Here is a 110,857-nt window from a genome sequence, read left to right on the forward strand (position 1 = left end):
CTGCTTAACAAGCTGTCTGCCACCCCTTATGGGTCTTTTCTCTTTTTTTTCTCACTTATATATATATATATATATATATATATATATATATATATATATATATATATAATTATATCAACAACATGCTTTGTTCATGTATGTAACATTTTTCTCAATCTACCAAGGGATGGTTGCTCTTACAGCCACCAAAGCGACAAATCATTACGAATCTCTGCTACCGTCTAGTTCGCAAAAGTTCGACGAAATTTTCCATTCTTCATCGAAAAGATGAAAACCCCTGCTGTATGCATTCACTGGATGGAGGAAAGAGGGGGTGGGGTTAAAAGCCCAGCACTGCACAACAGTTACATCTAAAGTTGATCAGAAACCCGTCAGGGCGTGAAATGGCTCATTCGGGACCTTTTCACCGCCGGTGACAAGAAGAATATAGAAGAGGCACGGGAAATGAATGAGACGATGTTTAAATTTGATGTTTTCTCGCCGAATTATTTCAATAATTAATCAGCCCAGGAGAGGGGCCGAGTGTACCAATTATTCATCGATTCTGAAAGCCTGATTGTGCTTGATTTGCTGCCCAACATGAGGTGGCGTTTTTTGCCTTCCTCGTCGCGAACATCTAGATTTGATTTCTACCGCCCTCGCACGGTCAGTTCTAAATCTTTCATCACATAATGGATGGAGCGGAGTAAATAGATCAAATATAGCGTGTCTGTCCTTCCCCGAGGTTTTCTCTATTTGTCCTGAAATATACAGAAACTAAAAGAAGAAGGCAAGGAGTGGGAAGAATGTCGTGATAGAAACGATAAAAGGGGATCCTTATATCAAAAGGGAAATATGAAGAGAGGAAGAGGGAGACAAAATGGTTCAAACAGAGAACAGTCCAAACCCAGAAAGTGTTACTACGGTGGATAGCAACGCTCCTTGGATCACTCTTGAAGTGTTTGGGTGTGTGCGCGCACAAATCCTTATTCTTTTGTTTCGAGAAATCATGTGAACATTGGTAGACATTTCAAGGATTTCAACGTCTGTGGTGGGACGCTGAAATCTGAAGGTGCTTTGCAGAAATGCTGGCTTTTCGTGATGTCACGCAACTCATGTCACGACCGGCACACGACGACGCTCGCACACGACTCTCACTATAATGGTTTCCAGTAAAATGACCTCTACACAAACAGATCAGACATGAATTGATTGGTGTTAGATTACACACACAAAAAGAAATAAATACTGAAGAGAATTTCGGGAATATTGTTCACCATTACCTCCCTTTGATAGAGAAAGTAGAACCCCAAAAATATACGCAAAACACAATTAGCACTTCTAAATCTGCTGACACCATCGAGTTGTACTAGGTGTTTCAAAAAACATTTCCCACTTTTAATCATTAATAGTTCAAAAACTATTCATCTGATAAAACTGTCATTAATATGAGTAACAGCTGAATAGTGTACAATTTTGTTGGAGGTGGTTTAGATATGAAAGTATAAATCAGTTTCATGAAATTCGTGATTAATTTCATAGTTAGGTTCCAGATTTTGCTCTATTTTCAACCCTCTGTACACAACTATCACTTTGCACAGAGGTCAATGGGTGTGTATGGGAGTGTGTGGTTAACACCCTGACAATTGTCCTGAACAATGGCCAGGGTTTGAATGCTTCATTATTTATTCTTAAGAAATTCCACTATCACACCTAGTCTTTATTCAGCCTCTGGCAGTATCTGTGTAAAGTCACTTCACTGAGCTGTCATTCTAATGGATTTTGAAGCAATCAAAGTATCGCGAAGTGATTTAAGTCATTCAAGAGATAGGAATATTGATGTTGTCCTTGATTATGATGATAATGACAATGATAGTGATAATGATGATGTAAATGATAGTAATGATTATGATGATAACGATAATAATGATAATTATAACAATGATGTTGATGATGAGAAATAATGACGGTGATGATAATGTTGCTGCTGCTAATGATAATGATAATCATGACAGTGACAGTGATGGTGATGATGATAATAATAACAACGCCGATGTTGATATTGGCAGTGATGATGATGTTGCCCCAGTATGTTGCAGTGGGAAAAAGGCATTAAATGAAATCAATGAAAAATTTGTATGAATATTTAAACTCACTGGCATTCTTAAGATAACCACAATATTCTCAGGCTATTTGCTTTGTAATGAAGAAATGACAATTAAACAACGTTACTGTATCTACTCTTTCCTATCTCAGTATTATGAATTAGAAAATAAATTAACTGTATTTACATTTTCCCTTCTTGGAATTAATTTAAAGAATTGACAGTTGATTGTGTATTTACATTTTCCTATCTTGGGGTGTAGGGGCGTAATGGAGAGAGGTAATACCTTGTTGACTGGCTTTGCTGTCTGGCTGCTGATTCCTCTGGAACTCCTCTGGAATGACGGGCGCACTGGCCTCCTCCATCCCCCAAATCTCTCACATGTGGCTCCAAGTGCCACACCCCGGGACCTCGCCTCAGCAGGCGTGCCAAACCATGTGAGGGGGTGGTGTTAACACGGCACCACTGGGCGTAAGACCTTGCTCCAAGGGCACCGGCCAGGGCGGAGAATTCCCAGATGAATGACAACGGCCACGTGTTCGAGGCCAAGGCGAGTCCCCGGATACTGGAGAAATTCGGCTGTGGTCTGACCTGGAGAGGGATGGGCTCCGCCAGGTGTCGATGCCCAAGACACACTGCATGAAATGGACATTATGAGAAACTCCATACCGGATCGGTCGTCGCCCGGGTCACCAAGGACCGCGCCCTTCGCCGGACACCAGGACGGGGGTGATAAGTGTGCTACTGGTGGACATCAAAGGAACAAGATTAGAGGAAGAGAAAACATTGCCATCGCCACATGGAACGTGAGAACACTTGCTGCCACAGGAAAATTAGAAGAACTTGAACATGAGCTCAAGAACTATACCTGGGACATTGTGGGCCTTTGTGAGACAAGATGGAAGAACTTTGGTCAACATCAGACCAAAGAGGGGAACATCCTCTACTACAGTGGAGAAAAAGACATCCATGCGAAAGGAGTGGGCTTTCTTGTCAATAAGAACATCAAGGACTCAGTTATGGAATGCTGCCCAATATCCAGCAGACTTATCACCATCCGTCTCAAAGCAGCTCCTTTCAATATCTCCATCGTCCAAGTCTATGCGCCCACCACAGACTATGAAGACGAAGTGATTGAGGAGTTCTACACAGAGTTACAGAACACTGTAGAGAAAACGAACAAGAAAGACATCCTCATCATTCAGGGAGACTGGAATGCTAAAGTGGGGATTGATGAACAAAGAGACTGGAAAGAGCACTATGGAACCTCGTGTAATGAAAACACCAACGATCGGGGGAGAAGGCTTCTAGAGTTTGCCACTTACAATAACCTGGCACTGGCTAACACCCTCGGTCATCACAAAGATTCGCGTTGCTGGACTTGGCACGCACCGAATGGCACCCACCACCAGATCGACTACACACTGGTTCAGAACCGTTTTCGATCTGGCATCAACAGAGCCAAAACAAGAACATTTCCAGGGGCCGATGTTGGCAGCGACCATGATCTCATCATCATGAACTTCAGAGTCAGGCTGAAGAAGACAAAAAGGCCAAGCAACACACGACTTAAGTTTGACCTTGATAAACTGAAAGATCCAGCCATATGCGAGGTGTTTCAGGCCACAATTGGAGGCAAGTTTGCTCCACTGCTGGTGGTGGACGAAGACCCGGAAGTGCTGTGCAACACCTTCAACACAGTCATGACAGATACTGCTAAACAAGTTCTTGGCTATAAACGAAAGAGAAAGAAACCCTGGGTAAATGACAACATTCTTAAGATGTGTGACGCCCGCAGAAAATTGAAGAACCTCAGACACTCCACAGGGAAAGCTGAGTACTCAGAGATTAACAAGATGATCAGGAAGAGTATGAAACAGGCAAAAGAAAACTGGATCGAACAGAAATGTGCAGATATAGAGACCAACCTGGAGAGGAACAACAGTAGAAAGGCTTTTGAAATTGTGAAAAGTCTCACAAAACAGGAACAATCGCGGGCAACCACTATACAGGACAAAAACGGGAAATGCCTTACTGAAAGTGGCGACATCACAGCCAGATGGACGGAGTACTGCAGAGAACTCTACAACCACCGTATGCAAGGTGACCCAGGGGTTCTCAAAATGGAAGAATCGACCAATGCCGATGACTTCCCTATTCTCAGAGAAGAAGTAGAGGCTGCCATTAAATCCCTGAAGAATGGAAAGGCTGCAGGAGATGACAACATCCCAGCAGAACTTATCAAGAATGGAGATGAGGAAGTCGTAAACCTATACTCACAACAATATGCAACAAGATCTGGCTGACCGGAGAATGGCCATCTAGTTGGACCCAATCACTCATCATCACTCTACCAAAGAAAGGAAACCTTCAACTGTGCAGCAACTACAGAACAATCAGCCTCATCAGCCACGCCAGCAAAGTGATGTTGAAGGTCCTCCTCAACAGACTGAAACCACAGGCTGAAGAAATCATAGCCGAGGAGCAAGCAGGATTCCGCAGCAAAAGAAGCACCACAGAACAGATTTTCAATCTACGAGTTCTATGCGAGAAATACTCACAACATCAACAAGACATCTTCCATGTGTTCATAGACTTCAAAAAGGCATTTGACAGAGTATGGCACGACGCACTGTGGGCCACCATGAAGAGATATAACATGGGAAAAAAGCTGATCATGACCATCCAGCAACTGTATTCGAAAGCAACCAGTGCAGTACTCGTACAAGACCAGATTGGGGAATGGTTTCAGACAACAGTGGGTGTGAGACAGGGCTGCTTGCTGTCACCCACGCTCTTCAACATTTTCCTTGAGAGGATCATGACGGAAGCCCTTCTTGACCACCAGGGCACAGTCAGCATCGGAGGAAGGACCATCACAAATCTCCGTTTTGCAGATGACATCGATGGCCTCGCCGGAACAGAGGAAGAGCTTGGAAAACTGGTGAAACGCTTTGATGACACATCTTCAAAGTTTGGCATGGAAATCAACGCTGAGAAAACGAAGCTGATGACCAGCACCAGTCAACCTCTAACAAACAAAATCGCAGTGAACGGACAGGAGCTCGAAGCGGTGAGCCAGTTCAAATACCTGGGAGCCATCATGAATGAGAAGGGTTCACACACTGAAGTCATTTCAAGAGCCGCACAGTCAGCAAAAGCAATGGCCAAACTCAAGCCAGTGTGGAAAGACAAGAAGATCAGTCTGAAGACCAAACTTACACTACTGCGCACTCTGGTCACATCAATCTTCCTGTACGCATGTGAGTCCTGGACATTAACAGCGGACCTGCAGAGGAGGATCCAAGCAGTGGAGATGAGATGTTACAGGAGAATTCTCGGCATCTCTTACAAAGATCATGTCACAAATGAATCAGTGCTGAAAACCATCAGGCAAACCATTGACCACTACGAAGACCTCCTCACGATCGTCAAGAAGAAGAAACTAAAGTGGTATGGCCACGTCACACGATCAGACGGCCTCTCAAAGATCATACTGCAGGGCACAGTCCCGGGGGGAAGAAGAAGAGGCAGACAGAAGAAGAAATGGGCTGACAACATCGCAGAATGGACTGGAAAACCTTTTGCAGAGTCCCAGGCATTCGCCCAAGATAGACAAAGATGGAGGAGACTGGTGTCCACGTCATTGCAGCGCCCCCACGACCACGCCCGGTCAAGGGACCGGTAAGACGGTAAGAATCTTGGAATTAGATTAAAGAATTTACAGGTTACCGGTATAGCAGGCCTACATATATCTTCCTATCTTGGAACTAAGTGGCTTTATAACGCTAATATGCAACTGAAACAAAATTCGAAATGGTAAAAATAAATTTGCTATGAACTGGTTTAAGTGCACTAACATCTAAAACCTCCCACTCTCCACTTGTCTTCCCCCAATATCAATACACTATTGAAGTCTGTGGCGAAATGCTCTGAAAGCAGAGGAAGACTTCTGCATGAAGTCAGGACAACCATCACAAACATCAACAATTGCTTCACGCAATTCATCAAGGTCCTGGAATGGCCGTCGAACATACAACAACTCCTTTAGATATCCCTACTAGAAGAAGTCACCAACTGTGAGGTCTGCACTTCTTGGGGGCCATTCTCTATGGAGCTGGAGACCAACAGTTCTCTCCGGGAATGTATCCTGCAACCAAGCCCTAACTGCGCGAGTACGGTGTGGTGTTGCTCCATCTTGCATGAAAACAGCATGCGCGATATCTTCTCCCATCAAAGCTTGGAGTTCTGGGAGAAATTGGTCTTGCAGCATTTGGAGATATGTTTCTCCATTCACATTCCCGTCAAAGAAAGACGGACCTATCAGCATAGAGGCAGATATTGCACACCACACAACTACTGAGGGAGGATTTAACATTGTCAGAGTATAACCGGGGGGCAAAAGCTAAAAACAGAGGTCGAGTTGCACTCTCTCTACAAACTAAGTAGACCATGCTTATTTTCAAGTTTTTATTGTAACAAACAACATTCCACTGGTCTACCTCAAAAAAAATTTGTTGCGAAAGCCTCCAAATCCAAGATGGCGTCCAAAATGGCCGCCATATTTACTGAATTTGTTATCTAAATGATAGAATTCGATAGAAACATCATATTTCAACAAATGTGATGTCATATGAAAGAGAATAAAATTTTCTACTACTTAATACCATTTTTGTGGGTTATTGTGATAATTAGATTGAGATTTTAAGGAAAAACACTCATTTTTTGATATTTTTTTGAAAAAAGGAAAATCATGAAAATGCTTGATTCAGCATAAATCAGTGAAAGACCGAAGGATTATCTTGAAACGTTTCAAGAATTTTGTTTGACATATAATTAATATTTGGAGAAAATTAAGGGTCAATACCATTTTCGGTTCAGGAGTTATAATGTCTCAAACTTGAAAACTCACTACGTAAAAATGGCCACTTTAGTTGTGACCAAGACCTTGTTGGTCGTAAAAAAGTCTGCGCGCGCCAAGACTACTACACGCACCACTGACACTGGCGCTTGTAGCAGTGCCAGTGGTGCGTGTAGTAGTCTTGATAAATGCAGACTTTTTCTTTGGCAAACAAGGGTTTGTGCCTGCAAACTAACTTTTCATACCAAGTGGTAGTTCAGGTGATACTGATCGCTATTATTTCAAAGTAGATTGTTCTGAAGCAAATGAGATGAAGCAAAAAAAAAAAAATTCAAATAGATGTAGTAGCTTGAAACTTGGCACCAATCTTGTTATAGATAGTTTAAGACAGAAATTAGATCAACCGCTAAAAAAAAAAAAAAATCAAGATGACAGCCATCAAAGTTGACATAGTGTATTGCGCCAAATTAAATGTATTATTTCGTTTTTGATACAAATTTGTCTGTTTAGCTATCTTAAACCGTCTTAAGTTTTTATGGACACATTTTTTAAACCAGTGATATTCTACTCTCCGAAAAAGAAAAAACAAATCGAGTGGAAGTTTTTACTTTTGATGTGAGGAGTGAATAACAGAAAACGGTGAATTTAGAGTGAAATTGGAGTGACTTTTGAGTGAAAATGTTCTTTTTCACTCATTTTAGAGTGACCTTACGCAGAGCTCCACACTAACTTTTATTTTTGGTGGCCCAAAGGCAAATATCCGACCTTTTTTGGTGGCCCAATCAGGCCACCAAATTCTTCATTTCTGACATTTTGGTGGCCCGACGTGCGTTTTTTGTGGCCCCGGGCCACCGGACCACCGTTAGTGTCGAGCCCGTCCTTAGGGATCACTCGTCACTCTTCGAGTGATCCCCGAGGTCACTCTAAAATGAATGAAAATGAACATTTTCACTCTCGAGTGATCCTGATATCTAATATAGGAAAGCATCTACCAATGGCATAAGTTTAGATCAATTGTGACACTATAACCCACATGAAATCAGCCTAAAAACAATGTAAGAAAAATCTGATAACGGAAAATACAGTTTCAGCGTGATTATTTGTAAATGTGAATATACAGCACGAATAATCAATTTGGACAATTTTATTCGAACAATATACTGAAAAGTAATTTCGCACAACACATTGAAGAGCAAAGTTGAGAAATTGCCGCCATGTTGGATTTTTTTTTTTTTGGGGGGGGGGGGGGGGGGGGACCGGATCAGAAGGGCTTTCAAGGACATCTACGGATCAGACATTATTACACATATATACCATCATCATTCACGTTTCTACAACAGCAGAGTAACATACAAGTAAAGAAGCATATCTTTGATACAGAAGCATTTCTTTTTTATCAAAGATTGGGCCTTACCCAAACACTGGAATGAGCTCCACCCCCCCCCCAAAAAAAAGACCCTCAATATGGTTTACACTAGTACAATTATTATATTGTTCGGATGTACAGAAACATGTAATAGACAGCAATATAAGAAGATTAAAAAAACATATCAAATTATAAGTTATAAGTTGAGATAACTTTGCCGCAACACACTAAAGGTATTGTTTACCATTGGGAGAGATATCACATTCGATTTATATGTGCAGGTTAGTTGTATTACCAAAACATTCTACCATGTAAAAAAAAATATAATAAAGCCTAAAACATACGGAGATATCACCATTTCTTTTCAAGAAACCATAACCATGATAACTGTTGACATAAAAAATGTACTTGTGAATGTACTTGTAAATACTGTATATAATTCGTTTGTTTGTTTGTTTGTTTTTGGGTAGGTCACCTACTGTTTGTTTTTACCTGTAAGTTTATGTATGCATTGTATTATCGTATACAGGGCTTCCTTGAAAAGCAGGTCTGCTGGCTGTCAGCAGAACTGAACGGAATGGAATGGCATTAAAATGTTCAGAATATATAAAAACCATATGAATAGACAGCAAAACAGACACAATTGTATCAAAATCGAAATGATATATTTACTTTGGCGCAATACACTATGTCAGCTTTGATGGCCTGCAATCTTGAATTTTTTGAGTGATTGATCCAACTTTTGTTTTAAACTTTCTACAGCAAGGTTGTTTCAAGCTTCTACCTCTATTTGAAAGATATGTTTTGCTTCATCTCATCTGCTTCAGAACAATCTACTTGAAATAATAGCAATCAGCGTCACCTGAGCTACCACTTGGTATGAAAAGTTAGTTTGCAGGCACAAACCCTTGTTTGTCAAAGAAAAAGTCTGCGTTTGCCAAGACTACTACACGCACCACTGGCACTGCTACAAGCGCCAGTGTCAGTGGTGCGTGTAGTAGTCTTGGCGCGCGCAGGCTTTTTTTACGACCAACAAGGTCTTGTCACAACTAAAGTGGCCATTTTTACATAGTGAGTTTTCAAGTTTGAGACATTATAACTCCTGAACCGAAAACGGCACTGACTCCTAATTTTCTTCAAATATTAATCATATGTCAAACAAAATTCTTGAAACGTTTCAAGATAATCCTTCAGTCTTTCTTTGAGTTATGCTGAATCAAGCATTTTCATGATTTTCCTTTTTTCAGAAAAATATCAAAAATGAGTGTTTTTTTCCTTAAGATCTCAATCCAATTATCACAATAACCCACAAAAATGGTATCAACTTGTAGAAAATTTTATTCTCTTTCACATGACATCAAATTTTTTGAAATCTGATTTTTCAATCAAATTCTATCTTTCAAATAACAAATTCAGTAAATATGGCGGCCATCTTGGACGCCATCTTGGATTTGGAGGCTTTCGCAACAAATTTTTTGAGGTAGACCAGTGGAATGTTGTTTGTTACAATAAAAACTTGAAAATAAGCATGGTCTACTTAGTTTGTAGAGAGAGTGCAACTCACTCGTTAAGTAAGCGACTTTTTGGGGTTTGGCCCTCCGGTTAGTATGATGGTGTTGTGGTCCTCCGGTTAGTATGATGGTGTTGTGGTTTGTTGTCGGGTGTTGCCCAGATGATGGCATTATGGGTCGCAACATGCCCATCCAGATGGAATCGACTTTCATCAGACATGGTGAAATGAGGCAGATTACCAGGAGTATAACAAACGCTAAAAGCTGACGGCATAATGCAACCCTTCTAAGCAAATCATCTGGTGTTAGATGATGGAGGAACTGAAGATGATAGGGCCTGGCATGAATATCCTGCTTAAGGATTCTCCTAACTGAGCTTTATGAAATATCACACAATTGATATACCATATCCCTAAGAGAGGATACTCTGCCTTCATCCAAAATTGTCTGAATTTGTCTCTGTGTATCATTGTTCCGTGCTGTCCTGTTGCGACCCGAATAATTTTTCCACCTGTTCAGAATAGTCTCATGTTGTGTAAATTTGTTGATGATGTTTCTGATGCTCCTTCGTGAGGGGTATTGGCCAAACGCCTGCCGATACTGTCGTTGAGTCGCGACAGTCTCTCCTTACCTCTGAAAAACGAAATTACAATGAATACCTTCTGTTCTGTCGTAAACATGGTGACAGGAAGCAAAGGAAATCAATTAAAGTATAAACTTGTGTATATGAAACCTTGAATAAATCTACTGTGAAACAAATCGCCCCAATGAAAAATGCTACTTAACTCTTTACCAAAAATGATCTCTTTTTATCGAAAAAGCGACAAATTTGTCAGACTATTAGTGGACAGTTGTATTAAAATGAAGAACCTTAGATCATTTATGCTTATTCATATCCCAAATTTAGTAATATGTGAAGCAAAATTTGAAAATGATTACCAGCTGGAATGAAATGTGGTGTTTGCAAGCACATGGAAACATGTGCTTACTTTTTCCATGTACATGCATATTACCCTTTACCGTGCATGAATTCAGACTAGCAGTGCCCAGGGCAAGCCACATGAATTATTGATTAAGCATTCATGTGCCTGGGAGCACGAGACTAGTCAACAGGTGGTTCAGGCATGTCCATTGTTCAGGGCCATTGTCAGCACACATTCACATACACATCATTGGTTCCTGTGTAAAGTTCAATTTTTGTACAGAGGGTTAAAATTTGACCAAAATCTGAAACATTACTTCAAAATCAATCTTAGATTTAATGAAACTGATTTATGCTTTCACATTCAAATCACCTCTAACAAAATTGTACACTATTCAGCTATCACTCATATCAATGATAGTTTTATTGGATGAATAGTTTTTGAACTATTAATGATCAAAAGTGGAAAATGTTTTTTGAAACACCTACTAGGTGTGTGTATTATGTAGGGCTAGTAGTAGTAGTAGTAAATAATAACTTAGTAGCGTGTTAGTGACCGTTTCTTCTTTCCTCCTCCCGTCAATCTTATACAGGTAGAAAGTATAGGTGTGAGGGATGCCATATTATGTATTCACTCCAAGTACCACGTGATCTAGGTGTAGGGCGCCACGCAAGTGGATGAAAACCGAACTTTTCATGTATAGGTATGAGATGAGGACGTGGGAGATCTGGCATCTACAGTGTTAAACGCTTGTCCACACTCGCGTCGTGGATCAAACACATTCAGATAATTTCACAATCATGAAGAGGATATCGCCCACTGCGACTGTGTGTGTGTGTGTGTGTGTGTGTGTGTGTGTGTGTGTGTGAGCGTGTGATATGACGCATGTCCCTAAATCATACTCTGCTTATTATTACTTCTCAGAAACAATGATGGAAATGTGAACACAAGGTAAATTTATTTTCCCGGCCAATTTCGCACTTTTTTCAGTCCAATTCCTAATTGCTTCATTCATATAGCACAATTTAGCCTACATGGCATGTTCGGTATTTCAATTTTATAATCTTTTCATTCAAATTCATTTCGGAGCATTCAAATTACCTTTAACCTCATTCGAATCAGCACTTTTTCCGTTCAAATTCGTAAGACAAGCACCTTTTCGTAAATCGTTCATTCAATTTAGTATGATATAGTCACGTGATCACGTATACGTTGCGCTCGTTCATTCGAATTCATTCTTAGGCATCCAATTTCGCATTTTACTGCAGTCAATTTAGCAGACACGTTTATGCTCTTATTCTTTTTTTTTCCATTTTCGTTCATCATAGGTATTGTTTGCAAGAATCATAACATTTCATATTTTCGTATTCATTCTTTATTCTGATATCATCTTTGCACCAGTACTTTCAAAATATGTGTACATGTGTTTATAATGATCGATAGCATTATTTCATTCACAGGTACATTAATCCTAAATTTGTTTTGACATTAATTGGGAGAAGGAAGTTTCAATTTACATCGTGATTATTTCTTTCATCTGCATGTTTCATTATTTTCATTTGGTGGGTGCTGTATTGCGTCAATCATCATTACGAATAAAGTTCTTGGATCAGCTCTAGCCATCAACTTGTCAAGGTTATTACCCTCAAATGCTTCTATGATTCTTTCCCTGTCTTCTTGAGAGATACGCCTGTATCTAACTTGTGCTGCCATGACTGGACATACGATGACATAAGAAAGTGAAGTGATTCTATGTTACTGGTGCATGTATAGTTCTGATAACATGTATGAAAGAATAGGGGCGTTACAGAGCAACAAACTTGAGTATTTAGGGTCAAAGATACCTTTACTATAAATTATGCTTAAAAGTGTGTGGATGAAACAAAAATTCACATTTGAATACGTATAAATCACGGTTCTCACCTTCTCAAAATAGAAATAACATTACGCCAATTTGAATGAACATGTTTTTTTTTTAAATGCCCATACGCGAAATTGAATGACTGAAATGCCATTTTCCACCAGTGCTGGCGAATTTGAATGACTGAAGAGCACGTGCCAATTTGAATGCCCGTTTTACGAATTGTGCGAATTTCATTGATCGAAATGCTAAATTGAACGAACAACTTGCAATTTTGAATGACAGAATGTGCAGTGACGAGGATTTTCGCTAAATTGAATGAACCTTTTATCAAATGGACTGACAAAAGTGCGAGATTGGCCGGGAAAACCTATATTATCAAGCCCATCGAAAAGGGCGTATCAGTATGCAGAGAACTTCATGCTTATACATGAATGATTCTTGCGTCGAGCTTCTCTTTTTCATTTTTTTTTTGTGCGGCTGATTGACAAATTGCTCTTCATCGACGTAAACACACATCACAGCATTTGAGTAATAGTCATGATAAAAATCATGGGAATGCATACTCGGGTGGGATTCGAACCCATGACCTCATGATTGCTACACAGGCGTCATGTCCACAGGGCTTCCGCTCGATAGTCAGTGATGATTCCAGTCCCTTACAGCAGCCGACACTGCCTATTGATTCAAATTAAAAGTTCTTGCGTAGGGTTGTTTTTTTTTTTTTCGCAACTGATTGACATTTGCCCTTCATCAACGTAAATACACTCCGATTGTTCAGCGTTTTGAGTAATGCCGATCATCAAAATCGTGGGCATACATACTCGAGTGGTATTCCCACCCTACTATAGGATTTAATTATAATTCATTTAGTCATGCATACATACAATAAAGCAAACTATTGGTTATCTTATAATAAACATCACATTGTGGTGTAATTTGAGGTGTAAAACATTCTTGCAACTCCTTTTTTTTTCAGAGTAATTACAAATCATGCAAACATGACTTCGGGACCCTGTGGAAGAAAAGTCTTTATTTTTTTTTTTTTGCAGATATGGCTGAACGGGCAATCCCCAGTTTCTTCATACTGTACGTTTATGCAATGTATATACAACTTGTGTATATTCTTATCTGAAGACGGAAATAAAAACAACAACAACAACTTCCTATTTTCCTCTTCATTCGAATTCATATCGATGTGCAGATCCTAGAAAATTACTAAATTTTATCTATGTATCTATTCTTCAGATTTAAACATTACAGCAAAAAAAAAAAAGAAGTCTTGCAAACTGGTAAATTCCTGCCTACGAATCACTGCAAGGCAAGTTACAGATGTCGAACTCCCTTTTCATTATGTTGTTAAGAATATTGTACATGGAAACATTCATTGATAACTAAATAGCTCAATAGACATATCTTTATAGATGTCTAGATAAATTCCGTAGATGCTTGATGTTCAAAAACAGCAGTAATGCGTCATAGTCAGCGACAGTTGATGCGCGCAAACAAGTGGGTAATTTAAGACCAGACCAAAGCCCTTTTCTGCGACCTAAATATTAATAATGAAATGACATTAATTACTTTTCGATCTGACCCTGCTTCTGGGTACTTTGCTGTGAAGGCACTTTGAAATGCCAATGGACTACAATCTGATTTTATCCCCTTCGACGTTTAATTGAATACTTCAAAAATGTTCCCCTCGCGCGTGTCGTCGATGGCCTATTACACGGTGCGACGCGGCGGTGTCGCCCCGTGCAAACACTCCAAAAGCTCTCCTGGTTTGCGGCGAAACGCATGAAGCGTCCTTGCCCACACTCCGCCACGGGTCTGCGAAAACACTGCACCACGGTCGCCGACCACGAGTGTCATACACGGTGAAGATGATGGGTGAAGCGAACTTCGCTCTACGGAGTCTGAGGGCCATGGGTCGAGGAGGCTTGGGGCACGGATCCCCCCCCCCCCCACCACCACCAAAACGGGACGATTTGGTGATTCAAACGCGGATGACGAATTGCCTGCAGCACTCAGCCCAAGATGTTACCGTCGCATCCCCCTCTCTGTTAAATTCATCCAAGTCAATCCATTATCATTTATCAACTTGACATAAAATGAGCAGTCAGGTAGATTTAATAGGAGACGCTGAAATTTTGCTTAACAGTACATTACAATACATAAACTTAAAGATTAAAGGAATTGATGAAATTTCAAGGCAATTGACGTTTAATACGAATCCTTAGTCATGGAATTGGTATGCATCATTTTGCAAACACTCAACATTATCATTATCATTCATATATTAACGTCAAACGTACACTCACACATGAAGTGTTATATATATATATATTTATATAATTGTATATATATATACTAGTATATATATATATATATATATATATATATATATATATATATATATATACTAGTATATATATATATATAAGGTGATGTGGGCTTGGTCTCATACATGATGGGTGCTGCATTATTTTTATGTATAGGTGTGACGGAGGAATGACTGCTGGCAGACGTTGCTACGTTCACTTTGCCTTTAATTCTTCCGAGCTTTCGACCAAGTTACCGGTCTTTTTCAAGAACTTATTTAAGGCGTTGGGGGTATACCTGCTGTATGTGGTGTCAGTGGAGTGAGTGTATATTATATACTTTTTTTTGAATATATATATATATATATATATATATATATATATATATATACATATATATATACATAATATTCAACAATCTTTTTTATGTCAATTAAATAATGTAACTTGCAATACCCATAGGCTGTCCCCTGGAATAAGCAGGAGGCGCAAGGCACAGATTAAAAAAAAAAGAATAACAGACTTGTGTCACAGTATCGTAAAAATATGTTACCAAATGATATCTGAATATGCTTTTACATAATACAAGGATATACTCAACAGTAACTGACATATTACCCAAAAATAAAATCTAAATTACGTAAATAACAAATTAAAGGACAAGCTCACCTTCATAGACATGTGGGTTGAGTGAATGCAGATATATTAGTAGAACACATCAGTGAGAGTTTGAGGAAAATCGGACAATCCGTTAAAAAGTTATGAATTTTTGAAGTTTCTGCTCAGTCACGGCTGGATGAGAAGACTACTATAGCTTGTGATGTCACATGAGTACAACGATATAAAGAAAGAATAAAGAAAATTCAACATATTTTCACTTTTCTCCCATAACAAAAGAACACTCAACTTCTCTCTTTCAGAAGGCAGGGGGAATAATATTACCCATAACGTATATCAGTGACAAGTCTAAGAGATGTGTACTTTATTCAAAAAGTAAAGTTTTGTGAAATTCTCTTTTTATTTTCCTTATATCGTTGTACGCATGTGACATCATACACTGCAGTAGTCTTCTCATCCAGCAGTGACTGCGCAGATACTTTAAAAATTCACAACTTTTGAACGGACTGTCCGATTTTCCCAAAATTTCACTGATGTGCTCTACTGATATTGTTTCTTTCACTCAATCCACATGTACATGAAGGTGGACTTGTCCTTTAAGATCTGTTATATTTGATTGCAAAACATACATTTCTATCCTAGTTGTATACAAGTTTCTCTGGTTCATCTATTCTCTTCTTCTCTCCCTCTATACTACCCCACTCTTTCTCTCTCCTGCTATTTGAATCTTCGTCTGCTTCCTTCTACTTTGCTACCTGCCCTTTTTCTTCCTGCCCACCTCACTCTCACTCTCTCCCTCTCTCTATATCCATATCTCTCTCTATCTCTTCTTTTTTATCTCTCTCTCTTTCCTTCCCTCTTCTTGCTCTTTATTTCAGCTCCTTCCCCTCTTTCCCCTCTCCATCATTCTCAAATTCCCTTTTAATTCACTTTATACCTCATTCATCTTTTTTTCCCGAAACTACACTAATTCATCTTTCTCTTTTTAACAAGAAAACAACCACGGAGAGAGAGACACACATACAGGCAGACAGACACGCACACACATAAACACACACAAACACACACACACACACATATATATATATATATATATATATATATATATATATATATACAGCTGTATAGCGAAAACTTTGAGCAAAGAAATATATATATATATATATATATATATATATATATGCCGTTTCACAATACATGTATACTGTATTAAATGTATAAGACTATGATTATGAAGCCAAAATAAACATGCAAACAAACAAACGAGAGAAAATTACAGAGAAAAGAAAAACAGTTAAAAAAAATGTATTTAACCAATACAAGCTAACAGGCTAAAGAAGAAAATGTCTACATTAAAAAAAAGAATAATTGGTCGTAGAGGATATTTGCACCTTTATAGCTGACTCTTCATCTATCTATCTATCTGTTGTTTATTTGCTGTGAAAGGTGGCAGATCTGTCATAAAAGTTACAGGGGTCAGGGCAGCGCTGTTATACTCTACATGGATCCCTGCAGACGATGCCAAGATTGATGGACGCAAGAGACAATTTCCTGTGCCACTCTTCCCGGGGTTCCATTCGTTGTCAAACTAGATGGGAGCTGCGGCATTTTCCCCCCTCGTTCGTCGGATCGCTTGTTTGACTGAGCGTGCTCCTCTTCTGACAACTCGGGACCCGCATGACATGCAATCCCACGGATCCAGAGTGCTGCAATACTGTACTCATACACGACAGTAAGGACAGGTGACGGTTAAAGACCATCGCAGTTTTCACATTATACGAAAAGCTGATCGTGCGATAAAAGAATAACATTTTCCTGAATAGAATGATTGTGCCAAATATTCTTGTGTTATTCAAGATTTGATTTAAACGAACCATAACAAGAGAAAAAGAAAACACGGTTAAAGACAACGCACTCTGGAAGAAATCAACGCTACTATGGCGTATTAAGACAAAACAATACAATGTAGACGTCCTATTGTCATTTTGATTATTTTTAATCAAACATTGCAATAAAAGAGATATTTGGTCCTTCCATAGTTGTTATGAACACGAATGTATCTCGTCACCTCAACATAAGTGTCATACTACATCTTTTTACAAACTGTATTAAAAAAAAAGGGAAAGTGTATATCCCAAGAGATGACAGTGATCTTCCAAATCCTATGTCGCTCTTTAACAACCAAAGGTTCAAAGGGCACAACATATTAATGTGATGATAGCGAAGATACTTCCACGCCTTTCATTTCCTTCTTTGTACAGCCACGTGCGTGACAACGAGAGTCAAAGATATTCTTGAGGTGTTGTAGCATTCAGGTAGGATCCTCGGGGCACTGTAGACCAAAGTAAAGGGCTTTAGGAAAAAGCAAACGACAAAAAAAAAAAAAAAAGGCAGAAAATCTTACTGCATTAGACACGGGAATTGACAGCTTTGTTCATTATGTATCCTCTGGATTATACGAAGTAGGGATTTGTAGACTTTAATACATCGGGACGTATTTTAGTATGTGGTTGACATGAAATTTTCTGTTGTTGCCCAAAAGGAACACACTCACACGCACAAAATACACACACATGCATACGACGCATGTATGTATTTACATTGTATAAATTAGATTTATACGTATACATTATAGATATATTGATATTATAGTGCTCATGGGTATGTTGATGTATCATTAACATAATAAAATATGACAATGTGTTCCAACGTATAATATATATAAAGATAATCACAATCACGTGGGTAAACCTTTCAGTAAAGTGCCAAGATCTGTAATGTCTACTCTGTGATATTGGGTGGTAGAAGGCTTAACGGTGCACCACGTATTCTTTCTAGGGTATGTGTGTGGCCCTGAAAAGGGCCTATATACCCAATCCCGACGTTTCGTCAAGCATGGTGCGCCATTAAGCCTTCTACCACCCAGTTCTACCTCCACGGAAGCCTTCAAAGATTTCATACTCAGTGATAGTTTATTTCGTGTTGCAACATTACCTGCGGCCATCTTCCTAACCAAGCTTTGCGTTTGAATATGATCCACTGCACTCCTATTATTTTCTTTAAAACTTTACTTTGAGTGTTTCCTCTCATAGCACACATTCAATACGAAATTGCTTTGTATTATACTCTCTTAGTATGTATTACACATCTATCTTTGCATGTTTGCTTTATATGTTTTCTTAGTATATTGTGTAGATTGATTCTGCATTTGTCAAATTTTGTTACGTCGTATTGATATTGAAATGCAAAAATAAAACTGGACTGAAGTGAGCTGCGAATATGGCTATAAGAAGATGAGTTGATTGTGCACAAAATGATATAAATAACAGTTCAAAAGAGTTGACTGATGTGTAATTTCATTGCCAATGGCACGCTTGCATATAGACATGGCTGTATAAAAATGCCACGAATGGTATTTCCGAGATGAAAGCTTGAGAACATCATACACTCGTTCGGTCATCCTGTCTGCATTATCTTTTTTTTTTTAATTCCACAGTCATTACGTAAAGGAAATGAATGTATTTGGATTAGCCAGCTATCTGTCCCCTGATGGCAACCGGGCTTGACTATTTCAGAAAGTAGGCTTAAATACATTTAACTTCACACAAATAAAAAAAAAAGTATCATGGTATAGAAACACTATCAAAGATTCACTTGAATTATGATGTTATCGTTTTTTTAATGGTTTTGTACTGTTTGAGTTACGACTTTGCATCTTTGTAAGGATAAGGGACTCTTTTTTTTTTCTTCTTTGGCAGGCCGTCGGGCTCTGACTGGAGTATCCCATTTTTTTTTTTAATAGGACGGAATAAATGAGTAGATGAATAAATAATTGGAATATCGGTTCCTTCTCACTCGTCATTTTCTGCGTGTTGTTGCTGTTTTTTTTGGTGTTGTTGTTGCTGTTGAACATACACATTTAGTCTTGTATTAACTGGCTCGCTCCATGTTGAGAATATTTATTTTTATTTCATGTTAATGTATGTTATGTTACTCATCATTTGAGATGCGCTGATTGTTTTCTTGAGAATGAAATCATCGGATTCAATCGAGCTCTCTTTCTATTTGGAACATTACCCACAGAGGGAGAGAAATGGAACATTAATTTTGATTAATGACTCAAGGGGCTGCCGATTATAGGTGAAGAGACGGCTATACAGACCCAAATTGTTTGGCTCTTATAAAAAAATCCCACCCCCCCCCGCAGAAAAAACAAAAACAGGCAAAAACAAAAACAAAAACATCAAACAAACACGAAAATACAATAAAAAAGAAAATAGGAAGACAACAAAATCCACGACTTTCCGAGGATTCTGTCCGGAGACATTCCTGTCAAAGCTACCACTTTACCCTTGACACCCCATCGCATCCCCTAATGCACACACATACACACACAAACTTAAAAGCGGTTTCCGTGACTTGCTGAAGGATACCATCCTAGAAAAAGTTTGGGATTGATATTCCTGACACCTTCCTGTTCTGTACTAAAGTCTCACTTCGTAGAAGAGAATTTTTTTTAGGAGTCATTATACACTTTTTCTTAAGGAGCCGGATAGCTATCAATGATGTTGCATATATTTTGCTGCCAAATTCGCCACCTCTTCATATACAGCAATTTTTTTGTTTTCGAAATTGCCTTTCGGATCAAATAATCATCATCGACAAGACAATAAACAGCCCCACAAATGACAGCAATAAATATTGCCTAAAAAGGTTGATACCTTTGTGTAGAGCTTTGACCTTTAATTGCTCTTAAATTTCCATGTCATAAACGTGATTTTTGTAGCACAATCCTCCACCATCATGATGCTCGCAGTAACGAAAAAAAAAAAAAGTTTCATGGTATTTCTTGTCCACCTGATCACCTTACCATGGGATGGCAGCATTTCCCATGTTTGTCATATATGTTCATTGAACTCCCAGTCGGTGGTGACGCTAGCATGCAGAGTATAGTGGTATATTATGACAGATGTGTTGTTTGTTGCGGAGGGCATGGTCGACGGACGTGCATGTCTGCGCGCGTTTGATATCGAAATACATTAGCTACAAATCATGCTTAGTCAGCTATTGCATGTACAGACGATTCACTTCATAATACTGAGTTTGAGTTACTCTCAGCATTTGATGTGCAGAGCCTGGTCACTCATATTTGCTGGAATCGCGCTGTGGTGACAAATATGGAATTACAAAATATGAAACTGTCTAAACCTAGAACAAATAGCTGCAAAAGAGCATTTTTTTAAATAGGGCAGTTTCATGGACATTATTACCTATTAAAATACGAACTGCTACAACTTTAAGATCCTCTGAAATATTACACTTAATGATCATCTTGAACGAACTAACCCATGAACAAAATAATCTTTTTCGTCATTCACTATGGATAGGATTGCTTTCAAAACATGAATATATACATTTGGAACATTGTTTAGTTTATTGTTTTTTTATTTGTTGTTTCTGTTCCTTGTTTTTGTTCCTGTTTCAGTTTTCTGCTAAGCCAGAAGTATGTAAATTGTTGTTGTTGTTGTTGTTGTTGCTGCTGCTGCTGCTGTTGCTGCTGCTGTTGTTGTTAAACCAAACTAATCGAAGGACCCCAAGGAAGAACAGTGGTATTCTGATAATATCACTGAAAGTTGGCCATCCTCCGCATTTTATTTTGATGACATGATTTTGATATTTTACCTATTTTTGTGTTTTTATATGATTCGGAAATGAATAGAAACAAACAAACAATATTTAGTATTTGGCCAAAGACGTGTCAAATTAGTGAAGCCGGTGACGTCATGACAAGAAGACAATTTTAACACAAGAGCAAACCAAAGAAATAAAACTACAGAAACAAACAGTGTCCATTCGTCTCCAGTCAATGAGTGTAGGTGGATATTTCATTTCATGGACCATCCGGTGTCATTTTTATGAGGCGCTAAGCAGAATAGGCGCGGTGTAGGACTAGGTAAGTCTCCAATGAGATGCGCCCGTGCCCCTGTTTTCATGTCGTATGTCGCAAGCGGAGGCAGAAATACTTCCTCATCATCAACCCCCAACAGGCTTACGACATCCGTACGTCATCAAACAGCTTTCAAGTATCGACCAATCACGTGCGCGAACAGCGATTGTACAGGTAGTTATAAGTCAGGCAGCACTGAATGAGGTCCTTTATACGCTGCAAGTGTGATCGAGGAGTACGCGTTCGTCCGCGCTCGCGTTGTTAGTAAAAAGTCATTTCCCGCGTTTTTCATTACTTTTTTTTTCTTTCTCTTGGAGGGCAAATAAATCGACACAATCATCATCAGAGGGGAAAGGAAGAGCGACGACGAGGGGAAACTCGCAGTGAGGCGTTTTTTAATTAACTCGAACTGACTTATACAGGAAGTGGTGGTTAGTGCCCAGCAGCTTTTGCGATGTCGCCTGAATTAAGATACATTTTCTTCACATCATTTCTTATCCTCCTTGTCTCACACACGGCATTAGGTGAGTCTCGTTTACAGTTGTTTCAAGGCGCATGCAAATACGAGAGTTCGTGTAATGACTGCAAAATAGCTGTCTTTTGAAAAAAAAAAGAAAATCGCAAGAAATCTGGTGGAGGTTAGCAGCTTGTGGAATATTACAACTTAGCCACCTGCACTTATTGATCTAAGTTACAGAAAATTGGTTTTGTCATTCATTTTGGTTGTATAGAGTAATTGATATTCCAGTCATTTAGTTCTCATGCAAAATTATTGGATTTGAATATAAACTTATTATGCTCATTGCAGTTGTTGATTGTGTTTCTTTCCTTCCATGCTCTTGTATTTGCTTTTCCATCGTATTAACCTTATTGGTGTTGAATTTTTCATGGTATACGATTATCAACTCTTTTATCACACGACAACCTTGAATGATGCACTTGTTTCTCATAGCGCTTTATACCGGAATATACGGAATCTGCCGTATGTTTTGTATAAAGCTGAAAGTGCAAACTCAGTGCTCATTATCTTACATCTTAACTTGTGCAGTCTTCCTCAATGACGATGAAAAGCCTTTATGCTTTTAATATTGTATAGTATTTCATCGAAGTACATCGCTTCGAGTTTCCTCAGCATGATACATGTTTTAGGGAAAACGATTGTCCCGGGACGGGAATTTACCAGTCGTGAATCCTTTTTGAAGTTTCTCATCATGGCACGTTCTAGGGAAAACGATTGTCCCGGGACAGAAATTCACCAATCGTCAATCCCGTTTGAAGTTTCTCAGGATATCATCATGGACTTTTTTTAAACAGCATACCAATGTTAGAAGACTATAAAATACAACATGTGTAGTTAAAGTTCAGGCAATATTCTGTTCGTTGATATTCACAACATGTAGCGCCATTCCAAGACTTTGATATGTCTGATATCAAGGGTTTCGCTCTAAAACATTCAGCAATATACTCGTTGTCAACTTCAGGATGCAATAATGTAGTCAACTCAATTGAAAGAATTACCAATTACTGATTGACAGACCATTCAATACGTATATCATGCATGATTCAGCAGGCTTGGAAGACTTAAATGCCATAATAGAGAATTTATAGTTCAGTACTCATCATAATAGATTGTTGTAATCACTTAATCACGCAACCAAATATGTGTTGTTTTGTTTAGTTTTGTTTCTTTTTAACTAGAGTTAAACGGTATTCATAAAAAGTCATTTGAAGAGAAATGCACAATTTATTAAACAGTTAATGTTAATTATTGGGTTCAATATACAAAGCCTTTATAGACTCATTTGGTATCATATAATATGCACTGATTATGTTGTAGATCATTAGTTTTATTTTGTGTTTGAAGGTTTTCCGGATGAAAGGATACTCATGGGGATTTCAGACTCAATTCTGAAAGTGTGAAATACAAATATCGACTGTACAACTTCCATGGATTAAAACACACTGTGTGTATAATTATGTATGTAAAATCGATGTATTATCATTATGTTACCTAAGTGTGATATTTAGCTTGCCGATGATCTAATCCTGCGTAAACCAGGTATCTTTGTGAGAGATTTTGGCCAATCCATGCGATTTCTTACTTTTCTTCTTGTCTGCAATAAGCCTACATTTTTTCTTCCGAATAGTTTGAGTTTGAGATTGACTTTATTTTATTTTACCACGAGTTACTCACTTCAGCTAATGGCTGTTCTTGAATTAATAGTTGACGAATTTTAACTTATGTTTCCATAAATTCTCTAGACATGGCTTTACTATAAAGTAATGTTTCAAACAGAACCTTTGAATCTATTCTGAAATCTGTTGAAGGAGAGCTCAGGGATTGTTAGATTATCTTTATTCTTGTGTATTTTGGGTGTTTGAAGAATCGAAACAGATTTCGCATTCCTGAGGACGTCAATTAAGTTTCAATCATGCTTCTAAAATCATATAGTTTTTGTTGATATACCATAGTTTCTTACGTTTCCGCCATATGCACTCTGAATTAATCACCCTTTTATTTCAACGATGGTTTAAGTCAGGACTCAAACGGATCCGAGGAGAAAATCTTCTTTATCAGGAAAATAGTAGTTTACAATCCTAAGGCGGGATGTTGAAAAAAAAAGAAGAATTGATTTTATTAAATTCGTGACACAAATAGAGCCTTTATGGGAAACAAAAATATGGCCTGTTATACAACTCATTCAGTTTAAATGTTGTTGTTGGCAAAACAGCTTTCAAGCTATTATCTTAAGATTGAATTTAATCAAAGCCATCGTTTGGCCAAAGAGAAACTAGCTATATTCATATTCGTGTATTTCAGTAATTTCAGCAAGTAAACAAAGAAAACATCCGCGGAAAAAGGCCAAAACAAACCAAACATAAAAACAAATAGATGGTCCTAAAAGTATTTCAATCACCATGCTACATACAGCGATTAAAAGTAAAAATGGTAACAGAATTTAGAGGCCCGTAATGAAACTACTGTGTGCTGTTCCGTTTTCTATTCAGTGTCCGCGTTATAAATCCTAAAGGATATATCACTTTTTTTCTCTTTACTGCATTTTCACATCATGATTTGTCATCTCTTAACACTTACATGATGTCATTACCAAATTTACAACCAAAGGTAGTCATATTTTACCTTAACACCTGAGTCTATAATCATCTTTCAATCAGCCAAGAATACTAATTCAAAGAACATAGTTTAGGAAGGAAAAGTACTCGCCGTTGCACTCCCACACTCATTCTCTATCCTCAGTTTTACTAGTATTCAACTGATGAAAGTCTGCGAGACAATATTCAGCAATAATGATAAGATTAGCAACAATTTTCCTACTCCTGAGATTAACATAACGTTACTGTTTAAAACACTTCAGAAAAGAACGAACAGTTTTCTTTGCTGAATCCCACTGCAGTATTGCACAAAACGGCAATGCACTGTATGCATATATGCAACTTTCTATGATATATAACTTTTGCAAAATAAAACAAATGCCTTTATTATTTCCACAAGTGATAGGGAGCAAAATTAGGAAAGTCACGAAATCACATATTTTCCTAATCTATTTGTTGTTACATTCCAACCAATTGAGACCAATTGCTTTGAAATGATTTCGTGTTCCAGGAGTAAATGAAACGGTTACTTATCGCTTATTCTATCAGAAACAGAGTCTAAACTATATCATGTGAACGTGCATAATCATAATCGTCCGGTTTAATGTAAAGCCAAGTCAGTTCGCCCCAAGCAAGCATCCTGACGCAAAACTTTTGTTTATATATATATATTATGAGGGCTTCCCTCTTGACTGAGTCTTAAAGTTCGTGCGTTCCTTTTGCAACCCTGAAAATTAGATTCTTTTCAAAAGCCGGTAAATTTTAGAGGTAAGTAATTCAAACTTTTCCTGCAGAATAATAAAACTGAAAACTTCTGTACAATGGAGGGGATACAACATTACAGATTTGCAGTGAATTTACTAGTATTCGAACTCCGAAAACAAAAGTCCAACCGTTACAACAGAGGAGCGTATTTTATAGTGACATGGAGTTAGGTGTTCTTTTTTTTAAGTCTGTCATGTATGACCGAAAGATTTTATTCACGATGTATGAAGATATTATTCTTGAAACACGCAAAATTTCGTGATATTTGCAAAAGGGGTATACGACCTTAAGAACATTCCTGGAAGAATGAGAAGGGCACAACGTGCCTTGGTTGTCATGGAAAGGATTTAGTTGGTCAAGAAATGGACCATGTCAAAACTATCGTTGCATTGTCCGTGAAGATAAAAATCAAAATTTGTGAATTTCCTTGTAAGACAATGACCCTTTTCCACGGGTGTCTGTGTATATGTTGGGTGCTTGACCGACATCAAGACATACGAGCGTGTAAGCGGGAGCTTGTATGATTTCAGAACAGACGAGATTAATATATCAACATGCCCTTTGTTTTGTTTATAGCGTTTTCCGAAATTATGAACCGTTTTGGTAGGTATTTCCGGCGTTATACGAAATTTTGTCAATTGATGTAAGTTTATGCCTGATGTACTTTATGGCATTCTATGACAACCCCCCCCCCCAAAAAAAAAAAAAAAACCAAAACAAAACAAGACAAACGAACAAACAAACAACAACAAAACAAACAAACACCTACTCTTGTTTTCTTTAATCTTCTCTTTCACCTCCTCGTATACGGTCCTAAAAGCAACCTTCTTCTTTCATTCACTGTGTGACTTTAGGGAGTGAAGTGGCATCTTTTGGATTGTTTACTCACATAAACCAAATGGATGGCTCATGTTTTGAATTGATAAAAAGGGTGTGCCTGCATTGCGGATTTCGATATTAAAACAATACAATCGTGACTGTGTATATATTTCACTCTTCTTTTCTTTTCTTTTCTTTCTTGAATTTTCCATTGTTCAGTCATGCATCCAAAGCGATTACTCTCTCTTCAAATGCTTGTACGTGAGCGAACGGTATTTTTAACATATTGCGGGTTATTCATGTGGAAGATAACCCATCAGGTTACACACTTTGTGCCGAGTTATTAAGTTTAGGTGTCATTGATATTGCAGCGTTCAAACGTCAAGCAATAATCCCATTAAGAATCCGGCAAAGCACGTTGTCAATATACAGTAGTTTCGTCGTCAGTACATCACGAGTATTATACAGGTTCTACATGTATTACGATGCACAACCTGAAAACGACCATAATCTGTGACTTTCCTTTGATCATGAAGAACAAAGTAGATACGACAAACACGTCGAGCACTGAAAGGACAGGTAAGATTATTTTGTTTGGTAACAGCCGCACTAAAACAATACAATTTTCTTTGTAAGATGAAAGTAATTAGTCTACCTATTGTGAGTGATGTATGTTCGAAAGAGAGAGAGAGCACATTCAACTAATGCTAAAAGATGTACATGGTAGTTGGCTCTTAAATTCATTTCTTCCCATGTTTTGTTGCGATCGACTGTCTGAAACACGATGTGATAGTTAATATTTGGACATGCGCATTAAAAAAAAATGGCCTCTATGGAAACATTATCGAAATATATATCGCATGATATTTCAAAGACATGTTGGATGAAAACAGGATGGAGATGAATCAACATTAAGGTGAAAGTGGTGAAGGACTTCTAGAATGTCTCCTTTCATTTCCGGTGGGAGGGGCGCTCTTGCATTTTGCTGGGTTCATACCGTTCAGTTAGGTAGGACATGACTGATACGATTGCTTGCAAGGAAAACCTGCGGATACGTTTTTCTTCTCGGTCTGATTGTTGTAGTTGTCGGAAGAGATAAACTAATACGTATGAGGCAGACACATGTTCAACGTTTCACGTCAGCTCTTTGGGGCGAAAGTGCTTTACCGCACACTCTCGTAAACTACCATGAAACAACCCAAATACGCTAGAAATTTGTCGAGTCCATTCGTTCATATGCATTTATTCCCCTTTCCGCAGAGTGAAGATTGACATTCGTCGTCAAATGAAAAGAACTTCTCGCGAGGAGCAAAAAAATACGCTGAATAAGAGAGACAGAGTACAGAGGGTGGGGAGCCAGGAAAGGTTAAGTGTTAGTCGATGGTATTGGGAATATAAAAAAGCAATTCAGTCTCGAGTTCGATGTCGGTTTTTCGTTGTTACTGGCCTGTCATTCGCTGTGACGTTGTTGTTTTTGGTGCTGGGTTTTTTCCGATCCTGTACAGTCCTCCTCGCGAGAAAACTTCTTTTCAATTGGGGTATCGATCAGTCCGCCTTCCATGACTGGAATTCATCTATTCCACATGTTTTTTGTTGTTGTTGTTGTTGTTGTTGTTTTCAGATTGCTTTAGATGAAACCACATTTTCATTTTGCTGTCTACTTATCAACACTTCTTTTACATAGATTTAATCCCGTTGTTTGAAAAAGAGGAAATCATAATCAGAACAACTCACATTAACTACTGGTAATTCAAGTAACTTTTGAAAATCCGTGCTACCTGGGTGAATTAAGGCACAAAATATTCCTTCTATCCATTCTTTCCCAGCAAATTCATCAAATACTAAGAATCTACAGCTACAGATATATGTTTGGCCAACCCTCCCGGCCAATTTTGCTACAAAATGTATAAGATATAGATGTATCAGTTATGTAACTTTGTATTGGATATATCTAGTTTTGAGAACGTTTTCTCGGGGAAATTTAAACTCATTCATTTGAACCAAACACCAATTAAAACGTTTTCTATTCAGAATTTGAAAAGAACAATATTATCCAGTGTAATACAACTTCATACCAAAATAACGAATAATTCTAACAAACATTTTAACATGAAAAGCAGTGTTGACATTATGTGCTCTTATATCTATGCACAATATTGATAAATAGCGGCCTAGATCCTGTCTTTATGCACTAAAGAAGGTCTCTCGAATAGCTAATGAAATTAGCTAGAAAAAATCGTCTGCTGTTAATAAGAGATTACACGCCCGTGTTTTGACGAAAGTGGCGCTTCTTTTCAAGTATTAATTGATTTACTTGAGCATAATTCCTTAAATTTTAAACGGCGCCGTGCAATGAATACAAATGAGTTTTTATGGGAAAAAACATAATCTTATCTCAAGTTCTGCGGTAAATTCATATAGAAATAATTCTTCAAATGTATTTAAATCAACTAAAAGACAACTAAAACTGTTATGATTTGGAACATTTGTCAAACCTTTAGAAATAAGATGTTATCTTTTTGTTCTGTAAGTTTAAAGGACAAGTTCACCTTCATAAACATAAGGATTGAGAGAATGTAGCAATATTAGTAGAACACATCATTGAAAGTTTGAGGAAAATCAGACAATCCGTTCAAAAGTTATGAATTTTTGAAGTTTTTGTGCAGTAACCGCTGGATGAGAAGACTACTACAGTGTATGAATAACTTAGATGTCACATGCGTACGACAATATAAGGAAAATATAAAGAGAAATTCACAAAATTCCATCTTTTGAAAAAAGTACACATTCCCCTGACTCGTTACCGACAAATGTTATGGGTAATATTATTCCCCCTGCCTTTCGAAAGAGGCAACTCAAGTGCTCTTTTATTATGCGAAAAAAGTGAAAATATGTTGAATTTTCTTTTACATATTCTTTATACTGTTGTACGCATATGAATCACAAGCTGTAGTAGTCTCCTCATCTTTAAAATTCACTTTTGCGATTGTCCAATTTTCCAAAACATGTGTTCAAAAACTTTCAGTTTTAGTCTAACTCATGGTGATCAGTTTTACTTCATGTATTGCATGTGATGATATGATCTTAATTATGTGCTTGTCGAGCGCGTTTTCTGTCGATACTTGCACTTTGGCGCGGTCCTTCAGTCCAGAACTGCCCCCGTCACGAGTAGGTCGTGGTCTGGTTGAGTGATGCAGCTGTTGCCTCCCTAGGGATAAGATGAATAGTACAACTTGAACATGTGTTTAAAGCCTGGGATTGGTTTACCAGACGGGATTGAAAATAGCAGTGGTCGTCTGAAAATAGTTGTAATTGTTACATCTAACCACTTTCTTGTATAACCGATGTTCTTGATGTTTCTGTAGATGTTCGGTGTATCAGGGATTGGATTAAAACGGGAAGTGGGGGAGGGGTCGGCCAGATCTGAATTCGTCTACAATACAAACCGATATGTTTCCATATTTGAGGCCTATTTTCTAGTCAGTCGTTGAAATCGCTTTCAGCCTATGCTATCAATACTAGAAATGTAGAAGATATTAATCAAAATTGTATGTATAAATTTCATCTTTATTGGTGCCCGACTAACTCCGATATTTAGGTTGTATAGCAGACTTCTGACTAGATGACGTGTGTCATATTAGTTTTGCTGCCATGTCCTGGTATGAACTCATACATATGATTATTTTATGTCAATACGGATATACGTATATACACTGATTATTTTTCAGTAATTTAAGGAACAGTTAAGTACAGAAATTGGTGTCATTTCAATGATTATTTTTTGTGGGTTTATTTGTCTATTTGTTTGTTTGTCTTATTGCGTGTGTCTGTGTGTTTATGACATACTATGAAAATTAATTACTCTATCACATGTCTATTTTTTTTTATTAACCACAGTCTGACGATCATTCAGATGACCTAGCTATCTTGCATACTTCAGTATGTTTATTGGTATAAGGCTTGTAAAATTATTCACTGATTCTTACGAGATCTTGCAACGATAATGAATATAGGCTAATAGGGCTGAAGCCTGAATTTAAGCTTTTAATTCAATTCAATTTAATTTAATTCATTTCCACATAACCATTAAAAGGAAACAAAGGATACATAAAATGTGATATAATGAACATCAATTGGAATACAGTGTAAAAGAACAATACACATACGCACCATATGCACCAACAAGGTGGATCAACAAACACAGAGTGAATTACAATTAAAGAGAATAATAACATGATGAATGATTTGTGGAGGGATCATGAGAAGTTTTAATATGGAGACATACAGTTCCATATAACAAACACCTGCGTGTCTACGTGTCGAGAATATGAACCAACGTTACTTTGAAAGAATACACTACCAATATACAGTTACATCTCTCTCTCTCTCTCTCTCTCTCTGTTTGTTTGCTTGTGTGTTTGTGTGTGTGTGTGTGTGTGTGTGTGCGCGCGCATGTGTGTTTGTTAGACTGCGAATGTGTGATTTATGCATTTGTGGTTAGACGCCATACATCTCTTCATATCCAAAGATGATTCTATATGTTCATATCTTTTACGGTAATGTAATACCTTAAAACTCTGCAAATTTCTCGAGATAATTCGCATTTAAATATTTTGAAATGCAATATCAATTCTGTCACATAAGAATTCCTATGCTTACTTTTAGTGCAGCTGATATAAGAGAACTCTTCCAGGTCTCAAATTGCGTCTGCTCTAAAGACTATTAACTCAGACAGCAAATCCAATTCACCCTGCACCCTGTTGATGCTCATCGCTAATCGAATCCCTGTCATTTTTCCAGGTTTTTCTCTCTCGTCGGTCAGGAAAAGTGGCGGACCCTATAAGCGGCAAGACTCAGGCACGTGACTCTTCTATTCTCATACCTCTCGCACATGATTATTGAACACGCACCAACCGCACTTAAAGCTGCCTGTCTCTTCCGTTCTCTCGCTTGTGTAGCACGCGCGATCACACTTTTGCCAGCATTCTGCACCTCTATGTATCCTCTCACATGTACTTTGTGCACCGATTAAAACATCATATGAAATCACATGAAACATCATAAATTATAATCCAATTTGCCAGATACTAAGTCTACTGTATATACTCTCACTTATATTCAAGTGGACGCCTTTTTTCTGATTTTTATCAAGAGATCATGTGGCAACAATCACCGAAACACTGAATTAAAACGTATCATCTTAATATGTGATGCTGTGTGTGTATGTGTTTTTATTGTTCATTGTCGCTTTTAAGACTGTACGCCCTTTAATGAGCCACGTAATATACAGACATCGTACTAAGTTTTTGTCCAAAAAAAAAGTACGAATAACGGGAGAGAAGATCTTATTTTCCCCGTGCGAAAGGGATTCAGTGCTTTTTATCGGGGGGGGGGGGGGTAGTGGTGGAGGAGGAATCTTTCAATTTCAGATGCTTCGTAAAATTTGCAGCATATAGGTTGGACACATGACAGTGCGTGGACATTTAATGTTAAAACGAATGATCGTTCATCATCATCAACATTCCTCCTAACCATCTTACTTTTGCTCTCTCTCTCTCTGATGGAATATGAATTGAAGGCACAATTCCATGCAGATTTAACCCAAAGGGGAAAAAAACAACAACAGAAAACAAACAAAACAAAACAAACTAGAGATGTGCCTGGTGACTTTTTGGGATCCGGTGAAAAAATAGCTTGCAATTGGACTGGCGCCGTAAATCGTGTGCGGAGGTCAATTCACATTTTGTTGGCGTCTCGGCCCATTCATACTCACAAAATAAGAACGTTTTTACTTATCATTAAAGATAATAGCACTTGTATTCATTAGACCTTCGATAGTTTCATTGTATGTTATTCTCACAAGGCAGTTAGAGGAAAGTATGAGGAGTAAATTATCGATTCTCATATATACCACTTACAACACATATTAAAGTTCAATGTTTTAATGAAAAAGTACACGATCCTTTCTCTTTCTGACATAAGGTCGGATATCACTTTTACCAAGTTACAAATTTTACATGGTTGACGAATAATGCCTCCCAAAATTGTGTATGAAATCATACGCTAATACACCTTAAAGAAATGAAAACTATAACCCCATCATGTTACTCGAGAATATACGCTCCCCTTCTGTACCGGATATAACTGTTGGATTTTTTTCGGGGTCCAAATAGATTCACTGGAAATCTACAGTATTCTATGATATTTATCTCACAAAGATTAGTTCAATTTGGCTTACAATAATTGAATATCATTAATTTCACTATGTCCTATATACTGTTTCACTGTGTCGTTTTTTCCTTTTATGTATGTAATTCGTATCTTGCAGACGTTGCACCTGGATTATTTAGTTGTTAGATTGATTTGGCGCCCTATATACACTGATAAATCCCATATATTGATATTATTATTCCCCCTCCATTGTTAGAAAGTTTTCCAGTTTTATTATTACACACAAAAAATGCCTTAATTACCTACCTCTACAATGCGCAAGCTTATGAAAGAAATCTAATATCTATAGATGAAAATGGGACACACAAACTTAAAGGGTAATGTCATTCCCCCTGATTTCTGAAAGAAGTAAGTTAAGTTTTTTTTTTTCATTCTGCTATAGAAAATGAAAATACGTTGAATTCTCTTTTTATTTCCATTATGTCGTTGCCAATGTGTGACGTCACAAATCTTGTAGTCTTCTCATCCAGCAGTGACGGCACCGAAACTTACCTCAAACTTCACTGATGTGTTCTACTGATGTTGTCGCTTTCATTCAATTCACATATATGATTTGGATTCCATTCTCCTTTGACTTGCCTTGGTAATAAATTTCGAGTGTGAGTCGGGTCCCATTTGGAGGCAGATGATGAGGTTTCGACCGTCTTCCCTTGTTCAACGTGGAATTGGATCGCACTTGCACATAATCACTGTCAATATCTTTGCCATCAGTTATCCGTTCTCACTCTTTTTTTTTTTTTTGCTCATTTTGTTACAGTACGCTCGTTCACGTCTCAAGAAAACACACGTCATGTTCTCAGTTTGGTGTTTACCGCACTTTCAGTGTGTACGTGTATCACTATATATACACTATATACACCCAAACATCGTTAACGTTCTCGCCGTGGTTGTTGATCTTCCTCGATTTGATGCGAGGTCTCCATTTTAATTGACTAATTGTACGTATTTCATAATGATATGAAATTATGCTTGTTCTGTTGTTTTCCATTTCACTCAAGTCACTCCATGCAATGCAGATACTGTATACGCTATTTCCTTTACCACTAGGTTTAAGGTGACAATTAAGAAATGTGCCTTGTGTGGTCTTGCGCGACACATGCACCTCATGGTAAAAACGGGTATAATATAGGCACCTCAGTTATGCTTTTAATACTTGCGAAAGATCAAACTTGGTAAATAGCAGGACCATTTATATTGTGAATGCAATTTCGCACAGACAAGCAAAGAGAATGCGTTAGCAAATGAAAGAAAAAAGATGCCGCAGTAGTAAAGGTTAAGGAATATCATAAATCGTAATTGAAAATAATCGATCATGAATTATATTCAATAAAGATTAGAAATCATATACTTATGCGGTGATTTATTCTAAAAGCCCGAGAGAACAAAGAGTAGAATTAATGGAAATTAATCATGGGTGATAACGTACCTCGAAGAGAGAATTGAACCGAATATCACAAGGTAGTGAATGTAAGTAAGCACTGGAAAAAAAAATCACAAGCGGTGGTTCCGGTTTTTACAAGAGGTAAATTCCTATATGCGTCACTGATAAGGATTGATTACCCCACATCAATTCATGACTTGCAAAATACATCAATTTCCATGCAACCTAACGACTTTAATTCTTATTAACTTGCGGAGATGTCCCAAAACACAAGTTCACATGTTCCCCAGTTCTCGGAGTGCCTGTTGTTAAAAAAAAGAAGCAAACACCCCCCTCCCCAAAAAACAACAACAACCAACAACAACAACAACACACACACACACACACACACACACACACACACACACACACACACACCCCACCTCAAAACAACCTCTTCTAATAGACTTATTGCTGCTTGATTCAGTACCTACACATGAATCTCAATGAATGGGTAAACTCCGCCTCTCATAACAATTTTCCCATCTATCATAATTGATACCCCTTTTTATAAAGCTCGGATTTGACAACTAAGGGCTGCAACAGAGAATCCGAAAAAGAGCCACTGCGAAGTGCGGCTTATCAAACGTCCATACCATCGCCTCAACAGTCATAAGACATTTGCAGATTCATTATCTGAATGTTTATGGCGCACGACGTTGTTACCATCAATACTTTAAAGGCATTATTTACCATTTGCAGATGAAACAAAACCCCCAGCTTTAAGGCTTCAAAACAGTTCTAAAATGCGAGTTAGGAACAGAAACAACCAATGTAAGAATGTTAGTCAGTATAATCAATGTTCGAGTAAAGTATTGTTGAATACACAAAATGTGAACAATAGTTATGATATAAATGTTTCTATACTAAACTGTCTACAGTTATGATTTACTGAGAAAACATAGTGAATCTCCTCATATTTAAGGCTTTATTGCAAAATTTTTATATGGTAGGATGTTTTGTGATACAACTGACCTACACATATGCATCAAATGTGATAATTCGAGCATTTTTTTTAATCACTGCCCCCTACGGTAAACAATACCTTTAAAGGACCTATGCGGTGCAAATGCATGTTGATTTATGTCGATTCATGATACCTTCGATGTCACTTTATGTTTCGAAACGGATATCTTAACACGTTTCCTATATTCTATCATAACTTTTCTCCAAGAAATTGTATTTTTGAGATTACTCGGATATGCCCCCCCCCCCCCCCACACACACACACACAAAAAAACCTTCCAAAACCAGATTCGGCTCGTGACCTAATCTGTCAATGAATATTATGCAATTGCTATATTACTTATATGCTTAACAAAACATACTAGAATGTACCCTCAACTCGACCTAGCATAATTTGCATGTTTCTCTATAATGTCCTTTGTTGGTCATGATATATATAGTAACATGAAAAACATGCAAGTTGTGCTCAGTCGAGGGGAAGGCACATTCCAATGGCCTTTGTTAATCAGTAGTGATGATGAGATCACTAGCAGAATCTTTGTTTGGTAGTTTTTTGTTGGCGTATCCGAGTAATCTGATGAAAACATAGTAGAAAAATTATTTCAAAAAATAAAATCGTTTCGTCACATACCTAAGTGATGCTGAGGGAATAATGAATTAACACCAGTCAACCTGCATTTGCATTGCATCTGCATTGCGTAGCTCCTTTTACATCTTTGCTTAATCAATCAGGCAGTGAAAATAGCTGACGTTGAATATGCACGCTTTATACGTCACCCATCTTGTTTTGTAATCTGATATTTTTTTGTTTCACTCATAAACATGGGAGAAGGTAAACGTCCTCAGGTAACTCTTAATTTATTCAATAAAAAAAAATCAAATTTTTTCACTCAAAGCAAAAGAATGGTAATCATGAAATGGTTCTGCTAAATTGATGATACATAGCTCTACCGTGATGATATTCCCTGTAAGACAGCATTAATGTTCATAATTCATATCTTAACACAAATGAACCTGGCTATAGAATTATACGGATCGGGGGGGGGGGGGGCATTTTAGAAGCGTTTTGTCTGATATAATCATTGGTCGAACAAATTTGCTCTCAGCCAGTCAAATTCAAGGATTTCTGTAGCTTATAACATCTTGTCAGAAAAATATCCGACCAAAATGCTTCGTGAAATGCCCCAGAACAATGCAAACACTATATCATTCATATTCATCATAGCGTGATATAGTTATTACTCCTTCTGACACGGCAATTTGCGGCCAATTATTGGTTTTTGTTGGTATTAGTAAATCTTCGTCGTTGCAATCGAATAGAAGGGATGTCTTATGATTATTGTTCAACTGCCAGTTTACTCTGGTTAATCGAGAGAAGCCTTCCATCAATCCATGGCAAGCATTATCGAGTAATCCAATTCTCTGTTTCGCCGAAAACCGATAGGTGCTATTTGACCGAATTGATTTAATTCATGGGTGCTCAGACGCCTAAATATACACTCTGCAGCTACGCGACGGCAACCTACTTCGCACGTGGTGGGTTAACAATTTGAAAAGAACGCCCGCGTTTTCGTTGAGAAATAGACCAAGCAAACAGGCCAGATCATTCCATTCTCCGGTCCAGATTTTTCGCCATTCACCTTTGTATTTATCTATTTGTACTGGCTAACACTGAAAGAGGGCGGCTCGGGTTACATCCAGATCAATACAGGTGACACATTTTCCCCTGACATAAGCCGTTTTGGGCACTACACCGAAATCCATCACATCGATCTTAAACATGTGGTATATGATAGGATGTGGAAACTGAATTCCAGCTTCAAGAGAGAATGCGGAGGGTGGACTTGAGTAGGGCCATCCAGCCGCAGTTTCATGTACTTTTGTGATAATTTCTTTGTATTATCAAATAAGATATAATGTACATATTGTTATTTGGCGGAAATGAAATCAATCAATCAATCAATGAGCAAGAGAATGAGAGGGAAGGGGTAGAGAAAGAAAGTTAGAAAGAAGCAGGGTTTAGAACAAAGTAAAACAAAAAGCAAAAACGTTACAGACATGGATAGAAACAAAATAAAACAAAATCTAGAGGGAGAAACGAACAGACATCATGATACTGACAGATAACTTGTAAAAACAAAGGAGAAGATTAATGACATAGAAAGAGAAAAACAAGATAGAGAGAATGAAGAGGGAGAAAGATATATATATATATATATATATATATATATATATATATATGCGGCAAAGGGAAAAAGAACAGAGAAATAGACGAGTATAAATCCGACAGAAAAAGGACATGAGATTGTGACATAACAATTCGTCATTAAAACGTTATATAGGTCTTTCTATACGTATTTGTACGCTACGCTCATCAGGAAAGATATAAACATAACTTACGGCGATTCCCACTTTAGAAAGCCGGAGTTGGGAGCATGTAAACCCTTCGCCGAGATTCTTATTGCTATTTATCCTGAATCAATAATGCGTGCGCCATGATCAACGCCATTGCGTGTTTGCTCGAGAGTTTCTGGAGGAGAAGTGACGTTGAGCCCTACTATAACCTCTTCAGGAGAATGACTTGTGTTTACGATGGGGAGCCCGCTGGTTAAGTTGAGCGGAAAGTGCTGGTTTTGGCACCGTGCCTATTTAGTTAAGACTGTAAGGCAGCCGAAAAAAAAAGAAAGAGAAAAAAAGTAAGAAGGATGCAAGATAGCTCGCAGGATCAATCTAAATAAGTATTTCGAATACACTTGCCTTTTAATATGTGTTTAATTACAATTAAGAAATGTAGCGATTAGGGAAACATTTTGAATCTATCTTATTTGATATACTGTACTGACAATGTAAAAGATTTTACGATTTCACTCTTATCAATCTTTTCAAATATTATTGAGAATGGTCAAGAGATTTCAATTCTAAGGAAATAGACCTTCAAATGCTGCAAGTGCGGAATATTGTGCTCAAACACCCATCCATAATGATCCTTTTTTTTCCTGAACACTCTCCACTCCCCACTCCCCAGAGGAAAAGAAAAAAGAAAAGCGAATCGACTAAAAACGAATTTGGATGACTGCAAACTAGATTTTTGTAGGTTCTGGTACTTTTGCTTTAAAAAGATTTTTGTAAGGGAATCCTAGATGATTGTTTAGACTCAAACAAAGCACAGGAAGGAGAGTATAACGTTACCACTCCTTGAGGGTAAGGATAGCAAAAAAAAATATGAACAAAACAAAGCAAAGCAACGAATAGACCCCAAACCATGGAATAACAATACATCATAATATTATCAACAAGACGGGAAAACCATTTTGTTCATATCCGCTCTTACTTTATAGACGAAGTCAGATTTGATGCCCATGTGAAATACGTACACGTGCACTGTTCTTTTCAAGAAATTGCTCAAGACTTATTATAAGTTGTAGGTTTTGAATCTCGATCAAGTTGTCGTTTCTCTTCTTTCTTTTTTAAAACCAGAGTAGCGAATAGCCATAATGTTCCAATAGAAGTGCAGATGTGTAAGGCATAGCAATTTTGTGAGATTTAACTAGAACTGGCTTTTCTTTCGGTGAAGAAGTCAGAATTGACTTAGCTTCATAACGACAACCCACGTAGGTATATTTCTTTTCGCATACTTAAACCTTTTGGAACATTAATGATGTTGATTGTCCGTCTGGGTGAGAGGAAAATGTAGGGGAAAATGATGTAATGCGTTTTGATCAGTACTGTATCAGTGAGTTGATATCTTGAAAAGATTAACTTGCGATTAAGATAAGGATTAAGTTGCCGTCTTACAAAAGTGAAAAGGATGAATATTTTGTGCAAACAGGAAATTATAAACTTAATTTTAACCAAAACATTAATTGAAAACCTACCTTGAATGATTTCTTCTTTCTATTCAGCATTTGACAAAAAGTATGTTGAAAGCAAATTTAATGTCATCAGCCTTCCTATAATATGAAAGTAAGGGTATATTTCTCATTGTTACGAAATGAAAAGCTGTTAATCAACCAACAAAAACATTGTTCTTAGCACCATGTAGAAGAGCGAATTTTCACTCAACCTATAAGACGCCATTTTCACTGATTTTGGAGAAGTTTGCTTTAATGCAATACTCATACAGACAGTCCCCCAGTTTTAAAATCGTACGACTATTGTATATTCCTGAATTCGAGCATTGTTACAATGCAGCAAACATGCACATCATGTTTAAAATGGCGTATCGCCAAAGCATATAGTATTGATGTAAATTACAGTGCAGTAATGGTTCAAACATTAATAAAAAAAAAAAATTGTTGAGTGTAAAATCCATTCGGCTGTTGTACACTATATGAGAAAGCAGCGCTGTCACCCATAATATGCACTTAAAATGCTTAATTGTTAACACCCCCACCTCCTCATGTAACTTGCTGAGACTTTTTTTCCCGCTTTTTTTAGACACACGTTTGCTTCATTCCTGATAAGTTACCTGATGTTGTCTCTTGGCAACTCTTATTCGAAGGAAAGAGACCGCGCGCACCCCGTTTTTTTTTTTGAAAATACAAGAAATAAAAAGAAAAAAAAGAAAATTTCTTAAAACCAGAAAGTTGCGCTGAAGTCTTTTTTTTTCTTGTCAGCCGATGAAACCCGGAAGTGGGGAAAAATTACACGGGAGTTTTTTTTTTCCAGCTGATTAAACCCGGAAGTGGCACCAGAATATTTTTTCCCCCCCCCCCCTTTACGGAATTCCTCGATCCGCCACTGTTACCTAACGCTCGATAAATTATTCAAAAGTACATTCGTCATTGGCGCCACAATTAAATGCCTCAAGATTCTTGTGAAAGTGAACATGAACGAGTTTACAAGCAAATTCATCCCCCAAATTGATGGGTCACCTGTTACAAGAGGTTCGAATTGGCAGAAGCAACTTGTTCCACGAAACCGGACAGAATTCGAACGATATATCGATGGATATAAAATGTTCAAGAATCCAACGCCTTAAACCAGTGTTACACCAAAGCCGAATTCTCCCGAATTAATTTGGACCGATTCTGCCCGAATATGGTCTGAATCGAATGGATTCGGTGGATTCGGAACCTATACGTCTCTGATTCGGGGAGCTCCCCGAATCAGAGACAAATAGTTTCCGAAAAGGTCCCGAATCAGAGCAGAATCGCCAAGAATTGACCCGAATCAATTTTGGGCATCCCGAATAAAGCCGAATGCCAACCCGAATGTAGCCCGAATGTCCCGTTTACAGCCGAATAGAGCCGAATGACGACGCAAATGTCGACATGAATCGGCACGAATATGGCCAAATGCACCGGATACGAGGCCTCCCTGCACGCGTATAGCCAATCTGGCTATATTCGACTATATTCGGGTAACGATTCCGATGGATTCGGGGAGGTATTTGGGGCATTCTGGGCAGATTCGACTCTATTCATGATATTCGGGTCTATTTGGCTAGATGAATTCGAGCCATTACTCCCCTAACGATACGAATAGTCCCGAATCTGCCCGGAGTGTCCCGAATGCCTCCCCGAATCCAACCTAATTCCATCCGAATACATCCCGAATGTGGCCCGAATGAAGTTTGTCGAGGCCACATTCGGGAGTAGTTTTGAGGGTATTCGGATGGTTTTGAACATTTCAAAACAAGCCGGAATCCCTCCACGAATGTTCCCGAATCCCTCCCGAATTTTCGCCCATTCGGGGAAGAAGAACAGAATCAGAATCAGAATCAGAATCAGAATGCTCCCGAATCCACCCGAATACGTGTATTCGGGTGGATTCCCAGCTGATTCGGCTCCGGTGTATCCGAAGCTTTATCCATGGTACTGTACCACAATGTGAGAATTGAGTTTAGCATATGGACGCCATGGGCGTCTTGTCGATGGATCGACCAATCACATGTCTTTATGCCAAGTGTTCGAGCCACTTGACCGCAAGACCCTCTCACTCACAACTCACAACCCACAACGTTGATAACCCATAACCCGCTACGTAGCCAACCTACAACCCCAGAACCCTTACAACTAACCACATTTGTATCCTATATCAGCTGCACCCAATCACACATGGACCGCTATTGTCGTCGTATTTGGAATCTTTACCACGTATTCATGTCAGTTCGCAAACGGTATGGTGACGGAACTGTCATGGCTACTTAATTTGTTGTGGTATCAACATGTACTATGATACATGTGTTTTGCTTTATACCACGTGCACTCTAAACTTGTGGAACTTGATAAGATTGCTCTAAGTGGCGGATTCCCAATCTTATATGGACCCCAAGGATGAATCAATTACGCGGCGCCACTTTCACCTTTCAATCTCTGTCGTTTTCGAGCTCAGCTCCGCTCATCTTTCTCGTCAGTCTGGTAATGGGAGTCTTAAAAACATTGGTCAAGAGCTGGTGAAGTTCGCACAACCCTCTAAGAAAGTGTGCCCGAGGGTACTGTTGATCAATTCATCTTGACAATGTCCATAAATCCACTAAATTGTTGTTGTCACTCCTTGTTACTTACATGATCACGTTGGGTTGCTTTAAAAACAAACTCGCTTTGTTCTTTCTTCTACAGTGACGGTGTATGTGTGCATGTTTCTGCGTGTGTGTATGTTGGCGTAGGTGACGCTTACTGAAAAGCGTAAAAACGCTGTAAAGTGCACACGAACGCAAACTCTCAAACATACACAGCACAGACAAACTTAGAACTGCTCTAAAGGGCATGGATGGCTTTTCAAGATGTGGTACTGAACAACTCTGTTCTTCCTTGCAACATATCCACAGATATCTGCTCTCATAAAACATTTCCAGGTAACGTTATTTCTCTGCTGGCCTTTTTAAAAGTGGGGGAGGGTGAGGGTGGGCCAATTTGGGTTTCGTCAGCTGAAAAGCACCCCCCCCCAAAAAAAAGCAAAAAACAAACAAACAAACAAACAAACAAACAAACAAACAAACAAACAAACAAACAAAACAAAACAAAACAAACACCTACTAAAACTTTCGGGGTTTATCGCCTGACCACGAGCAAAACCAGGAGAACCCTAACATTTTCTGGTGCCATTTCTGGGGTAAAATGGGGGGGGGGGGGCGAAGTGATTAGACCCCATGTATTCCTATGTATTATGCAATAAAAAAAAATTGGGGATCCTAGCCCGCCTCTCCGTTTGCGCTGGCCATGCACGTTGTACCTTTAAAGACAGGCGCCATATGCAGGCGCGAAAGATTACCAGTGGACAGGTTTTTATTGTCCGTCATATTTTTTTCTTACTTCTTCCCGACGAGATTTTGACACTAAATCCCGACTTTGAGCGTGGATGAAAAAAAAATCGTACAGTGGGAGAAAGTAAAAATAACAATAGTCCGCAACGATTATCTAGAAAAGGGTGGTATAGAGGGGGGGGGGGGGGAGATAAATTTCTACACAATTTCTGCTTTAGAAAAATTCCCGCCTTAAGATAAGGAAGTAGGCCGGTACAGTCGCTTCGTTGAGACAAAGAAATCAAACAGTTTAGTATAGAAAGGCTCTTTGCACGCTCTTCATCAGAAAGTGAGACGCTTCCAGAGTTCATTGGAAAAGGAGAGAGAAATACCAATCCTTGCAGAATCCTATGCAATCAAACTCGGGTATTAAAACATTTCCGTGGGGTATCAGGTTATACTCGCGCTGCCTTTTTACCCTGAATCAGCGGCACTATCTTATTCAGTGTGTGGTCTTTTGAAACATCTATACAGGAGATGAAGCATTGTTTCTTCTGACAAAATATAGACAAAGTGACAGAGAGTATGTGACGAAAAAAGGCAGATTGTATTCAAACCTTAAATGCCATGTTCATTGTGCTTTAATCACATTTCAAATTTCTCTCCATGAAGGGCCTGCAAAGTTGCATTTGTTTGTTTTCTCTATTAAAGGTGCATGGTCCCCGTGTTTTAGTCAAATGCGTACGCGGGTGCACGGCGCAAGTTTCCTATAGAGACCTACGCTATCGACTTCTTTTGGCGCTTACGCTTTGGCCCACTTTCCCGAGTCCGAAGAAGTCCGATTCACTGTAGTCAGTGGTCCGATCACAGTTCGGCTCATGATTCGGCTGAGAGGGATGACAGATTTAGCAAACTTCTTTTGTGATGTCATAATAACAAGCACATATGCACGCACCCTGGCATTACTACAGACTGCGCGATGCGCAGAGAAGACAACAAAGGCAACGTTACTTAGCAACACCTACGCACTTTACTCTTGATGACAGCTCTACTTCGGTAATCTTCGGCAGTATCATCAACAGCGCCATCTACACTACCGGGACTATGCCCCTTTAATGTTCGCGAAACTGTATCAGCTAGCATGGTATCGGTATATGACTTAAGAAACATGATATCTGATGCCAAAATATAATTTTACGGTGTTAAAAAAAAAGAAAAAGAAAGTTGGAGGCAACATCTTTTACTGTTAAACATTGACTCCTGTTTTATCAGTGAATTTACGTTCCGAAGACTTGTCATCACAAAACAACGCAAAGCTTTTCGTTTTATATAACGTTTGGTATAATTTCTTCGTGTATACGTTCAGACCGCGCAATGAAAGGAGAATGTAGCAACAATATGACAAATGCCTAATATCATTGCCCATAAACTAGGTTACTCGTTATGTCATGTTATATACCCTAAATGTCAATAATATGCAATACCGATGTTGTGTTTACCCGGGTCGAGAGATGTATGTACATGAATGACCATTATGCAGAACACTCGAGTAGATAAAAGGTCATCCATTTCGATATGGAATATACAATGCCACGAAAGGCTATGGATTTTATGGTAATGTGTGAAACATCGGAGTTATTCCCCGACATCATTGAAGAGCCACATCCGATAATTGGCACAATTTTCGTATAGCGTAGGCAATCTACCAAGAATTAGTGTTCTTAATTCGCAAAGAATTTGAATACGAAAATAGATCGGAAGCGGGCATCGAGAATTAGCCGTCACTCCGTGGACAAAGTATACTTGAAGCCTAATGACAGTAAATCATTATGTGATTTAAATAACTTGTGCGCAGTGTGTCTATGTGTGTGTGTGTACATCTATGGTTATGTTTCGGAATGTAAATGCGAGTATTTCTTTATACTAAAATGTCTTCTCTTCTGTATCTTTCCATTTTCTCACCCGAATCTTGATGACAGCCAGGGGCAGAGCATGTCCAGCCAAGCTGATGCTACTTTGTGGAGGTGGAGGTAAGAAAATATGGCTTACAAACCTTTATTCCTACTGAGGATAAAAATGTTGGAAAATAACACCCCCACCCCGCCCCCACCCCACCACACTGCTGTATTTTGGCACAGAGTGTATACTGCATACATGTTTTCTACACATGATGCAAGAGTAACATAATCTTAGGGGGGTTCTATTCAGATTAGGTTATGTTGTGTTTATTTTGCCAACTCTTGCCAGACAGCTTTTATTAATTCTTTTAAAGACGAGGGTCATAATCCGCTCTGTCTGTGTTCGAAGAGTTTGCGCAGTTAACTGATTTTTATTTATTTTTTTTTACGGAAGCAACATGTGACGCTCATGTGAGTCAACGTTCTTTGTGTTATATACCTTGTTCAAGAGTCTTGAACAAGGCATATAACACGAGACTTCGAGTCCTCATGTCATTCGTAATAAGTCATTTGAAACGTGTGATGTAGTTTGAATCCGTCGATGCAAGCTCAAACATGATTGGCTTATTTCAGATGTTGTTCGCGCATGACGAGTAGCAACGCGCTCGGCTGATTTATCGACGCAATGATAAGAGAATGGGACCAGGCCACACGTGCGCGCAACGTCTATTCCGTCTTCTGCGTATAGCAGAATACTTTGAGACGAATATTTGCCATGAGGTTTAAGAATAAGTTAGCTGAGAGAACACGCTCGTTTGGCGTACGCTCGACGGATGGATAACCCTTTATGGCAATTTCCCCATCCTGACCTTTTTTCCCCTAACTTGAAGTTGAGTGGAAAACGCCGTCATCTTCTGTTGAAGACATTACATATTAATTTTTCAGAATTGTATTTTTTCAATGGCAAAATGTAATGAAGCGGGGAAAAAATAACGGAACTGCAGTTATTGGGGAGTTGGACAGGATATTGAGGAGGATATGACAAACTGGAATTGACTAAAAAGGGGAAATGGCTTCTAATATTTGGGATATCATTTACATCTCATTGCCATATTTCAAATCGAGTGTAACTTTTCATTCACACAATATTTACAGCAAGAGCGAAATTAAGTATAGGCCTTTGATAAATCCTTGTGACAACATCTTAGCTGGTCTACAAAAAATTCGAAATCTTGCAATAATGAAGCTATTTGAGTCCTTTACAACTGATACACATTTTTTGAAGGGCCCTTGACTTGAGCTTGTATAATTTTCGTCAGGATAGGCAGATTTCGGAATATCTGCAGCTATGATGGCTTGTTACCTTTTAACCTGGGCCCTGTTGTATAAAAGGAAGCAATCAAACATAACTCAGGTATCAGCCAATCAGAATAGAGTAATCAGAGACTTGAGTGTTAAATGCAACTGGGGCCCAGTATTACGATACACCGTGATATTGTTTGTCACCAATAGTAACTGGGAGTTATCAAAGAGGCATTCCAGACGATTTTCATAATTTCACATCATGTAGTACATAAATCGACAGCTCCATGTATAGATTCTGGGAATTTATTGTGGTCCTTGAGCTGAAAAACCAATAAACTGAAAATCTTAAACAAATTACACTGAACAGTGCTGATGACATCAGAGTCTAACATATTTCAGAAATGTAGCAGTGTAATTCCATTACAATACCGCATGCATGCTCAACAAGTTCACCTGTGAAGAATCTATGAATGCCTTCTTCTTTTGTTCTGCTTCCTTGAGCCCCAACTCATGCATTCTTATGGTGAGGCTGCCATGTCATCATCCTTGTTCATTGCAATTTGTTATAAATTTTGAAAACATTTTGAAAAGTCTGAAAATCATCCGGAGGTCTCCTTTAATCTATAAATGTCGCCAACCCTGATTACACTTTAGTGTCTGCTTGATTATTGAATAATTGCCTAACTGTCAGTGCAGTGTACCATTCAAATGGTCTTTACATTTATAGGAAGGGGGATGAGTCAAATATCACCCAGAAAGCGTGCATGAGAGGAAAGACCGGTTGGCCATTATATGTTGTATATCAATTGAATGCAAAGGAAGTAGTTAGTGTTATATATGGAAGATAATGGTGAATGGAATAAAGACATATCGAATTGGAACTGCAGGCCTGGCGGGAAACGGATGGCGGAGGATGGGCTGGATACTCTGAGAGACTGATACTGCTCATCTTGAATTATTATTCGATAAGAATGTTCATGAGCTGAATGCGAATTTCGTTGCTTCAAAATTCGATTGACCATCGCTATATTGAATTACGCCTCGTTTACCCCGAGGTATATTGCTCAGCATTTCCCGCTTTTTTTCTTACAAGACTGGCGCTCATTTCATCTTTGATAGGAGAGGAATTGAGCAACAGGAATGAGGTCCTTACTCTTCTGAAAAAAAAGAAGAAACTCTCCTTTATAATACGGGCCATCCAGAGTTGCGCATTGCAGATTTGTCGCTACTTTGTATTCAATTTCATACAGATAATGCAGACGACATGACCGGAAATACACTCGCACTGATCTGTATTTAAATTCAGTGCTAATGTCGACAGACCCAAATTAGTTCATGGCCTTTCCTCCCAATTGCAATAATACGTTTTGGGTATAACATTATCAGCTAAAAAGCAACAAAAATCCCTTATAAATAATAATGATAATAATAACAATAATTCAGTTCAGTTAAGTTCAATAATGATGATAATGATGATGATGATAATAATAATAATAATAATAATAATAATAATAATAATAATAATACATATAATATTTATATACATATACATACATAAGAGTTCGAGTTTAATAAACGTCGCTTGTCGCTTGGAGTCTTTGTCCCGGAGGTAGGCTAATGTGATGATATGATTCCTAATGCTGGCAATTGCACTTCGACTTGAAAAAATTCGACCGAGCATTGTCTGGCAATAGTCCTGGAGTCATTATTCGCGCCTCTGAGGGTACAAAATTGATCAGACTTCTTCAACAAAAACCGCACAATAATATATACAATTATATTTATATAGGCCTCGAGCTTCGACAAAGGGGAAGGAGGAATAAGACAAAGACAAAGCTAAAAAAAAAAGAAAACTATGGAGACGCAGCGTGAGTATGGATCTCGACGTATTGTAAAAGGACAGATGCCATCCTTGAGACGATATCAATTGGCTATAGAAAGAGCTGGAACATTGTAAAACAGCAGATTAAAAGAGAAAAATAAAAGAAGGAAATTATTTCATTTATTTTTTCTCGACCACGACGTAAGGTCCACCTTGATATTATTCGCTATAGAAAGAGCTGGAACATTGTACGACAGAATGAAAGAGAACAATGAAAAATGGAAATAACTCTATTTCTTTCTTTCATGTTCCTCAGATTTGACAGTTGAGACAAGCACGAACCATGAATTTTTGTCATTCAAAATATAAAGAAAAAGAGACAATCATCGACCAAACATTCATTAGCACAGGGATCACTTTCAACAAACCTGCTTGTAGGTTTACGTTCATAATTATCCATGCACATGGTTGTTCGTTATGTATGTCTTTCCTTTTCAAATGATTGGAAATTAAGCTGAACCCAAAATGACGAAGTGTACAAACATAACGCGTTACACAAGCAAGTAAGTTCTTAACACATTCAACTTCACAGAAGTGAGATTAATAGATAAAACGAAAACTAAGTTTATCCACATAAGTGAAAGGGAAATAGCGTCATCCCCATCTTGAACAATGAAAAACGTTGTTGTTGGCTTCGTTAACGACGCAAGAAATTCGTGTGTGTGTGTGTGTGTGTGTGTGTGTGTGTGTGTGTGTGTGTGTGTTATACGTTGTGTTTGATTTTTATTTGTCTTTGTGTTTGTCTTGTACACATTTTTGGAAGAAATGATTAGAAACAATTTCAGTCTCCAAAAAATAAGTTAATTGTATGAGTGTGTGATCTTTATTTCTCGTCATCACATTGTCAAACTGTAAATTAAAAACAAACACTGGTAGATGATCATAAAGGCACTCCTCCGAGTCAAGATTGCAAGTCCATGCATGTTCGGGGAAGTTGTTTCTTTCTTCTTATTCGTTTTTGTTTGCCCCAAACAATTATCTACATATGCAATAGCTATGTTAAGATAAACCTTAACATTAAGAGCTTTCTCAAACGTTCATACCCTTGTTAATTAGATTTAGTATCACTCGAACTTACTTCGCATCATTTCAGTAACAGTCATCCTTAGATTCTGTAACCATAGCAACCGCCAAATGAGCAAATGCGTGTTATCTGATTTTTTTCCAATCGGTATGAGTAAAAAAGTGTATGCGTATAAGGCGAATCAGTACTTTGATACTGTGTTCTACAATACTTAGACTCCAGTTTGTAATTACTGGAGTATTACGTATGATAACAGCATGAGAAATCAGTCCTTTATAATAAAATCTCACAGACAGAGAATTGCACTACTAAGTGCGCTGTACCATGCCTATTGCTTTCACTGCCCCGAGGAATTTCGCTTACATACATCATTTACGTTAAATATAATTGTGAATGTATCATAATGTATCATCATTGTTTCATATAACCATATCATATTTTCATATAACTATATTCGTTGTCTATGCTATTTCTTTGCAGTTGGAAAGAGGGACACTGGAATCTCACAAAGTGCAATGGCAACAAACGCGGAGGTAAATCTTGAGACACGTTTTACCATTTCAATTTTTATGTCAGTCTGTTTGTTTTGTTCTTGTTGTTGTTGTTTCCCATTGCTTACCATGTTAACTATGCGTTTCTTTTCATGTATCTCGACTGCATTTTTTTTTAAATCTCCAAAACCGCCCACCTCTCCATTTCACTATTCTATTTCTCTATCTCTCTTACTCTCTCTCTGTCGAACTAGCCTTAAAGTGGTTCCTCATTGTCAGTTGTACCAATGATCTATAGAATTTCTAAACCAACCATTGCTAATGCATGAATTAAAAGCTTTTGTTGTCATGGTAACATAACACGTTTCAGCATGTCTCCAGCCCTAAAGAATTGGTTCTGCCTTTTAAATAAGAACTTTCAAGAAATTTCAATCCATTTCACTGTCAGTGGTGGAATACATCCAGCCATTTACAGTTTATACCGTAACTTTAAAAACAGTAAACACCAACACACAAGCTTTGTGCTGACGATGAGAGGTGCTAGACAGATCCATGTTTTCAAAGATGGTTGTGGTATTTCGCACTGTCATGTAGCAAATGACGCCTAAACACAAAGAAATTGATGCGAGAAAAACCATTCAAGAAACTAGGCGTGGTCATTGTATTGAGTGGAAGGTGTCCATAGTTGAATGACGCAGCAGATAATGGTGCCTTTCTGTGACTGGTCTTCCTCGTTGGATGATGCATACATCCGTGCGTGCGTGTACTTTTCTTGTCGGTTATTTTTTTCTTCTTTTTGTTGACGATCACCCTTTTATGGTCTCAAAAGTGTGACAGTGTTAGCATTTTCGGTCCATTTGGTAAATTTTCTTTCGAAAGATGACGGCAACGTTTCTCATTTGTTCCTTAGTTATATGAGGAAAAGCATTAAATGATTATGTGTCGAGACAAGACAAAAATGACTGAAAGAACTAAATTGTTATTGAAAATGCTTTTTTCATCGAGTGAAAAACAGACGTCATGTCCTTATACATTATATCCGTATCACGGGGTTTGATCATAATGAAAAAAAATAATAAAATTGGCAGTCCAGTTACGTCAAATACGTTAAGAAAAAAAAAATCGGGCAGCGAATGTGCAATTCACCAATCCAATGCAGAATTTGATTGTTTCTTTACAAACGCATATATAACTGGCTGTTAAACAAATTAAGCATTGCATCTTGTACAGGAAGGCAGAAGCCTGCAATCCAAAGCAAGCACGAGACCCCCAAATGGGCCACTCACTCATCTTCTCCATTTCTTTCTGCTTTTGCGCAAACTCAATGGGTTAAGCAGACCCACAAAAACCCAATTTAGTGAGTACAAGATGATAGTTTCTGCGGATGCACGTCACGAGCTCGACATCCACGAGTCATACCGTCCACGAGTCTTGTTGTCCACGAGTTTTGTTGTCCACGAGTCATACAACTCACGAGTCATACTGCCCACGAGTTATACAGCTCACGAGTCATACAGCCCATGCGCTAGACACTGTTAGTATGAAGTGAACAAGGCCTACGAGCTCGACATTATAACCACGGCGTTCAATTTACGTAGAGTCGAGCTCGTGGACCTTTTTTGCCAAGTGTCGAGCTCATGGGCCTTAGTTGCGTAGAGCGTCAAGCTCATGGGCCTGCTTTATGCTTGGTATCTAGCTCGTGGGCTGTACGACTCGGGGGCTGTATGAATCGTCGGTGTCTTGTAGGCTAATGACCTGAGTTAACAAGAGCCTTTGATTTCCATTCTTGTTAGATTATCAGTTTTATGATACTCATATAAAACGATGGTAAAATCTTGCAAGCAATTAAACGTATTATTTTGAATGTACACCTGATTTCATCAGTTCCTGCCTGATAGCTCCATTTCACTTTATAAACCTAAAGTGGTATGACTATGTGTATTTAGGGCCTAAGGGGAATGGACTCACAATCGAATGTTTTTTACATCAACGATAACAGATGTTCAATATTCTTCCGCTTCCAGTAGCGACGCATTTGATTAAAACTCAAACGAATTAGTCTGTCTGGGTTGGCCAGAAAAAAAGAAGAAAAAAAGATAATGGTATCAAGCTGCAGAAATGCATAGCGGATTTTCTTCGCAGTCGCACTGCGCACACGGCGGAGCGAAAATACTTGCCAACACAAGTCCTTTGATAAAACATCTTCTCTACTAAACCTTTGCCTAAAGAACCGTCATCACAAATAGGCAACCTTGGTCAGAAGCCTCTGTAGCAAACAAGAGAATATTACTTTTGGCGAGGGATATCTCCATGTTTAAACATCATTTCAGTGTAGGCGTAATGGTGGCAATGAATTCGCGTGTGTTGCACAGCTTCTTGAACAGTGAATAGTATTCGGGCTTTAATGTGCTTGTAGCCATGTGAGCAATTATTTCTCTTCAAAGACAGATACGTACAGGCGGATTTTTTTTTTTCCTCGATTGCTAAGGATTCTCGCTGTCCGAAAAGGGATGGAACTCCTTGAACATTATGGCATGCGCGGAGCGTGGTAGATGTGCAGCGCCGCCTCCCGCTCCGGTAATAGCTTTCTAATAGCATGTCAAGGTAATGGCGAAAAAAGGGTTGTTCGCCACAGAAGTTTGGTTTACGCACTTCTGTACAATCAACTTTGCTGTGTCTATATTGTAAAGGGAGACATGAGGTACAGTACGAGCTTGTAGCGCCTCACCTCACCCATTTCTGTGAGTGCAGGAGAATAGGGAGAATTGAATAGTGGCGAGTCCTTGCGATGCTTGACCATTATCAGATCTTTCTGAGTACAGTTTTTCCCCTTTTATGGAATGGCGTGCTCGCTTAATACAAATTTGTTGAATCTTACCATCAGTCACTTTTGATAAGATATATTTAAAGGGTCAGTACCTAACAGGCGCTTCCTCATCGATTCTGCTTCTTCTGTATACCACTCCCTCACTTGATCTTTACCCCGCTTAGTTGATGCGCGAATTGTGAGATGGTGTGGGGCTGGTATTACCCCTCCCCACCCCAGGCATAATAAATATATTTCGTTTTGTTCGATGGAAATAACGTATTGAATTGAATACAATTGAGCAAAATCTAATTGAAAAATAAGACCACACTCCGAAGTCATGTCTGAATGGTTGTTTTGTGCCTCTTTACTGAGGGCCAGTTGTTGTGCTCGCATACACAAAGTCAGTCATCTATATTATAATAATAATCCCAAGGAATCAACTTAGTTATCAAACCTGTTTGAAACGGACAATTATTGCAGCCCGTTCGCCTTACTGCGTTGTGTTGTTTTAACTATAATGTGTCTAACTTTTTACAAAGCCTGTCATATAATGTTTGTTTATAGTTATTAGTAAATCTTTCTATCGCAGGCATGATAATAAAAAAAGGAATAGATGTCTCCTAATTCAAAGCCCTGAGAAATCAACAAATGCATTGTCTTTGTCTCTTCATTTACCACTATTAGGATTAGTGATGTACAATTCATTGCAGGAACTGATGACGAATTATTTCTGGAAAATGTCACATTTCTTGGGACTAAACTATGGCCGGATTTGTTTTTGCAAGATTTTAATTTTCTCATGTCTAATTGTCTCATGTGGTCGCAGTAAAATGCAATCAAAAGTACAAACGTTACCTTGGCTCTGCAGTGCATGGCTTGTCTTAAAAATTTCAACGCCTGGAAATCTGGCTGTAATAGGTTTTCTGATAAGATTATAGGACTCGCAGTTTGTTTGTTTTTTTCACCAGACAGTACATGTGATACAGATAATGGAGCTGGCAGTAATGCGCTTTGTTCAGTGGACGATAATGTCATTTAAATATGATTGGCGAGACATTTTTTACTAGTTTCTCTGCCACCACAAATAGCCTACTTTCGCTCAATTACGGGGAGAAGATCATTCGATATCCTCCCTACGTGCGAGTTTATGTTTGAATTGTTTCCAATGGCTATTGACACTCACAAATTACAATTTTCTGATTTTGCTCTGGTTTTTCTACTCAAGAGATTCTCAATTAGCGGTTCTCAATTTGGTCTAAACTGCTGAACAATAACTTTGCGCGTAAAGACCGCAGATTAATTTGCCAGGTTAAAAGTCTTGTTTTTGATATGTATGATAACATCTGAGTTGGGTATACCATAATTATCTTAACACGCACGGTACAACTTTCAGTGTCATTTGGAGGGTGTTTGCGTGGGCTTAGATACACTTATATACGGCCTCAACGCTTTGTCACAATGATAATGAAAAGTAATTATAAAAGACGCGGCATGGAGGTAAAGCTAATCGTTATTACAAGCAGAATTAAACCGGGAGATGATAATGGGCATTTTGCGTCCAATATGCTACTCTCTAGCCGAACAGATACAGTAGTCAGTATATATAGGCCTATAGAAAGCTTCGTAGGCGTTAAAGCGATCTTAACCTCGAGCTACGCTTGTGAAATCAACGGCAAGTAAATCAAAGGCAAGTAAATCAACAAGACTCCGACACAAGCAATTAACATCCTTGCGCGTTCATTTTGCTTTATGACGTAATGTATGCATGTAAGTTTGTTTATTTCTTCAATTGGCAAATAAGACGTACCTACTAGCTGAGTGCGTTTGGCAAAGCCCTTGTCGAACGTGGGCATTTGAACGCCCGTGTCATACTATAGGGTGCTGCTGGCAATTATAGCTTGCCGAAACTCCCGTTTATTTTTCTTCTGCGAGGTTCGCTCTTGTTTCCCCATGGTTGGCACTTTCTAATCGGAGTACCCGCGCATATCACGAAATTGTGGGAGCTCATCGTCTGCGCACATCTCGAAGTAAAGCGGCAAGAAAGGCGCACACCTGTTGTTAGACATGGTAGAGGAAGGTCAAAATGGCAGAGTTTTCTTATACAAGATGGCGAACGGAAAAGTGCATCGTACTTGCTCCAGATACACTCGGAAGAAAAATCAATCGAGCATGACTCGTTATCGGCTAATTGACCACTTGTTTCCCCCCCCCCCCCGTCCCCTTCTCTAATACTCTTTTTTTTCCTCTCTCTATTCCTCCCTATCCTAGTTGTACTCATCTCAGTTTCTCATCCTCACGGGGCTATTAAGGAGCCGTGATGTAAACTTGCTACAATATCTTACACCTCTGGAGGAATAGTTGGAATTCACTTGATTTAAACCAAAAAAGCTAATAAATACATAAATAAATAAATGAATAAATGAATATAGATAAAAAAATAAAAAAATCTGCAAACAAAACTTAACATTTATGAAGAAAAGAAATCAAAAGAAAAGACAACTAAAGAGATTTAAGGCAGGAGATGGGATGAAAACATGAAAAGTGATCAAGAAAAATCCTATAACAATCTCATTAAAATGATGTGAAGTTGAACATCGGAGTGCAGAATGCCTAATGGATACTACTAAAGCAATTAAAGTTTTGATAAGAGACAACATGGTAAATCAAGCAGCAATACCCAGCCGTATAATGGAACACTCAATGCCTACTGGGAGAAGGCGGGCTTTCTTGTCCTTTTGGAAATAAAAGTACATGAGACAGAAGAAGACAGCCATAGGGGAATGCTACTCTGATGGTATGTTGCTTGTTCAGCCAAACTTGTGCTCGACAGAGTCCCACAGGACAGAATACATGCAGATCAGAAAAGAACAACTAAAGTAAGAGCTCTTTTACAAGCTTTCCGACTCGCTTCGTTGATTTGATAAGTCGATGATCATCCCCATTAGATTTTGAATGATAAAATGTTTCAATCCACCGATGCGTGAAAAAGATGCTCAAGATTTACGAGAGACAAACATATACAGTGTCAAATTATCAATTAGCTTCTGATTAATTGGCAAACTCACGATATGACTTGGTTCTTTTTTTTTTGTTTTACCAAACAATCTTTTAAGATCATGATGTTGTACAAGTATAAAGTACATACTAGACAGACATGCAACTTCCGAGACTTCAGTTTCAGTTGCGTCTTCTTTCTCCTTATCAAATAGCGTATTATACGGCATTATAAATATTTTAGTGTAAAGACGCACGCAGCAAATTCTCCAATGCAATATTGCGTTCTCATGTCACCCATTTTTCCGGTGACCATCCCAAAGAAACTAGCTGAAGTATTTCTTCAATATTTTCCCACGTTTTTTATGGTTATTTTTCAACTTACGAGGGGTGCTAAAACTTGTGAAATTGTACATTGCAAACGAAAAACCTCAAACATGATGTGTGTACTTAGCAGACTTTCTACAGAGTATCTGCACACACACACAGACATATCAGACACAGGCACACACATAAACACAAACAAACGTATTTTGTACTGCTATGGTCAATGTAATTAGCTTAAACCTAAATTAATTTGATGCTCCAGAATTCAGTTGAAATAAATCTCAGTTTTCCAATCTTTTTCATAGTTATTTCTTCAATTTACCTGGGGCTATGAATTTTTAATATTGTTAAAAAAGGAGAAAAAATATCGCAGATGTGTGTGTGTTTTTTACAGGCCTTTTGCACGAGTATTTACACACACAACTTCACATTGCAAGGGGCTCTGGATTTGTAAAATTGCGAACAATACACACACACAATGTTTGACACACATACCTACACACACATAAACACACACACACACAAACACACAAATGCACACATAATTATGTAACGCTTTTGTTCGTGTAACCAGCTATAAAAACCTTACATAATTTCATGCGGAGACTGCGAACGAGTGAAGTATATTTGCGGTTTTCTGCATAATTATAGTATTTAACACTTTCAAGCGTATTTGTCGCAGCCCTGAATGTTGTGCACCAGTCATACGTTCTGCGGTTTGAGTGATCTTGAACGCGGGAAATAAAGACAAGAGGAAAGGAGAGAAATAGACCAAGTATATAGGCAGACAGACAGACAGACTGTCAGACATAGAACCATAGAGATAGGGAAACGCTGTGAAGGCGAAGGATGAAGAGGAACGACTGACAGACGGACAGAGAGTGAGACAGACGCACAAACATCCTGAAAAAGACTGTTACAGAACGAAATAAGAAGGAATATTCTATGCGGTAGAAGGGGGATAGGGGACGCGGATAGGGGAATGCAGAGAGAGTATTGAAAGGCAGCAAAACTAGGTGAGAAAACTCCTGTAGACAGGGCTATCATCTTTGGATTAGGAGATTGCATTACACGGAGCTTCAGATCAAGTTTATTGCCGTACGCCCTACACCATAGTGGTCCCCAACCCGTAAGGTGATTCAGCCACACATCCGGGTGGCGTGGTGCGGCCTCTATCTCGGCTTTGTCGTGGGTCGTATTGCGTTTCAGGCGAGAGCTATACCTGTTTTCCCTAGCTAATCTTCTTGTGTAGCTCTAAAGCTGGCAGTAGTGCCTTAATAAAATGTCCGAGAGCTTGGGAGTTTAGTCATCGTACTGCAACGTCCTCTTGGGCAATCGCTACCTGGTAATGCAAACTCCTACCATCGTTTATCGTATTGTGATAATAAAGGGACTGTAGTGGATTGCCAGTCAGGACATGGCAAACACGTTGTGATGATAGGCTGTGGAAACATTCAGTGGCACAAACAAACAAACAAACAAACAAACAAACAAACAAACAAACAAACAAACAAAAGTTTCTAGGCAATCAAATGAACATACCAAATTATAAAGTGGATGCACATGCTTACATCTCAACGATGATGGGTTACTATCTGATCCACAAAAAAAAAAAAAAGAATGTACTGTTTAAAGTGTACAAACTGCACTTCATCTAACACTCCAGGCCGAAGTCAATGTAGAATCCACAGAGTCAAAAGCTTCCGATGATCCCACGGATTTTTCTTCTTTTGAAAAAAAAACACTTTAGGCCTACATGTAAGACAAACTATGGAAAAGCATTATCAAAGCAATCAACGTCAAGCGTAACTTTTCGTATTTGTTGTTGTTGTTGTTTTTAAAGGACAACACATAACGTATCATAGGTTTACTAAAGTTGATACTCTGGTCCTGTATTAGATGGAAACAATGATTATTTGATGCAATATTCTCACAGTTAATTGCATCAAGTGAGTTTTTTTTTTTATATTGATCGTGATTTTTAGTGGTTGGAGAGCCTGCAGGAGTACGTAATGAAATTCTCTCATGCAGTATAGACTGCAGTAGATGTAAGCAACCCTTTACTCTACATTTAAGCATTCGAAAAGGGCAAATGGTAATATGAAGAGGCATAGTCATATTCAGAGTTAGCTTATTCTTATTTGGTCCGTATTATAAAGTGCAAAAGAATTTTCCATTATTTAGCTCCACCAAGTAATGAAATGTAACGTATATCACGGCACACTGATTAAAAAAAAATTAAAGACTCACAAACACACACACACACACACACACACACACACACACACATAGACACAACATTAACATGTATCACGAGCTGCAAAAACAGTAATAGCATGTATCCATGACAACTTGATATTGCGAAGTTCGTCAGATTCAACTCTCTCAGTACTAATATTCTTACCTGGACATCCAGACAGCTCTTGGTACTGTTCATAAGCAAAAGCGTAGCAGGCCTACATTATTGTATTGACGCATGACGCGTTTCATGTAGTTTATATATAGCGCCATCTTGATGTTATCGCCAAGTTATTGATGCGTCGTTAATACTGAACTCCCACTAGATACTCGTTGAATCTTATCGATATAGAGTTAAACAGACACAGCAGTAAATTTTCATTTTAACCCCCCCCCCCCAAAAAAAAAAAAATCATTGAAATGATAGAATTTTTCGGTGTCATACTGTGCTTCCGCAAAAGTGATTGTGAAAAAGAAACATAACAATTGAATGAGGTTATATCGTTAACCTGCTGGCAAATCTTCCTTAAATTCCCTTTTTGTATGAATGTACAGTAAACAAGTAAACTTTCCTGCACCAAATTGTTCTATTATTTGCTTACTTGGAAATGATAACCCTTTTTAAGGCTTGGGTTTCTTATCACTGCAAATACATTATTCTTTAACTTAAAATGCAGGCAAACGGGGGAGTTGTTGATATCATGACGTCATCAATTCCATTAATTTGCATATAAATATATAGTGTATGTGACTAGGTATATCACTGTTTTCATGGAAACGGGAGAAATCTGAAATTCCACAAACTGTAATGAATTTCTCAGTCCTCTCCAAGTTCCTTTGTTTATCACACTCCTTTTATTGACGTCTCAAAGTTAGCCATGTCTTCTTGCCTTCTATAGGCGCAATTCGTGTTAAATACCGGTGTTGCACCGCTCCCCCTCGCCAAGGGCTATTTCCTTTGACCAATTCGATCCCATTTTTTCTGTATCAATTGAATCCGCATACGACAGTCGGGCCTTAGTTTGTAGAGAGTTCTCGGAAGGCCGGAGACTCTTCACAATGAAGATACCTCGTTTTCCGGCTCCGCTTGCTCTCATCAAAAACAGTCACGTGATATGCCAAAGGACACACCCGTTTCGTCCATTTCCCTTTAAGCTTCTCTCCCTCCATTCTGACCTTCCTTCCTCCATTCTGACCTTACTCCTTCTCCCTTCTTCTATCCCTTCGTTCTCTTCCAGCACATTTTGACCATAGGACTTCGCACACCTGCAGTTACCGCGTAAAATGAAAAGTAACATACATGTGTATATATAGCAATACCTCAGTCAGTAATGCTCTAAATTATTTTAAAGTCTTGGGTGACTTACAAGTATTATATTACATTACAAAGACATAATTGTTTTACGTTTTTTATTCAGAATAACGTGATTAGTTTTTAATTTCATATTGCATAACATGGTGTCAGTAAGTGATATAGAGGATGCTATGTAGACAATTTGGAAAATTGTAATAATTCGATAGCGGATCAAACAGGAGGTTGCAAGTATATTATTACAAATTAAGTTCTTTTGGTACCCTAAATCTGTATATGTGTTGTGTTTCTACTGTTACAATATGCACGGGCTAGCAGAATCATACAATAAAACAACTGGCTAGGCAAGTGTACCTTTATTACCTGTTGAAATGAAATGAAAATGAAATGAAGTAATTATGAGCAGAAGTTGATTGAATATCTTGAAACTGTGGTTCAGTTTCCTTTGTTTTTCTGATCCCACATAATATGTTGAGAAAGAAAATGGAGGTCTCTTTTTACATCACCATGGGTATGAATTAAATGTTGTGAAATACTCTTTACAAGCAAAGGGTATAAGATTTCAGGAGGATTGAATATTAACGATTATACATGCAGGATCCACAATAATTCTAGACACGCCCTTTAACAGCTTTTATGCGTCAATATAATATACTGCTTCCGTGTCGTCTAACATGATGATCCAGTTGCTTTTATTATGCTTCTAAACACGACGTAACATTCCTGTTCCCTCGATCTCTCTTGTTCAGTGATAGAACACTTCGTGAAAAAATGAACTGAACATGTCTTGTGAGAGCCAGTCACCGTGGTCATTGTAAGAAGATATAAAAATCAATAAATCGTCAGCGGATTTGTCGTACCATACATTTATTTTTTTAGTAATGCCGTCTTCTGCTGATTTGCGAAAAGAACACTGATCATTTACAATCTCGTGAAGTTCCTGTATCTCAAATGGGCGATGCGTCAGAGCAGTTTTGCGTGAATTAATCATGATATGCATGTTTCATAGGCACTGTAAACGTCTTCTTGTTTATTTCATTTTCTAATGACGTGAGTGCATCGATCACAATTTAAATCATAACAATGCGTGTCTCTTTTCTTCGAGTCCTATACCGCCATTCCCCCCCCCCCCCCCAACATACTGGCGCCTATCTTCAGACGACTTCCCGAGTAGCGTTTTTCCTTTTCCCACCGCCATTCCCACACTGAGAAAGGGGAAAAAAGTCCGTAGATGACAAGCAATTTCAAACATCATTCATACGCTGAATCAACAACTCCCTATAGATGCTTGACATTGAAGGGGAAAAAAGGGGGGAAGGAAAAGTTTAGGTGTTGTTCTGCAGGTGGAGTCTTAAAATTGACTCCAAGCGAGTACGACGATGCTGGCTAAATTGACAAGTTAAGAGTAGAAGCTTGCGCGCCGTGCCATCAGCGCACACGTCGTGGTGTGGCGTGAGCTTAATTGCCACTTTCACTTGCTAATAGGCGAGTCATAGCACTTTGCATACTGACCGAGGTGAACTTGCAAGAGCAAAAAAGCGGGAAAACGCGCGCGTCCAGAAAACACAGAAAGTGGGGAGCCGACGGAGAAAAAAGATTGGAGTAATTTCTCAAACTGCCATATTTGACATGCAGCTGAGTATTCGGGGAAAGTGTCTTTCTTACTTTATTTCTATCTTTCGTCTTCCAATCGTACAGATGTCATTCTTGGTAAAATGCTTCAAACATTATGTTGCTCGTCCAATCGTAATAGCATTATAATTTGACGCGTCTTTTAAAGGAAGACAACCCTTAAAAATCCTTTTGTGCTTAGTCTAAATATTTCCTGTTTGGATGAGTCAAGTTGGCCAAAACAAACAAACAAACAAACAAACAAAAAATAAATAAATAGATAAGAAAGATCTGAACCAAAAGAGCAGCAGTTCAGTGTGAAATCAGGAGCTAACACCTGTATACTATTTAGATCATGTGTATGTAGACCTATCGATCCACCTGACATTTCAAGCAGTTCGAAGAATCCCCACATTGATAACGTACCTTACAATTACGTTGTTACAATCAACGTCAGTGACAGCAGCACACTTAGAATTTCTAGTGGTAGATTAGAGGAATTACACGGTGCACATAATTTCTTTTATTTATCATGTCACATGAAAATAAATTTTACAAAGAAATTGGACTTGCACATTATTCATTAATATTTACTCAATATATTCGTTAAAAGGACACACTAGTTCGAGATATATGTGATCGCAAAGTGTTCACAAAAATGTAAGTTCTACTCTATATTCTGCTCCTAAATTTAAATCATAATGTCATTCAGAATAGTCCTTTTGTGTCTGAAACATGTGTCTGTCACTGTCAGATTAAGGAACCTTTTTTTTATTCTCTCTCTTTCTCTTTGAGTGACATTTCTCTTTTCTATACTATTTTTTTGTAGAAACATTTCTCTGACATCGTCTTCACCTGTCCGTTTCCCGCTCTTTCTCCATCTTGCCTTGTCTATCTTTAGACCCTCTGCAATGTTCCCCCTCTGTATTTTTGCACGTCAAGCTGATGAAGTAGGTAAATTGAATATCACGGTGAAGTGTCCAGCTTGTCTAGAATAACGGCCAGCGCACTCGAACTCGGTCTTAGGTGATTCGGCCGCGCACCCTCGGACTTCCTGTTCGTGGACAGGCTAGCGCGTTCGCTTTCCCCCGCTCTGCGAGATCGGCGGTAATTGCTCACGATTGGACCCGCCCATCACTCATCCACTGAGGGGCAGGGGTGTGATCTCACAATTGTTGGAGTACATGGACAGCACTGAAAGTGCAGTGAGACCGAATGTGCACGACATTAAGGTATAAGGTTGTATAGGACTTTGCGTGAGAAAAGAATGGCGAAAAAAATCACTTATTTTTAGCCCAATGAAAACAAATCAAGGAAAGCAAGGCAATGTCTGGAGAGGCATACAGCAGACTGAGAATGAGCGGGAAACATTAGACCGATATAGTGTGAAAGGGGCGAGAGAGAAAAAAAGAACTAGAGCGAGCAGTTGAGATTCTGCGAGACACGATTGCACTGTCAAGATGAAATCTTGAAGTTGTAGAGTTGTGTTGTCGACAAAGAACGATAGCAGGCGAGAAAACTCGCCCCGCCCCGAAATAACGGTTCGACCCCCGACGCATTCCGCTAGGCCGTGATGGATCGATAGGGACAGTGTAGGTCTATAATGCGTCAACTCGCGTTCACTTGCTCAAATCAATCTTCATTTTAGTCCGCCATTTGCTCGATAGATACACTCAAATGTAAGTCATTTCATCTCTTTGGCTTAAGCACCGTGACAGTGCAGAGAAGGGCCAAGGTATATCAAGATCTATGAAGTGATATTTGGCATAGGTCGAAAACGTTGGGCTTTCCAGATTTTATACCAGCAGTATTCTGCGGGTCACCTTTGTTTACGAATAATGACAGCAATGTCAAAGACGTGGAGAAACAAATACGCAAATAGCTCAATTTAGAGATTTGCGTGAAAGGGCAATTCAACACGATTCAGCAGTTCTTCCGGTCCCGAACACACACCACACGGACACACACGCACACACAAAGGATATCAACTCTGAAAAAGAGATAACTACAGGAACTATGATGGAAAGAGGATGACATTCTCTTGAAAATGTCGACCGTGGGTATTACTCGGGAAATGACTTGACTTCTAGCAGTTTTGGCACCTGATAAAAGATTACAACTTCGTCTTTTATCATACGTTATTGAATGAGCAGTTTCTCTCTCGAATTAGAGATCACTATGTAAGAGGATCGACGCTGTTTTTACTCGCACTGAGCACTCACGCTCACATTTTATTGTATGATACACTGCAAAAAGTCCGGTGTTAAATATGATACACCGAGTTGGTGTTAGATTTTCGGTGCTCATTTATGGTGTTATATTGACACCTCCGGGTGTCATTTCAAAATGCAAAATTGTTTTTTTGAAGAGTTTCTTAGTATTAACTGCACTACTTGTTGATTTTGAACTTCAACAAGACGATCAAGAATTTTCCGATAAAGTACTTGATTTTTGAAAAAAAATGTCTAAACACATTTACACCACAGTAACGCCAGTTGGTGTGGTTTCCTATTGAAGCTGGACGGGTGTTATACCATTGACATTAACACCAGCAATATCAAATCAACACCATGCGGTGTCATTATTGAATTAACACCAGCACAGTGTCAAAAATATCACCAAATACAGTGTCAAATTAACACCACGAAGTGCCAGGTGAACATATTTTAACACCGTCATAATACATTTTCTGCACCCTTGGGTGTGGTCCTCTATTAACACTTGATCCGTGTTAGATTTAACACCCATGGTGTTAAATCTAACACCGATGTTTTTACAGTGTAGTGAGATATTTGTACACACACTGAATGTCACCCCCTCACGACACACAGCTCGAGTTCATCCCAGTATAGCTCCATGTACAAGCTGCATCAAGGGATTACTGTATCAAAGTATCAAGGTATCAATGTTAACAAAATGACAACAACACCCCTATGATTAGCCAGGGAGAAAAAAAAAAACATGGTAGTTCTATACATGCGAAACTTATGAGAAAGAACAACCACAGATCATTTGCACATTACACAAGAAAGCACGAAACATGTGGGGCCTACACCTGTAAGTAGCGAATGATTTGTCCTATTTACATATTGTAATTTAAGCTTACCACTGACACATTCAGAAAGCTAGTAGCAACCATAATAAACACAATGAGCATTTTGAAAAAATTGACTTCGAAGTTTAGATGCAGTCAGGCATTCTAGCGGAAAGGGATTTCAATACAGGTTGTAAATTCTAAACTTTATAATAAACATGGGTTGTGAAATCTGATAAAGTGTGTATTTCTAATACATTATCAGACTTTGAAATTTGGACATGAGGGTATAGTAACAACATGACAACACTTCCGATCTTTATACGAAATATTCTTCTGTCTAGAGTGAAGTACTTCTTTTAATGAAAAAAAAGTATCCGAATCTCGTTATCAAAAGAAATAAAAATGCAGCGTATTATGTTCGTCAGTTGCAATATCTGCAATTATTAAGGGCATGGGCGTCGGGGGGGGGGGGGAGGTGGTGCGTTGGTGCGAACGCACCCCCTTCATACCCTTAAAAAAAAATTAAATCTCCATGGTCTCGGAGGTGGGACCCCCCACCCTTCCCCGCTTGCTCATACGGGCTCGGTCACTTCGCTCCCTCGCGTGCGCGCGAGTAAAAGGCTTTTTTTTTCTTTTGGCTTGTCAGATGAAGAAACCCGGAAGTGGAATCAGAAAGTTGCGCTGAAGGCCCCCTCCCTTGAAAAATAAACGCACCCCCTCCCCCCCCCCCCCTTGAAAAAAGCTGGTGACTCCCCTGTAGGGAAACACATTGGCTGATCACACCCAGCTGAGTATTTGTGTGTAGATGATATAGGGGAAGGGGATGGACTCACATATTTTGCTAATGAAGACGTCATAACCGTTTTAGCATCACCCTAAAACTTGAAATTAGTCTGTCTTTTTTTCAACCCATCTAATTGTCAGCGTGGCGTCTTCCATAAAGGAGGCCAATTATACAGAAATAAAGTACCGTTCGGCGCTAGACCACCCCGGGTTATTTTGGTTGCTTTTTCAGGGAAGCATTCAGCGGGAATATAACCCGACGTAATCAATTCCCACGCATTCGAGGTTTTCCGGACCCTTTGACTTGCACGATAAGAATAATATTTCCATGAATTATAGGTGTAGTAGACTCTACTGCGTTACTAATTTTTGGAAGAGTCCTTTCAGAGTTGAAACCATATTTGCGATGATAAAATCCCTACCTAAGAATCTTCTTAGAATCATTTTGATTCAATTGGGAGGGGAAAAAGTAGTAATAGAAGTTGACCACGGATGGGAAATGGCTGTTTTCACTCCTCATTTAAGAAATCGTTTTAACGTTGTTATGAAACAAAGCCAAAGCCTCCAGGGAAAAACCGTATAAAAAGTGTTGCTGTTCCGTTCTTTTCAAATATCCCCTTGAAAACGAATGTGAGTATAGACCCTCATGTGCGTTGTGCGCGTGTGATTGTGCGTGTATGTGTTTGTGGGTCTTTATGCCTTTTTATCATACAACATGAAATGCGTACTTTTTTCTTCCTTTCCATTTTCTATTTTTTTCTCCCACACATTTTGCAGTCGTAAGCTTTCCATCCCCTTGTTTTTCCTTCTTTCCGAGGGACCTCCATAATATTAGAACCATATTCTTTTGAACGGGGGCCCTCCATTCTTTTCCCGTAGAATTATCATAATAATTGTATGTGATTTCTTTTTATTGATCATTGTTTACCTAAACATACTTTTACCATTTGTGTATTCTTCAAATGTTTGTCTAACTTCGATCATTACTTTGTATATTCTGTTGAAAAATGCAAATAAAGTTAGAAAACGGATTGTGTGTGTGGGTTCGCTGTAACCTCTGTTCGCTTTCCCTTGCTATGCAAGGTAATGTCTTCTTCATTCTGTGTGTCACATCGGATAGTTTCCTTGTCTTCTCTTTCAGACGTATAGGAAAGACTTTATGCTGGAGGCACTTCGAGGATTTCGGCAAACCGTCTGCCCATTCGACTCAGTTATTGAACAGTTTTCGCGGGAACAACAATTAGATCTCTGGCAGGTAAGACGTCCACTTTCTACTTCCTAAGGAGAGCCGAGATTGACCACAAAGTGCAGCGTATTTGGCAGTTACGATTTGCTGCTGACAAGATTAAAAAAGAGGAATGCATTTGCGAATGTATACATTCTAATGCTGTTTTCGGGAGATTTTCCGGGTGCACGTCACGAGCTCGACATCACGAGTTATACAACCCACGAGTTAGACACGAAGTGAACAATTAAGGCCCACGAGCCAGACACTGGGCAAAGAAGGCCCATGAACTTGACCTTAGGCAGACAAGGCCCTGGAGCTCGACACAAGGGGAAAATAAAGGTCCACGAAATTGAAATTACTCCGTCACGGGGCTTTGTAGCGTCGAGCTCGTGGACCTATTTGGCCTCGTGTCGAGCTCGTGGACTTTATTTATGCAATGTGGAGTTCATGGGCCTTATTTGTAGTGTCTAGATCCTGGGCCTGTTTTACTTAATAGTGTATGGCTCGTTAGCCTATTTTACTTGTTGTCTAGCTCGTGGGCCGTATGACTCGTGGGTGTCTAGCTCGTGGGATGACCCCAATTCACCTGGGAGATGTATAATGTCTCTTAAGAGAAACATTTAAGATTACAAGACACATGAATGATCCAAAACAGTACGTTCATGTTTTTTTTTCTTTTGATAACGCTGCGATTTTACCCCGATGCACCCTTCTACAGCATTGAAGTAGAAAGAAATTGATGAAAATGATTAATAAAGAGGAAAACAGTATATATGCGAACACATGATTATATCAACGAAACGCGGGTATGTGTGCATTATTAACTGCATATTCATACCTGGCATGTAATGAAAATGTATAGATAGCAGGTATAAACCCCGGCAACGTTGTATTTGCCATGGAAACAAATTCACTTTTAACACTACCGTCTTGCGCTGTCTATAATATTCAAGTTTCTATAGCAAGCCTCTTATTTATGTCTACTTTTTGCACGGATCATAAATGAAGAATGAAATGAAAAAAGCGACCGCAAGCCTTACAACATATCGCTTTCCACATTACTTAATCGCGCCACGGAAAGATTTCTTCCGCCTGAACAGCCGTTCATAAAATTTCATTCATCTGTAGATTGATCGTCATAATTATACTCTTCATTGGAAGCGTTTAAACTTTCCATGTAGTTCTTGTTCTTTTTTATCTCTATTACTCTCAATCAATTTTGAAAAGGTAGTCATAATGATATGTTGAATGGTCGCGTGCAAAGCCATTAGTGATGGTTGATGTCATCGGTACACCATCAGTCTGTATATTTGTGATTTTAATTACTTTCACCCATTCTTCAAATTCTGTACTTAAACTGGTGTATAGAAAGGTTTCACGTGCATACACTTAGGTCTATCTATATTCTAAAAGATAACAATAACCTGTCAGCTACTATATGGATGCAAGTGCACGTTTGCACATACACACATTAATGCTTCGCATAATTATTTTGGTTTCTTGGGAATAAAGATGGTATCTGCAAGATGGTGTCGATTTCTAATGACAAACAAAACTTTTGCTTTTTTAAAGCCATACACAGGACCGAGGTTTAATTTTTACCATGACCCATCCGTCACGTCATCTTTATCGCAAAACGTACACCAGCCATAACTAACACTCTTCAGTGAGCAAATGTATTGAAACATTTAAAGGAGACCTCCAGATGATTTTCAGACTTTTAAGTTTGAATAACTATAAATCAGCTTTGCTGATTACAGACTTTCAGAATTCATAGTGATTGGGATGAGGAATAAGAATGTTTTCAAAATTTATAACAAATTGCAATGAACAAGGATGATGACATCGCAGCCTCACCATAAGAATGCATGAGTTGGGGCTCAAGGAAGCAGAACAAAAGAAGAAGGCGTACATTTATTGATCCTACACAGGTGAAATTGTTAAGCAAGCGGCATTGTAATAGAATTACACTGCTACATTTCTGTAATACGTGAGGCTCCTATGTCATCAACACTGTTCAGTGTAATTTGTTCAAGATTTTTCAGAGTATTTGTTTCTCTGCTCAAGGACCACAATAAATTACACAAATATATACATGGAGCTGTTGATTTATGTACTACATGATGTGAAATTTTGAAAATCGTCTGGAAAGCCCCTTTAATTCTTCTTTTTAAAAAATCACACTCGAGGTTTTGCTTTTACAACTTACTCCTTGTGACGTGGGCAATCTAACGCTCCTCACTATGGTGTCCTTCTTAAATCTGTTTCCGAAGTGGCAGAAAACGGGGTCATCCCACGAGACCGACACCAATGAGTCATACAGCCCACGAGTTCGACACTAAGCAAATAAAGCCCATGAGTTCGACATTAGGTAAAACAGCCCACGAGTTCGACAGATTCAACACGGGGCTTAATGTGTCGGTCTCGTGGGCTTTGTTTGCTTAGTGTCGAACTCATGGGCTGTATGAATCGTGAGCTATATAACTCGTGGGCTGTATGACTCATGGGTTGTATGAATCATGGGCTGTATGACTCGTGGGCTGTATAATTCGTGGGTCTCGGTCTCGTGACGTGCACCCCAGAAAACACCCGTCTCGACGACATAGATAATGTGAATAATTATACACAAATTTTCACTTTTGTTAATGATAATAATATACTTTCCCTAAACCCGTTGTTGCGGTCTGCCTTTAATATTCTCAACGCCCTCTAGACAAAGTGAATCATATTCCTCAAACTCTCGGCACTTAATTTTACACTGGTCTTCATTCGACAAAACAACATAATGTTTGCGGTATACTTTCACTAAACGAAGTCCGCGTCAGGATGATTATAGTTTCCCTTTTGGTCTCAGAATGAAGCAAAGCTAACGCGACGTGCATGGCCTTCAGAAATCACTGAAGAATGGGAAACTTTATAAACAATAATCAGCGCATCTCAGGTAATTGGTTGTCATTGTTAGAGCAGCTAAAGCATTGGGCCCCTGAATATTAGGCACACATAATTTTTAGCTCTTTCCTCTGACCAAAGGCTACTGACATCAAGAATAGGCCTGACAGGAGACGATGAGCCTCTCTATACCTTCCATTTTATGTTTTGTTCTATTTTCCGATGAGTTCGGAAAATCAGGAAGCTATCAATCTTTGCACTTATACCGATGATAGCCACTTTATTGCGGCAGAGGAGCAGAGTACGATGAAGGGGGAAAAGTGGGTAACAAATCTCGTGTCCGAGATGATATTGAGTCTTTTGTCCATCACCTGCCACGCTGCGCATGGCTTGAGCTTCCATCATCACCCAGGCTCGTTGTGTCGGCCTGATGAGATTCGCCCATAAAAGAGAGGGCCCAGGCCCCTGCAAAATCCGGGTGAGATACTGTAATGAATGTCATTAATGACAGGCCGCCTCGCCTTAAAGGCAGGGTGTTTAGGGCTGCAGCTGAGGCGATGGTTTCGGGGGGGGGGGGGGATGCTATCGGCTATTCTATGAGGGAGCGCGGAAGAGAATCAGAAGCACAGTGAAAGAAAATGGGAGAGATAGGAGCAACAACAGGACTGTAATGTGTTCGAATCCTTTTTTCCCCAATAATGATTGCAAGCCACCATATTTTCTCTGTTCGCTTTTGCAAAACTGTACCTTTTGGACTAAAATATCACAAAGATCGCTACAGTATATTTTTGTATAGACTGACTCTTATCTAATGGATTTTCTGATCGAATTCAACATCTTTTAAATAAGAATTCGTAGATTATTTTAGCGATTTTGGATTATTTTAAAATAATCCTGTAAATTCTGAAGTTTTCTCTTTGATTAAGATTGTTTGTGAGGCCGATCTATCCCGTAATTTCCTTCAAACAACATCTTCTAAAACTTTAGCATTCAATTATTCCTATGCGATATGAAATTCAAGAGACAGATAATTACATGTCTAAACGCACTCAGCCTCCAGCAACAAAGAAAGGGCACATTGCATAAAATGTCGATAGCAGATAAAAAGATCGCATCAAAGAAGATGGCGGGAAAATTCGTCGGGAATAAATCACACCCCCCAAAAAAAATCTGCTCCTGGCATTAGGGGATTCGAATGATGGAAGACGGAAGAGGTAAAAGGCAGAGGAGAAAGCTGTAAACAGTGAAAAGGGAACCACGAGTCAAGATGAACATGGTGAAATTAGTTAAATTCCCTATAAGATGGGTCTCAAGAGAGTCAGCGTAACCTGCATGTGGAAATCACTATGAGGCAGGTGAAAGCGCCTAGATCAAAGAAATGAGCAAACAACACACACACACACACACACACACACACACACACGCACACACGCCCACACACATACACACACACGGACACAAGGCTCCCAGTCCTCTACTATATTGAAAGTTTCTATAAACCAATCGCATGCCTAAATTGGTACAAAACGTGTTAGCCATTGAAATCCAAGCGATGATTATTGCCGGATTCCATGTTGCGGATACTGACCTAACAATAATGCATCCCGAGCGAGGTAGAGGTTGATATCCGAAACAGACTAAAGAAAAGAAATTGTTTGACGTTATACTGCTTGGAAAATCTATTTATTCTTTTATCCAGGGTAGTCATTTTGTGTCAGCACCGCTTGTTCAGAGAACTCTGTATATTTCCAGGTACCCATATTGTCTGCGGTGCTACGAACGAAACAGTTTGTCCAAGCGTGCGGATATATACACGGCATAATTATGATTCTTTATTTGGAATTTACTTGTGAGATTCTTACTTCGGAGTAAGATGTGAACACATGTTAAGACATTGGAATGAAAAGACATTGGAGAGATCGAAAGAGGGAGAGAGATAGACAAAAATATCGGTATGGAAGATTGATAGAACAGACACAAGAAGGCAAAGAAGAAGATACTGTCTTGGTGGGGTGGACTTCGAATACGCGGAGATGCTTTATACAGTAGCAAAGCTTTAGTGAAAATCAAAGAAATAAGAGGAAACCTTTAGAATCCGTTGATGATGAACAGGTTACCATGAACACAGAGAAAGAACGCATGCCAAATTCTTTTTCATCACCTGAAATTGATGAAAACAAAATATCCATCAACACCGTTGAGGAAAATGACGATGGTAACAAGACGAGTTAGCATAGCAGCTATTGATATCAATTACGCTGTAACATTCATTGATTATTCCTTCCCTATGCAGAAGAAAAAACAAAGGTTATCTCACCTTCAGATTTTGAATATTTTACAAGTAAAATTGCAATGATTCCATTAAGAAAAGCGCAAGCACAATCTATTTCCGTGGGTTAAACAACAGCAGCAATGATGGAAACCGTAAACCACGGTAAATAACACATGTTTAAGAAAGTTTGTCTACAGCTATACTATTAGAGCAGACATGCTAGCAGACATGCTATTGCACGCAGAGAACACACACACAAACAAACAAACACACACACAAACATACACGTATACACATATAGTCAGGCATGTATATAATGATATCATTATATACCAATAAGAGCAGTATATATATTTCCATTTGAGTGATGTTCGCATGACTTTCGTGATACTGTATTGACCGCACACAAGCAATACATATCATGTACCATTTAGTATATATTATGATACAGTAAGTACAATCTTTATATTACAGTGTATTATGATACAGAACTGGTGTCATTGCCGATATATTTCTGTTATAGCGTGGACAGTATATTCGTCAGTTATGTATATAATTCCAGTACCTACCGTTGTGGAAGAAGCATACTGCATGCAAGCTCAACTGCTCAGTAATGACTTATTGAAATTCCATGTTTATTTTCGGCTTCTTAAGAGATGTTTACAAGACACAAATTGACTTATTGACATCAGCATTCCCCATTTGGTCAGGACATTCAACCGAATGGTATACAGGTTACCCTGGATGGAGGGATCCAGATGTTTGGTAGGATAAATCTGCAGATCTGAGAACGTGGCTTGTATTGAAAATGGCACGGGTATAGACCTCGACAATTTTTATTGTATGCTCGACTTATATGGCTTGATGACATGAAGGAGAACATGGAGATTCCGTGGATTTTGTAGGAAATGAAAGTCGGCAATCGGATTTCCAGTACCTATTATACAAAGCAAATTCAGGAAGCAAAAATAACTCTGACTTTGAACCCCACCCCCCCACACACACGCACGCTCGCAATAAACTACACAAAGCAAAAAAAAAAAAAAATCATAGAATTGAAAACATTCCATCTCAAAGCGCTTGGTTCAGTGAATTGGCATGACATTTATTTTTAAAGAACTGACACAAATATAGTCCAAAGACAATATTTAAAGCACAATCTGTTGAAATGTATTGTGCGTCTCTGCATATTCATATATAGTGATGTCACCAAATCTAAAGTATTTCGTTTTATGCCTTAGTCCGAATTTGTCACTAGTTCACTATTCGCTTTTTTCTAGATTGTTAGTTGCGGAGGTGATTTTATTTATTTTGTACAAAACTTCATACTTCAAACTTGAGTATTGCCATCTTTGGACTCAAGTTTGAGAATAATTGTAACTATGCATTAACACATTTTCAACTCTGTGTCTAAGAAACAATCAACGTCATTTTTTTAAGGGTGTTGTGATGCGGGGTCACAGTTTTTAAAGACGAGGAACATTCGTATTGACAAAAAAAAAAAATCAACATGAATGCATCCACATGACATGCCGGACGTCTATTCAATCATGCAAACACCCCACTTACACACACGCACGCGCGCATGCACACACACACACACACACACACACACACACACACACACATATGATAAAAGGCTCTGTCTTCAGGTCTATAAGGGAATGTATAGGATTCAGAGACTACTGAGTAAAATACTAGTACATGATGTAGAGACATTCTAAAGCGATGATATAAAGTAGCTAGAAAATTGAAATTCTTGTTGCTATATTTGAAACAAAATAATGTCATGCACATAAAACATCCGTTGTACGGTTAGCCCATCAAAGTCGTTGCCCAGATGAATATTCAAAAGGGGCAAGGCTAGGCTTTATTATGTTTTAACTTGGAAATCCTTACTGCCTTTTCTCAGAATTGCGCTTAACCCCTCCCCATCGCCCCCCCCCCAAAAAAAAAACCCAACAACAACCAAAAACAAAAAACCAAAAAAGAGCATGAATCTCTTACTCTGTCTCTACTCCGATCAAAAATAGCTCTTTTAGAGGGGTGATTTTTAACCCAAAGTGGACTCAAGAGCTTTTCTTGGTATTCTAGAAGAAGTCTCCAATGACTCATATCACGGATGATTGGGTTTAGGCGAAAGCTATTCTGGATTTTAGGCTTTTGTGTGTGTTCTGAATACATCCTACTATCTTTGTATAAAAAAAAAGGCGATTTAGAACCACAACAAAAGAAAACCCATACAAATAGACACACTCTCTCCCTCACACAGAGAAAGTAAAAAAACAAACAAACAAAAAACAAGCCCCTTCAGTTGTTCATTTTTTATCTATTCAAATGATACAATATTTTTTGACCTGCTTTACGTTTGTATTTTTTGTTCTTTCCTTTCACATACTAGTAATTCTTTGATATATAGGCACTACCTTTAAACTGAATACAGACAGAAGTGATGCAATTCTATTTTTTTCATAAAATCTACAAATTGACTTCAGGGGAAAATGAAGAAGAAGAAAAGTAGCAAAACATCCATGATGTGATTCATTGCCACAGGAAGAGAAATTTTTCTCAGTTCGATACAGTCTTTAATTTAAGTCAGTTCTCAGATTTCTCAACTTTGGACTTTTATTTGCTTCAAATCTGGCATGTTGGATAGTGACATCGGTGTTGAAGTACACTTTCTCATAACATGCATAATTAATCTTCAATAGCTTCCTTTGGCAATAAACACATAAAAGCACCTCTTTTCTCCACACGTCTTTGGTCACGCTACTGAACTATAACTTCACACTTCAATTTGGTTGTCTTCGGTGCAAAGTTGACACATAGTAGTTCTCAGAAGCCGTAAAATGGGGTACAACAATAGGCCCATGCGTACGTATAGTTCTAGGGTGATAAAAGATTGTGTTTTAATGTGAGTTTACTTTGCGGACAAGGATATTGCGTTGGGCAAGAGTTCAATAAGATACGCTTCATTGGTTTCATCTATTCCTTGTCTGGGTTTAAGTTCTAAGCGTCCTTCGGGTGATTTTTAGTGACCATTGTAAGATCTCTAAAGCAACATGGGGGCGATCTAGGGAGACACAATGTGTTTATCAGTCAGGAGACATGATAATTTGATATACAAGACACGCTGATATAGGGCATTTTTTTTTTGAAAATCTTTTACATGTATTCATCAAAAAAAAATCTACAAAAAGATAGATACAACCATGAAACTACAAAGAAAGGCTTTTCCCCCGAACGTATGCAATCTCATGATTGTAAGTACGTTATGTCGTCAAACTTGACATATTTGGGTATACATTGCTTTCATGATATGTTTGCATTTTTCAAAAGCGATTAAAAATAATCTTATGGGGAAGTCACCCTTAGAGGAACAATAAACCTGAATTGCTACATTATATTACAATGGCTCTTGAAGGAGTAAACATGCATTGATTTCACTTTAATGAATATCATTCTTTCAATTGGATCATAACGGGCATAGACACGTTCCCCTCTCAATTTTCTATTTTTGAACTTCTGTTCACGTTGAGTTGACAGTTAAAACAAAGCTTATCTTTATAATGCGTTATCATATTTTTTGGCAAAGCATGCCAAGGAAAATAATTTTTTTATGCGGGAAATTATGTTAAACTCTTTACGTTGTCTTGTCAACATAATGCAGTATCTGGGAACCCCGTGTTTCTGATCGATATTGACTTGAATTGGCTTTGATTTTTTAACTGAATTTAATGAAATATTCCTATACAGGTCTAGATGGCATTGTTCAACTGCGTTACAATGTAATGATAATAACTGCTATATAGCCGGGAAGGAGAGGGGGATTCTATAATCGCTTTTCCCTTGCGAAAGCTGTCGTCCAATCTGTTTGCATTGTATGCGTGACGGCATAATAGCGCCTGTAACACATTGCAGGGCTTTTAAATATCTGACAGGTTTGTGAAACTTCATCGATCTAATGCCAGATGATTACCGCCTTCACTGGCTGCCTTTAACTACCACCAATGTAAATAATGCATCGTGTTGGCATTACGTAGAATCTTTTGCCTCTTGCCTGCGTTTCCAAGGAGGCAGCACATCTTTTTCAACTCCGAATTCCTAAAAGTTAGTGGCGGTAAGTTGTGTCTTTTGCGCCTTGACAGCGCTGAAATAGCCTATAGCGAAACAAGTCGTAATGTGGCCGGACAAACATCGCTAAGTGTTTCGGAAATGCCAATCTAGCACAACGATGTGTTTATTAGTGTTATGGTTCGCATCTGGCACTGTTTTTGTGCGTTACACACATTTGAGGTTGTGCGGGGAAAGCCGATTGAAATTCAGAATTTGTTTGGGGGACATTCCTGTGACAAGTAGCTGACGCAAAACTGCGGCCTGTTGGCGCCTTGACCTTCCGGTCGCGTGGACAGCCTTAACCGCGGCCAAAAAAGAATTGAGAGCGTCTTTATAATGGAAAGTGGGTTCTTTGCTCGCGCGCTGAGTGTGTCTAAACAGCGAAAACTATCGAGGTGTCTGTTGTAATGGGCCCGCTCTTGCATAATGTATAGGAAGACAGTAATGCCGGCGTGTTTTGTTGGCTCTTTTACAGCCTGATTTGGACAAGAGGGTGATGGTTACTGACCTTCGTATCATGCCCTCCTGAACAGACACGGAGAGCTTGGTCTTAATACACCGACACCTTGGTTTCTATTTGCATGGAAACGTTAGCCTCAGAAAGCTTGCAGTCATGTTTAAATTAGTCGTCGGTTCACAGAACGACATCAAGGAGGGGGTTGCGCTGCAATGCGCAACCACATCAACCTCCCGGCACCGTCTTCTCAAAAAAGAAGGTGGGGAGAAAATGCGGGAAACAGAGGGAAGTTTCTTACCCTACATATATATATAGTAAAACTGCTCAAAGTAAAAGCAAATACAACAAACTAAAGACGTTATGCCAATTCTTTGTCTATGTCGACGTCTTCGTGGTTTTGTCTCTAGCACTCCCCTGAGCTCCGAAACACGATACCATGCGGACATCCCTTTACAAGATTACAGGATAAAAAATAATGGGAGGAATCGATATTCCTCATGGAATACGTTTACTGTCACGTTTACTGTCACTCTACATTGACTATACAGTATTCCCCCCCCCCCAAAAAAAAAAAAAAATTACAATCAGATTTTCGAATTGATAACACCCAATATGATTAACCTGTGTAAATGCTACTTCAGGGTCTTAAAATATTACATCTTAGCTCTGTTTTGCAGAAAACCCCATTAAATTTGGTTAAGCGGTCACAGAGAAATGTAGATTGTTGTAAAGCATGTCATGAGTCTGATTCTTCCAATTTTAGCAAAATAAAATCTTTTTATTTTTTTTTTCACTTTTGCGGTGAAACGAATATCTAGAAACATTCCATATATTTTTAACGATTTTTTTTCTTCTATTTTTCTTCAGATTACTTGGGAACGCCCACAAAAAAAAAATCCTTCCAAACCAACATTCCTCAGATGACCTCATTTGTCAATCATTGCTAAAGTACTGAAATGTTTAACAAAGAAACAATTGGAATGCACCTTCCCCTCCACTCAGCATCACTTGCATGTTTCTTCGCCATGTCTTTTGTTAGTCACATTAATATCACAGAAACATGCAAGTTATGCTGAGTCGAGGGGAAGGTGCATTCCAGTGTCTTTTGTTAAACATTTCAGTACTTTAGCAATGATTGACAGATGAGGTCGTCTGAGGAATATTGGTTTGGAAGGATTTTTTTTTGTGGGCGTTCCCAAGTAATCTGAAGAAAAATAGAAGAAAAAAATCGTTAAAAATATATGGAATGTTTCTAGATATTCGTTTCACCGCAAAAGTGATGTTGAGGGTATCACAAATCAACACAAATCAACATGCATTTGGATTTCAGTGGCCCTTTAAGGGGAGCTCCAGACGATTTACATTATGATTTCACATCATGTAGTTCCTACAAAAATTGATAGTGCCATGTAGAGATTTGTGGAGTCTATTGTAGTCCTTGAGCAGATAGACCAATATCCTGAAAAACCTAAAATATAATACACTGAACAAGGATGATGACGTGGGATGCTCACATATTAATATTCCAGTCATGTAGCAATGTAATTCCATTACAATACCACTTGCTCAACAAATTCACCTGTGCGGAATTTATGCGTGCTTTCTTCTTTTGTTTTCCGTCCTAGAGCACCCAATCGTGCACTTTCATGTTTTGAATTATTATGAATTTTGCAAACATTCGTATTTCTCATCAAATTCACAATGAATTCTGAAACTCTGTACATAGTATGCAATTTATAGATACTGAAATGCTGAATAGATACTGAAATCTGAAAATTATCTGGAGGTCTCCTTTACAATGAATAAGAAGTAATTTGAAGTCTATGGCAAATTGTGTGATAGATGATGCATGCTTTGAAAATGCACCGTTGAAGATAATCATCATGTTCTTTTACCATTGATAGCAAGCAAAAATTCAACTTTACAAGACTGACATAAAACCGCACCCGCTCGATGCAATAACTTTGGAGAATCAAAAACACTCATAGTGAAATGCATGTGAGGTAATGCACGCACTAAGTTCGTTATGAATCTATACATTTTGAGCTGCTATTTTCTTGTCATTATCACACGGCGTCACCTTGCAGTTTGTTCTTGCCGCAACCCGTGCAACAACAGACAAAACGAGGTTATCTTTATACATTTAAATAAAATTCGAGACTTGGTGAAAAAGAAACATGATAATGTCTTCAAAGAAAGGAAAAGAATAATGATGATAATATTTTACTATATAACATTCACCCTGTTCTCTCATGTAAGTTATGAAATCGTAAAGTTGTGCTGATCCTTTATTGGTTACAAAAGAACCGAAATATCAAACTTTGTTTTCTCTTATTTAGAACAAGCAGCTATTGCTGAGCGGTTCCAAACGTCCATTAACAATAGCCTTGCTACAGTCCTCTGCCTTTTTATCTTCACACCACGTGATCAGTTTCTCCTTCTCTCTTTCTCTCCCTCCCTTCACTCTTACTGCATGACAGCGACTAAGAGTATAGGGATTTGTCCAGGGTGTTTGTTTCTGGTTTCCATGTTTCCATTTGTTTCATAATTCCACTTTTTATGTATCGCAGTATATCAATCATGTATTTTTTTTTAGTTGTATTACGTGTTGGGGGAATTCACACCCAACATTGCTTTTTAGCATTATTCTCAATTTTCAGCATTTCCGTACACTGTTGATATTTTGAAAACTTATACATATCCTTTATCATGGATTTTGATGTAATGTATGCATTCAACTTCTGTAAGATGTATGCTTCTGTTGGAAATGAAAAGAGAATAAATTAATGAATGAAAATTCTTCACAATTGACCTATAAAGCTATGAGAGGGATTACACGAAGAAATGTGTATTACACAATGATGAACAATTTTAATTATTCACTTTTGCAAAAGTTATGGCGCCCTCCACGTTCTACCAGCGTACTTGGTGAAAGAAATATAATACTTAAATATTGTGTGATAGAAGGACTGTATACATGAACGACGAACACTTGTAATATACATGTAGCTACTCTCTCTATATTTTTTCTTTCTTTAATCTTCTCAGATCATCCATGACTTCGGCGCGAGGAACGGGCTCGATCTACGGTAGATGTGAATTTCGGCGTGCAGCGCTTGTCGGAGTTAGATGGTGAAATATCTGTACATAAGAAACGCTCGATTTCTTCTTTCGCCCCCTCAAGAAATAAATGGTATCTGAAATTTGAACGTTACATGATTATGACATGATTTTCTGAGGAGAGATGAACCTGTGTCTCGGGTATGAGATTATTTCATGTCATGGCAGCTTGTATTCCTTTTTCGATGGTTTTACGGAAAACACACACACACATTATGAATTAAACTTCAAATTTCTTTCACACCCCGGGAAAAAAAAATCTTATTGTATATCATACTCAAGTGCATTTTTTTCTTTCTTCATAGAATCTTAGCTTTAGTTGCTGTTGGTTAATAGCTGTAGAACTACACTCAAGAAAGGGAAATTTTGTAATCTACAGGAGAAAAGAAAATACTTGAATAAATAGTTGAAGTGAAATGCATTGAAATTAAAAAAAAAGAGCGATCAAGTTTACTTTATTACTTCATCAGATCGTATGATAAATGACAAAGGTCGTCAAAACCCCCACTTCAACAACGAATTATAGCAAGGCTATTTTGGTTAGACGCTTTTTTCCCCCTGAATAACCATGTAGACTGGGAAAAAACTTGCCAATTACTGCTGAACAGGTTACAATCCATTCTCACTTACTAATCTGTGACTTGTGTCTAGTCCTCTTTGTGGTTCAGAGGGCGGAGATAAACAACAGCAACAAAGAAGGGAAAACTTTACGACGACCAGATAATCAGGTTAACAATGCATGGACGTACCTTGTCTTATCCTGAAATGTAATACGTCATGCATGATTTTGTTTTTCTTTGTGTATGTGTGTATCTATCTTGAAATTCGATGTACTTGGTTCGTTCAAGATTTCCCTCGAGTGGAGCATGAATATTGCAGCTTATTCATGAATTACACGTGTATGTCTATATAGGTATATATATATATATATATATATATATATATATATATAATATGTTTACACATATACATAGACATTTCAGTGTAGATATTTCTCATTACGTTGTAAGAAAATGCGTCAGGCCTTGACATCCATTGGTGTGTATAAGATATGCGTGTGTACGCCTCCAATATGCTAGTGCCATTGTAATAGTCACAGTGCAAAACGTACTTTCCAGTTTGTCAAGATACATATTATGTATATTTTTGGGTTATGAAACAAGTGTATGGCACCCCATGTGTTATTCTGTCAAGCGAATCTCACCGCATATACACCTAGCTAGTTTTACGAACGATACGATAATACTTAAAAACAAGAAAAACAAATATAAGTTCCTTTTTGTGTGCTTCGGGCGTTGATATACTGAGTTATAAATGATAATAAACAAATGATTTGTTAATCTGAAATCGAAATAGAAAAAAACAAAACACGCCCACATAAGCAGACTATGGCACCTTCCTTCATTTTGTTGTTGTTGTTCAGTCTGATTTCGACAAGAAGTAGCTATCAATCACAGTGTAATATGCCGTACCAAAGTGCACGCTGTAAGATTCAAATTACGTAAAACCATTGTAGTGCAATGCACATTTTTATTTGTGTGTGTGTCAAAAAATTTTTGAAATTGCAGTGTCTGTGACATACAAAAAATATGTGACTATAGGATGCATAGATTTTGCTGGTTTTCTGCTATAGAACAGCCTCCCCATCATCTATAAAAACAAATAAGTAAAATTGGCTAGGAAGCAAAATTAACTACATGAATGTAACGCTGCTTATTGTATAATAATCGGACTGAGTTTGTGCAGAAGTCATGAAAGTGGTGTTTTCTGTATAAAAGAAATTTATGCCGTACATACGTTACAATGGTCTATGATAAGCTGATTTTCGCATTCTGTTAGAATTGACCCAAGCACTTTCTGCAAGTTGACAAATAGGGGTTAATCAGAAATTGTGTGCTTTCGACAAATTCCAGCACAACGAAAAGTGTGATTTTTAATCATGGCGATCTCTGTGCGCTCCTTTGCCGAATCAGCCGACGGGAGGCGAAGCGCCTCAGGGAGAGTTGTCACGCTCCCAGATTGTCTTACACCGTACAAATTGTCGACAATGACACCTCACCATCTCTAGTGCCATCCATATCGCCCCGAAGCAAAAAGTCTGGAGTAGATAAACGTTTGTAACCTCCCCTTTACCCTAATCTGATGACGTTGAGGGAAAGACTTACGTAGGGTTTCTGCAAGATTTAAACGTATATTAAATACCTACTGAATTATGAATAAAATGATTGCACTGGTACGTGGCGCTTTGGTGTGTGCCTACGCAGATGAGTTGATCATGATGTAAGGGTTGTTTGGAGCAATTAGGTTTCGGCCACTAGCGAGGAAAACCTTATCCATCACGACCCTGTCCAGATCACCGTAAATGTCTTCAATAAACCATGCCATGGGTACCGAAGTGTATTATGTTGTTGATAGTAGGGCCTATAAAGTCTCGACATCCTAAATAAGCCTGTTGGTAGTTCCACTTTGTGCATGAGCAGAAAAGGGTCATTCGTACCAACAGACATGTTGGTTTTTAAATTGGATAAGCATCTGTGATGTAGTGATTATTCTTTCATCCTTGTAAATGCTGCTTACCAGCACATCCACCTGACAGCATATAAGTGGTATTTGGCAATATCAATAGAAAGAGATTGTTGATACATTCAATGCAAAATAATGAAATGGATGCTTTCCCAAATGTTGATTGAAGGATCATTCTAGTCATCTGGTCTACGCAAGATAATTCTTGTTTGAACAGGATTGATGAATCCTATAAATTGTTACCTAAAACTTATGCATTATGTCGCTCTGAAAAGGAGTGAAGTGTTCCTCAACCGACTGAGAAAAAAAAAGAAAGGTCATTCGTACCAATGTGCCCATGAGCTAAAACTCCGAACTGGCTTATTGTTCGGTTGGTTGTGGAGACAAAATAGGTTATATAGTGTGTTTGTGTTTGTATAACAGCTTCTAAGATGAATCAATCACAGCATCTCCAAATTTCAGTAGTTTTATTGGTCAGAGATTCTCCATGTAAGTTAATTAGAATAATGAAATTATGCTCACAAATATTAATTTACACGCACACACACATACGCACACACAAACACACAGGTACAGAACTCACAGGTGCTTCTCTATTTCACATAGTAAACATTGTAGCAAAGTAGACAAGGGTGCCATTTATTTTCCGCCAAAATATTTATTACTCCTTTTTTTATTAAAAGCAACGAGACAATAATATAGAAACGAAACGATGAAAGAAACACGAAAGAGAAAACATATCATGGATAGATTGCATACAAAGAATGTTTGAGAGAGGTTTGTGCTGTGTAGGAATAGCACACACCTTGTTCACTTATAGAAGTCTGTTAATTTCGTTTTAGTTCTTACCTAACTAACCCAAATCTACGCTTGCCGTAGCATGTTCATAATTTTCATGCAAATCTTCTCATTGTACAGCAACACTATTGTCCGGGTTTGTATCCTCTACAACATCAATATCCCCCTAACCTGAGCAGAGATCGTGCTATAGAGAAACCCTTAAACAAAAAAAAAACAAACAAAAAACAAAAAATAGAAAATTAACAGAAGGAATACCAACAATTTCCAGAGTTGTACAATCGTATTTAACATGATACATTTTGGAAACTTTGAGTGACAAATTTACACACAAAAGACCCAAATTCAAGTACGTCGCGTCCATCACAAATAATGCAAGGACTCAGTTATGTGTACCTTCTTGTAAAGTATATTATGGACAGAATTATACAAATTTCATACAGCATTGTTGGCAGATTACAATACATTGATTTCACACTCCCCATTAGGAAGACATTATTCAATGTATACACTGTAGATGAAGCTAGCCTACGTTACGATTTATATTTGAAGTTATTATGCCATATCGTATGAATTGCATAAAAGTGTTTAAAAAACTGAAGCGTTGCAGATACTTGATCGCGTTTCATTTCGTCACGTCAATTTTGTACATAAGCATAAAGGTATACTTATTTTTTGGTTTGTAACTTGTCCTCAGATGTAGATGGAAATAAAAGAAGCATTGTAGAGCATTTTAAGACCTGTCTGACTGCCTTTGATTTGTCTACGTGCCCTTATTGTATGGTTGATTTGCAGACCGTATGTAATGCAAACCAGAAACTGGTGAGAGTGCTACACATGTGACCAACATAGTCATACATTTTTTTGCATAAAAATGAATACGGTCCAAGCCGCTCTTTCTTTCAAAGGACCAAGTTATTGTGTCCCACGAATTCATGTAAGGTTTTTTGTTTGTTTGTCTGTTTGTTTTTAACCTCTGTTCCCTGACAACAATTTATGTTATATTCTTCTTTTAAATTATTGCTCACAGCTGCATCATCAACCGTTAGTGTGCAAGAATAAATGCTACGTCCAGAAAGCTGCTGGGAGCAAGATTTTGGACAAGCTCTGACACGGACACGGATAAACGTTTTACATAAAATCAGTTTACATTTTACATAATGAGAATGCATTAGTAAGTTTTATAGCGTCTCGGCGTTAAGAGTAAATGAATCCATGTGGTGGTACAGGCCTACAGGGGAACGTTCCCTGCCTATATATACCTGACGGATTTCCCGCAGCGGTTTCTTCGAGTAGAAACCAAAGCTCACTAAATTTCAGATAATAAAGTGTTTGGACCTGCCTTTGAACACTGGCGGCAGAGTATAATCTTCTTATTCGCTCTTGGAAGCATGCATCATTACAATTTGTCTATTTTAATGCAATTTTTGGCCACAAATACCGAAGACAAAATCGACTCTGTATGCATATATCACAAGTAATCCACGCAAAATAATTACATTGTATTGAGTAACATCTTGGACTATTGAAAAAAAAAAGAACTGTTTTGTCTCAAAATGGCATGACACCGTGTCCGATGTTTCAGAAGTCAACAAAATATACATACTACTACACGTCTATATATTGATATTTAAAACACTCATTCAACTTCATCCACAAGATACAATTATGAAATTTAGGTTTCAACGGGCGGAAATGTTTAACACATTAATAGCTCCTTTCGCTTTGTTTAATTTCACAAGTCATAATCAATATCGATTTGGTGCGACCAGACGTCAGATATGCAGTATCTTACAGAAACTGATCAACACCATCTTCAATCATTTCTTACATTTATCTACAGGTATCCAAATATTCCACAGCTAAAGTCAGCAGGTTATTAGCGAGATTTAGATTACGTTATTTTTTTTTCGACACACCATTTTGTATAAAAATAGAAGACTTCTTTCTTGAACGGGTGTTTCTTGTGCTCCCCACGTACTTCTCACCCAAACACGCTAAAACTCGCTAGCAATTTACATGTGAGCTCTCGCTTTTGAAATATGCTGTAAACGTGTATTCAAGTAAACAACATTACTGTTTCCGACACACTTTACATTGTATACAGGTAGAACCTTCTCAACATGTAAGACTTAAAACATACCACACATTCATTTCTCGATAACTAAACTATGAAATTGCATAATGGACATCAAGAATGTCTAAATAAGACTCATAAAGAGACAGAAAGTTATATAGTTTTGAACAGTTCAATGTTACAGTGGACAGAGCAGGGCAGGAGTTAAAGAGCATCATTTTAGTTTAAATATCGTCTCTGCATAATGAATTTAAAGACCTGAAGACAATTTTAATATCATTTATTTGGCATATATTCTTTATTTCAATTCATTTTCTCATGCTCTAATACTTCTTCATGTTTTTAGAAAAGGTAATCAGATTAGGTTTATACTGGTGCGAAAACTTATCGCTACTCTGACATTTAATCAATAAATCTCAGAGAAAAGACGATTTCATTGAAATTCTTTTTCAAAAAAAGAAAGAAAACAGAGTTGCTCATACAGTGTCATAAATCAAACTTTTTTATCCTCGATTTGCTGAAAAGCTATGAGGAAGAAATTCTGCAATTTGCAGTAGTTCTGTACTTTTATTCACATACCTTCACTTTCACGAAAGGATGTGTGATGCGTTTAATGTGATTTCTTCATTTCCGTTGTATGTGACTGATGCCACACAAATGAAGAAGTGCATCTGAAAAGGTGAATGTGGGTTGCCCCATTTTGTGCAATGAGAAGTGATGAAATCCATGTTACTACACATGCACGTATGTTTGCACAGTGCGTGTGTCTGTGTGTTGTTGTTATTGTTGTTTAAAGGTGCGTCATTCAAGGTTGAATATAACACCTATGTGTGTGTGTTTGAGTATGTTTGTGTGTATTTGAGCATGTGCTTGTATGCTTGAGTGTGCTTACAGGTGGGTGACATTCTCCCAAATCCCCCATCCCAATTCCCATCATTAAAATGCACCAATATGAAACATCCTGCCCTAGTATTTGAGATATCAGAACACAGCACAATATTATCCCATCAAACACATGTCATCCTTGAAAATGAAGCTGTTTTGCAACTCTGCTACGATAGCAATTAAACACACGGTAATGTTAAAAAAGCAAATAGATCAATTAACATACACATTCCTTCACTCGTCTTTGGTAAGGAAAAGTCGCACAGGAATTCTTACTGATAATTTATGAGACACAACATATCATTTTATCCTCTCCACACAATATCTTAGGTTAAAGGGAAAAGACCTAACCATGCCACTGACATTTCTGGTCTGAATACAATAGAGTATAACTTTATATTTGGACAAAAGATGGGGAAAATATCAGCTCAACGTCTATCTCACAAGCAACATCTTCAAAATTTTTATCTACAGAAAGAAAAAATAATTTTCTCTCAGGCAATAGCACCTATCAGCAAAACAGAGCATCCACCAACAAGCATGCAAAAGCAAGCAGAAACCTGCTTTGAGAAAAGTCTCAAAGCATTTTTTGAATAAATAAGCTAAAAACGTCCATGTAAACATGCTAGCATCTACTAAAACACAAGTTTAGTACTGATAAAATCCATCATCGAATTGAATTGACTCTCCCTCTCACCAGAGTACTTTGGTCATGGGTTTATAAATTATTAGGCTTTATGGAGTCTGAAAACAATACAAAAACTTTTTGTTGCTTGTTTTTTTTACCAAAAGGTGGCAAGAAAAATATAAAGAGGGTAATCTTTTCTTTTAAAAAAAACTGGATTTTTAATAGATTGGAATTTCAGTACATGAAAATGAGTCTGGAACTTTTTTATATTGTGTTGAAAGCAAAAGAATGATTTATCACTGTTCATAATCACTGTTCATCTGACTTTTGTTTTTTCAAAACATATCAAAAAGAGTGGGCTCTAAAATGGAGGTTAATCTTTCCCAAAAGGATGTAGAATTCCAGCCACTCTGTTATTAGTTTACAATTAAAAAGAAAAGATATGTTGTTTGAAAGTTTGCATGGTGATGTAAATGATGTAGAAAAGCTTGCGGTATCACCATTTTAAAACAACAACAAAAAATGCTATTGAAAATACTAACAGTCTTTTTATGATTCAAACAAACATTAAGTGCAATTCATGGCAGTATTAAACCTTGGTTATGATTACTTGAATTCATTAAGGGACAATTTTGCTTTTAACTATGAAAAAACAAAGCCTTTTCCTGATAAATGGGTGTATATCAAGGAGGTAGTAATGTAGCCTGGGGGTTTAATATAGCTCATTATTGGTAGACTTTCACAAAATGTGGTACATAAAGTTATGATTCTCCTTCCATGGGCAAATCAAAATATTTCATCTTCCCTGGTTGCTGGTTAGTCACACCAGCAAGCAAGGTAGCTTGAGAGAAAGAGAAAGTGGGGCATTGTCGACTGATACACCTCTTAGAGAATTTCTGGCACGATAACACTTACGCAAAACAGGTGACAGATACCCAAGATATTGGCCATAGAAAGCACCCTGCTATACATAAGTTACAAACAGGTTTAACATTCCTACAACATACATGCAGGTGACACAAATAACCATACATATACAGATATACCAGTACATACACTTTCTGTCTCCTACACATATCAATTGATACATTATACTTAAATAACAAAGAAACACAAAAACAAACTAAGCTTTCTTTTCAAGAGAGGCACATTTTTCTGTTCAAACACAAAGTATTCAATTACAGCATTTATACACACAATGCAATAAAACAGCTGTTTGGTCTGTCATTTTCACATCAGAAAGGATAAAAAGAGTTGAAAATCAACAATTCAAAGTACAACTTATAAAAGGAATTTTTCCTTGTATATATCTATATTTACTAGTCTATCAATGGAAACAAGTGAAACCTCAGATTTTCCAAAGCAAATGAATTCTCACGAAGCTAGTCATCAATGAAAGCATACATTACATTTCTATATCCAAGCCCTTAGTTGCTATCAAAAAATCTACAGAGCATATTGATGCATCATTCATATTCGGATAATGATATAATGACGATTGAGACAAATGAAAAAAAAAAGCAGTTGCACCTAGTCAGTCAGCATTAATATTTCACATAGATTTTCCATATGACATATTATGTATACATGTACACATAGTCCATATTTCCACCTTCTCCTTCTTTGTATGTTCAGGATTTTATACAACTTGTACACCGGTCGTCAGCATCTCTCCACTGCCCGTTCATCAATGGAACGATCCATCCATTCTACACTAGCGTATGTACTGGCACTTAGATTAGGATGAGTCCACATCGCACAGAGGGGGGAGGGGGAGACAAAACTCAGTTTTGTAGTTCATTCTGTGTGATGGCATTAAGGTCTTTCATAAGTCCCTCCAAGTGCATCATTTCAGCATTGAGGTCCTCTGCACTGAAGGTCCTCACTGTGGACTGGGGAGAGGGGGGGGGGGGGTGAAAATAAGGGAAAAGTATTTCAAAGTGTTGATATACAGACAGAAAAATTTTACATTTATAAAGTTGTTTTTCCATGTGAGATGATTTCCTCCACACTTGATAATATTTGATGTCTGTATCTGCCCAGCTCAAAACCCACTAAAAGGAGGCCAAAATGAATTTCCATTCTTGTAAATGTGACCCTGCATCACAAAACCAACAAAAAAAAGTTGCCAGACATGGATTTTTAGTAACGGGCAAATTCTGAAAGAGCAGACTCTAAGCTTTAAAATGATGTATAACTCAATTCAAATGGACTCCCCTAACCAATCTAAATACTGGAAAGAAAGCACACATTCTGGAAAAGTGTGAACTGAGAAAAGAGGCTCTGAAGTACAAGGTCTATTCAAGCGCTTAATCTTTACCAAGCCATGCTAACTGTGCGATGAAAGGGACAAAACACAGGATGTAAACCACCGGAGCTACAACAATTCAGATTAAGCTGAAATTGAGCATGTTCTATCATCACATTCTGTCCATGATTAATGCCAACTTTCAGAGCAGTAGTTATCCTTTCAAAAGTTATTAGACTGGAAAGTGAAGAGTTTGCAAAGGATTTCAAGAACTGAAAAGGGGCCTCTAAGACATACCTGATTATTCTACTCTGCCCCAATAAAGAGTTGTCGAAAAACTGCTGAAAAATACTTTCCATTTCATGTTATGATCCCAAACTAAAGATTAATGTAGAAGAAGGATAGCTCTTACAGAAAATATGAATAACTCAAAATTGACTCGGTTGGCCCATTTCACCTTTTTTGAGTCCTCAAGTAAAATCAAGGGGTGCGACTTTTTGTTGGTTTTGTGATGCATTGTCACATATAGTTTAAAAGAGTATTTTCTATCCAAACGCTTTCATACGATATACACCTTGTTCAAATTGGACCATCCTAACCTATTCAAAAGGTGATTTAAATAAGAGAGAGTTGGGAGGTGCAGTTTCATAAAAAAGCGAGGAAGAGGATTCAAAGATTAGGGTCACTCACGCATGCTGCGCAGAAGTATCAATGAAAATTAAATTTCCCAGTGAAAACAGTGCCTGTCTGAAAAAATATGGTCCAGAAAAACTGTTAATAACATCTAGATTTCCATTTTGTTTTAAGTCACAAAATTTTGAGGTATAGAAAGGATTACTCCCCCAGGTAAGACAACCTTCCAAGAATTTGAGTCCGTGAATAAAAAATGACATAATTTTGGTCCATTAAAGAGCATCCCAGTCTGCAGCTTTTTTGTGGGTTTTGAGCTGGGCTCTCTCATTAATTGCACCACAATATTATTCCACAGGCTTGACATCTGAACTTCCTACAACCAGAATCTTGTGTCTATATACCACTGCTTAATTCAAAACTTTTTAGGTTCCATCAAGCATGGTTTAGAACTGACCATTTTTTTTAATGCTTAAGCTCCAGCAAACCTGACTACATCTATTCTTCAAAGCCAATGATCTCAAAATTGCCCTTTTTTCATTTGGCTTCCTTTCTTTCCATTTCTGTAATTGGCATTTGGAAACACAGTGGGACAAATAAGGCATCATTAGGAAGACACAATTATGGAATGAAAGAAAATGCCAAAACCTAGGCAAATTTTGAAAAAAAAAAATCAATTTAATAATATTACACTCCAGTTCCCATCTTAAGGCTTACTTTAAATAGAAGACACACATCAAGCAAATTGTCTGAAAGACCTCCAGGCTGAATACAATACAGCAGTGCCTCAACGTCACCCCTAAAAAAAAAAAAAAAACCCTCTATGATGTCATGCCGGGATACCTACCCCTGGACTGTTGCCGTCTCCGACCCCACGATACGTGACATCCGGTGCCTTGGGCGTGATGACCGGCATGGGCTGGGACCGGCCCCTCCCTGGAGGGCCTGGCTGTCCGCGCTTGAGCGGGCTGTATGTTGGTGCTGTTATCCTCACTGCAACAAAAAAACAAAAACTCAGATAAGAATCAGGACTCACAAGTGGCTGAAAATGTTGCTAATTCTCAAAGTTCTTACGGTGTTATTTACACTAATTTGAAAAGTACACACAAAATGTGAAATAGTGACATGGACCACAGCATGACATGTCATTGACAAGTGTATTTAAACAAGCCATAAATTATGATAACAAAGCTTGGAAGAGGATTCCAACACAATTTGGATTACACTGTGACATACACTGACTGAACTAGAATGATAACAAATACAAAAATCCTAAGTCCTCAAACTATTGGGCATGGAAAATCTTGATAGGAACTCACAAAGATATCCCTTAAATTATGGAGTCAAATTTTGTGTTGTACTTTCAAATTTGTTATTCGAACTTTATTTCTAAATTGGTATCATTGATGCAGGCAAAACTATTTAGTTCAGTATGAGAGCTTTGAGTGATAAACACGTCAGATAATGTGTATTAAAACGAACACTCTATGCTATCCTTATCAATTACACTATGTCTGTCACATTACTATATCTGTGTCACAGTGAAGTAAAGTATGTTTTATCATTACTAAATGCAGATTAAGCTTTATGAAAGTACACAGGCACACAGTATGAACGTCTCATTTTAATAACCCATTCAGGATGAGCAGATTTCCCTATAAAACACACTTTGCATAGACGCCTGCCCAAATATGCCCTCGATTATTCTTCAACAAGTCAACCCATTGAGGACAATTTGATTTTGCTACAAGATGCATGTCCCATAGACACCTGCCCGAGTATACCTGGGACTCGTCCTCAACAGGTTAATCTACCCCTAAGGAGTTTCTATGGTATAGAGATTCTACCTTTGGCCTGGGGGTGTTGGTAGTGCGCAGGAGGAGCAGGGACAGAGAAGCTGGACAGGGGGTTGGTGCGAGGCGCTGTACCCCCGCTGTGCTGGCTGGCCGACTCGTCCTGTGAGCTGGCGTTGGTGTCGCTATGGTAACCTGCTGAGGGTGAGAGATCAGGGTGAGTGAGTGAATAATGCACATTTATCCAATAAGAAGTAAATAGTGAAAAATAGTAAGTATCAAAAATAATGTCAAAATTTAATGTTAAGTTAAAGATGGAATCTTTCATTGGATATTGGATGCAAACAAACAAATAAATAAATAAGATTGTGTGAGTGAAGTTGCAGTTTAGCTGTTTGTGAAACAGACATAAGACACTACTTAATGATGGTGAAGGTTTGCAGTGCAAGTTTCAAAATGGAAGTGATTTGCCATTTTAACATTTTCATACATGATTACAAAAATATGAAGCCAAGATCAATGGCATACACGTTATACATCTTCATACAAATTATCATCAACTAGTTACTTATGCAGCCACATACATGTATTATTCAAAGCGAGCTCCAGCTTTGAAAAGCATTTTCATAAAAAAAAAATGAAGCCTGGACATATTGCTGTTTAAAGATATACAAGCGGTTAGATGCAAACTGGTCAAGAACAAGTCAAAGTGACTATGTCCATTGAATCCACTTAAGAGGCTTACTGTTACTTTCTTTTAAGCAAGTGCAACACAAAACCATGCAAAAAAAAAATATGCACACATAATACCTAGTCATCTTATCAAGGTGTGTTTTGTTTTGTTTTGTTTTGTTTTGAGTACATGTGGCCCATTATCACTATGTCCTGATCAAGTCTGTGTAGTTAAAAGTGAGGAAACTACGATATAGGGCAAATTCACTGAATGGAAATAAATCTGATATTGGTTCAAGGAAAAGCAAGTTTGATATCATAATGACATCCTTTCCATATTTAAAAGTGTTGCTATGTTTTGAAATTGGAAACTCTGGAATTTTTATGATGCATGTTTGCACAGATGTTAATGCATATTCATCCATTTCGAATGAACACGTTTGAATACCTAATCTGTCAATTTTTCTAACAGCTGTGTATCTGTTTTCTCACTGTTTCTTGGAAAAATTAGCTGACACTGGAAAGCTCAGAGTCATGAGAAATTAAAGCTAATGTTTCTAAACTTAATCAGGCTATTGTGCTGAGGGATCACATTTACCACACAGCAGTTCATCTCACAAGCACTTTCTGGGAATTCTTTGAACACTCTAAAATTTAGCAAACAAAATGTGTGAAACTACTCAGTGTAAAATGCTACCTTCACACTTCAATATTTCTGTATCTTTAATGACAATTTATTTTTTTTATAACAAATTCAATTGAGCAGTGCCCCAAATGTGCTTTAGTAAAATGATGAAATATAATAATATAATATAAAAAAATAATACTGATAAATGGACAGAAAAAGATAGCAGATCAAGCCCTTCAAAAACAAATTCTACTTGAAATCTTTTCAGAGAAATATTGCAGCTAAATGTGCCCACTGAAGATTTCTCTGTACACTTCTCCCCCCCCCCCCCCCCAAAAAAAAAAAAAAAGTTTGGTGATTTGAAAATTCACCCCTTTTCCTATTCACCTCGCTTCCATGATATGCACAAACAGAACTCTAACAAGGTCTCTTCTAAACAATTATTTTGAACTAATTACAGTGCTACATCAAATAGATAGCTGACAAAAGTAACTTTTGCTTTTGCAAATATCCCAATTCAGGCACTATATAATGCATGCAAGAAAACATCAATGCATTGTCAGGCATGCACAGTGATTTCTTTCTTTGCGATTCCAAGCTTCCATTAACAGATATGGCTACAAAAGACTGGGAATCTCCTTAAGGAACATTTTGGTGACCTGTGACCCTTCACCCTGTAACCTAAACAAACTCACTGAAAAAATCTGCAAAGTAAAGTGAATTCACTGCAAACTAGGAATTTTGATACTGATTTAAAACTTGAATGCAACATCTAAACTATCTTTTGATATTGTGAAAAATTCCAAAACTCAACCTTTTCTCAAGAGAAATTTCTCTGCCTGTGAGTGGTGGAACCCTATCCCTAACTCTAAATATTTGGCATGTTTTTGGCATTAGCAAATCATTCATGTCCTTCATCATTACAATACCACAAAGGTCAAATAATGTGAACCTTATTTCAATGTCATACAACACAAGGACTTGTATTTCTAGGTTTGCCTTTAAGGTGATAATTCTACAGCATTCAAATAGCCATTGCTTTCAACAGTCATATTATAGTCATCATTTGTTTTCTTGGACTGCCCATAAAACATTCCTAATCATCCCTTGTCTTATAGCAGTTTTCATACATAAATGATATCACTATAACAGAGAAATCTATGTTGAGAAGTTGTGAGAGGGTTTTTTTTCTACCTGCATGTCAGAACATATATAATTGAAAATACTTTAAAATTACACATATTTATTAAAAAGAAATCTCCTATCTGGAAATGAATGAAGAAATGGTTTAGCTACAGCACACACTGCTCTCTAGCAATTCTACAAGTGAAAATAAAAACACATAAAAAATAAATGAAAGCACATCACACATTAGACTTTTACAGCACATTTCTACCCAAGCAGTGTTAGTGAATTTATTGTGAGCATAAGCACTTCTTGCCCAGAGCTAGAAGTATAACATATTATGAAAGTTAATCAATGCCAAAAATAGCAAAAGCACACAACAGAGCAAAATTAGCTATGCTGGTGAAAAACAGAAAATGTTAGTGTTATTGGAACATTAGATGGTGCAGAGGCAGCAAATTGTATGCAAAAAAAAATACTAATAATAAATGAATTATTAGCATATTCACTGTGTCCTTTTTCTCACAGCAAAACATGCTTCCAAATGGGACAACATATAATCAACAGTCCAATTAACTCTTCATGTGCCATGGTGTAAACCCTGTGTGTGCCACATTATTCTGAAATAGCAAGATAGTCACACTTTGGGAAAACGTTCTGTTTTTTTGATCTATGTAACTTTTATAGATTTCTATTAGGCCTTTACCATTGACATTATAATGAACAAAGTTGCAGAGGAATTGAAATGACAAGCTTTGCTTTAATGTAAATTGTACGACAAATCTATTATTGTTTTTCTTTGAAATTACCAATGGCTTCATTATTGTATACGAGCCATGACTTTTGCACACAAAACAGTGACAGAAACTTAGAACGTATTGGCAATTCCAGTAAGGAACGCCCCTTGATATTTAATCACCGCATAAAATACAAGCTACATGTGAAAAGAATGGAATTGCGAAAAACACTTTCATTCTACTGCGGCATTTGGCGATTTATCAATTGTGTATGGCGGGTTTGTGTGTTTGAGCAGAATATGCGAAGTTGGCAGGCCGTCGACTGAGTTACGCGTGCGAATGTGGCACATAAAGAGTTAAAATGCTAGTGTGTACATGGATGGCACAAAATGTCTGACTGCAATCACATGCATTGCTATGGAGCCAATCCACTCTAATGGTCATTTGCAACAAAAAAAGTCATTTTTTTTCAACAGCATGTGCAAAATTTGTGCAAAAAACAGAAAGCGCAGGCATTAGTGAGAACACCGCACGGTACCTGAGCTATATTGGACATAGGGTGGCCGATCTGACATGGCAGAGCGTGTCGAAGCGTTAGACATGTAGTCATAGTTCTGGCTACTCAGCGTGTTAACCAAATTATCTGATCTCCCACGATACATGGTTACAGAGGCAGGTGAGAGGGTGAAAAAAATAGAACAGGAAAAAAAAATATATATATAATATATCAACATGCAGAATGATAATAATGTGATGGTTGCATCGGGAATAATTTAAGTGCTGGAATATATATGCATAAAGAAGGGGTTTCTGATTTTCAATTCCATTTTTCTTCTAGTCATCATTTTTGGGTCATGTAAATAAAGTTACATTTAGTCATTACACCATTAAAGATGATATATCATGCACAGCACTGAGGCAAATGTCCTAGTTAAAATGGCCATAAACATGTTGGGACATTACTTTTGTACATTTCACAGTAACTTATGCCAGATTTCAGAATTCACAATCTTTTCACTTGGAATATTTTTCTTATTCAAAGAATACAAAACATACATATACATGTACAAATACATCTTCTTTATTTAGCTTGATAACTGCATCTCACAACAACAGAAATATCACATACAAAGGTTAAACAATGTCAGTGATTATTTGAAACTGAACACATCATTTCACATGATTGATTCAAATTGTGGAAAGTACAACCAAAAAGACAAATTTTATGGATTAGCAAGGAGTTTCAAGAAATTTCAGATTATCGGTGAGTATACATAAAAAATCGAAGAGAACATTTATCACTTTCAGATAGAAATGGGAGAAGGAAAGAAATTGAATAGAAGAGATGTTAATTGACCTAAGTGATCCTGCAATGAAGAGAATGAAAACCAATGATTAGTTACAACAGAGAAAAGTTAAATTGGATTAAGACTCAGAAAAACTTGAAAATGAAAGGCAAACAATACAAGGCTAGAACAAATGAAAATTGCATGGTAAAAAAAACAACTAGATATACATAACCTCGAAGCATATTACATCGCTATTCGAGAGCTCAGTTGTTAGATACCCCCTTCTTCAGCCTGGTTTGATAATAATGAGAGAAGAAAGACAGGAGTGAGAAACATAGAAGACGGGTAACTCTGTTTCACAGAAGGGCGGGGATGAGGAAAATGGGCAGCCCACCAGGCGAGATCGCAAAGGCTTTAGGATGCACAGCCACCTCAGTTGTTTTCCAAAAGGTAAGGAAAAAACACAGAAAGATTTTATGCCCTGGCTTAGAGATGATAAAGCCACCAACCACTGTCTTAAAACACACATACAAGAATTAAGCCAGCAAACAGCATCGGTCAGAGTTGCTTGATGTTTAAATAGCGTTTTCGCTATACTTTCCCTTATTTGGGATTTGGTATTAAGGCGAAACTAGCGTATTTCTGCAGTGGGTATGTATTGATGACATGTGATTGACAATAAGACTCCATGAACAAAACACACATGAGTGGAGGAGAAAAGAGTGTTGGTAGCATCAGTGAATAGTGTGCCCTAGCATTTTCACACTCACACAATATCACACAGCACTTCAATCAAAAGAAATTGGGCGAAAGCCATAGATACCACACATATCACCAAATAGCATCTTATTGATGGGACATAGGCATATATAATTTCATTCTATTTGCACTTTTGTATCTTACAAAGGGAGGTCGTTGTGCGACTTCTGGTGAGTAGGCTGAACGTGAATTCCCCTAATGATTGTATTATCCCCCTCTGTCTTCTCACCACATATGATATTATGTGTATTGCAAAAGATTATTAATATATGTGCCCATATATGATGTTTCTACTATGAGGTGTATATTCAGTGCTTTCGGTGTGTATCTGATACCTCTTCTATTCATAAAGCCCTGGTGGGTGGTGCCATGAGCCAAAGATGAAGCGCTCATGTAGTTACGCTGTTTGAGGGCCCTATTGACTCTGGCCATCACCCGCGCCTGTCGTCTGTCGTACTCCGAGAGGCCCATCACCGACACCACGTCATCGTCATCGGCGACGAAACTGTCGTCGTCGTCGAAGTAGAAGTAACGCTCCTCCTGCCCGAGAATGTTTGCGGAGTGAGCGCGGCGAATGAGCCCCGGGTGGGGCTCGGGGAGGGAGAGCGGGTGGAGGTATGGAGATTGGAGGTTGTCAAAAGATCCAGTAAATGCTGGAGGGGGGATTGGGGTTCAAAGCGGAAGACACAGATGATAACGAAACCAGGGATGAAGAAGTGGATATTGGGTATTGGAGGACAAGTGTTATCATGCATGGGTGAGTAAGTTTCAAACACAAGATGCATCATTTTTTCTTCCTGTTGAATAAGGTGATTGGATGGTTAAAAGCATCAGTAGGATATATGATATATATCAGCATGAATTTGTGTGAAGTTTGGATTTCCTGATCACGAAAACAGCGATGACTGAAAGACATGTAGATGCATCCAGAAGTACTAAAAGTATGGTACCACTCATACACTAAACAAATTTGCACTTTTTCTTCTACTTATTTAGACAGAAGATAGAAAATGATTAAGAGCATAACATTGTTCAAAGAGATTATTGCAGAATGCTTGGTGTAAATCTGGTTAGCAATAAATAAATGTGTGTATTATTTACACAGAAATTTCTGCTCTTGTATATTTCACCTAAAGCATTCTATGTCACTACCTCAATGCAGGTCGTTTACATACAACAGTCTACTAAAGATCTATTATGAATATGTTAGAGCAGATTCATTAGATAAATGAGAAGGAAGTATGATGACTATTTACTCAAGCACAGATTTACTTACACATAGCTTTTCTTCAGACACACAAAATTATATTCTATGCTTGTCATGTTTCCATTGGGGGAAAACTTAGTGACTAACTTATTGGTCAGTGTGCAAGAGAAAGTTGTCTACCAGCTGCTCACCGAGAGAGGAGGTAAGGGCAATTATTAACTCGTAGCTGAAGAGTTTTGAAGGGAAATTAGTCGCACAGTTTTGTCCCTTTTGCATAAATATCAAGTTAGGTATATTTGTGCTTATTTTTTTTTCACACTGATGCACTAGGATTTCACATCTGTGCAGTGAACAGAAGATTATTTCATCACTAAAGAGTCTAGGATCCTCTCCGACTCTTGCCCTACCTTGTTGACTGTGGGCATGGCCCAAAGCACTGGCCACCTCACGGTCATCGTCCGAGAATCCCTCCCCCTTCTCCACCGTGGAGTTATTGTTATTGGTGGAGTATTGGCTGGCTGACACAGAGTGGGCGGAGTGAGCAGAGTGGTGCTCTGCCTCCCCCATACCACCACCGGACAGGCCTGCCACGCCCGCATTGTAGGACACACCGATCCCACCCTCCCCGCCCGACAGGGCCGGGCTTGCGGGCGAGGCTAGGGGCACAGAGAGGGTCGGCTCCAGCTTGGAGCCAGAGTTGCCGTGGCTCTGGTAGCTATAGGAGGAGCTGGACTGGTAGGAGGAGGAGCCACCACCCTGCTGGAGGGAGCCATTGGGGACTGGGATGGAGATGTCGCCATGGTGATGGTCAGAGAGGGATGCATGCGGGGCTGGTAGAGGGAAATCAGAGATGGGGGGGAAAAAAGAGGGCTATGGGTAAACTACTCTACGTATATATGAGGGACACAAACATGCAAAGCTACAATGCATTCCAAACATAGAGGGAACATATTGACTAACATGCACTCTACAGTCTCTTTCCAAACATCAGGTATGTGGCAAATCAAGAAATCTGACTCTATTTATGATGGAAAAGGAGATAAAAGAAAGCCGGTAAGATTGAGAAGTATCCCCATTAGAACTGGTTATAGCACCAATAGACTTCAGCCTTCCAATGGTCATGATTAAGTACCAGAGAAATAACCCAATGAACGAGAATTGTGTTTCCTTTCTTCAAATCTAATGGGGAATCATGCTTCCATAGCAACAGAAGAACATGCATAATGCATTCCACTACTAAATGGTATATATCTTTCACTACATCCACTTGAATAGTTTTTGGATTATTCTATTACCAATCAACATATACTTCTCCTCATTGTGCACTTGTGGAACTTATTTGTATCTGTTATTATTATATTCTTGTTAGGTAAGCAGTACCTCCAGAGCTGGGTGGCAAATCACTCCCGGGGACCTGACTACTACTTCCTGTGTATACAGCATTGGCAAAGCTGGTCTCTCGATCGATGCCTAAGCCTTCAGACCTGTTGGGAATGAAGGCACTCCTGCCCTCCCCTAGATACCACTTGTTCCTCGCACCAGGCCCCGCCCCACTCATGGTGGAGGAGCTCCGCGCCCGGAAGCCCAGATCGGCACCCCGGTGGAGCTCATCGATGTTGGAGGTGCTCCTGAAGTGGTAGTTTGAGCTGCTCCTGTAGCCATTATCGGCGCTCAGGCCGTGGGTGTTCAAGGTCGGCAGTGTCATGGCGCTGGAGGACAGGCCCCCCTCTCGGGAGAAAGTGGAGCCTGCCGCCGGGATGATGGGAGGGGGGCTGGATCCCAGTGTGAGGGGGTCTGTCCGACGTTGGAGAGGTGGCGCTAGGGGAGACGGCGCTCTGCCCCAGTAGGGGGCTGGCTGGGGAGTGGTCCGGGAAGTACATGTGCTGGGTCTCCTCGTAGCTGCTATTCTCAACATGACCGAGACCGTTGTGGCTGCTGCCGTAGGATGGGTAGCCATAATCGCGACCAATGTCCACTCCGCTGTCCACTGTGTTGTAGTTGTACTCTCGATGGTCATCCATGGTATTGTAGTTGTATCCTCGGTCATAGGAACCCTGAGTGAAACCTGTTGACATGCTTGCTGTCCTCAGCACTGGAGCTGAACTTGGTGTTGAAGTTTGCTCGCGGTCATTGAGAGTGCTCACAGTTGGCGCTGTAATGGCTAAGAAGGAACAAAACACATTGGTCATTTTCATATTTTCTAAAAAGCAGCTGTTTAAGATGATCATTACATATAATAGAGCCAATACACTCTTCTGATATCACATCAACAAACAAGACAATGTTTCTTACATGTATAAAAGTGTAAAATATAGCATTATAGAGATTGAGAATAAAGATACAGTGGAATTGTATTACCTTGGTTCAGTGAGATTGGGCTGCATATGAGTTCTATAATATAGCAGCAAGATTTTCTTTTTCAAATGACACTATCACGTTTGTGTCTTGTTTTACAAGTTCTGCCTCAAGTAATTTGCAATAATTGACAAAATCTCACTACTTCCCTCACCTTTCAAAGGCGGGTCAGAGGAAGTCGACACCTCGATTGCAAGTGGCCCCCTGTCCAAACCGTCACGCAAGATGGCCTGAAGGTTGCGGTCGTTGGTCGCGTCCGAGGTCGAGTACGACTTCGAGAAGGTCTGATGGCTCGACACGGTCTTCACATTGCTGCCGTCGGCCTGAGGCACCATCTTCTCAACGGAGTGGGTGGTGGTTGTCTCCTCAAATGTGATGGTCAGCGGGTTGGGATTCGCCGAGCGAGCGGTCAGCGTGCCGTCGGGGAATGTCACAATCTGGCCGTTGTGGAAGCTAAGCATCGACTGCTGCGAGTCGGAGTCCTGCCGCGTACGGGTTCCCTGACTCTCAGACTGCATGCTGCCCAGCGTTGAGTAGCCCTCGTGACCCTGGTACTCGTTTTTCACCTCATCAATGCGCACATTGGTGGTGTTGATGTTCACCGTGGGCTTTTCGTGCTTGTTGACCTTGGCATAGTTAACTGAGTTGAGTGAATGGCGTTGCAGGAATGTTGCAGGAAGGTGGTGTGGGGGTGGATGGATAGATGAATGGACGTACAATGGGGGAAGAGGGGAGAACGAACGAAAAACACAAGAAACATGCAAACTTAACGATCATGCAAACTTATACGTACACATGCAACAAAACACTATCATGCCACAATAGTAACATAATGTAAAGGTGGCTTGCACAACATTTATGAAATTACAAAATCGAGAAGATATTCTCTGAAGTAATAGACAGCATGTTTTCACAGGCAACATCCAATGTATATTAGTACGGCATCTCTTGTCAATGGTGATTTTATTCAGTAAAAACTATGATACGTTATTTATCAGGCTTGTACTATGTCAAATTGTGATACACATGCAACATGATGCTTCTATTGTCGGAGACCCATGACATTATCCTAAATACTTACCGCTAAACATTTTCTACATGCCACGAAAGAATGGCAAACTGCAAATTCATACTCTAACATATTTGACCAACAGAATTTCTGTAAGTATGGGCAATTTGTTGATATGTTGTTTGGACTGGAAACAACTGGAATAAAAACATCTGAAATGAGTGAATACAGCCTAAAATAAAGAGAGAATTACCTCCATGTTCACTAGACCTCTGCACGGATTCGTGGGCCCGACTCCGGACAGGAATATACCGCGCTGATACTATCGGACACAATGGGAAACAGGGCAAGACAACACGAGACAAAACCAAACATGAATATGCAATGCAAATGGACAAACACAAAGCAAACAATGCATGCAAACTAAAATAAAAAAGACAACAAAATACATGAGATACTGTGTACAGTCATGCAAGAGTCCCATCACAGAGTCACAATAAACAAAATAAAATTGACAACAGTACAAATCGGGTTGGGTAACGGGTAATACAAAAATATACCATGCACACTGTCACTTGCTTGAGAGTATGAGAAAAATTGTGCAGAAAACCATGTAGCATGGCTATCAAAATATCATCCCTCTTTTATACTGGTGTTTCTCTTTCTCTAATAATGGTTGTAGTCTTTGGGATAATACTTTGTGTTTAACAACATGAAAAGCGAGATTAAAGAAAGTCAAGTTTATCATTGTCTCACAATGCATGTGGTAAATGAGGATTACAGCCAGCTTTGCTGTAAGATGAGCAGGAGTATTTTAATCCAAGTAAAGTAATGCAAGATATTATTCTAATTCATAAGAAGGGAAATACTGTCTATATGTTCATGTATGTGTGTGTGTGTGTGTGTATATATATATATATATATATATATATATATATATATATATATATATATATATAATATTTATATGACATACAAAGACTATGACTGACATGTCTACAGCATCAAGAGCTCTTGTTGAGGCCAAGCGAATAATTGGTCTGAAGTAATGCATCGAAGCTGTTCATCCACTGAGCATTCTACCCAGATCAAGCTGCTGAAATAAAGAGGAGGGTTTTCTTTTCAGTTGTACAAGAAGAAAAGAAATACTTAAACTGCCTCATAAATGTCTGATGAGTTGCACACTGTCTTGCATGATGTATGTTATCAATTGATTGATTGATTGTGAGTGTGTTTGTGTGTGTGTTTATGTACTCAAATATGTTTGATTAAAAAATACAGCACTTGACATAACTACATACCAACACAAATTCACAGTTTGTTTATACAGGGATTATATATTTTTTCTTAATCTAAAATAGTGATATACCACATTTTCTACATTCAAACAGCTCTATCTTAAAGCAAGAAAACTACACTGAGACAATCAATTATGTTTGGCACAGTCTAATGTGTATCAGTTTTTTTTTTAAATCATCATTCTGTACCTCGATAGTTTGTTACACCACACCACAAAACATTACACCTATACTGTTTATTACCTTGGTCAGCAACACAAAAAGACAGACAGTTTAGTTTATAATGGATTGTTTGTGTTAACAAATGGATGTGTTCTTTTCATAAATTTTGTGTTAAGGGTATGACATATTGAACATATATTTTACAAGTTTGGTAAAGATATATGGCACATATATATTTACTTTAACTGATCATTAATAGACTGTTAGTACATCAAGAGTTTAAGTGGCTTAATAATAACTTACAATATATTCTATTTGTGTCTGTCTGCTGGACATCACTTAAAGATTGTACATGTGGGACACTCATTGTTGTGTAACATATATATATATATATATATATATATATATTATATATATATTCTTTTTTTCACTTGCATCAAGTTTGTAGTATTTTTTGTGTGTTCATTCTGCATGAAGTCTTTGTTTTCATATGAAGAGTTTGTTCGCAAAAACTGATAAGTCCATATTTGCCAAATGGAGATATTTGCGATTAAAGGTCAAGAAAAATAAAGAGAATAATAAGAAAATTTTTTATTCTTTTGACCATAACTTCAAAAATGTATCTTTATATGTAGTGACCAACATATCATTTAAAAGGTATTATTTTGTACTTTATGACAGAGACCGTACTTCAAAATCTTCAAAAATGGACTTATCAGTTTTTGCGAACAAACTCTTCATATATTAAAACTTTTGTGTGTAAAACTGATCGAGCCTCTGAATGTGCACCATCTGTACCCTTGAGAGCTGGAAGAAAAGCTGAGCACAGAATTAAGAAGGGAAACAGATCTTGATATGAGCTGAAAAGACCTAGTAGTTCATACTAGCTGGATAACATTTCTGGCTTTGATCCAATCCCATGTATTACTGTAGGTTTATTCAATTGTGAATCCTAACCATTATGGGATCCCTATGGGACAAAGTCATTTTGACTGAGTATGTACCACTTGTCGATGGGAATGGAAGGATTAAATGACCCTGTTGTTAAATCCAACATTTCTCCCATTTTCCCTGTCAAAGGATGTTGGTCCTCATCTTGGCAATGTTGTTCACAATGTGACAATTTCACAAATAAATATGCATCCATTTTTGATAAGCAAAACGATATCTTGTGAAAGCCAAGTTTAGAGTCTTTATAGATATGTCTCCAACATGGAAACAACATCTTAACTTTTTTTGGTGGTTTTGCAATGAATATTAGGAAAAACATATATGATATGTTCATAAATAAGTGTGTGCCAGTTAAAAGTTTGTGTGTTAATACGATCAGAGTAAGTCTGTTTGTTACGGGGGAAGGTTCCATGTAATAACTATTCATTCAAACTCATGGTCAATGATCAACTCTGAACAATCCCAACATCATGCCTCATAACATGAGTAAAATAATCAAGGATGGTTGTGATAACTCACATCGTTATATTATCACATCACTATGGAAAACACATGGATAGTGAGTGTTACTACTTATTAGAGGTCAGATGAGCTTAGAATGCCATTCTGCGTCGGCATACCTGCGACTCGTTTAGGTGATTCGGAGGAGGGACTGATGGCGGAAGCTCCCAGGGCTATCGGTGACATGTCTCCCGTGAAACTAAGTCGCAAACAATCTTTTCAGGGGGCACAAGAAAAGGGGGGGGGGGGGAGTGGGGGGAGGTCCGGTAGTAAAATTCAGAAGACACAGTTTGAGGACTGTGGTTTATATATTCATATGTATTTTATATCCTGGGGAACTTCGTATAAATCACTTTCCCCTCACTATCTGAACAGGGCCCCGCTTTTATTGATTAATGTAGTTAATTTCTATGGTAAGTCTAAGGCATTCTGTGCGGTAAGGAAATTTATAATCGATAATATCTTTTGATAAAACAGGGCCCAGATCTGGTTTCTAAGAATATAAAAAGTCAGACCAGTATGATATCTACATGTCTGAATCTTATGCTCTATAATTGCTCGTGGATGTTCTTACAAAGCAAACTGATCAACTGACTTGATACTTTGCATATGATTTAAAGAGAAATGTTGGAAACAATATTGCAATCTTACCAACTATCAAAATATATCAGTTTCTCTTGATGGATTGCAACATAGGGGCAAAAATTGAATATATTGACTAATCATGTGATGAAGACTAAAGATACACATGATATTCAGTATGTATAGTGTATGCAGTATTGCAAGATTTGTGGTAGTACATTGAAAGTGGAATATGAGATACCTTAAATACTGTTACACTCTCAATAAATCAAGGACTATACAATTTGACTGATTTTTCTTTAAATCCCAAGGGAAGAATGATATAACACTTGTTTGGCAATTAATGAGGAAAAAACAGGAATCACCTATGAATCAAATAATTGACAGGGGGGTGGGGTGGGTGTCACGACGGTTGGTACCTGGTTTCCTTTTCTTTCGTCTGACCTCAGCATAGAGACTGAACTGAGAAGAGTGCTTGGGTGAGATGGGGGGTGAGATGGGGGGTGAGATCCCCACACCCTTGAATGATGCTTTTCCATAGCAAGAGGAAGGAGTGCATGGTGTGGGGGGCAGATATTGGAGAGGGGGTAAAAAAAAGATCACTTGAATAACAGTCTATTAAAGCGCTTCCTTCACACACCTCAATTTTAGTCCTGAACAAAATGGAGCTTTATCTTCCGAAAGAAAAAAAATCATATCTATATGTTTTTGTTGGAGATGGAAAATAAATGAATGAAAGAATAAAATGGGCTATATATGCATGTTAGACATAAAAGACAAGGTTATCACAAGCCTAAAAAGTGGTAACTTTCATTCATGTAACTCAATTTGTTCAGAGTTCTAAAACATCAAATAAGATTGCTGTTTGCTACAATGGATTAGGAATATATTGAAAATTATGGCTTTGGTAATTTCATACAGTGGAATAAAGCTGTTGATTGTTTCTAAGTCACATTATGCCTATGTCAAGCATCACTACTATTCTGAGAATGCAATACAAAAAAAGTGGCAAGGTGTTACAACTAAAAAGAGAAGATGTCTGTCTTTACCCTGTTCAATACATCTTAGACCTGGTATACTGATGTGTCTTGTGCTATTAGTGATGTATAAGAAGGAGTGTTAGCTTGTGAATATTAGAAATAACTAATTTTTGTTGTTTTGGTCTGCGATTATATGGCACTGCACTTTAGAATCACTTGTGCATGGATAGTTGTTTGTTATCTATATGGTTTGAAGTATATGATGAATGTTTATGGGAATTTTTTTTTTCATCATTCCCTGTTTGAAACGGCAATTAAGGAAAGAATGTGAGATGGTTAGACTGTAACAGGTTGAATGCATTATTGTTAAATATGTCTTATATCTTGTCGATATGTGGGTATATAACGATATTCGAAATGTAATCGCCGATACCTCTTATGTCATTAATTGGTTGTATCTCAGCAAAACGCACATTGAAGGATTGACTTTTGGCACCTGTAGTTACTATAGAAGCAAGGGAGAGAAAGATCCTGTAATCTTATATGAGACAATTACAGACCTGTGACATCATCAGAAGCCATGAAGGTCAACGCACTGTAGAGCTGGTGAGAGGGACTCTTCCGTTTCAAGGACAATATTGTTCGGGCGGCTTGGATTTCACACAAATGCGTTCAACACAATTTCTTGTGATAGTCCATGATAGGTCAGGATTATCATTACGACTTTAGGACAGTAAGTGCTCAAGAATTCTTTCTAATTAAAAGAAATAATATGAATTACACTATATCATGACAGCATTGCATTTTCGAATGCAGACAAGCAGCAAACTAGTTTATCATGTTGAGGATTTTCATGACTATGTTGCAAGAAATATACTGTGACATTTTGAAAAAAAAATGAAGCTGCATATTTTGACAAACATATTTAACACAGAATCACTTTTTTGACAGAAAATAGAAATAAGAGAGCTATATAGAGAGAAAGAAAAACAGAAAATGGTCATAGGAGATGCAGTAATCATGGAACCATAGCTCTGTTTTACCTCAAGTATACTCATACTTCACACCAGACATAGACAGGGAGATGGAAAGAGACCTCTCTGATGTAGAGAAAATGAGAACATGTGCTGTTGGATCACAACACAAAAGAAGGCCATTGTTTGAAAGGGGCTGAAACATCTACCCAATTTCAAACTAATGCTAGGGAATCCTGAACCATCTGCCGCTGCCTCGATGTACAAGAGGAAGAAAATATATGATTAAGCTACAAAAGCTGTTAACATCCAAAAATACAATCTATGTCTGCTGGTATTTTCCTCAATTCTAGCTGCCACTCTGCTAATTCTGAAGAAGAGAAAACAAACGGGAAAGAGTTCTGTTTTAGAAGGAGAAACACAGAAGAAAAAGAGGGAAAATGTGCAACAAAAGCCTGTATTCCTTCATTACTGTCTGCATAGGGAGAGCAAATGTCATGTACCTGCTTCGTAAATTGGTTGCTTTCGGTCTATATTGGGGGAGTTTCGAGTCCCACTGGCATGCATCTGCCTGCCGCTCGTCGTGACGGTGTCTGCCGCACCCTTTACTTTGTCAGCGAGGGCAGTGAGTCGGAAACGGTGATTAGCATCTGATGAGCATGCAGTGGTGGAAAGGCATGGAAACCAGGATACACACAGAGAGAAAGGATGAGAGACAGACAGACAGACAAACAAATAGAAAGACAGACAAATATATAGGCAGATCAACAGATAGATGAATAGAAAGACAGACAAACAGAAACAGTGACAGACAGAAAGACAGACAGATAGACAGACAGAAGAACAAACAAACATACAGACAGAGAGAGATATTAATTATAGTGTGCTGGCAAAGAGTAGGAGAAAATAGGGGTAATGTAGGGTGTGTAGAGTCTAACTTACTAGTAAGTCAATGGAATTGTCATTGTAATTATGTTGAAACTGACTACAAAGATTGTGACAACAAGCATTACATGAACTGAACAAACAAGGAAAGGGGGAAGACAGTGAGAGTCACACAATGGGTAATGGCAGGCAATGATGGGTAAATGAAGACAGATACCATGATGAAGGAAATGGATTGATGGAGATGCTGAGAATGGTGCTGGCAAAGATGATGATGATGATGATGTTGGTGATGATAATGGTAACAATGATGGTGAAGATCTTGATGATGGTGACGATGGTGATGATGTGGTGATGATGGTGATGATGATAGTAAGTATGATGTGGTGATGGTGGTGACGGTGGTGATGATGGTGGTGACGGTGGTGATGATGATGGTGATGATGGTGATGATGGTGATGGTGGTGATGATGATGGTGATGACGGTGATGATGGTAATGGTGGTGATGATGATGGTGATGATGATGATGGTAAGTTATGATGTGGTGATGATTATGATGACGATGGGGAGGGTGTTGATGTTGGTGGTGATGATGATGTTGATGTGGAGGGTGATGACGTTGGCAATGATGACAGTGATAATGATGGTGATGATGGTGAGGGTGGTGAAGATGGTGAGTATATCAATGATGGTTATGATGATGACAACGATAATGATAAAGTAGATTGGGAGTGTGTTGATGTTGGTGATGGTGGTGATGATGGTGAGTATATGATGGTGAGTATATGATGGTGACGGTGATGATGATGATGGTGACAGTGATGATGATGATGGTGACAGTGATGATGATGATAATGATGATGTTGAAAGGGTGATGATGTTGGTGATGATGATGATGGTAATGGCTATGGTGATGACGGTGGTAATGACAGAGATATGATGATAAGATAACGAGGATAACCACAATGTTGAAATCATTAATGAAGGTGATATTGATGATGGTAGTTAACTATGTTGATGACATGATGGTAATTATGATTTATGATTTGCTACCACATGAAAACAAGGATGAAGTCTAGCCATTTAAAAATGGAGATGATTCCGCTTGTGAGAGTACTAGGAGCCCTGAAAAGCAACAGAATCACCATTTTCTGTTCACTCCTTGAAAGCCAAAGTTAAGAGTTTTGTCGAATGGCTTTATGGGATGTAGGCCTTCTTCAGTGGGAATGAGGAAAATATTTGAGAATAAGAATGAACATGAGAGTATTATGGGGCAGATGAAGATGACTGTGAAGGAGAAGAAGAAAAAATGCTCTCGATGGCGTTGATGAAGTCCCCATGAGACTGACGCAGACAATGATGACGTGTGTGCAAGTGTTTTTGTGTAGTCCCCCTTTGGCCCTGCCTATGTATGAGGAATGCCTCTTGAAACATCAGATCTTCAGATCATTCGTAAGTAATGTTTGAAAAATGCAAGAATATTGCTGTCTTTAAACAAAACAAAAAAACTACAGACGTGGAGAGAGTTTTGAGATAAAGCATCCTTGCACTTCCCAGATTTGTTGAGTGGTCTCTTGCAGTGATCCAGTGGTTCTAAGAGCTCTTCTCCTCCTGATGTTTGGAGAAATTATGCTAGAGAAAAGGGCGGGGGGGGGGGGGGGTAGTAAGGAGAGAGGTAAATCATTGCAATTATAAAAGTAAAAAGTAGAAATAAAGACAAGTAAGCTCACCTTGCTGATGCTGCGCATGGTTTGAGAACTGCGTCTCGCTTTCGACTGTCAAGAGCAAAGAGAGAACATAGGAGAATACAAGCGTTGTTTGATTGGGCAATCCAGATTTATGACACAACACGTCCACTGACATTCAGTTCATTCGAGTGTGTACATTGCTACAATTATTTCTACCCTTAGAGAGAGAGAACAAGGGGATAAAAGAGCTAGAAAACAGGCTATTTGAGGTAAAGCAGTCCAGAACAGATTACAGCAAGAAATATCTGAACATAAGCAAACCATCTACAAGGGCACTTTATATTGGGCGGGGCATAATGACAGTCTCAGCCATGTGATTATGATGTCACCAATATATTACTCCTCCCTTGGCTCTTATGGGACCACATCACATTATATATTTAATATTGAATTTGGATTTCAGAATTTATGATCTCTGCCTTAGGAGGATACGTATGCACACGATGTTCAAGATACACAGAATCCCGAAAAATATCCCACAAGAAAACTTTAATACCATAAACAGCATCTGAATTTTTGCAAAATTTCAGCACAAGTCATGTCAAATTCATATGGCATTCATTCATATGGCATATAAGTCCTTTAAGAGCTTTCATATGAAATATGTATATCAAAAATTAACTGCCTGTTACAATGACTACAACTTCCAAAAACATATACAATATTGTTCACATCTTAATTCATTTATCTGTGTTCTTTCATTGTATGTCTCAAATTTCTCAATCTCTCTCTCAGGGATAAATTTTCTTTTAATTACAATTTTAAGCTCTTTTGAAGACAACTATGATGCTTCATTATCATTATTCTCTTTGCTTACATCCTCCATGCACTGTTTGATATCATCCTACTATAAGAGTGCCCAAAAATGGTCTGCTAGGCAAATATAACCCCTACTTCCATATAGATTCTAAGATGCGTAACAAGTACTTTATTCTCCTTGCAGCGCACAAAATAATTGTATTTCATCATGAAATTAACAAATAATTGTACAGTGTATATGTGACCCACTACAACAAAAGGATCTAAAAGTCGAGGGAGGACAATCTTTTGAAAATGACACGACATTAATCCCTTACTCTTCCACTTTAATGTCATACAGAACATGACTCATAAATGTACTCGGTTGCAGAGATATCAATGATATAATTAGCGCATGTCGAGTGGTTTAAGAAATCATTGTTCCGAGAAAACCACCTCCAAAGTTTTCCTTCCGACGCTATTATGATCAAGAGGCAGCAAGACAGTTTTCACTGTTTGACAATAGAAGGTACGCTCCTAGCAATCTCCGCGCTGTTCATTCAAGCTTAACGCCAGCGGTCTACGCACAACCAATCAGTAACTAGGATGCCACGCACTGACCAACGAGATCACTCCCTTGTTGCTAGGGGCGGAGTCTAGCTGCGGCGCTAAATTCAAATCTTCGGACACGTTTCTGTTCCGTCGAAAGTAAAAAAATCATGGCTCAGAAAAAAACTATTTTCTTGCCTTTCCTTTGATCATTTAGCTTCAAAATTTCGGCAGATGATAGAAGATACATTAGACTATAAAAGTATGTCCAAAACAGAAATCTGAACGTTTTGATGGATTTCGATGATCTGACTTCAAACCCTATTTTCTCTGCTCGCCCGTCAGCGACTTTTGGATCCTTTTGTTGTAGCGGGTCACATATTGGCATTTCTTTCATGGCAACTAGAGCGCTTACTTTCTGATTTGTTTAGAGATTCCATCTCGGATGGCGTTCCCACCATGTTCTTGCCCATGGACTTCATGACGAGTTCGTCAGCCCAGAGGTCTGGGGGGTTCCCTTCAACCTGCGTGGTGTTGGTGGCGCTGATGGCCTTACCGTTAGCAACGGCCTTGTATCCAGTCAGCTCCCTGGCAAGGCAGATCATCGACACGATGAAGAGTTTGATTGCAAAACGACTTAACTCCATTCTCAAAAAATTGAGATATTTGTGATGAAACTTGTTAAAAAACAAGGACAATGATAAGAAAATATGGGATATCTTCAACCATAATTTCAAGAGTATTCCTTGTTGTGCTAAAAGTGAGGAATCACTGGAAAGGGTTTGTTTTGCTCTATCTGACAAGGAACTTACATCAGAATATCTAAAAAAATTGCACTTTATTTGTTTTGCAAGCAACTTCTTTAACTATTCTCACTAATAATTCCTTGTATTGCTATGATTTCTTCTTGGCAAGTCCACTCATGTACTCTCTGTGCTGGCTGGTGCAGCAGTCTCAAATCTAACCATAAGGCACGAGAGAGTACTACATCCTCTTAATCCCTCTGTATCACAACAACTTGTTCTGCAGAATTTCTACTGAATTTCTCCTTCGTTGTGACAAAAATTTTGTCATAACAACATTAGTTATCATAGGGATGAACTGTATGAGGATAAGATGAACACTCACGCCTTCGCTCTCCTCTCTTTGTATGCCTTGCCACAGCAGATACAGCAGGGCACCCCACAGCAACACTTGGTCCAGCATCGGGCACAGTCTTCCTCGTCCTCGCAGCAGCAGGGGCAGCAGCCTGCGGCGCAGCCCGCCAGGCACGCCCCGCACGGCTCGCAGCAGGCATAGATCTCGTCGCAGAACGACGCACAGCCGGGGCAGCAGTCGGCACAGCAGCCGCAACAGCCGCAGATGATGCAGAAGAGCAGGGCAATGGCCAGGAGAATGAGGAAGAGGCACGCGGCCGCGATGGCCAGCCACAGCCACCAGGGTGTGCCGACGTCGTCGATGGGGTAAGCCACACCTCCAGCAGCTGTAGAGTGTATGTCAGTCAGAAAGATGGAAAAACTTACCACGACACTTTTTTTTAAATTTGATTCAAATAACTATACCCACACTTGATATACAACAATGATAACAGGGAGACAATGTTGTCAGAAAATCAAATCTGCATTAACAAAACTATCTTTCCAACAACAGACGATATGTGATACTTTGCTCTCAAGGAGAACTATGCACATCAATAATAAGTTCACAGGGTAAATCATGCTGTCTATTGTCAAAGGAATAAGCCAACTAAATTGAAATATTTTCTCCTCCAAATATAAAATATTCATTGTATTGCATGAATGAAAATGTGTACAGTATTATTCACCTCTATGTAAATTCGATTTTGAGCTGCATGGGGGGTGAGATATGAAAACAAGTTTTCATGAAAGTTTTCTTCAATACTAGAGAATCATATGTCAATTCAACTCACTTCTTTTAAGGGTATACATTCATAATTCTAATGGTTCCTTATAATCTCCTCTATTTGGTATTTTACAAGGTGGCTACTGTGTGATTAGATCTAGCGAGGTACACATTTCATCCAAGGCAGGTTTGCCTTGATGCATCAACTCTGCATCACAAATTATCTTAAAAAAATATTAATCATGTCTAAAATAAGAAGTTTACTTTTTTTTGTGTTTTCTATATTTGGATAACTGGGTCCCATTCCAACAAAGATGTTATGAGAGCAACTCTCGCTAGAATGGTAACTTCTTGTGGCAGCAGCCAATCAGAAAGTGGGATTCTTGTTATCGCCATGACACTTGCCTTTGCAGCTACTAAAGTTGCTATCATGTTAGCTTCTAATAGAAAATGGAGCCCTGTTAAGAGAGGGCGGTGTCT

The 110,857-nt window shown here is 38.4% G+C and overlaps 2 protein-coding genes across 2 annotated transcripts; one reads left to right on the plus strand and one right to left on the minus strand.

The window, feature by feature from the left end:
• The first annotated feature begins 2,736 nt into the window (after window positions 1-2,736).
• LOC139730598 (uncharacterized) lies at window positions 2,737-4,389 on the plus strand. The gene has a single exon (XM_071641453.1). The coding sequence runs from the start codon at window positions 2,737-2,739 to the stop codon at window positions 4,387-4,389; it is 1,653 nt and encodes a 550-aa protein (XP_071497554.1).
• A 24,939-nt stretch (window positions 4,390-29,328) lies between these two features.
• LOC139730599 (uncharacterized) lies at window positions 29,329-110,463 on the minus strand. The gene is made up of 13 exons (XM_071641455.1): window positions 110,445-110,463; window positions 109,643-109,997; window positions 108,930-109,102; window positions 107,210-107,254; window positions 99,399-99,467; window positions 98,291-98,776; window positions 97,903-97,942; window positions 97,162-97,835; window positions 96,189-96,611; window positions 93,065-93,169; window positions 89,419-89,559; window positions 88,419-88,564; window positions 29,329-29,394 (listed from the first exon to the last, which is right to left on the minus strand). The coding sequence occupies exons 1-13, from the start codon at window positions 110,461-110,463 to the stop codon at window positions 29,329-29,331; spliced, it is 2,742 nt and encodes a 913-aa protein (XP_071497556.1).
• Between the last annotated feature and the right edge of the window lie 394 nt (window positions 110,464-110,857).

This window comes from Diadema antillarum, unplaced genomic scaffold, assembly GCF_040938485.1.
Source record: "Diadema antillarum isolate AM-2024a unplaced genomic scaffold, OU_Dant_1.0 seq00000321_RagTag, whole genome shotgun sequence".
Taxonomy (NCBI): domain Eukaryota; kingdom Metazoa; phylum Echinodermata; class Echinoidea; order Diadematoida; family Diadematidae; genus Diadema; species Diadema antillarum.

Excerpts from the sequence above, each read along its gene's own strand:
- LOC139730598 (XM_071641453.1), top strand. The coding sequence starts at position 2,737 with ATGAGAAACTCCATACCGGATCGGTCGTCGCCCGGGTCACCAAGGACC.
- LOC139730599 (XM_071641455.1), bottom strand. Across the intron at positions 109,103-109,642 it reads AAAGAGAGGAGAGCGAAGGC|GGAGCTGACTGGATACAAGG; the intron begins GTGAGTGTTCAT and ends CTGCCTTGCCAG. Across the intron at positions 97,836-97,902 it reads AGCACTCTCAATGACCGCGA|GGTTCCTATGACCGAGGATA; the intron begins GCAAACTTCAAC and ends GGTTTCACTCAG.